The sequence below is a fragment of the Python bivittatus genome, unplaced genomic scaffold (genome assembly GCF_059951505.1).
Source record: "Python bivittatus isolate LINGU-HERP-01145 unplaced genomic scaffold, Pbiv_v1 ctg000410_np1212, whole genome shotgun sequence".
Classification (NCBI taxonomy): Eukaryota; Metazoa; Chordata; class Lepidosauria; order Squamata; family Pythonidae; genus Python; species Python bivittatus.
Genome location: NW_028277067.1, coordinates 12051982 through 12196160, shown reverse-complemented (window position 1 = coordinate 12196160; position 144179 = coordinate 12051982). Strand labels below are relative to the sequence as shown.

The 144179-nt window shown below is 40.8% G+C and overlaps 3 protein-coding genes across 6 annotated transcripts; 2 read left to right on the top strand and 1 right to left on the bottom strand.

The window, feature by feature from the left end:
- Positions 1-27508: 27508 nt before the first annotated feature.
- Positions 27509-54236, bottom strand: KAT7 (lysine acetyltransferase 7). 2 transcript variants are annotated; one of them, XR_015796632.1, is made up of 16 exons: positions 53971-54236; positions 50966-51113; positions 50014-50190; positions 49324-49563; positions 49137-49219; positions 48732-48821; positions 47622-47720; positions 46016-46126; positions 42489-42680; positions 40193-40282; positions 38562-38702; positions 35918-36011; positions 33792-33938; positions 32872-32978; positions 30761-30921; positions 27509-30643 (listed from the first exon to the last, which is right to left on the bottom strand). XR_015796632.1 is itself a non-coding variant. In XM_007422511.3 (15 exons), exons 1-15 carry the CDS (start codon positions 53983-53985, stop codon positions 30820-30822), a joined length of 1836 nt encoding a protein of 611 aa, XP_007422573.1. In that variant the 5' UTR covers positions 53986-54236; the 3' UTR covers positions 27509-30819. The 2 variants fall into 2 exon arrangements, 1 of the variants encoding a protein (XP_007422573.1); XM_007422511.3 differs by having other exon boundaries at positions 27509-30921.
- A 15702-nt stretch (positions 54237-69938) lies between these two features.
- Positions 69939-100924, top strand: FAM117A (family with sequence similarity 117 member A). Of its 3 annotated transcripts, none has more exons than XM_007422508.3 (8): positions 69941-70161; positions 83094-83263; positions 91684-91773; positions 92804-92917; positions 93735-93869; positions 95576-95804; positions 97367-97487; positions 98531-100922. In XM_007422508.3, exons 1-8 carry the CDS (start codon positions 70056-70058, stop codon positions 98862-98864), a joined length of 1299 nt encoding a protein of 432 aa, XP_007422570.1. In that variant the 5' UTR covers positions 69941-70055; the 3' UTR covers positions 98865-100922. The 3 variants fall into 3 exon arrangements, with proteins under 3 accessions (XP_087999622.1, XP_007422570.1, XP_087999623.1); XM_088143497.1 differs by having other exon boundaries at positions 70016-70169; XM_088143496.1 differs by lacking the exon at positions 93735-93869 and having other exon boundaries at positions 69939-70161; positions 98531-100924.
- Positions 100925-104494: 3570 nt separating this feature from the next.
- Positions 104495-125340, top strand: SLC35B1 (solute carrier family 35 member B1). The gene is made up of 9 exons (XM_088143498.1): positions 104495-104758; positions 106036-106139; positions 110152-110282; positions 113917-113947; positions 114419-114579; positions 116201-116327; positions 122468-122574; positions 123665-123818; positions 124976-125340. The coding sequence occupies exons 1-9, from the start codon at positions 104532-104534 to the stop codon at positions 125026-125028; spliced, it is 1095 nt and encodes a 364-aa protein (XP_087999624.1). The 5' UTR covers positions 104495-104531; the 3' UTR covers positions 125029-125340.
- The last annotated feature ends 18839 nt before the right edge of the window (positions 125341-144179 follow it).

The following is a 144179-nucleotide window of genomic DNA, read 5'->3' as shown; positions in this document are numbered from 1 at the left end:
CTTTTTGCAGAGAATTCCCCACTAATACGTTTAAAGTCTCCTTCAAGCCAAGCTTGAGTCCTGCCAAGTTCATGGACATGTCCATGTAATTTTCTTGATAACAATATGAAAGAGGTTTGCCACTGCTTTCTTTAGGGATTATTTTTTTAAAATTCCCCAGTCCAGTTTATGGCCCTGGTATTCCCGGCTGATCTCTCATCCACATACTAACCAGAGATTAGCTTCCAAGCCCGTATAAGATCAGCTGCTAGATATGGTAATAAATGCATCACTTGCTCCTGCTGTGTCCTTTCTAAAAGCAAATAATTGATTTTTCTGCATATGGTCTAAATCAGACTTGTGTCTGGAGTTTAACTCTACCCTAATCAAATTCCATGAACAATCAGCCAAATAGCTATTGTTTGTCCTAGAAGGAAATTTATTGGACTGTGTTCAGGAGAGGTCCCAGTGGAATTGCCTTCCCCATTGTTTAGAAGAAGTGGGGAGGGTGGGAGGAGACCCTAGTAACATGTCCCTGTGAAGGAAGAAACTTATCTTGTTCCACATACACATTTTCTGATGCAGTTGCTTGTTAAAGATGCTCCTTCCGAGGAGGGCATAATTAGCAATGTTGTTTATGGGAAAGCACCCCTATGTTACAAGAGCACTTGGGGTGAAAAAAAATTCATCCTCTCCCCGTTGCAACAAGCAGTATACATCCCCAGTCTTGAATGAGGTAACCACATCAAACAAGTATCTTAAAAGCCAGCAAGGAGTGAGAAGCAAGGAGGCAGGTAAAGGGTGTGAAGAAAATATTTTTTTATCACAATTTGGCCTCCAACAGCAAATCAAAAGTGCAATTCCATTTGTCCATATAGCAAGGTTCCTTTTTAAATTGTGTCATGTCCATGAAATATGGAATTATTGAGCAATGAGAAAATACTAGTAGTATTTCTGTGAGATGCATATGAATATTTGGAACACACACAGTGATGGATCTACAAATATTACAGGATTTAAGCACAATAATCTCTAAGTAAGAAGTTTATTGCCAGACATAATTTCACCATGTTTGTTCCTTCCAGCAGTGTGAAAAGTTTTTTGAGCCTTTCTTTTTTAAAATTGTTCTCTGAAAGCTATAAAGGACATCATTTAATGTACAGGTAGTCCTCGACTTACAACCATTCATTTAATGAGCATTCAAAGTTATTACGGTGCTGAAAAAAGTGACTTATGACCATTCCTTGCACTTACAACCATTGCAGAATCCCCGCGGTCACGTGATCAAAATTCGGACCCTTGGCAACTGGCATGTATTTACAATGGTTGCAGCATCCTGGGGTCACATGATCACCATTTGCAACCTTCCCAGGAGGCTTCCAACAAGCAAAGTCAATGGGGGAAGCTGGATTTACTTAACAACCATGGCAAAAAAGGTCATAAAATTGGGTGTGACTCACTTAACGACCACATCGCTTAGTGATGGAAGTTCTGGCCCCAATTGTGGTCATAAGTCAAGGGCTACCCGTACTGAATCCCCAGAAGGAGCAAAGGATTTTTAAAATGTGTGTTACAACTAAGGACAACTTGACTGATTATGTGCCATCAAGTTGGTGTCAACTCTAGCAATAGATTTTCTTCAGAAAAGGACAACTTAATGTGCACATTTAAGTCTTACGTTCACACATACATACTTCAGAGAGAAATTAGATCAGCAATTTGCCACGCAATTTTGGAAATACTATCTTGGGAGCTTAACAGCCAACAGTATTTTGCACATATATTCAGGTTCACCAGAAATATACACAAAATTTATCTGGTGTTAAAATGATTGCATTAGTATTGTTAAAACAATTGAATTATGGCCTCTGGTGTTAACCATCATAGATCCAGACTAATTCATAGTTAGAGTAGACTCATTTGGTTTTTAAAAAAACCCTGGAATTAAATTAGCCATGACTAACTCAAATCTTATTCATTTCAATTGGTCTACTCTAGGTATGAAAAAAACTGAGTCCAACAATCAGTGATACATGCAAAGCCTTGAAGTTCCCTAATGCTATCGTATGAAATAATCTATAATTTCCATTTCTCTACAAACATGGCTTATTCTCAGGAAAAAGCTCGAAGAATCAACAGATCTCCAAACTGGGATTTGACTTCCAAAGATATCAAAACTGGGACCAGATTCCTTCAAGGGACTAGCCTCCTATATACTAATGGCTTGAAATCTACTGGCCATTAGGATTTATGCTTATCGGGTTAGACAATGTACCAAAAGCAGAGAGGCTCAGACTACTTTTCTAAAATTTTTCAAGAAAAGGGATTTTTGTATGGCCTAAATTAGAGAAAAAGTGCTAGCTAAGCATCAAACATTTTTCTAGTAAATTGGGGGAGGGGGAGTTGGAGCTCTCCAAGGTCCTGCAATCCTTGGCTGCCATGAACAGACTGAGCCACTCTCCTGTTGATCCTTGTAGGTTCCCACTCTTAATTAGAACAAGGCAATAACTGTCCCTCACCCAGATCTCAGAACTTCTCTTGTTCCCAGATGTATTTCTTAAGAATGAGGCACTTGAATTTCAAATATTTCCCCAGCCCACTTTAATTATTCATATATGTATAATAATTATTCACTATTATTGTTTAATCAACTGATATCCCATTTACCGTATTTTTTCAAGTATATCGAAGTAGTCCTAACAATGAGAGTTGGGTGGGAACCCTACACATATAGGGGAACTTTTCCCAAATGCTTGCCAAGAAAACTCATCAATGCCTAACCAATTCCAAAGTAAGCCAAGGATCATACTTTGGGACATAACTAAGGGTCAAGGCTGCACACAACACTGAAATGTGAAGGTGTTTTTTTTTAAAATACAAATATTGAAAACAATATTTTAATTGGAATGGCAGGAAACTTTAAGGGAAACAATGGATCGTTTCCTCCCTTGGGCAATAACTGCCCAACTTTTACCATTGTCTAAAGCATTTTGGATTATCTGTCTTGAGTACTCAAGTGTCTCAGGCAGCTGAGCTGAAAAATGCATCAGCAAAATCACGACAATAAAAGCAGAACACTCCTAAAGGTAATGGTTGGTACCTCCAAACCAACAACAAAGGGCTTTTGTTCTTCAGCAGATCCAGTCCTAACTTATGAGTCTCCAGATGCTTTGAGACTTTAACTCCCAGAAGTCCCCAGTATGTGGGCCATGCGGGCTGAGAATTTGGAATTTGAAATCCCAACATATTTTGAGAAGCCCAGATTGGGGAAGGCTGCCCTATCTTACTCTTGCCAGGACAAGGGTAAGTTTGGAACTGTGTTTTCTTTCAAAACATACTTACTTCACTGACAAAACTTCCTGGTTCCATGAAATCTCAAAGCTTGCATACTACTTTAGTATAACTAGAAAGAAGAGGTGAATTAATCCAGACTAAGTATACAAAACTGATGGAAGACAAAGAATGAGAATACATCTATAGTGGCCACACATGGGTGTTTTGTGTAATAATTGTCCTCTGAAGATACGCTGCCAAACAATTGTGCCCTGAATATTTTGCCTAATAATCGTCCTTCCGTAGCCAAGCTAATGGCCAGCTATAGCAGGCAAGCCCAAGCCAGAAAGCCACAGAGACCCTCACCAATGCCCATGATCTCTAGGGAAGGCAAAGGAAAATGTCCCTAGGGAGTTCTCCTGGCACATTTTTTCCCCTTTACCTCAGACACTTCATCTCAAACGTTTCTACTGCTGGGCGGTGGAGATGCCACAACATGCCTGTGCCTGAAAACCCTGGAAAAAGAGGAGAAGGGGAGACTGTGGTGAGCCGGCTGTGTTGCCTTCCGCCCACCCACTGGCTCCATACAAACAAAACTTCGGCCTTTCTTTGGGCTTTGCTAAATCCCCTTCTCCCCAAACCACAAGATACTACCTAGCAGTGAGAGATAACAGAGGGTTATGTGCTTAGAAGAGGCTGAGGTGGACGTTTGTGTGGGGGTTGTTCTCTGGTAAGACACCCTACACAAACATCATCCCTCCCCTCCGCAAAAGACAGACAGGAACCTGCAATTTGTGGGGACAGAGACTCAGAGGTGGGGGGGGGGGGCGTATGGAGTACTTCCACCCTCTTCTTCCAATGTCTGCTGCCAAAGCCTCGGGGCTACTTCCCTGGGAGGTCTTCTGATCCACACTGATGATGGTCTGAAGAGATGTCAAACTATGAACACTTGCAAAGGCAAAGAAGTTAGTGGAACAAATGCAATATGACCTATGAGCAATTTTTTTAGACTTAGACTTGGGTTCCAATTCCTGCCATACATTTTCTATATGGCCTTGGGCAAGCTGGTAACCTGTTCCATCTGCAAAATGGGAGTAAAGGACTGGAATGAGGTAAACATTGGGGAAATTATACTTCCTCTGAAAGTACTATAGAAATAATCAGTGCCACCATTTTTAATGAATGAATTGCTCTACATACTTGAATATGTTTTTATGACAAATGTTGTAGTTTTGTTTCATTTTTAAAATCACGTTCTGATTCATCAAAAATTATTGCAAACTATGTGGCACAGACTGAACAGTATACACTTACCTGGGATAATCAACAATGAACATAACAATAGGATTTCATATATATGTATGTATGTATGTATGTATGTATGTATGTATGTATACACACACTCACACACATGCATATACATATAAACATACTGTACATACACACACCCACATGCATACACACACATACACACACGCACGCACACACTTTCCTTTCTATTGTGCATTTGTGTGTGTTCTGTTACACTTTCAGAACATTATCAAAAGGCACGTGATGCAGCAATCTTGTGGAGGTGAAGTAAGTCTGGATCTCAATTAGCTGTCTCCAAATGTATAGGATGAACTGCCATAATCCTGAACGAGACTCCAGATAAAGCCAGTGGAAGGCACCAAGTTGGGAAATATGTCTAATTAGTGCTTGGTTGGGTAATGGTCTTGGAAGTCCATAATCACCACTCTGTGTTCCATTGTAGAAGAAGCACTGTTCTTGTTGTTGTTCAGTCGTTAAGTCATGTCCGACTCTTCGTGACCCCATGAACCATATCGCACCAGGCCTTCTTGTCCTTCACTGCCTCCCTGAGTTTGCTCAGTTTCATGCTCATTGCTTCAGTGATACAATCTAACCATCTCATCCTCTGCCGTCCTCTTCTCCTTTTGCCCTCAAACTTTCCCAGCATCAGGGTCTTTTCCAAAGAGTCCTCTCTTCGCATTAGGTGACCAAAGTATCTGAGCTTGAGCTTGAGAAGAAGCATGGAATACAATTAATATACAAATGGAAGCTGCATAACATTGCAGTATGTAGCACTCCCATTCAATGTTTTCAAGTATCCCATTCCATTCACCCCAGTCCAGTTTTTTGTTCTCTTCTGCAACAGTCATTCAACATTTTAAAGTCATTGAACATGCTTAATTCTCAGTGGATTGTTCTGAGGTTTCCCTTGCCCCAAATTCATTAATTGCAATGAATAACATTAATTCAAGATCTTCAAATCACCATCAACAGCAAATTATTGTGGTCTTAGGCATATTTGTTTATATAATTTTATATAAAACTGGGTAGAATTCTGTGAGTTGTAGGTTCATCCCATCTGCAGGCTCCGACTTGGAGAAATCTGTTGAGAAATGTCTACCATCCATTTGAATCTATTCACATGCAGCCTTGTAGGCTTTTAAGAAGTTAGATACCCTAACAAAATTATCAGAAGTCTGCAGAAGTGCCTAGTCCCAGGATTCAGTGTTCAATCATGGACAAGTTTATAGTTTATTGTAACTCAGGGATAAACAGTTTTTCAAATGGACAGGAGCCAAAGAAGTGGAAGAGACATATCATATCATGTGGGCAGGGCTAGTATTGTTGCATTCTGGGCAAGCAACAATATTTTTGTTCTTGCTTCTTTATAAGAATGCTAATCTTATGCTTAGGACTTCTCTACAGTTTTCATGAATTTTCTGCCTGAAGATGGCAGGAAATTGCAACACTAACTATTGGCAATTAGACCACAAAAACTGGGGAAAATAAGGGGATTTATGCATTGGAAAGGGGAAAAAAAGATGGGGGCCCTATTTTAATGGATTGCATAACAAAAGTTTACTAAACATGGCCAACTGAAAACCCTACTTAGGTCTCCTTCCAGCCGCTTACAAAGACACAAAGCTTTCCTAATCCACAGTTGTCCTGTGCAAATACCCTGGTATAAAAACACCAGCACAGCATCCCTTGCTGCTGGCAAATTTCCTAAAGAGACTGTTGCCTTTAAAAAACATAAGTTTAAAAGCAACCGGACACAAAGAAACATAGCCGACAAAGTTCTTGCCACCACTCTACCAGAAAATGTATCACAGATTTGGGGCCAGGGGGAGGAGGATGTCAAGCTGCTATTTAAAATGGCACTGGGGCTGGGCCCTCCCAAAAAGGTGGCGACCCTGTAATTGTCTCGATCGTGCTGCAAGATAACAGAAGACATGTCTCCATCCAGTGCCCGCTTGCTTGATGAAAAGGGCCCAGCGCGCCACTTCCTCCCACCCCCTCCACAGCCTACTTTGGCAGCTGCTCCCTGCAGCTCCATCAAGGCCAAACTTGTGGGTCAGGCTCCTTGCCAGCAGTCGGAGGCCTCCCACTCCATGCTTGGAGGCTTTGTTTGTACCGCCTTCCCTTCCCACCACAGGTTCAGCTCAGCGCTTCTTCGGCCTTATACTGAAGAGGCTGCAGAGCTTTAAATAGAAAAGGGAAGAGGTGCCTAAAAATAACGTTTAATTACAGAGGAAGAGGGTGACAGGAGTTCAAAGTGCTCAGAATTGCTGGAGGAGAGGGACACAGGCTTCTCTTCCCTCTTGCCGATCCGACGGCTCAAATGGCTTCGGCCTACACATAATCACCGGCTCTCTTTATGGCCCAGCTGTTTGATCCTGCTACTCTCCCTGTAGAACTAGGCAACTCTTTTGGGGTGGTGGTGTCAAATTAGGCTACATGGTACATTATTTTCTAATTGGATTTTCTGTTGGACTCTCAAGATTGCAAAATCTGCTGGGGATTCAGCATTCAGGAAAGATCAGACTGTAACATAGCTCTGTTAAAACATATCAGCAAAATATCGGATCCTTAAAACACACACACACACACCAGGTTTTTAAAATAGAAAACAATGACTTGCTGAGCAATTAAAATAACCAGGAGATATTATCAGGGATCATTTCAGAGACATGGTGGAAAAGACAAGGGATGTGACAGAGGTGCAACAGTTATGCATAATGTGGAAGTTGTTAATGGAATGCTTCTACCGGGACTCAGAGTTCCCTTTACTCACTTCAGAAGGGCTTAAACTAGGCACTTCTAGTCTGAAGAGAAAGAAAAGCTCTAATCTGGATTGGGGTCCTTCTGTTCTGAATCAGGCTTAACTGTGTGCTTCAATTTTTCCCCTCTGTGCAGTGAGCACCTACAGCAGCCAGAAAAGCAGAGTGTTTGGCAAGAAACATGCAACCTCCCACCCCCAAATATACCTTGCTAACTCCAAAATAATCACCACCACCACCACCCTGTTATAGCTTAATGTGATGACCTGGTGCACAAAACATGTAAACCCAATGGCTGAGTTCCCACATCATGCTGAACCATAAAATATCCAATCACAAGCTAGCATGTTGTGCAAACCAAATCCATCTGAAGGAAGCCTGTGTTATACATCCTCTAGCTGCCCTTCCCTTGAAAAATAACAATGGTTCATTTTAAATATGCATAATGCAGTAGTTTGACCTTGGAGACCACCTGGTGAAAGTGTTTAGCAGAAGATTCAGGACAGACAGGGTCTTTTGCATACTTTGCGTCCTCTGACACAAGAGGCAGTCGTGGTCCCTAGTTCAGACAACTCTAAATGTGGGTTAGACTCAGTCAGGAAGAATTAGGCTATCAATATCCATGTTCAAGGAGTATCATGGGATGACCATCTCATTCATAAAATATATAACACAGACTGTGGCCCATCTTCCTGTTGCTACTTTACACAAAGACCACTCGTCTTTTTTAGATCATGACTTTGCATTGCCAAGCACAATACATTTTAAAACTGCTGAATTAGTGTTATTTGTAGGAGAGATTTCAGTGTCTAGCTATCTGGAGAACCTTAACTGGGGCAAATCATGAGTGGGAGTTTTCTATGGCATTGTGAAACTGATTTGCCAGGATGATGACATTGATTAGAACAGCTTGATAAGACTAGTTGTGAAATTGAATAGATAATCAACATTCTGTGAACAAACCAGTAATTTTTACATTTTCTTTCCTCACAGATTTGCATGTTCACAGACAATTAAAGAATTTACAAACGCAACAAAAATCAGCATCAGTATTATAAACTATAAAAAAACACAAAAACATCTCATCTTGCTAACACTTCCAACTTGTCCTGCACTTGAAACACTATGTACTGGTGCCTGCTTTGTGCTCATATTTTAAATAAACATGTTACTACACTAGATTGCTGACTGTGTTATTATGATTTTTATTCTAATTGTTACTTTTGTTCTGTTTTATGCATTGTATTTTTTATTGTTTTAAGATACCTCAGGTGATGGAATAAGCAGAAAGAGGGGGCATAAATTCATATAAATGAAAAAGTGCATTTTAATCGGCTTGGAAGAAATATAATTCCCATTATGCTTCACATACGAAAGGGCTTCATCATGAATCCTGACCAGAACAGAATCCAACAAGAGTCTATCATTAAGATGCAAGAGACAGATTCACTTTTGCAGATGATTGACCTGCTGCTGGAAGTCAAAAAGTAGAAGCTGAACACTTGACTTTTGGGAATACACTGTCTTCCATAAGCTCAGGGTTTTTTTTCATTAAGCGTCTTTTCTCCTATGCATTTTACATTAGAATACTCTAGAATCCTCAATATTCCCCATTGATCATACAGCTATGGTCATGTTGCTATCAAGTTAGAATTTAAGCTCTGTCTGTCTGTCTACCATCTTACCTACTGTTTTTTGTCTGTTTGTTTTACAATATTGATAACCTGCCCCAATCCTGATAGACAATTATACTGTTTTCTGTGTCTATATATTCAATAACATAGCTACATTTTCCCATTTTATCCTGACATGGTCTCCCCCAGATACAAGCTGGGTAAAATCCATAGTGCTTCAAGCACCTCTTTTTGGGGAAGGGAAATCAAATGACCTGTTTCTGGGGGATACCCCTGGTGTTTTTTTGTTTGTTTGTTTGTTTTTTGCCATGTCAGAAGTGCGATCTTGTCCCCTTTCTTTTGGTCACAGTCCCAATTTTCTTCTGAGCGTTTGGACTGGATCATAACAGATCTCCTGACTGTAGCCTTCTTTCTTTAGCTCTTTTGCTATTTTGCTGTATGCTGACAGAGATGGTTGCAAGTGCCCAGAGTCACTTCCTCGTGAGATGGGCAGTGTCTAAATTTGAAATATAAATAAATACATTTTTTTTACTGTTACTACATCAACAACCTCTGAATTAAGGAAAAGCACCAGCTGCACCTCTTTTACTCTCCAATATGTCTGGGAGCAGCCAGTCATATATCACAACATGGCTGGTGTGCAGACTGACAGCTTGCCTACCTTCTGAAATCCAGGAACTGCCTAATCTGTTATTTCTTAGCTGTCAAAAGCAAGAGGAGGAATCATAGGCCACTTGAAAGTGTATCAGTTAGGTTGGGCAACAAACATCAGAAATGTTGCTTCTTTGCCCAACATGGATTATCTACTGTACATTCCTTAAAAGTGGTCTTCCAGTGGCCTATATTCAAATCAATTGCATTGGTGACTGGATAATGAAGATGAAGGTGATTGCTATTATTATTTAACTATAATAACTGCTGTTATTACTTAACTGTCACAGCTTTTGAAATTATTTTGACAACTGTTGCTCTCCATGCATGTTGGGATTACATCTTCCATCACCATAGGCAGCACCATGCTGCACGGGGCTGATGGGAGTGCATCTGGAGGCTGCAAGGATTGCTCTAGAAGAGAATTTTCTCTTCAACAAAGTAATCTGCAGCTGTCTTGTTCACAAGCATCCTCCATTTTGTGAAACACAGAGCAAATGTGAGTCTGATGACTTCCCCTCCTTTACTCAGATCAAGTATGGGGAAGGCAAATGAAATGTATCCATCTGAATGAAAGACTCCTTTCAACCTACCTAAGGAGAAATGGAAAAGAGCTTTCAGTCTTCAGTCTGATTTGATCAGTTTCATTTTTACTTCCTATGTGAAGGCACTTTCAATGCCCAAAAGCAGCCTCACTAGTAGAGAGATCAAAGGTTCTGTGCTGACTTCCTTTCCTGGAAGGGGGGGGGGGAGAGGCAACATCTTAATGGCTTTCTGCATCGTAAAAGAAATCACTCCTAGATGCTGTAAAAAGGGTAGATTATTATAACATAGCATAACATTTTGCTTGGTATACGTAAAATCAATAGTTGTTTTTTAAACCTCTCTTGTAATATTAGAATCGAATCCAGAGTCATCAATGAACAGTGGAAGATTCAGAAGAAAGGACAAGAAGGGCTTCTTCATTGGGCACATAGTTAAACAATGGAATCAGCTCCCGCAGTGTGGTGGTTGTCATCAGCTTAGGTGGTTTCAATAAGGCTATGGAAGCAATAAGATTTCAATAAAGTTATTGAAGCAATAAGGCTGCTAGGCATGTTGGCTGTAAGTACAACCACCAGCATGATCTGCAATACTTCCTCCCCTCCTCCTGCTCCTGCTCCTGCTCCTGCTCCTGCTCCTGCTCCTGCTCCTCCTCCTCCTCCTCCTCCTCCTCTTCTTCTTCTTCTTCTTCTTCTTCTTCTTCTTCTTCTTCTTCTTCTTCTTCTTCTTCTTCTTCTTCTTCTTCTTCTTCTTCTTCTTCTTCTTCTTCTTCTTCTTCCCCTTCCCCTTCCCCTTCCCCTTCCCCTTCCCCTTCCCCTTCCCCTTCCCCTTCCCCTTCCCCTTCCCCTTTTGAGACATACATGTGAAGGTACTCTTCTATCTGAATATTCCATGTGGACTTCTCAGACCAGGCTGGCCACAGCAGGGGCCGGGTCAACTACTAGGCACTATGAAATTGCCTCTGGCAATTAATGACAGGAGGTGTGAGGGGCAGAAATGGCAATCTTCCTGACCCTGACCCTTACTGTTCCCCTTTATTAACAGATAGAGATGCGTATGCCATATGGCCAGTTCTGTGGCCCTAAGCTAGCCTGCCATCTTCACAGATTCCAAACATTATTCTATTGCCTGTGTCAAAGTCTTTATATCAGTGTTGGAAGACCTACAGCCTGACATTTACTACAGGATTATGACTCCCATTGTCCTCTGGCTAAAGGTCAGGGGAGTTTGGGTTCATCATTGCCCATCTCTAGGTCATGTAGATGAAATGCTAATGCTGGTGGATTCCTGTCTTTTCCTTCACTTCCAGAGAAAAAATATTTAGGGTCAGCCCTGACTGAGTGAAAGAGGAAACTTGAATCTTTGGACAGGCTTCAGGTGTAATCCAAATACAATCTTTCTGTATTTTCATGGGATTGCCATCAGATTTGAATATGTTCGCCCATTTGATTTCAGGTTTTTCCCTCTCTGCGACGTCTGAAGCACTCTGGCCTGCAGGCAAGGCAACAACAGAAAAGGCTGCCCTTGCCCCAGCAGCTGGTTTCAGTTAGGTCTTAAGACACATGAAAGCAAGCATTGGTTTATATTTAGCAGTGTTGGTTTCAGAGGAAAGTCTTTTATCCTTGAGGCTGGTCATCTATCATGGCCTTTGGGGTGGGGCCATGTCTCCAAATAGCTCCCACGGACACACAGCAACAGTAAAACCACACTTCCTCCCTTGGACAGTTTGTGCAAAACGGCGCCTGTGGTGGCCAGTTCCTCCAATGGCAGGCTGCTAAACTGAGCCAGAACTCACCAAACTTTGACCCCTATGGAACCAGTTGGGAACACTCAGCCCTCAGACTTGTGGCATGGTAAGAAACATGAGTGTCTATGACAGTGTTTCTCAACCTTAGGAACTTCAAGATGTGTGGACTTCAACTCCCAGAATTCCCCAGCCAGCTATGCTGGCTGGGGAATTCTGGGAGTTGAAGTCCACACATCTTAAAGTTCCTAAGGTTGAGAAACACTGGTCTATGAGCATGTACAGGCTGGATTTGCATCACTGGCTAGGCTAGAGTAAAATGGGTACTGGTGTTCAGAGTGTTGAGTGAACCCCACCATTGTCTTGGCAAGTTGGGTGACCTAGGCCATTGTATTAAGCCATCGTTGTTTGAGAATCCATGCTATATGAACACAGTATTACGCTTGGTTAACCTGGGTTTAGGGTTTAGCCAGAGGGATGTTCCTAAACTAAATAATAAAAACATGCTGCCTCCCCTGCATATTTGCATTTTAGGGGTTCAACTATTTGCTTGTTGTTTATTTATATATATAGTTCATAGGCTGCCCAACTCCCAACCTCTCTGGGTAGCTTACAATTAATAAGTTAAAAAATCATAAAAGACAAAAAGAAATTATGAGTGGCCCCAAAGACAGCATATAACCAAAAATCCCATCCAGCAGGGGCTCTATCTTCACTCTACCCCAAAGCCTGGGAGAATAGACAATCTGTAATAGCTTCCTGAACATCATAAGGGTGGGAGCCATCCAGATCTCTGTGGCATGCCGTTCCAGAGGGCAGGCATCATGACAGAGAAGATGCACCTCTGGGGTCCCACTAGATGATACTCTTTAATTGAGGGGACTCAGAGTGCCTCCACTCTGCCTAATCTCATCAGATGGGCAGAAACAACTGGAGACAGGTGGTCCCTCAAATAACCAGGCCTTATGCTATGAAGGGCTTTATAGGTGCTAACCAGCACCTTCAATTGCACTATATAAATCGCTGTATTTCTTAGGTCAGAAATTAACAGCCTGCCTGGAAGCAATCTTTACAGTAATCTCTATCTTCCATGAGTATGAAAAATAGGTGAACCTTCTTCCATTCCTGTCTCCCTTCTAATCCCTCCTTAAAACGTTCTTTTTCTCTCAAATTTTCAGCTCAGTCCCTTGATTTCCATCCTACGCCAAAACTATAACCAAATCTATGACCACTAATTGAAACCATCACATGTATTTCCTTTTTAATGGGCTAAATAAGTATTTCACTCTCCTTCTGTTGCTTTGCTCATTTTGAACTATAAGCTTCCTGGGGCAGGGACCCATCCTGTTGTACTCTATAAAGTACTTTGCTAAGGGATAGGACTATATAATTAAACCTGTAGGACTTGCCAAAAAAAAAAAAAAATCTTGCAGCATGCAGTGCTTTGACTTAAGGCTCCAGACCAGTGTTTCTCAACCTTGGCAGCTTTCAGTTGTGTGGACTTCAACTCCCACAATTCTGGAAGTTGAAGTCCACGCTTCTGAAAGCTGCCAGGGTTGAGAAACACTGCTCCAGACACTTGATTCCATATCCCATCCCCCAAATCTTCAGCCAGCATTTTGTGATCACCAAGAATGCTCACTTCTCCTCCTGCCCCAGTTGCTTAAGGTACTTCCCCCTAAAGGTATTTTCTTCTTGTACAAAACTCAAGTGTTGCTCCTTCCCTCTCTCTTGTGCATGTATCTTGTTTTGGTTACTGAAGGACCTGCCCTTGAAAAGCCGAGATGAGGACTGCTATACAGCTCAACATAATTGTTGTTATTAACAGATTACAATTAACTGATATCTTCCCTCATCATGCCAAGTTGTGGTTTATCAACCATAGTTTCTTGAATAAACCACATTGAATTTATCCAGCCAAGCAAAGATGTTGGGTGAGCTGAGTCTATTTCTGAAGCTTTTATCCTCACAAAAAGAACTTTCCTCTGGAATAACCAACCCTGTTATACAAGAAGGTGGCTTGTTATCCCAAGGTGGTCTTTCTCTTTCGTGGAAGACAGATTAAGTTAAATTAGTGTTTAGAGCAACTTCCTGCAACTGGCACTCTCCAGACATGTTGAACTACAACCCTCATTATCTCCAGCCAGGATGCTTAATCTGTTCTAGCTGGGAGACAGAGGATGTATAGACCAACTGATTTGCACAGCAAAGAAAATATAGTTGTTATCTTCCATTAATAGTATCACAAATGTGGAAGGAGGTCTATAGTCTCCCTCTCTAGTCCAGCAGCTGGTGCTGCATAAGTGGAGCTGTTTTTGTTTTAAATTCCAGTCATCAGTTACTAATGAGTGGGAACAAGAAGATGGAGCCATTCCCTGATTCCTCTTCCCCACTAAGGATCTTCTGAAGAGCCTTGAATGAGTGCACTTCTTCAATTTGATGAATGAACTTTTGGGTTCAGGAGATAATTGTGTTTACTTTAGGAAAAATCTCACTTTGAAATCATGGCAACTAGTGCTAAGCCTAGATTGCTACTGTTAATTTGTTTGCTTCTTTTCATTCATACTTTTACTCATCTTTAAAGTACCTTGCAGCAACTTACTTTTTCATCTGGGATAATTTTCTATCTAGCAGCTTTAAAACTGATTCTCTTAGTCCAGTAGCTGTATGATCTGGGCTGGTTGTTAGTTACATTTTGACATTTCTATTGTTTGTAATCCTTTAAATTGCTCTGTGTGGACAAAATGCAGGCTAAATAAAAGTTGTGCTTTCAATAGTTCTTTGGACATTGTGATGTACTTTTGTATGTCTTGTTACTACAACCAATGAATATAATGATATTTTGTTATATATTTTAGTTTCTATTCTACCTACTCAGTGGGTTAGGTCAGGCATGGGCTGTTCTCCTCCAAGCATTGCTGAACCACAGTTCCCAGAATCTCTCAACTGAGGCTACTGGAATTTGAATTTTTCTGGAGCATCCCAGAGGGTTTCCATTCCAGCTTAGGCAATTGTGACTGGAAATTATGGGAGTTCTCATCCAAAAAATCTGGAGAGTTCTAGTTAGGGAAAGCTATTTTAGGATGAATTATAATATTTGGAAGAATCTCCAGCATGTTAGCAACAATCTATAAGATGTGCTTAGAGAATACAGTTCACTAAAATTCATACCATACAATAGCAAATCTTTAGGATGACACAACAGTTTTTGTGGGTGGTGTGGTGGTGGATGTAAATACCCACCGACAGACGCTTGTGCAAAGCATGCAGTTTGTGTAATGAAAGAAGAATCTGGGATGAACTAACCAGTCTGCTTTCCTCAACCTGGGGATTCTCTTGATGTGTGGGATTTGGTACCCAAAATGCTCAGCAAAAGTCATACTGGCAGTGGAGTGATGTGGAAGTGAAGTCCACATATCTGGAAAGCACCCAGGTTGGGAAAGAATGAACCACGTATCTATATGTTCTATCAGCTCAAGCTTCTGGGCAGCAATTGTTCGATCACACTGTCAGGACTACCATCTTGACTTTCGTGACTACACCCTGTGGACACCTCTGTTTCCCCCTTTCTTTTAGATTCCCCATTTGGTTCCTTCTATTTCCCATTGCCTCTAGTGGATAGATAATAAACTTTAGCACTTCAAGGACAGAGAATCAAGCTGGTTAGTGGCAATTATTCTTGGTTATTGAATGACAGGCAAGATACCTCAAATGCTAACTGCTAGGGAACACTTATGAAAGAGGGCAATTAGGCTATCAACAGTATCATTGATCTTCCCAGGATTACTGGCTGCCACTGTACGACATATAGACAGACTAATGGAGCCCCTGTCTTTATCCAGCAGGGTCTTCAAATGTTCTTACCATTTTACTCTGATCTGGGGATACACTGAGATACTGGATTGTGTGAACTGAAGCTTTTCCCCAACCAATCTCTGTAAACTTAGAGCATTTATACACTCCATGGTTGGGGCGCTGGTGCTAGAGAAATGAAAGCTTTTGCAATTTCCATGCTTCTACTAGGGAGGCTTGCAAGAATAGATCTTCTCCCTCTCAAGTCTTAGAGGAGAACTGTTCTACCCGCTGGAGTAGCACCTTTTGAAAAGATTTTGAAGTGAAGCCAGAGGGGTCCATATAGTGTGAATGAGCAGGAGGGACCCAAACACAGCAAGGCTGTCATAACTCATTTTCAAAGCAATATACTGTATATTCCACCTTAAAAAAAAAAAGTGACATCCCACCCTCCCATAAAACCACTAACCCCAACATTTAAAATGACTTAACTGCACCACTGATTCTGAAGCCTAGGAGAACTTGCCTAAGGATTATAGGCTGGTTAAAATGGCATTATTTTTGTAAAAAAATGGCAAATAAAATAGACTGAATTGTCCTAGACTAGTTTAAAAAGCACTCCAAAAAGCTTTGTGTTGCTTCCTGAAAATACTCAGCCAGTATTAATATTGCAGCAAACCTCCTGAGAATGTGATGGCTGTTTGAGGAGACTCTGGTAGGCTCCAGTTTTTGTTAGTGAGCTCCATTATAAGGGTTATCTGTTAATGCCAGATGATAGGCACTAACCATCATTTTTATTTCCCACAATGCCCCACCATGTCACTGTGGTGGGGCAAACAGATCTGTGTGCCTGGTGCTACTCAGTGTTGTACCAGGAAAGAAAATTAAACATAGGGCAGGAGCAAAATGGGAAAAGAGGGTCAGTGATGTCAGTCCTAATCCATATATTTCTGTCGTTCCCCCCCTTCCCCCACCATTTCTAGCCTATATCTTCCAAGTCTCTGCCATCATACAAAAGCCTTCACCTTCTGTACAATAATAGCAATTGATCCTGAATGCCAGGGTGCATTTCCCCTTTAAAAGGAATAAAAGGAAAAGAAAATGAATTAAGCAGTCATCTCCAACAGACACTTCCAGTTGTGTGAGAACCAGTTACCAGGTTAGGAAAGGCTGACATATGTGATGGACATATGCTAGAGACCAGTTTAAAAAAAAAAAAAAATCAAAGGGAGATCCGATAGTGGATATCTACTGCCACCTACTGTCATACCCTGTCATAAATTATACCAAAGAGATTTGCCTGAAAACTTCTTACAGTACTTAAACAGAACATATATTTTTCCTAGAATTTGTACACGCTTAGATTTGCCACATTTTTTGGACTAGAGCTGGGATAGAATTGGAATGACTTGAGGAGGAGAAACTTAGGGGTACAAGACAGTGATGTCAGTGGGCACCTCAACAGTCCTAATTGCTAATGGTGCTTGATCTGTCAACTGATCTCGCTTTCAACTTGATCTCTCTTCAAGGAGGCCACTGACAACTTCTCAAGCTGAAGACTGTTCTCTGCAAAGCAACACAATCACCACTGAAGTATGAAAATAATTTCCTCAAAGAAAATGTTGTTGAACCACATGAAAACAGCTGCCTCATGAAGCATTTTGCCACGAAACAGTAGCCAATGTTGTTGCAGACAGGATAAAGTAGGGGTGGGGAGATGCTGGCTGGAGAATTCTGGGAGTTGAAGTTCACACATCTTAAAGTTGCTGAGGTTGAGAAACACGGCTTTATACGATTCCTTCAGTTCTTCAAGTTAGAACCACACTTTGTGTTCTTAGCAGCAACTGCAACATCAGCAACAAAATGTTCTATGTGCCTTGTCTCAAAGGCCTCTCTTAACCTTTGTTCACTGTTTGTTAGCCTATATATGTATGTGTATGTATATGTATGTATATGTATATATGTACAATTTCTATTTTGCCTTTCCTTGTTTGATAACAATTATTACCAAAGTACAATATACCAAACCAGCTAGACAGTTGGGTCCCCCAAGGAAGGTAAACCTCTCTTCTACCTTCATTACATTTCCTTTTCCAGCTATGATATTGCTTTCCACCACTCTTCAGCTGGGTCAGTTCATTCATACACACTTCCTTAAAATTTCTTCTTTTTTATTTTTGTGAACCTCAAATACCACATTTCTGTCCCATTCCTCAGAGGCCACATTTTTGGCTACAGTTCCATTGGCACTCGTAACCTAAGTAAGCTATTCAAAGGAGATGATCAGACATTTAGTGCCCTTTTTTTGTAATACTCATAATTTTGAGGGTTGCTTGCAGATTAAAAGCAAAAATAGCCTAATCCTCAAAAACTAAGAGCAGCAGGACAAGAGTAACTTCAACATGGGGGGGAAAAAAACCCTTCAGGGATTTGCTTTTTAAAAAAGCTAGAATGAAAAAGCTAAATTCTTCAGGCAAATATAATCTTTCACTGGACATTGAAAGGATCTTAACAGTCAATTCAAGGTGGGCCTTCCTAAGGCACGTCTTCAAAATTACTAGCCACTTCACACCAGAAGATGACAGCAGGCTTGGGGCACTGGAAAAATCTGCTAAGCATAATATTCATGTTGAGAAAAATTGAAGGCTTTTAGCATTTTAAAACCTAGAACTGTGAAGTATGCTTGGAATTAGGATCAGGAGCCAGTGTTGATCCATGAAAGCAGCCTTAATACTTTAGCTGCAGTATTTTGCACTAAATGAACTTTCCAGTCAGTTTTTAAGGATAACCTAGACATGCTACATTGCAGTAGAACGGTGTGAAAGCATTATATCATGCTATTGGTTCTTTAAATGAGTCTTTCTATGCTCGGATTCAGCTAGATTGAACCTTAGTTGATATGAGCGCTTCCTAAAACTTGGAGGGAATTCTCCAAGATGGAAGGTCTGGAGATATCTTGCTTGAGGATTCAGCATCATCCTAGTGAGCCCCAATATTCCCAAGAGTAAATTATTCTTCAGAAGGTCCAGATCCCCATCCAAAGGGATTTTCTGGGCAGTGGGGAGGGGCTGCCCTTTTAAGTCTCCTGATTCATTTACAGGGCACATTTAAGTTTACTTAAATTACCAGTCTGGTGTTTGCTTTAAAATATTCTGCTGTGTAGCCTGTGTTTTCCAAAATCTCATTTCCTGAATCCCTGTGGAGGCTTCCAGTTGTCTTGGCTGGTTTTTCACATCCTTTCCTCTGATCAGATATATTTCTCCCTCTTCCCAACAAGAAGTAGATTTAATTAAAGAAGAGACATTTTCTTCATCAAAGGTGGAATTTCATCCTCCTCACGTAAAAGCTGGTGTGCAACCAATTCCTTTCTGATCCACCTGCTTTTGGAATAACAGGTCATGAACAGCATCTGACACCAATCCTCCTATGAATGAGATAATTGCATTACTGTATATGCAGTGGCATCCTAGAGTCTTTCTTGATGCTGTCTTCCTTTTCTCAGAATTACTTAATTCAAATGCTGAGATTAGATCTAAAGCTATTTTCTTACCTTACAAGATCACTCAGCTGTCACTGAGGTGATACAAAAGCTATCCTTATTACTCTCATGTTGGTGCAACGATGGCTAGATGCGTTGGCGTCTCTTCCTTACTCCAATGATAACATGATGAAATGCACATTGTGATGGTGCCGCCCAAGCTCCACCCTTTCACACTTTCATCACAGTGTTGAATGCAAGAAAATGGCGGAGTTTGCACTGCAGTATCACAACATATGTTTCGTCCCTTGCCCCTGTTTCCCTTCTTGCAGACCCCTTGGTTAGATGACACTGAAAGATGTTATAAGTCACTGATGGAATTCTGCCAGAATCCTTCACATCAGGAGTGGCAGCTGCCTGGGAGACCATAGACATAGTGCCCCCAATTGGATCTTTGATCTTTAAGAAATCAAACCTGGTTTGTCATCATAGAGTAAGAGTTAATTTTGTAATTGTGCTTATATTTGCTGCAGAAGAAATGGGAAGCTTCTTCTTTCCTTTTCTTTCTGTTCTCTTTTTGCACTTCTTCTCACTTCTTTCTTCTTTCTTTGCTCTTTTTTATTCTTTATTAGTTTGTGTTAGTTTGTGTCCTTTGTAAAACTTTAAATAAAATTTATTAAAAAAAAAAGAAATCAAACCTGATAATGGACTGCTGCAGGACTAATGTGTGCCCATGGATCAACCTAGGCATTTGCCTAGGGCAGCACAGTGGGCAGAGCGGTTGGTTGAAGTGGGGCTGCAGACAAGTGCAGTAGAAATCCTCAGATCATGATGACTAGACCAACCACTAGAAAGTATCAAAGAGTCACTGAAAAATCTAACCCTTTGTTGTCATTTAGTGGACATCCAGATTTTTGCAGCTCAGATCTGGTAGCCTTGTAGCCTAGCCTTATATTGACACAATCTCCTGGCATCAAGAAAACACCCTAAGTCCCCTTTACTGCATTTCCTCCCTAAGGGCTGCTTGTGTTTGTAAGCCCAGTCACCAAAACAGGTCTAACAACTGGTAGCAAATATTAGAATGGTGTGCCTCCTCTGAGTAGTCTATTTTGGAGTCCAGAGAGCTCCCAAAAGGGATCAGCCAAGCATGATTCCTTGTTATTTCATCCAAATAGTAGGAAAACTATCTTTGAACATTTTATTGTACTACATTTTGCCAGACTTTGACCATAGTATGTTCTCCAGCATTTTCCAACAGTAATCTTTCCAGAAGTGCAAGTTTCAATTCCTAGAATTCTCAGCAATGGCCATGCCGTTTGGGAAGTTCTGGGAACTGAAGTCCACAGAAATGGAGGAGGCCTAGATTGGAGGCTGGCTTTATCTGTCTCAAACTACAATGAGCAGGATGAAATGTTAGAACTCTAGAATCATCAATCTCTGTCCTCAGGCTTCTGCTGATATGTGTGTGTGTCTGCACTTACACATATATGTGCACAATATGGATCATCCCTTGGTCACATTCATATTAAGCCAGCCCTTGAGTCCATTTGCAACTGTTTCTGTCCCTCCCTCAAGACTACTTCCCAGATAAAATGAGTCCTCAAAATAGAAAGAGAATTCTGTCACAGAATCTAGTCATCCCTTGTTCTTAATGGAACATTTCTTTAAACAAGGCATCACCAAACCACATCCATGTCCTAGGATGACTTTTCTATGATTCAACCCTATACCAAACAGATATGGTTGAAATCACTTGGAAAAGCAAACTGTCAGAAATATTGATTGGTCAGTTGGAATTTCCCTCACTGGAAGGTACTCATATCCCCCACTCCTAGAAAATTTAATATGGTGAGGCCTGACCTTTATTCTATTTAAAAATGCAGTGAAGGAGAGATTTAAACCATCTCCTGAGATTGCCTGCTGTATTATTGAACACCCTATATTATTAGAGAATTTTTCTTGATGTCCAGTCAAAATCTGCTTCCTTACAATTTATTTTTTGTCCTGTCTTCTAGAACAATATCGAACTGGTCTATCCCAACTTGTACGTGATAGCCTTCAGATACTTGGAGATAGATACCATCTCTCCTCATGGTCTTCTCTTCTCTAAACTAAACATACCAAACTTCTCCAACCATTCCTCTGAATTTTTTCCTTCCTGGTATCTTATCAACTTGATTACTTTCCTCTGAACATGCTCCAGTTTGTTGGTGTCCCTCCTAAAATCCTAAACTTTGCCAGTCATCAAAAGAGACTGTCATACACAAGACTTTTATTAAACTGCAGGTTTTGCAGTTAATTTTAGGCTAAATTAGATGTTGGGAAAACAACAGGATACAATACAGTAGTACACGAACTTAATTCGTTCCACGATTCTGGTTGCAAACTGAATTGGTCATGAACTGAATCAAATTTCCCCATAAGGTTCAATGTAAATAAGGTTAATCCGTTCTGACCCCTACGAACGTGGTCGCCAACCGAATCAAATTTTCCCATAAGGTTCAATGTAAATACGGTTAATCCGTTCTGAACCATATGTATTTTTTTTTAACCACAAAAATATGAAACAAAGTACAGTGCAGTACAGTATGAAGAGAGAGAATACTAACCTTGCTTGAGGCGACTCCAAAAAGCTTCACAGCAAGTGTCTGTCTGCGACCGCAATCTCACCTAGAGAAAGCCACGACCACGTGTCAGAGCAGGGAAGATGGCCGCGGGTCGTGTTTGTCACCTGATGCGGAGTTCACGAACGGAAGCAAAATCTTGCGAATGCTGCTGTTCATGAACCGAATTGTTTGTTAACAGAAGCGTTCGTGAACCGAGGTATTACTGTATATAAAATATTATACTACTATATAATCCTATCTTGATACACTGAGAACAAACTAATTCTTAAATAGCCAAAAGGGCACTATCAGACATAATATGGAAGTATTAACAGGCTTGAGGGAACATTGCAGACGACCAAAAACACCTTTAGATTTAGAACCTAATCTAAACTATGTCTGTCTGTCTGTCTGTCTGTCTGTCTGTCTGTCTGTCTGTCTGTCTATCTATCTATCTATCTATCTATCTATCTATCTATCTATCTATCTATCTATCTATATTATTCTGCCTTTGAGTCAGTGTTAACTCCTGGCAACTGCCTGAACTAGCCCATGAAGTTTTCTTGGCAAGATTTTGGAAGTGGTTCGCCATTGCCTCCTTCCTAGACCTGAGAGAGTGACTGGCTGAAGGTCACCCAGCTAGCTTTATGCCTAAGGTGGGACTAGAACTCACTGTCTCCCAGTTTCTAGCCTGATACCTGAATCTCTACACCAGACCTAATGAGGACTAAGCATGTTCAGTGGTCATAAAACATTAATGGGGACAATTGGGAAGGTAAAAGAGGAATGAAATGGTATATCCTGGAATTCTCTATTTCATGTGGGAGGATCAGTGAAAAATGCATAGGATTGGCCAGTTGTATCCAGCACTTCCTAATAATATCACCTTGCAGCATATCACTGCAATATTTGAAAGGAGAAGCCAGTCAGCTGCAGAAGAAAGGTGGTGAATCCTATTATTTTGCAGCCCTCCAAAATTTCTAGATAGGATAAAAAAAGAAGATCAGACTCCAAGGCATTTGAGAAGGGTTTTCTTTTAAATATTCAAATTAACTAATTGTTTTTTTCCATTATAAATCAGTGCCACTAAGAAACATAAGGTGGCATTGTTGCAATGAGCTTTTGTTTGATAGAAATCCTGACTTAAAGAAAATGTTTATTTGTGACAAAATATTTTAAAAAACCAGGTGCATCCTGACAAACTTCTAATGCACCCGATTTAGCTGCAGCAATGCAAATAGATCGATGGGTTGTTAATTTTGAGCAATGCCAAAGAGGCGGACTGAAAAAGCAAGAGGTTAAGAAAACAGGAAGAAAAAAAACCCTAGCATTTAAAAAGTAATAAAGAACAAAATGTTCCTCCAGAATAACTGCTCCCCGCAAGAGCTATTTTTAACCTCCTTAGAGGCAACTTCCCAAACCAAAGGCTGTTCAAAGCTCCTGCTTTTTATACCTCCTACACAAAGATATTACATACACGCATAGGGAGGCAGACAAAAAGTCACACACCAACAGAGGAATTCACATATTATGCTAAACTAGGATGGTTTGCTGAAAAAGCCATGATTGAATGTACACATCAGACTAAGCCATAATGTGATTTCTTTTTGATTTTGGCATATTGTGTGATGTGATCTCAGCCATGTAGTTTGTAAACATGGTTTATGTTTTAGGGTGTTGTATGTATTCAACACACTAAATTCAATAAATCATAAATAAACCATGACTTATGGTACATGTATCCTGTCACTGATGCAACACTAAACCATGATTTACCAACCACAGTGGCTGAATTTACATAGCACACAAGCCAGAACTAAACAAATCAAATTATAGCATAGAAGAATGCATGGAGCAAATACGCACTCCTTTCCAAATTATTCACTGATCACACACAAACTGGCTATGCTTGCTCAGAAAAAAGATGTATGGAGTAGTTGTCTATACAAATTGCTTAAGCAACATAGCTTGCATTTGGTTTAAGGAGTTGTTGACAGATGTTACTTGAACATTCTGTGTGCTTGAAAGCATATTCGTATGCCTTCCAAATGCACAGACCTAATGCTTATTTCAGGGCTTATAGTTCAATTGTCATGTGTCTCATATCTCAAAATGGCAGGAACTACCTGATCAGTTTTCAGCAACTATGAACCCATAGTGCTCCAAGGAGAGGTGTCTGCAGGCTATGATCAAAAAAGTCAAGGTGGTGGCTGCACTGATGCAACTGAAGCTCTGCTTTTTAGGTGCATCACAGCACTGTAATACACCTAAATACAGTCACAGGTAAAAAACAGGTGAAGTGTCAATCCCCTCATTGCAGCCACCACCTTGATTGTTTTGACCATAGCCTGCAGACACCCCTGGGTCCAAGGATGAAAAAAAAAGACTTGGAAGCGGTCCCCAAACTGCAAGTTGCCTACCTGTACAACAAAAATGGTGATCCTACAGCCCACCATATGTCGCAGAAGTACAACTCCCAGCAATCTTAATGTTGATTTTTGCACAGGGAACAGATCTATTGGCACAGAATCAGGCATGGATCTGAGTAACACAGGATGCTTCATGTGGAAGAATGCTATACTGGTGAAAAGTTTCTATCCTTTGCCTTTGATCCAGAAAGCCATGAAATTATAGATAGCTGCTCTATTAGGATCAACTGTGCTTCTAGCATATCGATAATGAAATGCTTAAGCAGCCAGTTTTCCTCCTCTGGGCAACAGGCTTTCTTCTATAGATACACAATTGCAAGCTGGAGGAGGAATAGCAGCTTGTGTGCCCACTACTTACTGTGCCTAACAGTAAGTAAATGCAGCCAGCTTTTGGGCAATATGAATAGGGAAAGCCTATAAATATGTTTTGCACTACCATCATTGGCAAGAGTGCAGCAATGATCAATCCCTCCACATGGATTTCATTTGCTGGGTCAGAGGTTGATCAAACCTTGTTCCATGAAAACTAGGAACTTATTTTTGTAGAAGGGGAAATTCAGTTCCAGCACTGACAGTATACCTTTTCCAAAAACCGTGCATGAAACTTTTTGGATTCAAATACATACACTGATTCAGAGGATTTTAAAGATTAACATACAATTGAGACCAGAGATGTTTCTTTTGGGACTGATGGACAGTTGGAAAAAAGTCATGGAACTTTGTTTTTGTATATGATAACTACAGCGAGATTATTGTATGCACAAAGGTGGAAAGATTCGGCCATATCTACAATGGAGGAATGGTTGGTGAAGGTGATGGAACTTGCTGAGATGGCCAAATTGACTTGTTTCATTAGAGAAAAGAGAATATCTATATTTACTGGGGATTGGAAACCCCTTATGGACTTTTTGTGTAAAACAGAAAAAAATAAACTTATGATTTATGGTTTTGATGATTAAATAGGATTATAGAAAGAAGAGTCATGATGTAACTTTAGAGAAAGAGGTAAAATTATCATTGTACTTATAACTGCTGTAAAGAAAATCAGAAGCCACTTCTTTGTATTTTCTTTCCTTTTTTTTACTTTTTTCTTTCTTGCTTGCACTTTTACCTCTTTGATTTTTCTTTTTTCTTCCTTACTTTATATTAGTTTGTATTAGTTTTTATCTTCATTTTAAAAACGTTTTAAAATTCATTTTCAATTTTTTAAAAAAACTGTGTATCTATTATGACTGACAAAAAGGTGTTTCTCAAGTTCATTTCTAAGGGTTCTTTATTTCAGAGGTTCTTGCCCCTTTTGGCACCTTTCAGATCTCCACCTTTCAAACAATATGGACTTTCTAGAATGAAGCTCTGAAGAGGCATCCAGGGCTTTTCTAACTTGTTGATGAGGTTAAAATGTCACCAGTTCTATGGATCAATAGGGAAATGTGAGAGGTAAGCAAATAAATAAGGTTACTGGGGGAGAGTGGAGCAAAAATCCCTTTCTTGTGGGACTCTAGAAGAGGAAGTTGCTTGAAATAGACCCCTTTCTTTTGTTGACACATTGTTCTCAGTTCTGCTGCCTTAGTAATAGCTCCACACCATTATTAGCACAATAGGGTAATCATTTAAAATGATGCAGATCCTGCTTTTCTTAGTGTTGAGCTGGGATCAGAGGTACTAACTGAATCTCTGTATCTCACACAAGCACAAGGACTCTCTGTATATTATTAGGGTAAGGGTATCTTCCCCTAAAAGATGGTGGTCTTCATGATCTTGCTATGGGTAAACCTGGAATAACTTTCCCTAGCCAGCCACTGTACAGATGTGTTGGGACTGTAACTCCCAGAATTTGGCCATGCCAGATAGAAAGAATTGCAGCCCTGATATATTTGGAAAGGTATAAGGCTACAGAAGGCTGTAGTATATGTAGATATGATGTGAAAGAATCCTGCTGTCTCTTACTGAAAATAAACCATTGATTATTCCCCTGGTCTGTAATGCACACACTCTTTCATTGGCTCTGAAGGCATTCCAACTATTAACAGAACACCAAGAATGTTTTTTTTCCCCCAGGTCTCTGATCTATAATAAATCTCTGATTTTATTAGCTTTTAATTTGCAAATGATTTCTATGTAACATTTTAATCACAAAAAGAATGGATAACATTCATCACTCATTTTTTGTATGTGAATATTTGTGCTGTGTTTATCATTAGTATGTTTGTGCCTATTACAAATATATTTAGTAATGTATTGTTAGACTACATTCATTTATTGGACATTCAGTTAACCTTTTTGTGATTACCGCATGAAGTTGAAGTTTCCTTTACGGGATATTTGTGCAAAAAACCAGTGGGACAACATTGGGTTAATTTTGATCCCTGGGTTTTATCCTCCTCCCCTCCCCAAGCCAACACAGGCCCAGCAAGCAGCTACTTGTTATGGGCATCCTTTGTAGAGGGATTTTTGCTTTATACATGTCCTTCTCATCTTCACACTCTCAACGCATATTCTACTGCCTGTTTCTTCTTACTGGCCACTTGCTGTGAATTATATTGGATGCCCTACAGTCAGGTGGTTCCCCTTCCTTTGCAAAGCAACAACTTAAGATAACAGGTTTGCTAAGATTTGGGCCTGTCTTCATTTTCTCTTCAGCAGAAGACAAAAAGAAAAAAAAAGGCAACTGGGAGTACAGTACTAGAATGATTTCTAACACAGCAATACTCCAAAACTTATTTATTTACAATATTGGTAAACCAGCCCAATTGACACTGAGCAGTGTATAAGAAGCAATTTAATCTGGTTTTCATCCTGACCCCATTCCCAACACATCAAAGGCAAATTGTGTTCTTTGAGCTGGAAAAGGGCGGAAACACCTGCCATCGATCTCTCATACAAAATTATTCTTGGTCACTTGTGGCCTCAGTAAAGAATAGAGGCTCAAAGCAAGCTGCATTGTCCAGGGATTCTCTGAGCTAAACCAGTGGTCAACAACTGATCCATTCAGCAAATTACTAGAGGACTTTCTGACTTACTTCCTCATGATCTTTCTAAATGGAGTTTCAAGGAGCTTGAATCCCAAGACTTTTATATGTAAACCCTGTGCTTGACAACCAGGCAATGAGTCTTCCCATCTAGTCTTCCTTTTGGTCTCTTGGGTGTGCAATGTAGAATATGCTACAGAAGCACAACAGATAAAAGAGGTGACTTAATCCACCCAAGTTACATTGGTTCCAAGGGGGAGTACTGTCTAGAAAAACTTGCTTAGAGGTCAATACATCCCAAGCAATCCTTTCAGAATAATACTTTTGGCAAGAAAGTGAGAGCAGAGAACATGCTTTATTGAGAAGTTGATACACTTGTAGCATATTCTAAAATATCCAGGAAAACAGTTTTGCTTCTGTACAAGAACAGCCAGCCTCCCTTCGTCACAAAAGAGAGCATTACCCCATCATTTGCAATAATCTAGAAGCTGAGGACAATTGCTAGAAAATGTGCAGAGAAAGAGAAACTCTGACAGATCGAGGATGGCAATAAAAAGGCAAAACCAAACACAAGAACCAACAGACAGGAATGCTTGGGTAAGAAGCCTTGGTGGAGATGGAGTGCCTTTCCATTTTTTTCTCAAGATGAGAGACAAGAGGACAATATTTTTTAAAAAAAATATCCAGCTGAAAACAGGTTGTGTGTCATGCAGGTGTCTACTTTGACAATTGCACACCAGGCAGAAGTTAAAAGCATAGCATATGGATAATTATAGCTCCAGGATGTTTCATCTGAGCGAAGTACATGGGAAGTATGTCACCAAACATTACCATGAAAAACTACGCTCCTCCTTTTTGTGGAAATTGCAGTTAGAGTTCAGAATGCACCAGCCCATTGTTCTGCAGCCCCCAAACAGATAAAACATACTGTCTCTTTGCATGGTCCACCATGTCAGGAAGAAAAAAAATCACCGCCTAAGGACAGGAAGCTATCTTAAGATCAAACCCAGGATGTAAAGGTCCTGAGAGCAAGCTGGGACACACTTACCCATCCATCAATCTCCACTGTGGCCTCTTTGATCTGTGGCACGCAAGTGTACTCCCAGTCCCAGGTTACTCTGTGTCTCATGACTGGAACACTGGTGGGGCCCTAATTGCTTTGTGCAACACCACCTCAGCATTTAGGGGAATAGGCTCCCATCTCAAATACTGGGATATTACTGTATATCATGCACAACTGCGGCCAAACGATTGGCCAGTAAAGCAACCAAATATAGCAGAGAGTGCAGAGACACAGTCCAGCAGCTGAATGTTTTCAAAGACATAACTTTACACCGATAGTGCATGCAAAAGGGAAAGAAGCCTTGCAAAGACTATCAGAAATCCAATTCATTATGCATATATTGCCAGCTATACAAAAGTGGAACCGGTGGATAATAGTGTAGCAGACTGGCCAGCTTTCCTCTTCTTTTTTTTTGGTACTTCAGGAAGACAGAGGTTTTAGACATGGGCAAATTAAGACACTTGTGGTACCTGACTTACAATGGCCAAGAGTATTCATCTTAACAGAAAGCTTACAAATCTCTTTTCATTGGACAAAAAACTTTCCTCTGTTCTCTTCCATCTCTCCCAGCCACTATAAGTAAATATTACCTGTTACTGATAGAGGACTCCCCATAATTTGGATAATTCAGACTTTATTTAAAAGATGAATGCACTCTCCTTGAAAAGGGGCACAATTACTATAGAACTGATGCTGGGGATCTACCACAGTTGTTTCTGAAGTTTTATTTTTAATTTTTCACAATTTCCAAAGGCTGGAGTCATGACAAACATCCAGGTACCAAATCTTAAAATGAGATTAAAATATATCTTTGGTGCCTTTTGTAGTGGATATTCCTTTTCTTTTGCGAAACAACAAACCATTAGTTCAAAAACGCCCACAACTATCTGCCTGCCCTCAACAGCTTCCGAGCTAGCTCTCAACATTCATGTATGGAACAGCATAGCTGATCTCCTTACATACTCCTTGAAAAAAGAACAAGGAAGTTATTGGACCAGGATAATCTCACTGGCAGGGAAAATCTGCAAATTGCCCATGTATGGCCAAAAAACACAAGCCATCATTAAGTCTACATTCAGTCTGCTGCAACAAATTGTCCCGAGATCTGGCACCAGCAGATCCAGCAGCTTCATGAATTGAATCATAAATTACAAAGCTGCCAAATGTACCTAGCAATCTATTGCAGATGAACAATTTGGCAAAAGGAGCAGTGCCCCTCCTGCTAAGCTGATGGACTCTACTGTGTTCCTACGCATATTCCTTGGGCTTCAAGCATAGCTTCCTTTGAAGCAGCAAGTCCAAAAGGATGAGGTATGCCAAATTAGTAGGATGATGCTATGCCAAGGCTAGAATGTTGATCTTGCAATCTTCTTTCCCACAAAGTTAATTGACTCTTGAAGTATATTGGCAGTCAGAGCCTGTTCAAAAGCTGCCATCAGGATCACGTGACCAAAATGACAACAGACCCAGTGATGGCATCTTGTCTTCCCATTCAGGCATGCAACCAAGACCAGGTAATGCAGTATCTTCCTGCCTGTCACCTCTCCCTCAGGAACCTGGTTGTTTTGGCTACAAAATCCATCAGCCAGTTCACAGAGGGCTGATTCATTGTTTCTGATACCCTGTGTCTAGAATTATAAACCCCATGACCATTCTCAGAAATCAACGGCACTTTGGAGACTTCCTTGCCCATCAGCTCCTATGGTGGACTGAAGAGTGTTGTGGAGAGAATGCTGGCATAAAGAAGTGCCAAGATCAAATAAGTTTTAACTCCTGCAAATAAATGTGAGAAATTTGCTCATCCAGAAGCAATTCAGGATTCCAGGAAGTATTGGATCATTTCCTACTTTTACCTTGTCACCATGTGGTAGGGAAATAGTCTCACGGACCTACATTTAGACTGTATATAAACATGCAGCAGAATGACAGGGAAGTGTAGGGTGAATAGAATGGACTGGAGCATTTCAGGAGACAGGCAGAGGACTGTTGTTTTTTGAGTGCTCTCTTATCTATTAAAAACGTGCAGATGAAAACTAGTACAGAAACGGGAGTGATGAGAACTTTTGTCCCTGGCCTCACTAGCTTTCCTTTGTTTTAACAGAGAAATCTAAAACTGATCTTTCTCTGCTCCCGCCCCCCCATCTGTAAGATGAAGCAGTATGATCCTTTCCACCACATTTGCAATCCCACTGTACTGCATAGGTGGACAACATCTCAGAGGGCTACAACAGAAGCAGCAAGTTATAAAACTAAAAATGTGAGAAGCAACCCAAGTTTGTGTGCTAGGAGCATACCGTTGATGGAGGAGCAAGTAAATCTTACTGCACCTTCTTGAGGCCACATTAATATTGTCCAGAACTCTCTGATCTTTTCAATCTTGCCTCATGGACAAGGTGTCTGGTCAAAAAGGTTCTAAAAAAAGAGAAACACCACAGGAACATCTGAAAAGGGGGAGCTGATACCAAGAGCAATCACATGTCCAAGATCTGAAAGGATGTTTCTAGTGCTGGGAAAAGAAAAAGTACCCACAGTGATGATGGTAGCAGCACATGAGTGGGGTGTTCACACTTCTTGGAGAGACTGGTTAATTAAGTGCCCTTGGGAGGGGTCCATTTCAAACAGCTGGGATCCATGATTTTATTGCTGTTGGACCTCTTGGCCTCTTTGGCTATCCATTCATCAATAAGATCCTGAGAAGAGGGAAGGGAAAAAGACACAGGTTAAAAGCTTGGGAAAAATTATCTACAGAAGACAGAGCTGTAACTAGTATTGGCAGAAATTTCAAGCTAAGAAAGCTTAACAGTTTTGTTACTGCCCCTCTCCTTGGGTACAGTGTTCCACCTGAGATCAACCCAGCTGGTGTTTAAAAAAGCCTTGAAGACCTGGGTAGTTGGAAAACCTTTGGGTATTGATAGAATGGTGGGTTCCCACCCTGCAGTAGGTGATCGCTTGTAACTGAGGGCACCATTCCTCAGTGTGATGAATATGAGGGTTACCACTATTAATATTGTTTGCATTGGTTTATGTGATAACTTTTTATTGCTTTAATCTTTTGTTATGGCACTGATAAGTGATTGCTGCTCGGAATCATCTGTAGTTAAAGTGGCCTATATGCCTAAATCAGTACATGCACAGTTTTATGTCACAAAGACAGTTTAACAGTCTTGCTTTCTTAACTAAGAACTTCTGTGTGTAGGTCCTAAAAAGGCCCCTGACTGATTAATTTCAGAAAAGTCCTATTTTCCTGTATTTTTGCTACAGGTAGAAATCTGATACCACAGTATTTCAGGCTTGCTGTTTTAGAGAGTGTGGTTGTAATAATTTAGATGCATAAAAAAAAACATAATAAAGGAAAGCTTTAGAAAACAACATGTTCACATATTGATTTTGTCATAATTCAGTTCTTCTGTTCACTGTATGCCTACAAAAAGGCCCACAGTCACCACAGATTTGGTGAAAAGATCATCTTGTTCTTAAGTCAGGATGCCTTAGAACAGGGTGAAAGCCACTTTCTTGTTTTTAATCAGAACTTAAACATCCACCACCAGGACCCCCTGTACAAAAATCATATATACTTCTAAGATTTTTTAACCTGAGAATTTGTTCTGAGCACCAGAACTGAACAGTGCTCACAGCTCTTCCATGCACAAATTCATTTCTGGTATACTTAATTTTTTAAAGTTCATCAGTATGACAGGAGGGGGAGAGAGTTCTTTGGTTGTTATTATTAGACTCTGTGACTCAGAAACTGAGCAATTCTTCCAAATCACCCAGAGATCTAACAGTAAAACAAGATTTATCTTCTGCTTACTCTTGGTTTAGACTGTGTATTAGCCAATTAATGTTGCAGTCATAAATGTAAACAAGAATTGTTGAAGGATTAGTACCACTGAACACAATAAGACTTACTTTCCTACAGGATTGCTCTGTACCATTCATTAGCTGCACACATGAAGTTATTAACAGGAGATAATGACTTTTTAAATAAGATCCAATTTATCTTAGTCCTGTATTCTCTTTGGAATTTAGTCCCCAACATGCCACACGAAGGCCAAGGGCAACTCTTAGCCTAAGAAAGAATATACACCCTGTCTTAAATAAAGCATCCCAGCTTTACTTGGAATTGTCTACATTTCAATTTTTCCATTTGTAGTGTCATGGCTCTTCTATTCAGGTGTCCTATATTCTTGTTTTCTAACGTGTGTCTGTCTTGGTCTTTTTAAGCAAACGTAACAACTGAAGCCAGTAGCTATCAGCACAAGCATAGGGAGAGCAAAATGTAAGGGATCAAAAGAGAAACAGGGATACCACGTAAATATTGTTTGCAGCCATCCAGAAATACTACAACCAACTTGTTTTGCTCCACAGAATGCTTACAGTGAGGATGGAGTGGAAAGCTTTGTAGCTCTCCAGATACTGGACTCCAACAATATTCAGACAGCTATGCGTTCCCATGAAAACTGAAGTCCTGCAAGAGATTTCTATGCTCAGGTAATGAATACAGACTCCCGTTTTCCAATGCAGCAGATCTAGGGCAGGAGAGCAATTCCGCTCCCCCCCCCCCCATAAAATTCAGAACATACAGTTAGTACACACGAACATCCCAAACAAGGATACAGAGCTGCAAGGCAAACGCATACCTGTCTTTTTAGGACCAAATGTTTGCCTTTCCAGTACTTGAGCATCTGAAGGGCTTGCAGAGTGCTAACAATGTCAACAGGATTGACAGCTGTCTCTTGGCTGATCTCTGGAATTAAGAAATACAAGAGTCTATTATAATAGAGGAGTGGTAATGAAGTAAATACATGGGATGATCTACTGAAAAATTGCCCTGTCTCCTGCCCAGTCACACAAAGACTGGAAGCAAAAAGCAGAAAGTTCCCATGGCTTTGTAAAAGCACAGAATTTACCATTCTCAGAATTTATAATCACAAAGGTAGACTGAAAGCATGACTTTCAGAAGAGAGGTCCAAAGACCAAATGTGATTTTCTCCAGTCAAGGATTCACTGCCTTGCATAACTCCTTGCCCATCTGGATGAGCCTCAAAAACAGAATCAAACAAATACAAATTCAGCAGTTATGAGATACCATATCTTCTCTGGTATTGGAAGACAGAACAGAGAGAGGTATTTTAAGCTTCTATTCTTTGGAGGCATAAGATCAAGCCTTTTCTCCTCCTACAGGAAGAAAAATAGGTTGGAGTAACGGGGCTTGAGTTGTTTTCAAAACATATGTATATTAGCATGCACTTACTTATTCTCCAGTGAGATTCCAGATTATTTGAAAACTTTGGAATTCACTGACAAGCTTCAAAGGAAGGACAGGCATAAGGAAGATTAAGGATTAGGAATGGGGAAAAAATCATCTGGGGAAAAGCAGTCATGAGAGATTATCAGACTTTTTAATCTCTGCACATCTTGACCTATTCCCCAACAGGTTCTTAGGTTTTATTCATTTTAAAATACCTCCTCTTTTGTAACATGGTAAGACATTCTTGGCGAGAGTATGGAATAGGGAGGAGAATCTAAGGAAAGAGAGATGGAGAAAAATAGAACCCACCTTTGATGGAGATTTCTTTGCCTTGGAAATTATGCAGATAACGGAGAAGAACCTCCTTCCAGTAACTACGGTAGCTAATAAGTCCTAAGTCAGAGAGGGGCCTTTCCGGAGAACCAACTTTCTCTTCCACTTTGGAGAGTAAATAGCCTGTTTAGGGAGCACACATACTCTTTTGCAATTTGGTATTAAAGATATTTCTAGACTAGTTCCATACATGGCTCCATAAGCCCACCATCATCGGAGAGCTCAAATACTGTGTGGTGGGCAAACATCCCCAAAGTGTGTTCATTTCTCGGATTTAATGCATATAGGAAATAAATGCAGATAAAATGCAGCTGCACAGTGCAAATTTTAAGTTGGTTCAAAAGATAACACTGCCTGGGAAAAGTTGGCAACCTTCCTATCTGGGGATTCCCCCAGATACACTGGCCAACCCCCCCCCCCCCATCCCAGACAGTATAGAAATTGCTATCCAATGTATCAGGATGGGAGTAAATCATGGAAAGCTGTACTAGAATATAGTATTTGCTCAAATCAGATGCCAGAAGGGCGCTGTATCATGTGATTTCTACAGTAAATACTTGTCAGCAAATATTTAGAACTCTAATGCAGAACCTGCAGCACTAGAAAAGACAAGAATTTATCTTTGTAGGTCTTTTGACACATCAACACATTGTACCTCAAACTACTCTCAACCTCTCACATGATCTGGGATTGATGCAACCTGCCTGACTAGATTTCTTTAAACCATTCTTCTCACAGGATCTAGATGTGTTGGAATACTACTGCTAAAATTTCTAAGCAGTTGCTTTAGGCGTCCATTAGAGGCAGCGTGGTATACGTTTCTATCAGCTAAATTCTTTCTGGGTTATTTATTTGTTTTGGAAAGTTTAGGTAGCATTGTATTTCTAGAGAACTCCTCAGCATAAAAAAGATACCACATTCCTTATATTTGGGTGCTCCCATTTCATTTAAAAACTGAGACGGCCTCAAGTTTGTTGTTACTGCAAATGACAGCCACCAGCAATCACTTGCAAGGGTACTGTCATACTTTCTGGTATCTACCAGGGATGTGCAAAACATTTAGAGCTTAGAATATTCTGAGTTCAAAACAGCAGGAGAAAGTATTAGGTTAAACATTAAACATGAAAGTTTCCAACAGAATATTTCAAGTGGGGCTGTTCTGTTCTGAGCTTGAAACCAATTTTTCCATTTTGTGCTCTGCCCTTTCATTTAGAAGCTTGGAAACAAGATTCTGCTATGTTATAAAAAAATGCTATAAAAAAGAAATCTATTCCAGTTTTGAAAGAATTCTTAATTACAGATAGACCTAGACTTACAATGGCAATTAGGACCAGAACTTCCACTGCTAAATGATGCAGTCCCTGCAGCCCTGATTGCCGTTGTTAACGGAATCCCATGGTCCTGAGGGGAGGAAATCTCCTGCTGGCTTCAACCAAAGTCAGTGGGAAAGCCGGCAGGAAGTTATAAGTCCCAGGCTGGTAAGTAGGTAAGTGGCTACTGCTGCGTGGGGGAGGGAGTGAGGGGATGCGTGGGAGTGCAAGGGAGGGTGCATCAGGGTGTGTGAGGGCACTACGTGGATCAGGGAAGGTGCATGAGGGTGCAAGATGTACAAGAGGCACTGCACGGGTTGGGGAGGGTGTGCGAGGCACCACGTGGGTTGGGGAGGGTGTGTGAGAGATGCTGTGCTGTTCAGGGAGGGTGCATAAGTGTCTGGTGTGGCGCGAGCGCAGAGGGGTTGGGGGAAGGTGACCAGGTAGGGGAGACTTATCCCAATGACTTGCCAGGTTCCCCATTAACTTTCGGGGGAAGCCAGTAGGGAAGGTTGCGAATGGCAATCATGTGATTACGGGACACCTGGCAACCAATCATAAGTGCGAACAGGTTGCCAAGTGCCCAAATCGCAATCCCGTGACCGTGGGGGCTCTGGGACAGCCAGAACTCCAAGGACCGATAGTAACTACCATTCGTTCAGCGCTGTCATAACTTCAAACGATCGCTGAACAAATGGTCATAGGTTGAGGACTACCTGTATGTTTATTATTATTAGTTATTGGCTACTATTATTATCTACTGGCAACACATATATAAATAAATTTACTTACTGAAGTCGATAAGCATTTTGCCATAACCCTGTCTCATGTACTGAGGCATTGTCAGTATGCAAGAAACGTTATAGTTGAGAAATGAGTTCTTCTCCTGAAATTTAACAAGATAGTACTTCAGCCTCATGTTTCATAAGAATTATGTTAAAATATAGTTAATAACATACTGGCTCAAATCTGAGCAAAACAAGATGGCTGAAGAAAACAAGATATTCCCAATGAAGCATATTCATTTGATCTACCCAAGCCATCAGGCCTATGATTATGAGATATTCACCTCCATTCTGTCTTGGTATACCAAATAATGTTTTCTGAACCTCAGCTAATAGTGAGACAAATCAAACTTTTCCTTGTTTGGTTTGTATAACCACTCTCCAAAATACCCTATCCTACTTTCAGAAGGCTCTGGAATTCTGAAACCCAGTTTCTTTATCGACCATTCTCTTCCTACTTCAGTAGGCTTTACCAGTGATCCCTTGGCTGCATCTATTTAGCACCATTACATTCACTGGTGGGTTTAATCAATGCCTTCTCCCTATTTTATCACTGGGCCATGTCTGTAGGAGGCATAACTATAGCTTCTAATCTAGATGGCAGGTAGAGGGAGATACATATCAGGAGAGTGATAGATTGTCCCAACAATTTAAACTAGTTGTATGAGGCTTCCAAAACCCATAGAAATTGAGAACCAGAAGCACACAGTCAATTCATTTTTTTGTGTAAGTTGAGAATTAATTTAGTGTAACCAGCTAGGCAAAAATAGGTATTGTACATAATGTCAATACAAAGAGGTGCAAAGCAAAATTTAAAAGCGCTGGAATCTTAACAGTCAACTTACACAATTTTTGTCTTACATGTAATCCAAATCCTGAATCACCATTCTGGAAAATGACTTCCCATTGCCAAACGAGGAGAAAATCCAAGCTGGCCCACTTACATTGCATTGATCAATTCATAAAACGTATCTAGAAATTAGGGATAAAATAATGACTGATAAGATATTTAGCACATTCTACAGTATGCCTTCTTGTTTCACACAATAATTTTACTTATTATTCATTTATATATATCAAATGTATATGGCCGCCCATCTCACAAGAAGAGACTGTGGGCAGCATACTTGTTCCTCATGCCGCTCCAAGAATTTCAATACTCCTCAATCAACAACCCAGGGATGAAGACTTAGCTGGTAAATTTGTCAGACTAGATTATCAAACTCTTTTAGGGTCAGCCTGCCAGATATCTTTCTCATATAAAAGTTCAGAGGAAGATCTATGAAACTTATGGTAAACCAACTCTAGATCAACAGACCAATGAACAATCGAACTCTTTCTCAGACCAGCTTATCCCAACCTGGTCCCCTTGAAGCTAATATAGTTGTTGCAGATAATTCTGGGGGTTAAAGTCCATTAATCTAAAGAATGCACAGGTTGGTAAAGGCTGTTCTAGAACTTTCAAGAAAGCTCAGAAGGTAGCCAGACACTATTAGTTTAGGAAATAGCTTTGACAAGCTTATGTGCTAAACATTTGCTTGTAGGTGGTGGTCTCTACCAAACAAACAAGAATATATTTGAAGTCCTGATTTCTAGTTAAGAGTTAATTGTAGCTAAAATTGTAAAACATTTGTAGAAAAAGGGAGTTTGTACATGTGCTTATTTATGGAACTGAGAGCATCATATGCATTAAAAAATCATTTAAGTCTGCTATCAAAGTTACATATGTAAATGAGCCTAAATCATGTGAACTCCAAAGCCATTATTCCTTGGATTTTTCTTTGGATACCAGGTTTGTCTAAACTAGGATGTGAAAGCTTACAACATTTTTTCTTCAAATTTTTATCACTAGGCCTTTAGTTTGTCTCCAAAACTGGAATTTCTGAAATATTTCCTAACAGCTGTACATTTTCAACGATAAATTAAAAAGTTTAGATATGGAAGAAACTGATCTATGTTTAGAAACAGACAAAAATCAAGAAATAAACTAACATGTAAAAGAGTAGAGAAGCCTGTCTGATTAATCTTCAAGAATCAAAAGGATCAAAAGAAGGGGAAACTATTGATAGTATTAATTAGATAACATTTCATGTGGTAAAATTAAGTTGGTATTTGTCCCACATTTTCTATTGGACAGAGTGGAGGATAAAAGCCTGAATATCTTTTTTTGTTTTATAACATTATTATTGTCACTTTCTGTTTTCAACATTAGGAGTAGCAGGCAGGCAGAACAATAAACAGACACAAATGAAGAGAAGCTACATCCTTTACAATTCAGTAGCTTTTCGCTCCATTTGTAACAAATATCAAAAACATTTTCAAGTAAATTTAATCAATATATTTATCACTGTCTAAATAATTTACACTTTTCCATTTTATATATTTTCATAAGCAAACCAAGTTACACATAATACATTTTATGATGTAATAAAAGTGACTCTACATCTGAAAAATTCTATACTTCCCTCTCCAATTGCGCCAATATTTTGAAAATTTCAATCCTAGCTTGAACCAAATCTTCCTTTAGCAAGTATCCTACCTCTGAGCTGTCTTGTTTCCAGATGTTAAGCTAAGGCAGTGTACCCATCATCATATTGCTTTAATGCACAAAGCCCTAGTGGTGGAACAGATTCCATGTGGTTATTACTGACCTTGGAAAAATAGCCTATTAGGTGGCAGCCTGTGTTATCAGCTTCTGTCATGACGTAGAAAAGAAATGGTTCAACATCATAATACAGAGTCTTATGGTCCAAGAAGAGCTTTGCCAGAAGGCACAAGTTTTGGCAGTATATCTGGAAAAATCAGAAAGAGCATCAAGATATTAATACCATAAAAGATTAACAAGAGGTGATCTATCTTTCCAGAACCTATCACAAGATAGAACTCCTACAAACTGAACCACAAAATCTACATATAGCCAATAGGTTGATCTATCTCAGTATTCCAATGCAGATTGTTCCAGACAAATCAATAGTGAGCCAAAATCCACACTCCTCCCCTGTGGTCAATACTTGGTGAGTGGCAATCCAAATGTATATTTTCCCAGTATTGTGCTGTAACTGCAGACAGCAGCTACATGGCTTGGAAAGAGATGTAAATGATTTAAGGATTTGCATAGATGTTATGTGAGTGTCCCCAAATGCCCTAAAATACCATTTTAGCTTTGAATCCAAAGCACTGACATCCCTTCAAAGCAGTAAATAAGAACATGATCCCGTATCTGCAATGAATTGGTACAATCCAGAACTGCCATCATCTTATTTACCTGTCTCATTCTGCTTCAGACCTTTATGGACAGCACAGTGGACTGAGAGATTGTGAAGATGAGCAAATAGATTTTATCACCTCACCGAGGTGGGGAAAGAGCTTTTCTGATTACTTCCTCAATTAAGAACTATCAGTTATGAAACATCTTCATCAGCCAGATGCATCCTAGGCCAGTCCTTTTCCTCCTGAGACAGTTCAATGCAGTATTTGCACCAAATATTGCAACATTTGCAATATTTACATAGGGAAGCACTCAAAAAGAGTAATTCCTCACCCATAGTCCAAAGTTAGGACCTATTCTCTCATGTCATTGCTCTGCCATCTCATACTACGCCATCAATAAACCTAAGCTTTATGGAATGGCTACAAGGTTTTTACAGCAGAGGACAGGGAGATTCCTTGATAAGAAGACTATAGTTGGGAGCGATGACCTGGAGTCCACAGAACTACAAAAAAGCACTGAAAAAGTCTATGAGGGAAGTGTTTCCAAACTAGTCAGAGAAAGGAGCAGGTATCTAAGAACAACTGAAACAAACATCCTGGACATTGGCAAAATGTGACATACTGTGGTATGTTTCCTTATCTCCCTCTTTTCCATGTAACTTGAAAGAGTTCCTCCCTCCCTTCTTTCCCTAAAATATACTTCTTTGAACCCACACTCTGAAAGCAACACTTTTTGGAATTAACCTATTCTTTATAAAAGACTCGAGACAGCAGTATCACAAAAAAGCCTGTTCTGGGCCACATCACAACCTGGCATCTTCTAGATTTGTCGCACTTCTTCACCCAATCAGCAAGACCAGTGCTGAATGAGAAAGATGGAAGTAGCAGCCAACATACTGGGAAGACACCAGGTTTCGGATTCTAAACCAGTTTATATGTCTTCCATGTTTCCGGCTGACTGGCAACAGTGATGAAACATTTCTAGCAAAACCATCTGTATGACCTACAAATAGCCCACAAAAGGCACGAGCTCTCTTCCTCCCAGAAATCCACGCCATATACACAGAGTTACCTTGTTTTTTTTCCCATCTACTTCAAATACTGAGATTGAACCTTTGCGGTAGATTTCATCCCCTGGAGGATGCTTCCAGACACATTTTGCCTATGGAGAGTGATAGACAAACATTACTGTGACAATCAGTTTTCAAATACAACGCCTAAGAGAAAAAAATATTTGCTTTGGACTCAGAAGCAATGAGGCCTATTCTATTCAGAAAACAAAGTGATAGTGGTGTTTGGAATGGGTTACTGACCAATGTGCACTGATAAGAATATGTAAACTGTTTTAAAGTATTTCATCATATGAAACTAATTAAAAGAAAGCATGCATACCAGCAACTGTATGAACAATATTAACATTACACATAATAATAATACAAAATAAAGACAAAAGGTTGTCTAGATTAAATTAACTATTAGCAAATTGAAAATTCAAATCTTTGACTAGACAATAATCCATACTTTTTTTTTCAGATTCTGTTTCTGTTCATTCTGAACAATGCTTCTGATTTACATTACATGGGCCTTTTGAAAGTGAGTGTTTCCTTCCTTCCTTCCTTTTAAACAGACAAAACAGGACTGCTAATGTTTTTCTATCCCAACAAAACTCATTTTAATAGGAGCATATCATTCTAACAGTGGGCATGTATACATTTGCAGGCACAGAATAGTACCTGTGCTCAACCAGAATTATCTTACATGAACTACTGTGCTTTTAGGTTCTGGCTCAGAATGGACAGAATCTGAAAAAAATTACAGAAGCATCTAAAAATTAGATTCTAATAACTGATCTTGAAAGACCAGGTTAGAGACAGGTCGTCATGGAGAAAATCTATCTGGTCGCTAAGTGTCAATACCCACTTGATGGCACATAATCAATCAATCAATGACTGATCTGGGTTCAGCTGAATTTAAGGTGATGGTAAACAGGTGCTGGCTTCCAAGCTTGAAAAGCTCAACAAGTTATGTGGGCTCCCTGCCCACTATCACAAACCTTATAATTTCTACCCCAGCTATGGCTGCCAGCAGCGGCAGCAGCCATTGCTGCCTGTGTTGGAAGTTAAATGTGAAGTGGCTTGGAAGGACAGAGTCTTGTGACCAACTCAGTATAGATTCTAACTGGTGATGCCACACTAGTCTAATCCAATCAATAGCCCTAATTCAGTAGGAAATGGTTGCCGTAAACCCCATTCTGAGAGGCACTCTTCTCTAAAGCAGTAAGGTGGCCACAATTAAGCATTGGAAAAAAAGAGGTGAAAGGCCCAAATTGGATTCTCTGCTGCTGGAGATGATTACTCAAGATGGGGTCATGGCAGCATTCTTTAGAATTGATTTGTCTGCTGCATTTCCTATCTTTTCCCAGAGAATTCACAGGCTCTCCTTCACAAAAAATGTTCTGAACTAGAACCCTATCTCCTTACCATAGGTGTGTTACCGAGTACTGACAATAAAAATGTAATTCACATTTAGGATATAAATTATGAAAGCCAGGTAGGGAGGAATGTTTTCTGTTTCCCAGAAAGATAGGCAACGCATCTCTTTCTTTTTCACTAACACTCATACTAGCAGATACAAACTGCATTTTTTTACAGCCACATGTAAAAACAAGACTAAATTTCCAAAGCAGTGGAAGGAGACAGTATGTTCTTGACCATATGACAACACAGATTTAGAAGTCTATTATAAAACATGATTAAAATAATCCCTTACTGGAATGAAGTAACCCCTTAATGGAATTAATTTAGTATCGTCTCCCAGGAGGTCCTCCTACCCCAGGAGAAGAAATTGAAAGGGTTCTATCTTGTGTAAGAGATCAAAAACACAGAGCAAGCCTATCTCTCCTTATATTATTTTCAATTAGAGTATATTGCCAGAGCAAAAAGTGGCTCTAAATTCAAGAAGGACTAGGGTTAAAGCTACCAGATTTGGGCTGCAAAAATCAGGATCACCAGGAGATGGCATTAGAGGGATAAGGGTTGCTGTTGATGTTGTTTGTTTCAAGTTTTAAACAAAATAATTTGTTTAATATACATTAATATACATATTTTATTATATATTAATACAATACAAATAATACAATACAAACATGTATTAATGTTTTATTGTATTTTGGGGGCCCTGTTTTGTTTGATTTGTGTTATTTTTAAGATTGTTTTAGTCTGGGCTGTCTGTGTGGTTTTACGTTCTATCTGTTTTTATGATTTTTTGGTTTTGTATACTGCCCAGAGTGCATTGGAGTTTAGGTGGCTATAACAAATTTGTATAAACAAACAATTTTCTATCTCAGACACCCTAAGTTAAAAACTTACCATGTGTCTGCGAAGTATTGTCTGACTCTTCATATATTTGAGGCAGAATTCACACATGTAGAGGCGCCCAAGCCGGGCATACTCCTCTGGGTAGGGAGAATGGTACCAGGTGTCCAGTTCATAGCGGCCAAAAGCAATTGTTTTGATCATATTACTGCCTTCAGTGATTTGGCCCTGAAGTCGCAGCTTTTCCTATTCACAGAAATAATGACTCATTTATTGAAAAGGAAGAATGGAAAAATTATTTAAGCCACTGTAAAATCTTATAATTATGCTAGAAAAGAAAATTCTCTACAGTTCATATTAAGCCCAACCTCAGAAAAGCTATAGTAAGCTCTTTCCTATGTAACAGCTTATTTTACACTGCCATTAGGTACACAACCTGTTTTATAACCAAGAGAAAAGTGAACTCATCGGGATTCTCCACCTGGTAAAGTATGGCTTCAGTCACTGCAGAACTTGCTCCAGTAAATTTTGTTCCTATTGAAATCAATGGGATTTAGGAACTAACATGCATTCCTATCAGGCAAGCACAGAATTGCTCAAGTCCCAATCAAATTCAGTGATACTTATTTCCAAGAATATAGGAATAAGACTGTGGCCAAAATCAGACTGACTCCAAAACCAATGTTTGCAAAATCAGTATTAAAATGTCTGCTGGAAGACAGAGATATAACCTTTATTTTCCTTCCCCATCTTATGCAGAGCTTTGCCACTGAATGAATTGGCACATTGCACTAAACCATAATCTACTGAATTAAGCACAACTTGCTGGTTTCACATAACATACTAAGCCCTAAACTTTATGGTTTATAAATCCTAATGTCTAGATTCACAATACTTGCAAATCCCAAAAGAACTGAAATATGTTTTGACTCAGTGTTATATGCAAACCAGACTATTCTTAAGCTTACAAGCTGCATTAAGTTAAATGTGGTTTGTGAGTTTGCAGCTAAGCACAATGCATAAGCCCAGCCACTTGTCATATTCAATAAACCATGGCAGGCAAATAATCATTACTTACACAAATTCAGCCACAGTCATTAAAAAACAGAGCAGCAAAGATTTTAAATGATTTCTCTATTTGGGGAAAAAAAAAAAACTTCTTAAAGGGTTCAAGTAATTATTATCTATTTTGAAAGAGGAAAACAGAAATCCCAATTCAGTTTTACTTTGATGTTCTATGCATGCATGTTCATGATCTGGAGATGCAACCCCCACTGTGGATATATTGAAGGGAATTGGCATAAAATCCTGCTATTTATTGTGTGTTAATAGTGTCCAACCATATACCTGGTTGGACACTATTAACACACAATAAATAGCAGGATTTTATGCCAATTCCCCTAGGCTTCACTGATCATATGCAGTTACACTGAGGAGCCAGGCATTATGTGACCAGTTTTGCCCTATTTGGGGCTCATCAGACATAGGTAGCCTGATGTTATTCTATGGAGTTCAAACCCTCTCATGGACCTTTGCACTTCAGATGACTATATATAGTGCATTAGCTTTAGGAGCTATCCAGGTCCTGGCACTCAGTAGTTGCAGGTTCCTCATATGAAGGTATTGTAAAACTGTCAAACAAAACAGGAGATACAGCACAATTGCTTTTCAGTTTCAGAGCTGCTGCAACTTCTCTCTTTCCTTATGAAGAAAATATGTTCCCCATGTACTTCCAAGTAATATTAAAAAAGTAGGAAGTTAATGCCTCTGGGCTGGCAAGGTGGCATACATCTATTTTTTCACATCTCCTTTATTCCAAGGGTGGGAAAGAAATGAATCGTGGTTAATTATGGTCTTCTAGTATGACAGCAGTTAACCTGAACAACTGTGCAGCTCTGATTGCCATTAGCCATTGGAGACAGGAAATCTGGAAGGCCAAAAGCCCTGCCCAAGGCCTCAACAAAGAAGAGAGGTGAGGGTCATGCAGAGGATGCTAACTTTCTGATTAACAGAGGTATGAAACTGTCCTGCACATCTCTCAACACAAAGCTTTTGTTTCCAAATAGATTGGGGTCAGTCTTCCATCAGGCTAAAAAAATACCAAATTTAGTTAAGATGTTCTGAATTTGGAGACAATTCTCTTCTCTCAAGAATACTGTACACCAGTTATGCTTTTATTGGAACCAGGGAGCATTTTTTTTAAATAACATGTTTCTTAGGCCTTTGAGGACTACATAGGTGGAGCAGCAGAGGGGAAAAAAAAAACAGAAAACAGGAAAAAATCCAGAAAACCCTTTTAAACATCATCAAGAAAAAATATGCCACAGCTGAAAATAAACCAAAACTGATGGGTCTTATTTCAGATCAGAGTTGTCTTTTCCAAGCTGCTTTTTTCATCTACGCAAGAAAGATGCATCAAGCTATACAGGTAGTCCCCGGGTTAAGAACACCCGGGTTACCGGCGACCCACTGTTAAGAACGGAGCTACTGAAGCAAAATTCAAGTTAAATACACAATGAATCAAGTTAATTACATAATACTACTTATACAGTATTATACAAATTATACAGTATTACGTACAAATTCAACCTGAGGACAGACCTTGGGAACCGAGCTTGTTCTTAAACTGGGGACTACTTGTATTTCAGAAAGCTAGAAAGGAGGGTTTTTTTAAAAAAAAAAATAGTAGTGAATATAATCTGTGACCATCAAGGAGGGCAATTTTGAGCTGAATAAGGATCACAGCATAAGCACTTTTATACTATTTTTTCAGATCGGTGAGTTTGATTCATAAGCTAAATATGGATCAAACCATAAAATGCCTTCACTGGAGAGTAAAACATAATCAAATACAGAGATGAATGGCTGGAAGACTTGATAATTTGCTAAGGTAACTGTCCCAACCTCTTATTTTATCTCATTTACTGCTCTGTCTCCTACTGAGTATGCTTCAAGTCATTATACCTATATTGAAGCATACCCAGTTAATATGACTGTGGTATTAATCTAAAAATGTCAAGCACCAGGAAAACCAAGTCTGGCTGGCAAAAATGTTACTTAGGCAGACTGATCATTTATTACAGCCATCAGGCCAGAAAAGATCACCAGTATATGAGGTGATTAATTGATTAACTCATCTGTTCTTAATGTTTTTTTCTATTGCATTTTTAATTTAAAAAGTTCTATCCACCCAAAACTCTCAGCCGTCATCCTGTAAGTTATGACTAGATTATATTTTTTAAAATAGCCAAAGAAATAAATGGTTAAATACCCTTAGAATAATATTAACTTAATTAATTACATTGAATTTAATAAAATTTAAACATATGCTAAACTGTGTTTAGATCTTGTCCCTGTCTACTTTTGGAGTGTGTATCTCCAATGTACTAGGCCAAGACCAACCCTTAACCTTCAAAAAGTTATGAAGTGTACAATCAACCTTTTAGCTTTGCTTCCTTCCATCAGCTTGGTTTGGTCCTATCCATTTACAGCGATTTGCATACATTATAGGGAAGTAAATATAACTGGCTTATTACTTTCATGCCTGGGACATGAAATGAAATGAGCTCAGTCCTACTTACGAGATCTTCAGAAGCTCTTGCTTGCGCTCGTCGGAATAGCTCTAGGTCATACTCACTAGTCAGATTCTCTAAAAGGGGTTCTCTAGTGTTACCGTAGGTTTGTCGGTGTTCCTGATGCAACAACAGAAGAAATATTTAATAAACACAAAGAAAAAAATTTCCCCTGGGCTTGGGGAATCAGCTCCTGGTAGCCACCACCCTATTTGTTTAGAGCAGTGTTTCTCAACCTCATCAACTTTAAGATGAGTGGACTTCAACTCCCAGAATTCCTCAGCCAGCTAACACTGGTTTAGAGGGTGGGCGTGGATGGATAATGAGCTATAAGAAAGATGAGCAACACTGCTCTGAGAGAAAGAAAGGCTTAGCTGGCTGGGCTAGATGAGGGGAGGGGAACTACAGGCAGGATCTATGGACAGAGAGAGATGTTGAAAATGAGGAAGCAAGGAGTCAGGTAAGGAATGAAGATAAACTGGCATTATCATTCAGCTTAATGCTGCATCCTAAAAAACAAGGTAAAAATCCCACCACCCAGACTACATAGGCCCATTCAGATTTATGCAGCCCCCCCAATCCCCAAGATCTTATTGCAAAGATCCAGTGGTAAACCACTATTTCTCAGTAGTAGTCTTTCCATTTTTAATAAAATAAGCCATAAAATAGTACATGAAATCTACTGAAAATTTAACACACCTGTTTTCTATAAACTTTCCTGCCACAAAAAAACTGGACTGAAAAATTCAGCCCCACTCCTTTCAGCGGTATCACCATATTCTGTTACTTTCAGAAAACTGAAAGGCTTTTACAAAAAACATTCATGCTGGAAAATGTAAATTAATTAAAATGTGTTTAAAAGAAGATTCAGGTGGTTGGATAATGGGAAGAAATCTACAAGGAATGTTGACATGGTTTGTTGAGAGAAGACTGCTGTTACATCCCCACTCACTCCTTTTCATCACACAGAAAAAGGTTTTTTGATGCCTCAGAAGACCTTAATGGGCTACATTAAAGGAAAACAGTATTTGTCTGAACATACAGCAAAAGCTTCTTAATGGCATGAGCTGTTTAATGATAGAACTATGAACTTAGGAGATACTTTTTTTCTCTTTGGCTAAAGACCTTTAAGCAGGGGGCTTAAAGACTCAACAGTCTATTTAACAGATGGTCTATTTCTCATGCCTCAGATGGAGGGTTGGACTAAACAGCTTCTAAAACCATCTCCAGTTCTGTCATCTCAGTTGTGACACAGGTCGGGGAAGACAATGTGCTGTGGGAAAGAAGGGCTATAAGACAACAAGGCTGGAATTCACAATAGGGTTTACACTTCAGCTCAAATTCTAATTTTAGCTCCAGATAACTATTATCCATTTCAGCCACTCTTATTCATCTCAGAGCTTGCTGCATATAGAACTGTTCTTTGCAAATCCATGGCATAAAAGTATTGCTCCAGATATATTAAGCTTTAACTCCCATTTCCCTGACCTTCCACAGATTGTGGTTAAGAACAGTGAAAACACATCTGGAGGGACCAGACTGAGAAAGATGCATTAATGTTTGGCTCATTCTCCCATGCTCAGCTCTCTAAGGAAAAGAAATGAGGTTTCTGTACCATGTATTTTTCCTTCTGCTCCTTGGTTAAGCCTGCATTCCTCTTCTTTCTCATCTCTGCTACTTTCTCTTTGTATCTCAGTTGTCTTTCAGTTGGTGCCTTGCAGGGAATAAGAAACAAATATTTGCTTAGGAGGGACACACACTCACAAGCCTAGGTACCATTTCAAAATTGCCTGAAACCTCCACCCCACAGCTCCCAAGAAAGGCAAGGACAGGCTGAGGTTCTCACAGCAATGTGGCATTATTTCCAGTACATGGGTTTGCCAGTACATGGGCACAATTATAATCTCCATGTTGCAGTAACAATGGATTCTTGCACTGCATGGCAATTCTTTATACAAATTAACTCCCATAAGAAAAATATCCTCTATCAAATAATTTTAAGCCTGACACTAAATCTCACAAGTGGCTGACTGTGGCAAAATACTTCCAATGTGTTTGGAGGCACTCTCCTTGCTACTAAATCATTGGCATAGGGCTACATAGCTCTGCTACATTTTTGGAGGTATCTGTGGAAGTTAGATGCATACCCATGCCCTGCAAGTTGCAGCAGTGATGGGACACTGAACTTCACACATAGTAGAACAGGACCATTAACTATTGCACCATATTGTGTGAAGTTCAGTATCTGGCTTCACCAATGTTGAATGGGTTCTCCAGTAACTTCATGGCACCTGTTTTTATGCATCTCCCCCCAGTTTAGCAGCAGAGCAGCTTTTTATAATGCTGCACTACAGGATCAAATTATGAGCTGGAAAGATTATTCATATGTGCATGGCTGTCATACGTGCAATGTGGCAACCCTTCAGCAATAAACATATATGGAATCATCTCGCTTCCCTCTTTCTGAGCAACAAAACACACCCAAAAGATATGTGCAAGAGTCACGAAAGAACAAAATACATTTAACAAATAAATAACTGAATAAAAAGATGCATGCATTTCAAGTAAGAGGCCATATATTCAGACCGAATCTTATCCACCACAAAATTACTTCAATGTTTGGGAAGAATTTGATGTACAATGACCACTATGAAAGAGATTTGCCAGGTGAGGCTCTAAAGCCAGCACATACTTGAGCAATACATACAAAATTAATAGAAACTACCTGGTGCCTGGTAGCATGTCTATTGTTGTCATCCTGTCGGTGAGAAAGCATCCGCTCCTCCACTTGTTTGTCTCGGCTTTGTGCTCTCACCTTGAAATCCAGAGAAATGTTATATGAATTCCCTTCCTACATCATGCAGTTTAAAGGAAAAATATGAAGAACCTTCAACAATGTGGCTCTTGAACCTGGAAACTGCTAGAATTGGCAGAATTTTCCTGGGGCCACCAAGCCTCAAGTGATGGTTAAAACAATCCATGTCTTAGTACGATGTATAAAACATACATCTTCCAAAATTTACAGTTTGCAAAGATGTGTTGAAGCATTTGAATTCTGCTCCATTCCCCCTACAATTACCAGCCCCCACGTGCTTTCCTTCATTACACACATCCTGGGAGAATAAGTTACCTTGCATTCATCAGCTGAAAGATTATGATACAGAGGGCATCCAGATATAGAGAAGTGTCGCTCATGTTTTCCTGTCAGGTGTCCTGTGGAAATATAGTTTATGGCTTGCCAAAAAGAACATATGGGAGGTTTAGGCAATAGAAAATCCTAATAATTAAAACTCAGATCACAAATCATTCCAGTGTACCTAACGAATTGCAGCCAGGGGTGGGACATTTCATGTTGAAATTATAGCTTTCATGGAAACGACGTCGTTTGGGACGATGGGATAGATCACTCCCTGAATCTTTCATGGACATATCCTTGGCAATACTTTCATCATGTGACATGTTGGGACTAGAGATATCAATATCAGACTCTGAAGAAGGAGCATTCCCAGTTGGAGTGCGGGGTGGGGACTCATCATGGTCAGCTGCATTTTTTGTGTCTGTTGAGAAGGGAGAAAATTAGGATAGTGTACAAAGGGCTTGCTAAATTAGAAAAATATACAAGGAATAAATACTTCCAGAATCATTTCTGTGTATCAGCATTACAGAAAAAAATGGAACACAATGCCAGAGATATATTATTTCCTTCCTAACCAGTCACTGAGGATGATCTGGATGAACAAGAAAATCAGTCAGCCAAACTTAAGTTGTAATCAAGGGTGACTTAAAATAGACACTCTCCATTTCTCTCACACACACTATGGGATCAAGCAACACCTAGGATGTTAAATGCAGTCTTAACAAAAATATTGCTTTTTAACCTCTTATATTAATACTAAAACATTCTACAAAGGAAGCTGAGCAAATACTACTGTATGAATCAATTCTCCATCTCCCCATATGATAACATTTATTAGGAGTGTGCACCCCAACCATTCAAATGTACCAACCTCTATCAGAAAAATCAACCACTTGCTCCGTTTCTGAGCCAGATGAACGGGTCTGTCGCAGTGGATATTTCTTTGGAGTTACAGGTGTGGGCTGCTGCTGACTGCGGGTTACTCTCCGAGTAGAATAAACAGGCTCTTCTGCTCCAAATGATGGTGGATTGCGAACTGGGCTGGAGTCTAATTTTATGAAGGATTGGGAGAGATTGTTAAGGGAGAAACATGGCATCTAATTGCAGGAAACATCATTGCAGAGCCCACGTTAAGCGCCACCATATTCTTTGTAATTCTTAGTGTAGTAGACTAATATGGCTATTCTTTTAGGAACTATTAAAATCGGCAAGTTTTACATAAGTTTCAGCTGATGAGAACCTACTTCTTTGCCTTACTGCATATCTAAATTAAGTTTAAAAGACAATGTAAATCACAAACAGTTCATAATGTAAATCTTCAGTTCATAATGGTATTGAAATACAGGTATATATGGAATACTGCTCCTTATTGTGCTATCTTATTTTGCCTAGATGCTTGTTTATCCAAATTTATATATGTTCCAAAATGCATATATGTTCATTACTTTGATAACCTGGATTTTCTTTTCCTGAAATGCTGACAACCAACAATGTTTAAATAATTATCAAATCCAGTGTAAAGATATTATGATTCAGAGGATGTTCTTTTATAGACTGCCTTTTTGTATTTACCCAAAGAACAGAGTTTGAAACAATTCACATATACATTGCCACAAGGATGAGTGGGAGTAAAGCCAGAAGGTGGTTCATTATAATCTCACATTTATCTCCATGAAGAGTGGGTGGAGATTCATTGGCATATTATCCAGCTCCTCACATTTGGACAAAGCTTAGGAGAAAACATCTAATTGCTGCAAGCATCCTTTCCCCTAAAGCAGAACTTTAAGACCCCAAATAAATAATTCTGAAAGATCTTGATATACCTTGAGAGCTCTGGCTGAGCCTAGCAGAAGATCGTGTCACACGGGCAGACTGGCGTGATGCACCATCGCTTTCTGAACTGTCTGTATGCTCTGGGTCTGTAGAGAAATCTGAGTCTTCTGTTCCATCTGAACTGCTTCCTGCATTTCTCTGAAAGGCCACCAGCACATAAGACAAATACTTTATTGCAGACCTGCTCCTCAAAGGTTTGGGTTTTTTTTCTTTTGGTGCCTTTGAGTCCATTGTGACTCCTGGCAACTGCCTGGACCAGTCCCTGCAGTTTTCTTGGCAAGGTTTTTTGGAAGTGGTTTGCCATTGCCTCCTTCCTAGGGCTGAGAGAGTGACTGTCTCAAGGTCCCCCAGCTGACTTTGTGCCTAATGTGGGACTAGAACTCCCAATCTCCCAGTCTGTAGCCTGATGTCCTAAGCACTACACCAAACTGGGTCTTGCCTCAAAGATTAGCATGCACTACAGTTAATAAGTGGTATAAATTTAAAATATTGCTAATTTGCCTAAGAGAGACATTTCGTTCTGGCTAAAGCTTGGGTGAATTTCAGAATTCTCTCTTTGTCCTCTTTGTATCCAACCTGTGTGTGCTGTTTCATTTAATTTTGAGAGACTGCAATGATAGTTCATAAAGGAAGCCCTAAGTCAATTTGCCAAGGATATTATGCATGAAACCTAGTTCCCCCTAATTTGGACTGGCAGGTCACGTGGACCATCTTATTAAGGGAAAACATCAATGTTCTTTTTTTTTAACTAACAAGCCCATGATTAAAAAAAAAAAAATCAGCCAAGTTCTTACAATGAAGTCACAGTAAAAACATGAAATTAGTGAAAAAAGGTAAACTATCAAAACTACTGTCCTTTAGTTTATCATAAGTTCTATGAGACAAGTACCCAATACCACACAATGTACTAAAAAAAAAAAAAAGAAAACAAAGCAAGTCAAGGTCCAATACCATCACTGTAGTCACCAGTCACACACATCCATGCTAGAGTTCCCATCACTAACATCCTGGTCCCAACGCTTGGGGGAAGAGACAGATCTTCACAGGGGTGTGTGTGAAGCTGTTCCATATGGCAGGCACCATAACAGAAAAGGCATGCTTCCTGGGGCTCACCAGAAAGGTACTCTGAAGGTACCAGGAGCATGCCCATTCTGGTGGGATAGGCGGATCTGGTGAAATAGGCAGAAACCACTGAGGAGAGGTAGTCCCACAAATAACCTGATCCCATGCCATAGAGGGCTTTAGAGGTGACAATCAGTACCCTGAATTGTACGCAGAAGACAGTGCAGTTCACGTAGCAGCAGTGCTACATGGGTGTACCATGGTGTGCCCAAAACTGCATGTGCTGCTGCATTCTGAACAAGCTGTAGCTTCGCAATGTTCTTCAATGGCAGTCCCACGTAGAGTATGTTGTAAACATCAACTTTTCCAAAGGCCCAGACCCATTTTCTTTTCTTTTGCAATAATACAAAATATTCCATGCTGTAAATCAGCATTTTCTCTGCCAGGGCATCGATGCAACAATGAACACACTTTCTTGCATTCACAAACTGGGTTAATTTAATCATAGTATATTAAGCAAACACAACAGTTGTGTCACATATCACACCATGCCACACTTCATGCTTTACAACCCAGTGACTGAGTTCATACAATACCTGAAGTCAAAACCAGACACATTAGGTTCAATGCACTGTGTTAATCCAACAAAAGTCAGCTACCACCAATATGTTTGTACAGTACAATGATTCTGGTACATGAACATAATGACAGGAAGCCTATTCAATATCTATTGCTGATCTTTGAAAGGATTAGATTATATCAGAGGAGAAAAAAGATTATACCTATGCACTGATAGCAAGTGTAGTAGGCAACCTGATGGCTTATGAACGTTTAAAGCTTCCGTAATCCTTCAACATCAGCCTTTTTGGATGAATTTTATAGCAATTATCATCTCCCAACTCCAGGTAACATCAAGGTTGACATAATTACCATACACACAATTCAGGTAATTTACAGAGAGTATATTGTATTTTATTCAGTTGGTATTACATGTACACCTCAAAAGTATAAGACTCTAGATATATATCTACAAATATCTGCTAAACATGAATAATTCTTCACAGACATGGCAAAGCTAGTGATATTTTTACAAAAGTTTAAGCCACAATAAATTTGCTAGCCTTTAAGTTATCATGATGCTCGTTCTTTTAGGGATGACTGCCAGAAAAACCCCTATCTAATGTGTATGCTGTTCAGTAGAAAATAATTAGAAATAAATTTGTTACCAAAAACCCGGTTTTATATCTTATTAAAATGTTCGGTGTGTTAAAAAATGCAGTTCCATTCTAAACAGATTTAACTTATAGGTAAACCCAACTGAGTTCTAGCAGACGTGCAAATGAAATTATAATGACCCAAGAACCGACCCATTCTATCTTGTCTACCATATTTTGAATCCTCTCTAACATTTTCCCTCGCCTCCAATCGTACCAGCGTGGGGGTTGGACTTTTGTATCACTCTCTTCCCCAATGGGAAACTGAGAAAGAGGAGCGGGGCGGGATTTCGGGGTCGCCGATTCAGAATCCCAACCAATCAATGCCTCCCTCAACATCCACTCCCAAGGCATACAGCCAAGTATGGGTACAAGAGAGACGGAGGAGGAGGGGGGAAAAAACGCGCCAGTAGGAAATGATAAGGAAATCAACCAATGACGGTTCAGACACGAGCCAATTACAGACGAAAGGAGGTGGGCTACAATAGTCATCGAACGGGTGGAGGGAAACAAATAACCGTTGAGGGAAGGGGCTGCGCTTGACTGATGGCGAAGGTGGCCATTGAAAATGCGGCGGGAGGCAGCAACAGCCAATCATATCGCGAGATGAAACAGGGGCTTGAAGGCCTACGTTTTTAACTGGTTTTCGAGCCCGACGGTCTAAGCAGGTAAAAAGAGAAGAGAGGGAAAGGAGGTTGGTTCGGTCCGCACTTGCTCACCTTTCTGCGCGACATCCTCGATGGAGGAGGCGGCGGCGGAGGCAGCGAAGGTGGCTGCGCCCCGGCCGCCGTGTTGGCTACGGATGAATCCGTGGTGACTGGCGTGTCTCCGGTTCTCCAGCGCTAGTCGCGCCGCTTTATTTTCCCTTTGCTGTAAGATGTTACCGTTCAGCCGACTCCCTTCACTCTTCCGCCGGGACACACGACGGGGATACACACACCCCCGTCTTGCCTGTCACGTGACGCAGACAACTCTCACCTCACGCCAACGGCGCTTCGCCATCTTGGAATCGGGTCGAGCACCTCGCGAATCTCTAGCCGGTGAAGTGTAGCGGCCATTTTGACTGTGGGCTGCAAGCCCTATCTCTCAATAAGGAAGGCGGCCATTTTTTCGTTGGGCAAATTATTTTCTGTAGTAGGAATCACTAGTGTAGCGCAACTACAGCCGTAACGCGATTCTCATTGACATCTTGATTCACCATCTTTGTTTTGGGATTCTGTTGGCTTTTGTACTGAAAAAGCCATTCTATATTTGGGCGAGAGAGGCGGTTGCAATCTCCCAGTTTGTACTGAAAGGGTACATTATTATCTTCTAATGGGAAAAATAGTTCAGTTAGTGAAGAATTTAATCATGAACCAAAGCTACGTGTAGTAGACAATAGGTCAGATCAATGAAGAACAATTTATTTCTGATTAGTTCTTAGAAAGATGGCCTTGACTACCTGAATAACATCACTTTTTTAAAAAAGTGATAAGTACTTTAAAAATTGCCAGTGGCATTTGCTTCTCTGAAAAAGCATTGCTCTTTGCTTTCTCTTAAGAGACACTTCGTCTGTTATGGTAGTTCTTAGGGTATATTGCCTTATAGATTAAAAGCAACAGATAAAAGTATTCCCACCTCCCCAAGTATTTTTTCTTATGAATGTTAATAAATGTATGGCATCATCGTTATCTACCTGCATCATCTGTATATTTGATGCTTATTAAAGAACCAATTTAACAAATTGGTATCTGTGCATGTTTCCCAGACAAAAAATCTTGCTATGTTCAGTGCTATTTGTTCCCAGATAAGAAAACCTATGCATTAATTTCATGCAGACTAAACTAGATGCAGCTATACTTTTAGTACATTTTTTAGCTAAAAGTAAAATAATACTCAAGGAAGCTAAGCCTGACTGAATTTGGGATTTGCACTCATTCATGTTTGGTTAGAAGTACTGCTATTAACTACAGCAGAGTGGCTTTTCCTTCTGCATAATCAGGTATTCGGGGGGAAAAGTCAAAATCAGGTTGCAATTCTACTGCTTTCAGATCTGCATCCTCACAACTGATTGAGGTTATTTGAGGTTTTCTCTGAAGTCTTTTATTTTGCAGTTCCTAATACTTCATAATACTCTTACATCATCCCTATTGAGCTAAACAGTGTTGATAGCTTTTAGCAACATTTCTATCCTATTGTTTTGTTTTAGGTTCAAAGAATCCAGGTAGTCTAACTTTCAAGAATGAACTGAGACACATAAAATAAGCTTTGGGCTACGCTGATGAACATCATTTATGGCACTTGTATAAGGTGTATCTAGTTCAAAGTGTCAAACAGGACATATTAAAAAACAAATCTAGACATATCTCTTTTTGGACCCACAAGTATTTCTCAGATTTTTTTAAAAAATACCAAAAAAGATATTAGAATGAGAAAAATAACAGCCTTAGATCCAGCTGCAGCATCACTTTGCCCCCTCTTCTACATCTGCCTTAAACGCTGATTAGGTTGGATAGATGCCTGAGCTAGCTTTTTCAGGAAGCAATCCAATGAGCCAAGGCAAATAGAGGTGATAAGACAAGTTACAAACCTAATTCACAGATTAAAAATAAAACCCCTAGGTTTATTAGCATTTATTATAGTGGATTTTAAAATGCCAACATCTGTTGAGTGATGAATGCTGCCAACCATGGCCTTCCAATAAATCCCTAACTTGTGTTGTTGATAACTTTCTCCTAATCAAATAACTAGGTTTAATCCCTAACCGGTAGGGAAGATCTGTTTAAGGAAACTGAAGTAGTAGGAACACTGGAACATTAATCAAGTAATGCTGGATTTCTTAATTGTAAATTAAAGTAAACCCAAATGTAGTTAAATATATATTGGACCTTCAAAAAAAAAAAAAGGAAGGAGGAGAAATAATAGTGTAGTTACTTCTGGCCATGATAAGTAAGTTTCCATAGCAGGAGAAGAAAATGGGAAAAGTAGTGAAGATTAGTGGGTGTTCTCCCCAGAAAAGAAAGAGATAGTTAAAAACACAGTTCGAATAACAACAACAAGGAGTGGATACTACATAAAAAGCTTACTGAATATCTGAAAATTAAAAAAGCATGTACTGGAAGTGGAAAGGGGGACATACCGAGGTATAATGTAGACGGATAGCCAGGAACAATAGTGTGTCAGGAAAGCTAAAGTTCAGAATGAGCTGAGATGATAAGAACAACAAACATCTTTAAATATAACCAAATCAAAAGAAATATATATATATATATATACACAGACACACACATATATACATACATGTATACACACCAGCTGCTCAATTAAGACAACCAAGTAAAGAATGAAGATACAAGATTGGAGACAGATTAGTAGAAACAAGTGCAGGGAATATTTATTGATTTATTTGAAAGAATTTAAATCTCCAGGGTTGGATGAATTGCATGCTAGGGTACTGGAGGAATTAGCTGATGGTCTGGTTAGGTACAGATCAATCAGTCTGACATCAATATCTGGGAAGATTTGGAGTAGATAATGTGTGAGCATCTTGAAAACAGGTAATCATCAGAAGTCAGCATCACTTTGTCAAAAACAAGTCTTGGCAGAATAACCTTATCTCATTCTTTTATGGGGTAAGTTCCTTAGTAGTTTAGGTTTAGAAGTCATATATCTTAATTTCAGCAATACATTAGAAAAAGTACCGCATGACATTCTAATTAGTAAACCAGAGTAAAGTGGATACATACATAGCTGGCTAAAAAATCAAACTAAGAAGTGCTTATCAGAGTGAGATAATTGAGTGGGGTGCCACAAGGTTCAGTCCTGAGCTCTTCGATGTTTTTATTAGTGATTTGGATGAAGAGGTGGAGAGAGTATTTGTCAGATTTGCAGATTAAACTAAATTAGGTGGGCACCACAAGGAATAAGAAAAACTGGAACAAGTTCAGAGAAGGGTAAAAAGACCTACAAAGAGAGATTGAACCTTCTGGGTATGTTTAGCCATGAGAAGAAATTACTAAGGGGAAGATAGCACTCTTCAAATACCTACCAAGATGGCACATAGAAGTTCAAGACCTGTTCTCTAATGTTTCAGAGAACACAGCATAGAAAAGCAGATTTAAATTACATGAAGGGGATTCCAGCTAAATGTTAAGAACTTAACATTAAGAACAATTTGACTATGGAAGCAATTATCCAGAATGGTAGGTATTCAAGCAGAACCTGAAAACCCATCTGTTGGGGATGTTTTAATTTGGATTTCTACACCAAGCAGTGGGTTAGATTCAATAGCCTAAATAACCTTCCAACTCTCTCATTTTCTCTGCTGAAAAGAAACCAGCATGGCTTCTTTAAAAGTCAAGTCACGTTTTATTAATATTCTAGATATCAGGCTTCTCTCAGCTGGCAAGACAAAATATTGAAATAATATATTTCCCAGGACTGAAGGCTCAGATCAGTGTTTCTTGGACCTCTTTCTCCTGTAAAGCAGTGGTTCTTAAACTAGGAGTAATTACCCCCAATGAGGTAATTTGGGCATATTCTGGGAGTAATGGAGCAATTTGTAACTGCTTGTGAGTTGAGGATTCAGTTTGGGACTGCAACTGCTGCCAAGATGTTTGTGTAAAACAACAGAATTTGATTTTTTGGGGGGGTGTGTGTGTGTGAAGTAATGACATTATACAAGACCAGGAAAAGGGGTAATTGAGTCAAACAGTTTAAGAACTACCGATGTAAAGGTTGAGAACCAATTATCTTTTGGCCAGGAGATACAATTTCTGTTGATTCCTTGTTTTGGATGGAATGGTCTGATCTAATATCGGGTTCTTTACTTTTGATTGTATGGGAACTAACTTGCACACTACCTCTCTCTTCAAGACTTTTTCCTCCTTCGTGCCTAGAGGAGCCTGGTGCTTCTCTTCCCCCCTCCCTTCTTGGTAGCTGACCCAGGATCCAGTGAGGGTAGTGAGAGACTCCATTGCAACCTGAGGGACAGAGACAGGCACAGTAAGAATGTGAATTTCAGATACCTGTTCACTCTCACACACAACTCATCCAGAAGTCTATCCTGCAGCAGCAATCTGGGATGGATCAGATCCCTTGTAAGTAGCCAATCTGCTATCAGCCTGCTCTGGTTCAAACTCAAGACTCTCTGAGAAGGCTACAGCCAGTTTGGGAGGATTGGAGAGTCAGTTAAGAGGATTAGGTTTATGTGACTATTGCAAAAATAATTGGCAAAGAAGCTGTGAATGTTTTCAGCTATCCCCTACTTTCAGCCTTTCCAATGACTCAGGTACAGGTAGCCCCCAGTTTAAGAATGAGTTCCGTTCCCAAGGTCTGTCTTTAAGTCAAATTTGTATGTAAGCTGGAACAGTGATTATGATGATGATGCTATCCGTTCAATCGTGTCCAGTTCTCAGCAATTCTATGGACCAGCTCTCTCCACATTTTTCAGTCTTGTATTTCTTTTTACTGCTGACCATTCTGAGCATAACTGCCTTTTCCAGTGAGTTTGGTTGCATGACATGGCCAAGATAAGTAAGGCGGAATTTTGTGATTTTGCCCTCCAGTGATATGTCTGGTTTTATACGCTCCAGTACTTGCTTGATTGTCACCTTTACTGACCAAGGAATGTGCAGGAGCCTTTTCCAACACCACAGCTTGATTTTCGAGTCGATTTTCTTCTTGTTTAGTTTTTTTCATGGTCCAACATTCACAACCATAGGTAGCTATGGGAATCAAGATAGTGCAGACTAATCTGCATTTAGTTGTCAGGCTAATGTCCTTGCTTTTCCATAGTTGCTTCATGCTCATCATTGCTGTGCAACCCAGTGCAATTCAATGCTTTATTTCTGGGCTGCATTCACTGCTTTGATCAATCTGTGATCCTAGGAAAGTGAATTCTTGCACGCATTTGATCTCTTCACCATCAATTGTTATTTCCATTTCCATTCCCTGCAGTGGTCTTGAGCTTGGTCTTTTTGATGTTCAGGAAGAGGCCAAATTTCTCACTTCTTTAACCCTTTTGATCAGATGTTTCAGGCCTTTGGTTTCTGAGAGGAGAGTTATGTTGTCAGCATATCGAAGATTGTTGACGTTCCTTCCTCCAATCTTTACTCCAATTTTTGATTTTTCAAGTTCTAGCTTCCTCATGATCACTTCGGCATTCAGGTTGAATAAGAAAGGTGAAAGAATGCAACCTTGCCATACTCCTTTCTCTATCTTAAACTGATCAGTGTCTCCATATGGTGTTCGCACAGTGGATTCCTGATTTGTGTACACGGATTGCACCAACTTGATCAGATGTGTTGGCACCCCTAGGTCTTTTAGGCTCTCCACAGCTTCTCATGATCAACACGATCAAAGGCTTTCTTGTAGTCAGTAAAGCAGATATAGATGTTATTTTGATATTCTTGAGATTTTTCCATGGTCCAGCATAAATTTGCAATATGGTCACAAGTGCCATGAACCCTTCTGAAGCCAGCTTGAACACCTGGTAATTCCCTTTTGATGGTCGGTGCCAGACGTTACTGTATGATCTTAAGGAGAATCTTGCTAGCATGAGAGAGGAGGGCAATTGTGCGGTAATTGGAACAATCCTTGGAGTAGTCCTTTTTTGGCAATGGAATGAACACTGATTGTTTCCAATCATGCGGCCATGTGTTCATTTCCCAAATTTTCTGGCACAAGGCTGTAATGGTTGTGGGTGGTACAGGCCTCAGCAATTCTGCGGGGATGGTATCAACACCTGGGGTCTCGTTGTTTGGCAGTTGGCTCATTGCCCACACGACTTCTTTCTGAAGGATGGCTGGTTCTATTTCTGCTACCCTTTCCTCATCATCCTGAGAAGGCTAGGCCTCTATTGCTGGCATACAGCTCTTCTGTATATTTTCGCCATCTGTCCTTAACACCTTGTTGGTCAGACAGTTCTTTCCCTTGCTTGTTTTTGATGATGCTTTTATGAGCAGTAAATGGTGTTCAAATCGTTTTGACTTACACAAGTGCATTCCTGGTGTGACCCTTCATGCAGTCCTCCTCTAGCTGCTTGCAACGCAGGTCCCAGTAATTATTGTATAATACTGTATAAGTAGTATTGTGTAATTAACTCGAACCATTGTGTATTTAAGTCGAATCATTGTATATTTAACTCAAATTTTGCTATAATAGGCTCCATTTTTAACTTTGGGTCATCCTTAAAGTGGGTGTTCTTAACCCACAGACTACTTGTATTCTAATTTGCTCCATCTGCACAGCAAATTCAAAATAGTTTCCATCTTGAATTCTTCTTTCCCCACAACTTAGACTAGAGGGGAAGATGGGACAGAGGAGTATATGGGACATAGGGGGGAGGGGGAGCTGTTCAAGGACTAGAAGGGAATGATGGAAAACAGGTGGATGTTCACTGTCACTTTCAAGCCTCTAGCAGAGCACAAGTGGGGAAGCAAGATTCAGATGAAGTTTGTTTAAATAGGTTTAATGTAAAAAAAAAAAAAAAAAACACAGATTAGGATACAAAATCTTGGAAACTGAATAAGCAAAGCTCCTGTCACCATTTATGAATGAATTCATTAAGGCAGGATCTCTGTGAGGTGTCTGTACCTCTTTTTCCCAGACAAACTGCCCTTTCTCCAGATAAGCCTGACGCTAGAAAATCCATGTACTTTTTTAAAATGAAGTTTGGCATATTCCCTTTCTTTCTCAACCTCAACAAGTTCTACTTACATACAGTGACTGGATGTTGCAGGCAAAACCAACTGGGTTGTTCTAAGTCGATACAGGGACAGACCAATACATTTGACATCCAGTCTCTTGAAGGGATTGTGGAGGGTAGAAACTGGGAGAGGGAGGGGTGATTCCTGGAGATGATGATCAGCAGTACAGTTGTAGGAACCCTTGGCAGGATCCAGCTATTCCTTGAGATGCTGGTATGCTGCCTGAAGTTACTGTAGAAAGTATGAGTCCTCAGGGATGGGGGAGGATTAGGCAGAGTTGGCAACAGGTGTGAGTAGTAATGATATCTTAAAAAGTGACATGCAAGTAGAAGAATGAACAGAGTTGCTATATGCAATCTTGGCCATAGGCAATAGTTCAAGTCAGTTGTTTTGGTTCATATAACAATGAAGATACTGTTTCTTAGTAACATTTGTCATCTTCATTTTACCACTGGATTGTGGGAGATATACTGAGGAAAAATGAAGTATAATATTTAAAAACTGAAAAAAAAAGAGCTTCCTGAAACCAGAGTCTGAACTGTGTGCCTTTATTCAGGATAAGATGACTGGACATGCTTTGGTGGCAGAAAATGTGGTTGATGAATAACCAAGCAGTCTCATGAAGAGGGGAGCCCATTAAGGGGGATGAAATGAGCCACATGTAGAGAAAAGATCAATGACCGGTAATAAAATATCCATGCCCCTGATAGGTGCTAGGTGCAAGGAAACAGTATCCCAAGACCCCTGCAAGGAAAGGAAGGAGTGCAACAGCCTTGTTGGTTTGGCAGTATGGCAGCAGGCGTGACAAGAAGAGATATAGGTCTTCACATCTGCCAGACATGAGGCTACCAGAGGTCTCTAGATAGAAGGTGAGTAGCCTTAAATGCCCTAAAATGGCCATTTGGCTTGCTGTCATGGCAGAGCTTCAACATCCCTCTCTTAGGGAAGTAGGAATGTGTAACCAGCCATTGTGACCCAATCCCCATTGTTCCCAGGAAAAGGGATAGGATGAATTGGGAAGTTTCCCTGAAGATCATGGATCTGAGCCTACACACAAGAATCCTGTTATTACTGTATGAAAATTTGCTTACTAAAGTTAGAAATATTCTTCTGGCTTCCAGAGTATCATAGGTTGAGTTCAATGGTAGCAACATTTTCTGGTTGCAAGACAGAAGCAAAAGCCAGGTCATAGGGAACAAAATATTCAGGCTTACATGAAAGAGCACTACCTTCCTTGTGAGCTAGGAATGTAGGTAATGTGAAAATGGGGGAAAATTCTGCCCACATAATCTCATGTGTGAGTTCCTGTGAAGTCAATACAAGTTCCAAATTACTGTGATCAGTTTGGATTTTGATGAAGTGTGAGACTCTTTCCAAGAGGTGGCACCAGTGTTGAAAAGCAAATTTCATAACCAAGAGTTCCTTTTTAAAAACACCATTGTAGGTAACAGCTGCCTAGAATAAAAAAACACAAGGCAAAATATACTGTTCAATATTTTGAGCCATCTGAAGAAGTGTGGGTAGCTGGATCTTTGGAACAAATCAATGTCATCTAAGAAGACAAATAAGAATCTAAAATGTCATGAACAAATCACACTCATATAAGTCTCGTAAAGATTGAAGTAACATTCACTAAGCCATAGGGCACTACTGTGTCCTCAAACTTGTTGAATAGAGCTGCATATTTCTTGATGATCAAAAATAACATGAAGAGGGACTATACATTCAGAAATTGGCCCAGAGCCCAAAAGTTTGCCATCAATAGTTTCTACCCTCAGCAGTTGGTCCATTGTTTGAATAGGTAATAATTGCAGAGCTTTTAAAATTGCCTTAGCTCTAGAATCTATCAGAGCTTGAAGGTGAATTACAGAACCAGTTTGAGTGTGAAGAGTAACAGGCAGGATCAAATATTGATGTTGAGCACAAACATCTGAACTGGATGACCCCCCTCAGAGATCCTGGAAGGTGGGGGGGGGTGATTTGTGAGGTGGCTTGAGAGCAACGGAAGAAAGGGTAGAAATAACAGCCAAGTAATAGGAAGGAAGTCCATCAGTAGTTTATCTCAGAAGGCAATTAAGCCCAGTTGGCAAGAAAACTAAGAAAAAAGGGTTTAAATTGTTCTGAGAGTTTCTGCCTTAATGAACTTACTAATGAGTGAGGGCCAGAAATTCTTTTTAAATTCTGCAAGATTCTGTATATATCCCAAATACCCTAGTGTTAAAACATCTTATCAAAATCTATTTAATTCTTGCGTCCTTGATCTTGCCCAACTGTGTGGGTCTTGAGAGCTGAGTTGTTTCCTGGCAAGCCAAGTTTAGATCATTCATGGCATATGCTTGCAAAATGCCTCATAGACCAATGTAAATCTCAGTCAATTTAGAGCAGGGAAATGTAGCAGGGCAAACTTGTGCAAAATGTTCTGAAATGCCACAATATAAACAATGATCTTGTGTGCATCAGAGTTGCTTTTCTGTAGCCGACAATGGGGTTTGCTGGTTCTCAGCTGCACAAGTTTGATATCCAAAGTCTCTGCTTGAGTGAACAGAGGGAATGGATAGTGAAAGAGAGTAACAGTGTCTCTCTTTCCCACCTATAATGTTCCTCATTTTTTAGCTGTCTGTTTCTATCACACTGTGGTGGATTCTGAGGCATCTAAAGTGCCTACATAAATTAGCTCACCAGATAGTCTCTATTTAAATCAGTCAGTGAAAACCACCTTGTTTTGGTCCACATCTTCAGCAAAGAACTAAAGTCAACCACATATACTTATGCTCTGTGCTTGCCATATGACAATAGCTATTACCCACCTGGCTGGACCATTGAAGGCAGCTCTCAGTCTGATCATAAAATTGATATAATTATCTAGAACATGGTGTTGTTTTCCAGAATAGGGATTGTTCATTTGGTACCTACCCTAGTCAAGAGTTCATATCCGATCAGGAAATGATTTATGAGAAATATCCCTTATCTCAACTCACATTAACTGGTGGCCTTAAAGCACTCTGGATAGCTGAGGCAAGGAACTCAAGGAGCAGAGCAACATAGTCACAGGAAGCTGTTCAATGTCTGGTGGTTGCTGGACCTATCTCATCTGTTTTGTCACTTGGTTCATGATTTGAGTCAAGTGATCTGTCAGGGCTGTAACCTGGTTCTGATGCTGTATTACATGGATCTGATACTGGAACAAGTAGCTTGTTCAGCAGTTACTGGCATGGTAAGAGGCTCAGTTGCTATGGTTGGAGTCTAGAAAAGTCAAAATAAAATTTGTCTCCCGAGTAGTGGGAGTAAAGAGTTGTTGGAATTAACTGTCCAATTTCTCTCAGCTGGCAATGCAAAAAACTACAAGAATATATTTCCCAGGACATGAAGTCTCAGATAAGCACATTTATTGTAGGAAAATTATGACAATATTACAAAAGAATTCTGTCAACTGCTGTGCATCAGATGCAAGCTCTATTTATATTAAAAACTATGTTCATATTTCTTGTGCCTCTTTTTCCTACCTGCTGTACATAAAGAGCTAGAAGTGATTTTAAGACTGGCATTTGCCTTTTTTTGTGATAGCTTTACTTTGTTAGAACTTGGGGCCACCCACTGACACTGGTTGTGCAGAGATACACAGCAACTAGCCAATTAACAGAGGCATGTGCAGTGCCATCTTCCACCTCCGCCCATCCCAAAATTGTGCATGAAATGGAGGCTAAGGCCACCATTTCTAGTTAACCCTAAGCAGAATTGAAAACCAATAGCTTGGTTTCAAATTCTGCTTAGCACTAACTGGAATGGGTGGTTGCTCCCAGATTTGTACAGCATGACTAATGTTACATACGGTTATAACTTTTGTTCAAGGGCTGCTCATAAAAAGGAAGGAGGAGGCAATATGGCACAATCCCCATTTTTGTTAATTGGACTACTTATTTTTGCTGAGTATTTTTACAAACCAGGCCAGAATGCTGGACTAGATGAGCTGGTGATCTGACTCTTAAGTTGTATTTTTAAAATAAGAAAATTCAGTGCACATGGGAGTATATGCTGGTATATGATTCAAGCCAACCCCTTTTGAATTTTGAACTAATTACATGTTCTTGAGAACCCAAGAAACACCTTTCTAACTATCATTTTCACTGTAATGTCATTGCAGAAGGATCACTCTTGTGACACAAGATTTACTGTAGGAATAATTTGTAGTATGTAATGGCCAAGGACAGTAATTTTCAGATTCAATTTAATCTTTGCTTTTGTCCCTACTGTCTTTTAAAATGTGTTTTTCTACGAAAGTTAACGTATAGTCTGGAACCTTGAAATTGAATTTAGGAGGAAAAGCATCTAATTGTAGTTTACTCCATATTCCCAATTTATTCTAGGATACTCATAACCTAATAAAACTATAAAAATACAACAATATCTATCTAAATAAGATGCTAAGACTGTAAGGCTATATTCACTTACCTAAATGCAGATATTAATATGTGTGCCATAAAATAGTTGAAAACAATATAGATTTTTACATAATTAGGTGTGTGTTGGAAGATAAAGGCTTTCATTCTCAATGTATTTGCAGGGAAATAAATGTTAAGACAGGAATTAAGGTTTGTCTTTCGACTTAGTAGGAACAGCAAATAGTTGCAGACAGTGTACAAAGTCATGGTTTGCTTCACTAGTTTATTGAATAAATCATGATTGGCTATATTCATGTAATATGCTAAGCTACAAACCATGCTTCATGAACTTGTGGCTGAGTTCACACAATACATTAAATGAAAACTAAGCAAGCCACATTTTGGGCCTTTCCTCACTGCTAAGTTGAACTGCTAATCATTCATCCTTGGCAGAAAACAATACTTGCATGAAATTTACTGTCTCCTTTCCCAGCTTTATCCTGCTTCTATTACAGCTCCAGCAGTCAGAAAAAGGGGACAAGGCTCCTTTAATACCAGTGCAGCTAAGGATGACATAAGCCTGTCTCACTCATGCCCTGGAGGTGAGATGAAGGTAATGTCCTAGAAATATGGCCAGAAAGAGAGATGCTGCCAGGGCTTTTTATTTATTTATTTATTTTGGTCTCATGCTTAAGTGCAAGTAGGGAAAGACCCTGTAGCTCAACATGTGTGAATCCAGACAATCCATGAACATGCAGGGCTGAACTCAGTTGTGGATCAGTGTTTCTTGTCTGGCTCTTTATAAACTCACAGTAAAATGAAATTGGGGAATAAAATGGAGAGCTGTTCCTTGCTGTTTTGTGTGAGGGCTCTTTTTTCTTTTTCCAGATGATCTGGTGCTCTCTTCTCCCCTCCTTTATCTTTTTAAGGTTTCAGAGAGTCTGCTGTAACTTCTGTAGGAGATATGTTCACCACACCCACTTGTTTGCAGATGTACCAGACAGTAAAAGATAGACATGTGACTGAAGCAAAAAATGTCGTTCTCTTTGGTCATTAACTCAGATTGTAGCACAACACTAATCTTTGGCCCTTTCATTTGCTTCAGAAATCATTACTTTTTTGGGGTTCTAGAAGATTTTTTAAAAGATTAAACCAGCCTTTTCCAACATGAGGTTTATATTGCACTTGTCATTCAGGAGCTCAAGATGGCACATGTAGTGCTTCTTCCTATTTTCCCCTACAACAACCACCCTGTGAGGTAGGTTGGGCTGGGAGATAGCGGCTGGCCCAGTATCAGCCAGGAGCTTCCCCTGCTGAGGATAGACTACAACCTGAGTCTCCCTGCTCCTACTCCAACATGTTAACCACTACGCCACATCACCTTAGCCAATTTACCAAGTTGGGGAAATTTGATTTAAGATAAGGAATTGCAGAGTCAAAGCACAACATGCAGAGGAACATGATTGCTTCATTGTACTTGTAAATGAAAAGGAAGTTCAGATGTTTAAGCAAGACAAGGAAATTCCAGCTCAGTATTCGTGTTGCTTCTTGGCCCTTTGGCTAAGATCACGTGTGTGTAACTTTGTATACATATGCTGAACTTCAGAAATCCTGGGCCCCTCTGTCTTGAAAGTCCAATCCAGTTTTCATCCTACCTGAAAATGCAGGCATTGCACTACGTCTTGCACCTGTACAAACCAGTCATTATCCTCTCCTCTACATTTGCCACACTGTCCTTAGTTAGCTTTAGCCTTGTTTTTTTTTTTCTGTTTGTTGTGCAAACTCAGACATTTGGTAGCTTATGATTCAGTGTATTGTACAAATGCAGAAAATGGATTTATTCAGTAACTAATTTAGACACTGCATGAATTCATCAACAGTGTCACATGTTGCAGTAAGCCATTTGTATGTGCCTAACCATTATGGTTTTTAAAGTATGGTTTATGGCATACAATATGTACAAGCCCAGCCAATTGTGATTTACTGAATAAACTATGGTTAACAAAACCCTGGATTATTGTACTGTGTGAATCCAATCTTCCAGTTGTTCAGGAATTCCCATCTCTTAAATCAGTGATTCTTACACTGGGGATAATTACCCCAAAAGGGGTAATTTGGGCATATCCTATGGATAATGGAACAATTTGTAATTGCTTGTTTGTCAGTTGAGGATCCAGTTTGGGACTGCCACGGCTGAGACACTTGTGTAAAACAATAGAGTCTGATTCTTTTGTGGCGGCAATGACATTATTTGGAACCAGGAAAAGGGGTAATTGGGTCAAACAGTTTAAGAACTACTGTTTTAGACCATGGGTTACAGGCCAAAATTGAGTTCTATATCAGAGAGTCAAGCCCTTTAAGGCAGACCAACTCCGGAAACAAGAACAATTTGGATTTCTGGAAAGATCTTTATTGCTAGTAGAAAGCCCCCCAAAGTAATCCTCTGACTCAACTTATACATTTTCCCCTTCCCCTGGTCTCAGAAATCTTTTCTGTAATGAAAGATTGAGCTCCCTCCTCCCTGATTCCAAGGTCCGTTAGACGTTCCATCACACAGAATCCTTTTATTTGAATTTTATTAGGAACAGAATATATCAGAGAGCAATACCATATCTGGACTGCAAACAGTCCAGTGACGACTAGATGGCAGCAAAGAGAAGAAAACTAGCTTTATGGTTTCATCTAGCGGTCACTGAGATTTTTGCAGCCCCCTGTCAGAGATGTCTAACAGATGGATAGTGTATGCTTGCCTATATTCTTTACTATTTTGCAAGTCAGCACGTACATTTTTGGTCCATAGTCTTCCATCTGTGCAAGAAAGGAACCTAATCTTGGCAGTGGAAATACTACTGCATATTCCTGTAGGTCTCCACACTTTCTGTTGCTTCCACCTAGAGGTAGGGAACCTAGTGCCTTCTAGATATTTTGAACTGCAATTTCCATTCGCCACAGATAGCATTGCCAGTGGTCATAAATAATGGAGGCTGACACCAGATTATCTGGCGGAACTATGTTTGCCTATTGCTGATCTAAGTCCTTGAAGTGAACATTCTCCTGCTGCCATGAAATTGCCTACATTAAATATCCATTGCTCACTGATTTGGGAGTGATGTCTCTTAAACTCAGAGGAAACTTAATTAAATTCCTGAGGAAAAGTGCATTAGATTGGGCAGTATTTTTTTTTTCTGAAAGTAAAACCCCAAATTTATAACACCCTTTCCCCAAAAGAAGAGCGAGATGGGAGGGGGTAAAATTATTGTCAGTAAATCTAAGATGACCCTTCTATTTTAAAGATAAATTATTTGGGGGGAAAACTAGCTTTCCTTTCAAGTAAATATAATTCAATATTTTCCATACAGCAGCATAGGGCTTGTTCACAGCCAAACTAGATGTCTTTGTATTTAGCTTTAGCACTCATTGGATTTAACTCAATTCCGTAAGGCTGTGTATTATCTTTTTTTTCTTCCAGAGATTTCAGGGCTAGGTCTAATAGCTGAAAATATAATAACGAAGGGGAGCTATGATTGATTGATTTATTTCTCTGTTGGAAAGCATTTGAAACCCGGTAACTGGCAGAGGAAATTTTGCTTTTGGTTCTGATTCCAGCTGTATCTGGATTCAACCTTTTATTTGGCTATCCTGTGAAAGGAAACAGTGATGTCTATTATGGTTTAGTTCTGTTGCACAAACATAGCTGTAGCCTTTTCATTTATGCCATTTGAGTAATATTGTTGTGTACCTTTAGTCTGCAGATGTTATAACCAAGGTTTGTTTGTTTTTTTCCTTCTGTACTGTAACAAATGTGCTTTCCCTTTTAAGGTTTGTCCTTCAAACATTTACAAATAGCCATGCAAATACCAACACAGTCTATTGCTTCCCGTTTGCGAGTTGGGGGAGGGAGGCTTTGATTGTCAGGGCAGAGAAGGGAGTTCATGACAGCAGTACAGAAAGTTAGAGGCGCTGCTGAGGCTGTTTGGTAACATTTCTAAGAGAAGTTTCCTTCGAGTGGAAAGATATTTCGGCTTTAGACTAGAAGAGCCAAGGTCACCTTGCTGTGATAGTTAAAGAGTGCTGGACTAAAACTAGGGACGCCTAGACATAAATCCCTAGAGTGTAGCCAAAATTCCTTCATTTAAAAAAAAAAAAAAAGCTTGCAGTAAGGGTCATTCTGTTTGAAGTTTCTTTTGCAGCATTTCATCGAGTGCCAAAAAAAAAAAAATTATTGACGTATCCAAACTCATTGTGGACAATTTAATAAAAGCGTGAACCACAACATAAGAATCTAAATTAGAAAAAGCACGAGCTCCCAGCCTGGCTATAACCTTTTTCTGGAGAGGAGTCCTATCCAGATTGTTTCCCACCCATAAAACAAACTGGGGAAGGCAACATGGCGCTACTAAACAAAAAGAATAAGAAATCCAAGGTTTTTTCCTAGGCTCCGGTTGCTCCCCACCATCTGCAAGAGAAGAAACACACCGGCAGCGGAGAAGGTGGAGTTACTCACAGGAGTCGACCGTGCGAGTCTTTGCCTAAATCCCCCCTCGTTCAACTTTGTTGGCCAATGAGCGGCGGCAGTTGCCGAGGCCACGCCTCTAGCGTGTAGAAAATGCCTCCCGTTCGGCGGCCGTCCTGGGACCGAGTCGCTCGTCACGTAGTGCTAGTGGGGTATTAAGGGCGAAGGCTGCGGAGTTGCTGGCTGGCCGCTCCAAAAGCGGCTTTGGTTTTCTCGCCCGGGCGATGGCGGCGGGGGCTTCTTCCTCTTGTCGGGTTGGGTTGCAGCCGCTCAAGGCCACCTTCCCCTTCCAGTTGCAGTCCCGACGGAACGGAGATGGAGGCCGGGCAGGTAACGGGGCAAGTCCTAGGCCCAAGTATTGCTCAGCGGAGTAGTGGGTGGTTGAGTGAGGGGGAAGGGCATGGGGGGGCACTGTGCAGGCATGCGTATATATGCATAATAAGGCCGAGGAGAGAGGTTATACGGAAATAGGAAATAAACTGTACAGTATGTGGGGTGGGAAGGGGTCACTAGCAGATTGGCATATTGACGGGGATGAGGGCAGGAGGGCAGGTTATGAAGAAGAGATAGGAGGGGAGTGTCATAATTAAAGGGATGGCCCAGCATTTGACTGACAGAAAAGACATTGGTGAGGTAGGTCTGTTGGACTGAGTATTGTTGGAAAAAGTCTAGGATTGAATAATGAGGTAAACCCAGTTTACAGGTGGCACAGAGCAGCCAGGTGTCACGGGGTTTAAAAGAGCTTGGAATACACTTTTCCCATGACATGAATGGGCCACAGAAATGGTAGATGGGATTGTACATGAAGTAATTGCAATATAATGCATGAGAGGCTTTACCAAAGGGGGGGGGGACAGTCTATTGTAGAAGGTGCCTGAAATGGCCATATTCATTCACACAAGAGGGGAGTCTTGGGCCATGATGGAAAGCTCACTGAAAATGCCAGGGGGAGGGGGATGAAAACATGGTATTTGGAATCATGCGTATGTCCATGGTTAAGCAGGACAGTGTATAGTGTCCTTTTGGAGAAAGGTGACTATGCTGCTTGAAAAAATTACAGAAAAGAGCAACTAAAATAAGGATGGAGTGGAGGCTGGACAGAAAATCTTATATGTGTTAGCTTTAGGGAGTGTTTCTATTGCAGGCTTTAGTTATACTGTACCAGTGATACTGATTAGAAATGATGGCCTGAAAAGGTCTGTATGGAAAGGAAAGAGAGCATTGGATAAGCATGTGATAAAGAACACCTGAATAACAGACTGAGATGCTACAGATACATGAGGCAAATTATGGAGCTTTTCTTTCCTTGTTTGTGAAAACAGGGGCTACTGACCAAGTGGGAATTCATAAATTTTTGCAAACTTCTGAAAGCAGGTGGAGCTATATAACTCATCAAAAGGTAGATGTGGAAAAACCATGCTGAGATCAGTAGGCACAGCCCCTCTCCTGAGTTCTTTTACTGAACAGTACTGTGTCATAAAATGGAGGGAGGAACAAACCTCTGGAAGAGGATGTGGAAGTGATGAGGACTAGATTTCTTGGAATTGGAAAACAACAGTAATTATTGAAGAAGTCCATGTAATTGATGGTTATGGGGAGAGCTTAACGATGACAGGATAGTGTAACACTGTACTGAAATATCTGGAGTAAAGCCAAAGATCAGAAGAGAATTCTGCCAGGTGAGGCATAAACCATATTCATATTGGCACTCTTTTCCGTATCCTAGTTGCTCTGATTCACTTCATTACAATAATGCATTATATCATTTGATGTGGTTTTCTTATAGGTACCAGTTTTACTGAGGCCATGTTGATTTAGTACGGCAGCACTTAGCTGACTTTTTCTGAGCGTAAGGGCAAAAAAAGCTAAGCAAGCTTAATATGTGGATAGTTGATCATCAGGCAGTCTCAGACTTTTGGGGTAGACTGGAAAATTGAAAAAAAATTCAGAAGAACATAATGGTGACCTATTTCTATATTGTTGCCAAGTAACTACATGGGCATGTAAGTGTGGTAATTGGGATTGAGCTTGGTTTGAGGAGATATTTTCCTTTTTGCTCTATTATCAGTGATCCTTTAAAGGCTATGTTAATTATCTTTTCAAGTGATTTTATACTTGTGATATTTAAAGGAGCTTTAAAAATATATATTTACAACAGCAGTTTAAAAAAAACCTGAAAGTATCTGCACAGTTGTATGACTGGAAAACCAGTAGAGGTTAAGAAACAAAGTGAAAGATTGGTTGTGGCTGTGGAATCTCAGCCTTCCAGTTCTCATCCTCTAAATTCTTTTCTCAGCTCTGGACGCCACTTCTGTGCTTGCTTTATTCCTTTGCTTGACTGCAGTCCCTTCTCAAAGGAGAAGAGGCCTAGCTTATCTTCTACAAGCTTCTTGAAGAGTGAGTTTAAATTTACGCATGCACACGCGCGCACACACACACACACACACACATATACACACTTGAGCTTGCTTCACTTTAAATAATATCTGGTGAGGCAAGCCAAGTGTTTTAATATAAAGTAATTTAGAATTCCTGGAGCCGAACAAAACTTGACTTAAGTGGGTCTGCGCATAAGAACCTAGACTTGCAGAAATGCATTGAAAAGGGATGGGTGGGGTGTAGCTACTAAAGGCACAAAAATGGTGTATGTTAGGAATTATATGTTTAGCTGGTTTCCTTTTGAAATTGTTTCCCTCCGACATATACTCTTTCTTTGTGAATGTGTGAGGGCTAGGTTTAAAGCATATATCTGTTGTGTTTATTCCCAATTCTGTATGTAAGTTTGGTGATGGTGGCAGAAGATTAATTCAAAGATCTACATAGATATAATGAGAGGGTACTATTGGAAAATATAGATCTTCAAAGTCTGCCTGTTAAAGTGAAGAGGCTGATAAGAGCCATCTGTTTTCATTGAAACTAGCTTGGATTCAGATTAGTCTCCTTTCATTATCCAATTCCTAGTTCCTGTGTTTATGTTAATGTACCACTAGTTAAAACTAAGTTTTACTCAGAAATAATCTAAAAAATTACTACCCAAGTGAGTACTCTTCTTGACAAGTTAATTCATTTGCAGAAAGATAGTTGTTGCTCTGCCTGGGAAAGTAAAAAAAAAGTGCATTAGATGTATATGAATTTATTTAAATTCTAGATGGAATAGAAATGAAGGAATAAGAGATAATAGCAAAGAAACTAGTGATTTTAGAAGTGGAGTTGGAGGAAAAAAGTTGTAAGTTGAGTTAGTATCTCATATGGCATGCTAAGAACTGTATGATTACTAGTGTCTGACACTGATAAATACTAGTACATGGGCAGAGTAGCAGAACCTTGCACAGAGAGGCAGGAATGGGTTTGCATGATTTGCAGTTCCAGTTTGGGGCAAACAGAGAAATTAGGACGGAAGTGTTGTGAGCAGTCCCCACAACTTCTGCTTACAAGTTGCTGTGCCATTCTTCTCCCCTCCACCACCCCAGCTCAGTCTGCTAAAGCTTAAGGAAGCCAGTGGCTGCGGAGGAAACATCCATGTATTCTGCTGTCTCATGCAGCACTGTGGGTGAAATGAGCTAGGACAGAGCAAAGCGATCTGCCTTCCATGCGTACAGTTCAGGCTTGAATGTGCAATGAAAGTGGCCCTTCTATCTTCTGTTCAGGTTCTGGCATCTGGCGTTCTGAATTCTACCTTTAATTCAACTTTGGCAATTGACTAGGATGGTTCTCCACCCCTCCACCAGTCCAGGGTGTTTTCCTTGTTCACCCCCTGTACACAGAAGACTGTAAAAGAGTAAAAAAAAAAAAAAAAAAGGAGGAAGTTTAGTTTCTCTTTTCAGAAGTACTTAAGGCTTTGGTAACAATAAATGAATGTAGGTATCTAGCCATCTGGAGAAGAAAAAATGATAGGGTCCTGAGTCCTAAAGAAAGGCAGGTACTATTATAATAGGTATTGTCAAAACACACAAAATTTTATTTTGCTGCTGCATGTCTTGCAATCAGAAAAAGGCTGTGCATAAGGGAAAGAGTGAAGTGGGAATAGTATATGTCGATTTGAAACCTTACAGGATTTTATAATTGCATACATATTTTTATTGTGATTATAAATATATTGTGTATATTGGTTGTATTGCTTTGGTGTAATTTTAACTGCTGTTTAGTTTTTATTTGCTATTTTTATTGTGTTTATTTGCTATTTCTATTCTGTTGAAACTATGGTCTAAACATATTATAAACAACATGTTTGCTTCTGCTCCTTTTGACAAACAGATCCATGCATAATGTTTATCTCTCTTCCAATACAAGAGGCTTGAGGCTGCAGGTGACAACTTCTAGCTGACTTTAGGTGATCTTGCAAAATATGTAGGGTAGGACCTAATTAATACTTGGATGGGACACCACCAGGAAATCAAGAGTTGTGGGCTAGCCTAGAAGCTGAAAATGCATCCCAGAAGAAGGCAATATGAAACCAGTTCTGTGTTATTGCCAAGAAAACTACATAGGCATGCCCATATAGTCACCAGGAATCAAATTTGACTTGAGGGAATCTTTATCTTTTTATTTCTGAATGGTAATGATTGTGCTGTCACGTCTTCTCTTCCTCTGCTTATTAAGCAGGCTGAAAGCACTCCAACTCATTAATCTCCTGCAAACCCAGTCTCCTATAGGAGAATTGTTACCCGCAGTTCCTTGCTTCCTTTACCCAATTAGAAAAGCAAAGATGGAAACAAGCACATTATTATATATATATATATATATATATATATATATATATATATATATTTAAATCTAAGTGTATTTTCATCCTATATTGTTTCTAGAGAGCTGCAGCTAAAGTTTTAGTTGTACTTGGAAATTAATCCTTTGTACATCTCTTTACCACCAGCCAACACCACCTCTTTTTTTTTTCCTTTTAAGTACTGTTTTCTGCCATAAATAGCACAAAAGGCTGAATTACAAGTACCAAAAATAAAAATGGTCTCAATGCCGACATGAGAAGTTTTCCCACTCTCAATGTGCTGTTTTCAGTCTCACAAATGCAAGTATTCCTCCTGTCCTCTGGTTGGGGGAGGGAAGTGCTGCTGGCTCCAGACGATTGGAAAGCCAAATCCTGTGCACTTGCCAGATGCCTATCACCAGATGATAAGTGCATCTTTCACTGCCAACACTCTCTCTCTCTCCCCCATGCAGAAATCAAAAACAGCGGAGTGCTACATTATGGCCAGATTATAACAGCTTTGAACTATTATGATTTAGCTGCCATTTAATCATAAAATTGCTACCCTACCTAACTTAGATTGTGTAGCATCCTTCCTTTCAACTGACATTTTCATTATAGGTAAAGGGTTGATTTAAGTATTACATTGCTGATATCTCTCCACAGTTAGAAGGTTGATGAATATTCTTTAGGACAATTAGGACAGTATGCCGAGGGATAACATTTGTGCCTTCAATGTGGTTTGCTTGCTGGAGGATAATCATAAAAGCATAATGGGGCAATTGTGGAAGTTTGTTCCCTTTGACTGCTTATGGCATGGAAGGAACTATTGCTCCTGCTTGTTTTGGGTCCTTGTAGTACATGGCAGACTTCAGTGGTAGAAAGCATTAGAGGTGACAAGGTTGAAATAATTAGTTTGGGTTGGAATATAGCCCTGCCTATTAAATTGCCATTCTAAGTGGGGAGGTTTTTTTTTCCATAAGGGGGATTAGTGAAATATAGTATAGATGTTAAATCCAATTTACATGTATAAATGACATATAGTGACCAGGGAAAAGTATCGAGCCAACTCTGCTATCCAGTGACACTAGTTTCATATGCCTCCCCCCTTTTCTGTTAAAGCTGTATTTTTTCACCTGAAAAACTCAGCTGTCAAACATGCATGTTGATGTCTGTGTCTGAGCAACATGTTATAGGTTGTGTAACCATGTTCTATCAGACTAGTATAGTTGTCTAAATTTGCATAAGATACTGAACCATAAAATAACTTCACTTGCTGGATTCACAGAACACTGATTGCTTACAATTAGGCAACCATATTTTAGCCTTGTGTGTTTTGCAACTCTAGTCCATGTTACAATGTGTAATTCTTTCAGTCTTTTTTATATGGAGAGAATGGCTGTTTTCTTACCTGATATCAAATGGAAGATAATTGCATAGGAATGTGCTGATGATAATTGCATGTTGCTGATGCTTTTGAGCCTGGGAAAGCAAGACATGCACACAGTCTTGCTTAAGGAGCCTATAAAGATGCATGCTTGACTCTTGGTGCATCATCATGGTATAGCTACTAATGAAGTCTTTATTTTCAACCAGCAACTTGTTCTCCTGCCAGATTGAAAAAAACATCTCTCGTTTCTGTCTAAATTGACTAAAACTGCGGCTGTGCAAGACACCACTTAATTCTTTCTGCAAACTGGGAAAAATACATGCTGTTAACTTTCCTATATTTAACATCCAAGCTGCTTGTTTTCATGCTTCATGTACCCTTCAGTATACTGGGATGAAAACCAAGGCCTCTTCTTTGGTACAATCCCTGTGCAGATGCTTTAAATCTGGATTGCTGAGGCTTCTGAAATGCAGAGCTGAGGTCCTGCTTGGGTATGTGTGCCAGGTTAGTGAAGTGGTTAGGTGTGTCTTTGTGCAGAGTTTTGTTAAGTTTGATATATGTGCAATTGCTCTGAAGGGCAGCATTCTTTAGCAGGCTGCTTCTGGTTACAGCTACTTCATGGTTTTTATTAAAGAAGGGTACAATCTACAGAGGCATGACTAGGATGCCATGCCATATCAGAAATGCCATGCCTTGTAGGAGAACGCTGCTGACATGCCTTTATTCTTTCTAAGAATGTCTCTTTATCAGGTTTGTCAAGAATTTTAAAAAAGAAATTGCTCAGGAAACATATTTTTCCTCCCAGAATAAATGATAACTTGTCCCAGTTGAGCTGATGATACAGGCCTTGCTGCACTGTCTCATCCAGTGGCTTGGCCAGGTGAGATGATTGTTTGAAAGAAGAATTCTTAGCAGGGAGAAACCAAATGTCAGTGGGTCCCAGCCGACTATGAGAGAGATCTCCACAACATTTCTCTGGTTCAGACATATGATCTGTTTACTCCAGGAGAGATCCTACTATGGCTGCAGGGGAAAGGATGGGATTGGAGAGGTCCTTTCATACCCTGGGATGGATAGTGGTATGTAGGGGTTTCAACCAGGGGATCATCCTTGCTCTGTTTGTTGCCTATTTGAACCTTGCAATATTGTTTTGTTTATTTTCCTTCTTCACTGACATTCTGTATTCCTGGGAGCAAAAAACTGAAACTCTGGGTTGACTGTTACCACTGACATGACTTTTAGACTTCAGCTCCAAAGCCAGTTTCACAATTTATGAAGACGCAAAAATTAATGGTTCTTGCCTGCCAGTAAGTTTAAGAAAATAGGTTATGGAAACAAATGTACTCTAGAATTGAGAAATGAACAAGTCACTGGCAGCAGTTTAACCAAGGCAAAGGAGGATTTCTTCCACACTCCCTGGTTACAGCTTAGATAGTCTACTCTTCAGGAACTTGCTGTGAAACACTGAGATGACTCATCCATCCATAGCTGGGGATTTTTCATTGGAAACTCTCTGCCAAATAGTTCCCTTGCTACCTAGGTGCTGCATGCTTGGAGAGAGTGAAACCTTTTGCTTTGGTTTGGAGAGCACAAGGCAGGTTGGCTCATTTTGGAGGTGGAGGGGCTGATAAATGGTGCCGACTGGGTGTAGTCGTGGCAACGTGAAAATGTTTCAATGTTGAAGGACAGAATTCCACACAGCATCAGTGTGGGTAGGTGGAGCGGAGTGGAGATAATGGAATAGAATCTTATATTGCAAACAGATCTTCAGCTCTTCTCTTGCCATTAGCAAAGAAGCTTTAAGGAAAAACATGGTTCTCCTCTATAAGCTGGACAATTCTTGTGCTTGTAGATGAAATAGAGCTGTAGGCAATAGGATACAAAATATCACTGGAATAAAGAGACCAGACTTAGGGATAGGAATAGCAGTCCTGGATCTCATAGCATCCAGAAACTGGCTCACTTTTTACTTTCCCCTTAAAGGTATTAATCTCACAATTAACTGGTTGCTGCATCTTCCTCTGCTTGTGGAAGGGCATGTTATTTCTTGGCAGTTCTGAAATAAAACTGATCTACCTCTGAGTTTTCACTGTATTCCCTGCCCCTTCCTATCTTTGGCTGCTGCTCATGTTATTCCTAGTGCAGTTGTAGATCTTGTCAGCAAGCTAATCTGATAGTCTTCTCAGCCTTCTCCTGCAGCACTCCCCAAAAGACTCTTGGCCCTTTTGTACTGTTCACCTCCTCCCTTTCAGACTCTTCAACTGCTTGGCAGCTGACCAGCATTTGGGAGAGGTGAATGGTGCAATTTTCCATGCTGATGGCTTCCATACATGTGGGAGGCAGCAAGCCTGAAGTCCCCCACTGCTGTGTGCTGTGGAGTTTCTGCTGCCCAGCCTGGGAAATCCCTTGATATGCGCCAAGGGGGCTTTAGGTTAGCTGCCTCTTACATACATTGTGGGATTCTCCTCATCCCCCTTTAGAGCTACCTAGCCTTTTCTTGTCATACAGAGAAGACTCAGAGGGGCTCCAAGGCAATGGACATTTTGCTCTGGTCTTAGATGCACTGTGGAGCATCTTGCAGAGGGTGCTTCATTCAAAGTTTTGTCAAAGCAAGACTTTCTTTTAAAGATTTTTCTAGCCCTAACATATCCTTCAATTTCATCCTCAGAAGAACTCCCTGTGAAGTAGGTTGGACTGAGAGAGAGCAACAGGCCCAGGTCAACTGGTGAATTTCTATTATTGACTATGGATTTGAACCTCAATTTCTGTGGCCCTAGTCCAGCATCATAATCACTACATTATGCTGATTCTGTTAGCAGTCTTTCTGGGCTGTTCCTATATTGTAATGTGTTGCAGTTCCAAAAGAAGCCTGTAAACTTGACCTTGGAGCTGCAACAGATTCTGGAAGCTGAAAGACTCTAGAGCTGTACTGTAGAAAAAATAGAATTCTTGAGGCTTCAAGTATAACTCATAAATTTTCAGTTGATGTTTTTAATCCTTTATAGCTCAAACATGAGCTCTCATGGTAGCTATCAGTTTTATCCTACTTAATAGCTAAAAAGTGGGGCTTTAGTGTGGCTTGCAGTTTCATACATTATGAAACGATGTAGGAGAATCATTTGCCCTTTCATATACTATACTTGGCTGCAGTTTCCCTTCAATTGCTAATAACCGTGGTTGCTTATGTATTAGTACTTGTGATCTTCTTAATATAGTTTTACTGAAACCATTTATACTGCTGGCCTGCTTTGTGACTTGTGGTTGCTACAATATTTACACCTTTATTTTGTGATGATCATGCTTTTAGTTAATAACACTTCAGAATTGCAAGCCACAATTATATAAAGATAAACCACAGAAGCAGCATTGTTAGATCATCCAAAATTTGCAAAGACTGCGTAGATGAAAAAATATTCTGTAGTTTTTTTACCACTCCAAATTGTTGTCACTAATGGGCTTTATGAAGATGATTTCATTTGAGTGCAATGTCTCTAATATATTTTACATGTTATATAAGACGTTATCTGAGCACAAGTGCTTCATTACTCTGACTCTCTTTCTTGTACCAACTTTGTTATGAAGCCTAATAATTTGCAAGAGGATCAGTTTTCTCATGCTTTCAGCTGCCCCTTGTTGGACAGGGAAGTGTTTCTCCTAAAACAGACAAGTTAATTATAAATGCACAGGCCCAAAGACTGAGTTTACCTTTTGTGCCATAAACCCTGGTAGATTTAACCATGATGTATTGAATATTACCTACCTAGCTGGGTTCAAACAATATGCTGAGCCAGAAATACACAGTTGTACAAAGAGAATTTCTTTTCATTAGGGAGACAAAACTAAATGGAGGAGAGAAAATTAAATATCTGCAGTACTAGCAGAATAAGCAGGGCAGAGGTGAAGTATAGAAATGAATGTGGGACAAGCTTCTGTCTCATGGGGTTTCACATGTGTCATTAGCTGCAGAATTCCAGCTAAAAACTCTCATTCTGGCCCTCTTCTGAAGTCACATAAGCTGGAAAGGAACTGTTGCCAACGTTCCTAAGAGCAGATGCAGTGAAGTAGTTGGGGAGATAGGGCACAACTTTCCATTCTCACATGCTAATCATTTCCACATGCATGTAAAACAGAATAAGGGAATGGAGAAAGGAGAAGTCCCATATGGAGAAGCAGATGTGAAGCAGTTACCAGACTGGTAAGTTGAGATAATAATGCTTTTATTATCTGAGTGCTCTTCTGCCTTGGCTTCCCACATTTTCGACACAACCCTGATTGGAGATGCTTAACTGGCACACAGAGCTTGGACCAATCCCCAAATGTGCAGCCAGGTGGGGCTGGTCTGGTCCCAGCCAAATGGACTAAACTGATAATAGAGCAGCCCTGTAAACAGGACACTCCACCCTGCCACTGCTTCTCTCACAAGCCATCTTTTTCTTGAAGTATGCATTGTTTTGCAGCCTCTGGTGTATTTTTAGGTTGTGCTGCTTTGACTGGGACAGGAAAATGCTTCAGACCAGCTGTGGATCTGTTATCTTTCCAGCTTTGCTAACAGTGTACAGGCACTGATTACCAGATCTCTTTGCCACAAGCAGTTCCAACCACTGATTTATTTGTCAGTCCTAGGCTACTGAGAAGGGGGACTGTGGATCTCTTCGGTTTGAAGAGAGATTGCCTTTTGTGTCACACTCAGGAAAGAGTAGAGTTTTCCGGCTGAAGAAGGAATGCTTCTAAGCAAGCTTTATGTTCAGGCATATCCTTCTGAAGTTGAGTGCATGTGCCTCAAATAGACCCTGATGTGTAGTCAACAGCCAGCGGAGAGAGGCCTTAAATAGCTGCTGAACTGTTATGAGTCAGGAGCTCTGAACTGGAGCTGCCAGAGATCTCCTTGGCAGCAGACCAGGTGATCTCTACTTTACTTATGAGTACATATTAATTTATGTGTAAATGAAAAGCAAACAGTCCCCTGCCTGGGGCTTTAGTTGGCATTTTTCTCCACTTAAATGCAGTAGCTGGGAGCGTAATGGTTGAGAATCAGCTGTGAGCTGGGAAATCTTGGCTTTACAGTTCCCTTATCAGAATCCATAGATGTCTTAGGACACAGTTAACAGTGGCTCATGTTATGCGAAAGCAGAATGTTGTCAGCTTTACTGATGGAATGAATGCTTGTTAAACATTAATGTAATTCATAAAACAAATGAAAAGGTTAACTCAGAAGGCTTTTCCAAATGACTTTTTAAAAACAGTTTGTCTTCCTAATTCACACTGGTGTCTCTTCTTGCTGATGGTGCAATATCATCTTCCCACATAATTTGGGAGTTTCAAAATGAAACAGAACAGAAAACCAAAAAAATATATATAATCTGCTTCTTTCCAGTAAGGCTTTTAGATACAGGGTGAGAAAAGGTGTGCATTGTGAAGATTAAACAATTCTCTTCTCAGGACAAGAAAAATGGTAGGCATCATAATATTGTATAAATGGGCAATGCTACTAACATATTTTATTTTCAGCACTGTGTGGGTTGTTTTGTGCTTGAATGGTTTAGGGAGAAGTGAACTCCTTAGTCAATTGTGCCAGGAGCGGTAGTTTTGCAACATATAGAAAGCCATAAGTTTCTTTTTGCCTCTTTTATATACAATGGTTTGGCGTGGCCACATTCCCTACAGGTTCTTGCATCTTAGTTCAGCTTTCCCCAACCCTGTATCCTCCAGAAGTGTTGCACTTGAACATTTATTAACCTCTGCTGGTATAGCCACTGGTTCAAGATACAGGGACTTATAGCCTTCACACAACTGGAAGTCCCATGTCGGGGAAAATAGCTGAAAAATTCACTAGCTTCCATAAATGTTGATGTCTCTAAAAGGAAATGGAAAAGTTTGCTGCGTATGACTGCTGATGATAAATGTAGCTGTAGCCTTTGGCACTATAAACAATATATAAAATGATCTTGCACTGGTATTACTAGGGAAATGGTAATTTTTTTCAGAAAAATGTCTAAAGTTACTAGGCTTTGCAAAACAGTAATAGGGGAGGAGAGATAATCGGCAAGCCCAGCCTAAAAATAAAGGAGGAAATTGCATTCTTGTTGACTTGAGCAGCAGTTGGGAAATGAATATATTTAGATGCAATTAGATTTCTATCCCAAGGGCTGAGTGTTACCACATCTTGTCTCATATTTCATCTTCACTCCTCTGGGGAATATTCAACTGAGAAAAGGCATGAGTTGCCCAAGGCCACTGGGTAAGCTAATTTATTGGTAGCTTCTTGCTCTAAGTCTTGGATTTGGATTGCAGGGCTCAGAAAACTTTATTTGGATTGCTTTAGTTGTGAAGTACTTCACTTAAACTTCATACTCTGAGTTTTTTTGCTGTTGATGTATATTTTAAAAGGAGAGGGTAGCAGTTCATTTTGACTTACATACAGTGCATATTTACTAAGGCTGGAGAAAGGAAAAAAAATGCTGCTGGTTCTTGCTGCTAAGAGGTTATTTGTTCTCTGTTTTCTCACCCCACTGTTAGTTAGTTTGGCCCCTGGAGAGCTGTTTTATATATTTGTGTGTGTGTGTGTGTATATGTGTATAAATAATTTTTATTTTATATATATATACAAATATATATATTTGTATATTTATATATGTATATGTATATATAGTGTGTGTGTGTGTGTATATGTATATATATATATATTAAGAAAAGCTGTTTGTGTCTTTCCAGAAAACTAGGGCTTGGAAATTATGATGTTCAGCTAAAGACATTTGATTACAGCAAAGAGCTAGTAAAATCAATAAAAGAAAGAATGCTCAGTCAGTTGATACTGTGTAATTCGTGGCTGAAGTACCATTTTTTAAGCATGTCTCTAAAATGTGTGGCAACCGCTTTGGTTTTAAGGGTTATATGTGTTTTCCCCCCACCCATACCACCATCATACTGGGGAAGAGGGCACGTGCAATTGGGATTAGTAGTACAGTGGTATAGGCTAATAGGGTGGAATAGAAAGCTATTTGTGGCTGGCTACATAGGAAGCCTCAAAGCCTAGAATAATAATTGAGGGTAGATGTGACAAGGAGTGTGTAAGCTGCTGCTGAAAGCAGTTTGATAGAAGTGGTGCTTGCATTTTTTAGCAGACCTATTCATTCATTCATTCTTACCTTTTTTTTCTTTCCTATTGTCTAGCTAGTGTTCCATGTGCTGCTGGCGCTGCTGAAAAGGCCTACCGGAATAGACCTCCCAGAGTACGGCGGACATCATCATTAGATACCATCCTTGGATCATACCTTATGGGTCAGTGGCCTCGGGATGCTGAAGGAGTTCCCTTGTCACATATGAGTGACAAATCTACCCAGGTACTGGGGCTATCCTTCAACTCACAGAAGGATCATACAACTTGGGAGCAGGTATCAAAGAGAAATGGTGAAGGAATTGGAAATCAAGAGAGCTAAATATTGTCTGTCAATGATTTTGCTATCTGATTTGGCTCCTTAAAAATCAGAGGGGATCATTATGTGTTTCAGTGCAGACTTTCAGTCAGAATGCCTAATTTTAATTAAAAAGGCTGACACATAAAGGAAAGGGGGTTGCAAATTCAAAAATCAACCTTTTGCCCTTGTATCTTTAGCCCTTCTACTTGTCCCTTGTTTAGATATACTCCTCCAGCACCTTCTAAATCCTGGACAATTCTGTCTCCAGTCAGGCTATGTTCCACCTAGCCAAACACATGCAATGCTAAGTTTAGGAGATGTTTTCCTTCATCTCCTAGTGATTATTGTCCCTTGCCATTGCTAGAGTTCCTAGTATTCCATTCTGCAGTATGTGTTACACAACTACAGAAATGTGGTTTCTAGTGTGGTTTAGGTGTCCTAGGAACCCCAGCTTTTATCTGACCTGAAAAATAAACATTGTAATCTACATGGCTAAGATTCATGAAAAGTATGACATGAAAAAGGAGATATTTGCTCAGCACTTACCATTCTTTACCTAATTTCAATCACATATATCCTGTCCTCTTTTATAGCAGCCATGTCTATTGCAACAAAAGCAAGAATTTGTGGGACCTTTAAAAATAGACTTATTGCATATGTTACCAACTAGAACCTGCTCTAGCAATACACTGACTATCTGTTTATCTCAAATCAAATCAACTTTAGGCCATGAAAGTTTATATCATAGTAAATTCTGTTAGTCTTTAATGTGCCACAATAATCTGTATAATAATTAGATTAGTAGGCAAGTAAGCCAAAGTGTCGTCCTCAGTCCATAGAATTTAGGGGTAGATAGCGTATGATGCCCAGACTCCTTTTTTGCAGCCCTTGCAGCTATTTTCATTGCCTGTTGATGAAAACAGGTAGTACACTGCCTTGCATTTTGAGATAGGAAACATACAAAACAGTAGTGGATGGCCTGAAACAGGTTTAACATACTTTTAAAAAATGAAGAAAACCCATCAAACTCCCCCAAGAGCCCCAGGAAGAAAAATCGTAAAAGGACTCATTCATTTTATATAATAGTTTTGCTTGTTGGGACCCATTGGCCTCTTATCACCAAAAGGTTGTCCATTTGTGGTCAACAAAGATATATCTAATAGCTGAACTCAACTCTCTTTATATGCTGATTCTCAAAGACACAAAGATTATGCATTTGACTATTCAGTATATCCTGTCCCCAAGTGCTAAGATATGTAAGTGGTAATTATTTTTTCAAAATCCGTGTCAGTGTTCTCCAATGTATTATGGTATACTTGCAAAAATTATGTGCATCAGGGTGTGAAGGCAAGAGAACTATCCTTACTCTGTCCATGTCAGCTCAAAAGACATATAAAATAAGTATGCTATATATATACTCATAGTTTCCCAGTTGACTATGGTTAAGTCTGTCCATGTAGTTTCAGCTGGGAAACTCAGCATCCTAGATCAAGCTAAATCCAAAAAACACGAGGGAATTCCTGGAAGCTTGGTATTCAGGCAAATCAGCCATCAGTAGACACATAAAGATAAACTACATTTACACACCATTCAAAAGAGACGATAAAAAAAATCTAAGAAGAAAACAAAAAAACTAGAACACATCTTCTCCAGCAACCAACACCTAGATAAGCAGGGATTAACAGCAGACAACAATCAGCAGAAAACACCCTAATCAAGGAACTACCAAGGAGAAAACCACACCTCTACCAACACTGGCAGGGCAAGCTACTGTATATAAACAGGAAGCAAACCCACACTCACTAGCACTGATGATGTTACCTAGACGAGTAATGAAATGTCTGTGAGCAAACAACCAAGCTCAGAGAGCTCCAAGGACTCCACGCTTCTACCATAATTAATGTGTTAGTCTTTAAAGTAGGATCTAAACAAGAATTTCTAAGTTAATGTGTGTATAAACCCACTGATAGCATCTATATCTAGACTGTTGGGGTGTCATAGTCTAGTCGCTTTGTCTGCAGCTTTCTAAGAAAGTCCCTCCTTCTCCCTCCTCCTCTGTGCTTCTCCTAGTGGAGGCAGTGCTTGATTCTCTTCGGCTTTGTGGCAGAGGCAGTTGGCCTTTGGCCCTCTCCTTCTGGAACAGGCTTAAGGATAGGTTTTTTTTTCAGCTCTGCTTACTGTTTTGGGCCAAAGTTCTTTATATAATGCTTCTGGGCTATATGCAATGCACTACTTTAAAAATGAAGACTCTTATGATGGGATATCTTGCTTGGTGCACTCCTGGATGGAGTGGGAAGCCCCTAGCACTCAAGGAGCACTTAACAACATCTAAGGATTTCTGGATTTCTGGAACCCATGGCCCTTCTGAAAAGTGTGATCCCAGTCCATTCACCAGAGCAACTTATTTGCAGCAAATTCTCCCTTACTGTGATATATAAATGAAGCCACTATGGTGATGAGCCTGCAGCTAGGGTATATCCTTATGTGAGAGCTAGAATAACTATTTTTCAGTATCTAAACAAAAGCACATAGTTTACTAGTTTCTTATTTGTGGCATGCTGGTGTTCTGTATGGAAGGGTAGGGAATTACTGGTAGGAGCTTTCTGTCTTGTCAACACTAAATACATAATTTAAAGCAATATAGCCTAAATGTAGACTTACTACCTGGTGAGACCTAGGCCTTTTGTCTTCTGTGATGATGGAACATGCAGACCATGTAGCCTCTGTTATTCATAGTGGCCAGATAGGTACATGCTAAAGAAGCTAGTGGGTCTCGGTACACAAGGCAGGTGGTATATAATCTTTGCAGAGTGCCCTTAAATATGCAGACCTAACTAAGTTCTTTGTTGAGCCAACTGAGATCAAGAAACTTGGGGCAACATGACTCAGGGCCTATCACATTTTACATCTCTTATAACAAAATTGGGTTGAGAGAGTTAGCTTACTAGCCAGCTTTGGTTGAGCTGTGGACATGACTACAAGTCTTTGTTCTCTGATGCCTTCCAAATGCCTTGGGTTTTAACTCCTACTAGACAACCCATGACCCTTTGGGCCATCATTTCAGAGATATTTCCTTACCTAAACAGAGAAACAGAATGACCAAGGGCAAAAAAGCAGTGGGAGTGGGAGTGACTTGTGATTTACTGCTGGCTTCCCCATTGACTTTGCTTTTGGAAAGCTGGCAGAAGTCTCCCTTCCCTCCCTCCCCCTTCCCTCCCTCCCTCCCTCCCATATATAATATAGGCTTGTACCATTTGCCCTCTGCTCCTGACCCTCAGGAGAGCCCTGGTGAAGCCGCTGCCGCCGCCTCCTCAGCTCACCCATAGAACTGCCTCTCATTTTGCTGGTGGAAGGTGGAACAAAGGCACCTGTGGAACATGAGGAAAACTGCAGCCACACTCCCCATCCCGATGTGTCCTCAAAGCCTCCTCCCTTGAGGGAGGAAGAAGGCTCACCCGTCGACCACCGGCATCCCCCAGCCAGCCCTACCTTCCCAGCAGACATCCAAGTTACTTTCTCGTCCTTTCCTCAGCACCCACAGCCATTAAGAGATTTCAGATTTCAGCCTCATTTCCAAAGCAGCCAATCGCCACTTGTCCATTGGGCCTTGCCACCAGCCAATTGGGCGCAGGGGACAAAGGGAGGCAGGAAAGACGTTATGCCCATGATGATCATGTGACCTGGGCTGACCATGGTGGCACAGCAGTGCTGAAGCAGCCACAAATTTCAGTCCTATGGGAGTAATGGGTCCTGGATTTTGGATGCATTCTGTAAGTTAGCCCATTTGAGGCACCTTGGTTCAAAAATTGTTGCCCTGTGATGTACCATTTCATCCAGTTCAGGGTTACAGACATGAGAGTTTTATAGTATATAGATAATCCCCAGATAGTATTGGCCTTACTGATTGGGGATTATGGAAACTGAAATCCAACACATCTGTAGGGCACCAGAATTTTATTTATTTATTTACTAATATATCTTGCCCAAATACAGGTGGCTAACATCTAAATAAAAACTCATAAAAGAATAACCATTATTACGTAACAATAATAACATAAAACAAGTGACTATTCTTCATCTGGACAGTCTGTTCTAAGGAGCCAGATCTTTGTTGCTTTACAAAAACATAGGAATGTAGGGAGGATGTCGTACAGACTTCATGGGACAGCATATTCCATAGAGAGAGAAGGTATGAAAGGGGCTGTTTCTAGATACATCTCCACCTTGATCTGCCAAGGAGGAACTCAATGCATACCTTCATGGATGGATCAAACAGGATAGACCTTCTGGAATCCAATAGATGGCCTAGAACTAAGCTATGTAACAACCAACAGTTTGAATGAGGAAAGGTATTTCAACCCTCTACATATCTATTTCCCTTATGAGCAAAACGTTGGTTTGACTGCATGCATACATGCACTCATGCTCACAGAATGAGCTGAAACAAGGCGCCCACAATCTTTAAGATTTCTATCTTATAGATATACCTTCCTTCTCTGCACATTTTGCGGTTGCTGTGTGTGGCTCGCTATCTGCTGTAAACGCAAAACATTTTAAACCTTTGGGGATGAGACTTTTGAGGTATGCCTTTCCTGCAGATTATCTGTCCTTGTGGTTTTCAGACTTGATTGCTTCTCAAAGCACTTTCCTCCTCTTCTTTCCTGCTTGGAAGAAACTGTTTTGACCACCGTTAGCATAATGGCTTTGGAAACTTTCTACCACACCATAGAAGGCTTAGCCTTGAGATACGGTATTTAAAGTCAGACCGCCCTAGGACAGTCTGTATTGTTGCAACTGAGTGGAATTCCCCTGTACCCATCAACTCCAAACCAGATCTTGTGTACTACTGTATTCATTTGAGACTAGAGAATTTGTGCCTTGCTGTCTGCTGAGACTGGTGTGACAAGCATAAAATCTGCCAGCCAGTTAATTGTCTTTACTGACTTGCTATTGGCATGACTGCCTTCCCCAGAGTACTGAAGTTAATGCACTGACCCTGGACTGCAAGGCAGTCCCCATACTGTCTTTTCCAGGCACAGTGTTTTACTTATTTATTTGTTGTACTTGTATGCTATCCATTCCCAAGTGCTCATTATTTTATTTAAAAATAAAAAGTCAATATATAAAACCAGAAAGGATAAACTTGTGTGCCCACGAACCCCATCTTCAGTCATAACACCCTCTCCTTCTTTGCAAGACAGAACAAGTAAGTCTTTACAGCTTTCCTAAAGGCAAGGAGGGACCAACATTTCCTACTTTTGGCAGGAAATTTACTGAGTCTGTACTTGCTGAATACAGTGATTTCAATAAGTTTTATGTTAAGGCTTTTAAAATTATCATAGAATTTTGAGTTTCAAAAGTCTCTAATCAATAAAACATTTTCTTAGCCTACTGAAGAACCAGTGGGGGGGGGGGCAGAGAATTGCATTTTTGGCTTCTTCCTCTAACAGGCTGCCTGATTTCAGTGTTGGGCACAGAGAAGGGTTAAAAGTGAGGTTCTCTCTTGGTTGCCAGTTTTACCGGACAGGTGCTGAAACACACATTTGCAGTTGATTAGACTGTGCCATCTTTTATGGCTGGGAGTGGGCAAGGGTGAAAGGGGACAAATCTTGAGTTCTGAACAAATCACGGGGAAGGAAATTTGTGTAATGTGCTTTAAAGCAGAGCTGCAGAACTCGAGGCCCCAAGCCCTAACCAAGTTGCAGTTTTTAATGTAGGAGAAAACTATTAAATGCTTACTGGGAAGTAAAGACATTTGTTATAATTAAAGTTATACTGTAAGTGAAAATTAAGTTTTAGTTCTGGCTCCACCCAGTACATTTTGAGTATGGGATGCACTCAAAGGCCAAATATGGTCCTCAGTACAGGAAAAGTTTTGTACCCCATGATACACACTCCTATACCAGTTCAACTAACTGTCTTCAACTAAGATACATACTCCAGATAAATTTATAGTGAGGTAATGCACCGAGGTTGCTTCTTGAAGCCTTCGATATAGTCAGCATATAGACACTCAGTTTTCTTCCCAGGCTTGCTTCTTGGGGAAGCCTAGGATGGAGATGTGTGTGGGGAACTGGCTGTTCTTGAGGATCCCATCTGTGCATTGATAGAAACAGAGAAATAAACTTCAGTTGTAACTGGTCTATCTACTGCAGCATGGTGTGGGTTTTCTTTGTAGAGGCCAGCCGAGCAGTTTGAAAGCCAGTCACTGGGACAGGAAGCTATCCCACCCTGATTTGAGGCAGGGGTTTGGTTTTGGCATCGTGGCCAGAGGTTTGTAACACACTTCTGTAGCCTGTGTGAGCCTCCCTTGTTTGCTTGGGTGGAATAGCCTCCCATGGCTACCAATTTCTGCAATTGGTCAGTTACTTTTATTCTCGAGATTCACAGCCATGGTGATATTTAGGTGTGGCTGGTATTTGCTTCTGCCTTAAAATGCTTGCTAAACAAAAGAGAGGCCACTATTCACACAGCATTAACATAGCACTTGTGGGTACTTCTAGGAGAGGTGGGGCCTTTGGCAAACAGTATTTACCCCCTTGTCTGCAGCTTCTCTGCTGCTCAGCTCCTTATCCTTGCTAAGCCTTTTCACTGGGAATGTTGTTCTTTGGCCCCTAAACTCTTGCAGTTGCTCAGCTGTTCAGGCTGTGCCATCCATTGTCACTGCAAGGTTCTTCAACATAGCTGTTTGCAGAAACAGCTGCTAGGCTTCTATTTTATAACAACTATTCTGTTGAAGGTCAGTTTTGTGTGCTGGAAAGGCCCCTTATGCTCTTTTGGCAGCGTGTCTAGCAGAAGCTTGGGATACAAAATGAATTCTCCTGAAACCTGTTCTAGATTTGGAAATTAGAGAATCAGGCTGAAGAAAATCAAAAGATACAGAGAAAATCTTGATACTTAATTGTGATGGATAGTGTATATGTAGAAAGATGGAAATACAAATGTTTTAGCAGCTCAGTCACTTGAACTGTTGAAAGAAAGTATGTTCCTTTTCAGTTGATACTGTAAATGGGGAGTATGGAATGCTTAATCTAAGCAAGAAATATACTGGAAGTACTCTGCCCTTTTGGATATTGCAGTCACCTTCACTTCTGTGCAGTCCAACACTGGGCACTGAATGTACCAGTTGGCCATAGTTGCATAGCATGCTACTTGACAGCAGTTGCAGGGAAAGGCCGTTCTGCTTAATTGAATGAGTTTTTCTTTACAAAAGTGTATATTTTCTTACAGCAGCCTTGCAGATGATTAGCGATAATGGGTAATAATTGCCAGACACCCTTCAGTGGCTGATCCTTATCTTCAAACAATGTTCTTCTTCTATCAGTCTTCCTAATCTAGTTCTCTCCAGTTGTTTTGGAATTCAACTCCTATAATTCCCCAACCAACATCCCAAAGGGGAAGGTTGTACTTGCATTGAGACTGCCACTAAGACTTGAGACTATGTGACCTAGTTTTTTCTTTCTTACTCCACCTGGTCTCTCATTTCTGGCTCCGAGAGTGACCACCTACCATAAAGTGTGGGAAAGTTTGATGTCCCTGGGAAAATTGAGTGAGTGGAATCTGAAATATATTTGGGCTCATATACATGTAGTGTTATTTATTTAATGTAGTTTTTCTCAATCGTGGTACCTTTCAGATATGCTAGGACTGCAGTTCGCAGAATTCCTAGCCAGTATGACTAGAATAACCTAACATGCTGGCTGGGGAATTATGGCAGTTGAAGTCCACACATCTGAAAGTTGCTAAGGTTGAGAAACACTGACCTAACATATTTAGAGGGCATCAGATTTCCAGCCTTTCTACGAAGGCACCCAAGAAGACTTTATAATTTTAAAACACTCAGGGCATAGTGGTGCTGATGGAACAAGCTCCTCTTGGATATCAGTACTTCAAGTGTGGGTGTGCAAGATTTTCTTGCCTGAAATCACTTCTAGGATTATTCTCATGGAGGAAAAGTTATGAGAACTTTAATTTGAAGTACTTACCCTATCACCCTCCACCCAAAGAAGAATCTGATATGGAAAAAAACCCTCTTCTGTGTTTCTTGAAAAATTCTTAGTATTTTTTTTCATTCAAGGATGTATTATGTATGGTGTTTGTAGTAGCCAAAAAAAAAACCTATAGGAAAATGTGAACAATGCATGTGTGTTGCTTTGCTGCACACCTTTTTCTGTACAGGAAAGAGATTCATATTTTTCAATTCTATGGTTTTGGAATAATTCCACCATCACTATGCTTTCAGAATAGCTCTTAGGAAGAAAATTGCCACAGAACTAACCTCTTTAAACTTCCAAATGTTGGCCCAATCCAAAAGTGACACAGTCCTCCCTTCCTCCCTCTTTCAGACTCCAGTATCCTGGCATGAATCAGAGGTGGGAAAAGTTGCAGCTCATAAGCGATCGGCCTCATGGAATAGCGTAGATCATCGTAGAGAGGTAAGATGTTCACTCGGTACGTCAAACGCCATTTGTCTTACCACTATGCAACGTGCAAAAGGGATTAAACTGCCGGAGTACTTCTTGTCTTAGTGGCATTATTTTCTGTTCTTTTCTTGAAAATAAGAATGTATTACTCTGCAGGTAGGTCTAGTACGTCTATTTTATTTTTTTATTTTAAAAATCATACATCCTATTCATATTCAGTGTTAGGCCAGTTGCAGAGGCGTATGAGTGCTGCTTATGATTGCTCTTTAAAAGGGAAGTATAACAAAAACAACAAAAATTATGATCCTTTGGAACTGGAGCTCAGAGATGGAATTTGTTTGCAAGGTTTGAAACATTAAATGGGTTTTGCTCTGCTCTGATAACTTTAATTGCATATATTTATTTCCGTCTAGTCTATTACTAAAAAATACTAGAATGCTTTTTTTTGTCTCACTATACAGTGAGATCATTCTTGAAGTATCTATTTATTTGCACTGAAGTCCAATTAATACAATATCTAATAAAATTATTGATTTAATTGATTTATATGTCTGCCCATCTCACAAATGTGACTCTGGGTGGCTTACAATAAAATAAATTTAAAAAAACATATAATACAAAAACCAAAACCCACAACAGCCGGGAATCATAAAAACCACCATTAACATAGCCAGGAGTAGGCTCCATCCCACACCCCAGGCTCAGACACAAAAGCCTGTTTTTAAGACTTTATGAAAGGCCAGCATATAATAAAAATAAAAACATTTTAAAATATAAGAAATCAGCGTTACACAAAGCAGTAAGAACTACTGTAATAGTAATGATAGAACTGAGTGAAACTAGCAAGTCTTGAAATGTCTGTACCCCTTATCTATGTACTTGATCAGAGAGAGTGCAACCCCTCCAGAACTGCATGGGCACCATTTAATTGAACAGATGAATTACCCACCATCAATATATCTGTCTTTTTGGGACTGCATCTCAGTTTATTAATCCCTCATCTAATCCATTACTCAAGACTAGTTAACTTTTCATTCTCTAGATCGCTAAACTGAAACAGCAGCTCCAGCGAACAAAGCTTGGTGCTTGGAATGGCAAAGAGAAAGACCAGAGTTCTCCCGTTCAAGGCAATCATAGTGTGGTTTCATCAGCCAAGGTATGTTTTGTATCTTTTCTTTAGTGTTCCTGTTAGAAAATGGCAGCAAACAAACTCACTTGGACTGTTTAGAAAGAGACTTTTATTGAGGAAAAAAATGGCCTAAAGTATTCAGTTCTTAGTGGCTTACATAGGGAAGCCAGAGCAATTATTTTTCTTCAACCTAAGGCATAATGTAAGGAATATGGTTATATTTTTGTGTGTCTGTTGACTATATTAGCCTTGTATATTGAGATTGTGCATGACTTGTTTAAAGCTCCACTAGAATCCATAGCTGAGCTGCAGCATGAACCAGGCACATCAGATTATATCAGCCATACCATTATCAGTCCATTCTCCCAATTGTCTTCATATTCCATTGACAATCGGAGAAAGGTCCAGTGCTCAGCATAAGAACCTGATTGATATGCAGATGGTCTCAGGCTCAGTGTCTGGAACAACATTAAGTTAGAAAGATCTTTAAGAGCCATTGGCTGTATTTAAGCGACACAATGAGCCAACCATATATTAGCTTAACGTGTTATCCTTGCAGGCAGATTATAGTTCAGTATGTTGTGCAAACTAAAAAAATTGAAATTTAGCAAGCATAGTCCATTAAACCATGAAATAAGTGCACTGTGATAACAGAGCAGTTGTCAGACTATCTGGGATCAGTGAACTAATGGCCAAATCCTAAAGCAATTTCATATGTTCATAACTGATGGGGGAGGGATGGGCCACAAAGTTATGGGCCACCAGTCCACCTCAGAGAATATTTTATGCTTGTACCAAGGCGTTGGTGGCTTCTTGATACAACATTGCATGTCCTTGTTTGTAGGCTTCCCCACCTGCATCCTTTCCAGTCCTGACCACTGTATCGATCAGCCCCTGTTTGCACAACAGTTTCGACGGTATCAATCAGGAATTGGAAGAGGTGTTTGTAAAAGAGCAAGGAGACGAGGAACTCCTCAGAGTGAGTTATGGCTGGTGGGGCAAGATACAAGAGCCATCTTATCTGGAACTCAGGACATGTCAATTTTGTTGGACAGTCTTTGTACTGCCAGTTTAAATTACCAAGCTCCTTCTGTTTGGATTCTCTACCTTGAAATTTCCAACCTCTCATTAATGAGGAAAGTGAAATTCTAGATATCATAATTTCCTCTGAGTATAGTATGCTATATGAAGTGCAGAATACATTTCAGAGAGATCTACACTGCACTGTTCTTCACAGGGCTGACCCATCAGATAGAGCAAACGTGTAAAGTCCACTGTTGAGGACAAACTATGTTCTGCTTTGCAGGAGATTGTAATGATTGTGTGGTAGAACTGCCAGTCAGAGAATAGCAACTCTGGGCGTCTCCTCTCAGTTTATATTCCAGCAGGGGGAGGAACTTAGAGAAAGGGATTTGGGGGGAACAGGTGGAAACCAGGCTTGAGACAGGCTCAAAGTTCTAGCCTGAGAATATTTCCCCCTGATGGGGAGACATTAGGAATAATTTTAGGGCTGGGGTAGGCTGGTATTTACAAGGTATACATAATTAGAGAAATAGATGAACCTGTTTAAAACCCCATTCTTAGTGGCTTAATAGAAGTCAATATGTTCCTGTGTTAACCAAGCATCTGTGCAAACTTATGTCTTCCTCACATTCCATCTAGTTGTGTTACATTACAGCAGTGTTTCCCAACCTCAGTAGCTATAAAATGTGTTTTCAACCCCTAGAATTCTTAGCAATGGCAGTGCTGGATGGGGAACTCTAGGGCTGAAGTCCACAAATCTTAAATTTGCTGAGGTTAGGTAGAAACTGTCTGAATTTCTGAATCCTTGAACGGGTTTAGTGGTGGCAGCAGTACAAAATGGTAATAAAGAAAAAGACACTCCCCCCCAACCCAGCAAGGAGGCTATGCAGTAGAGTTTATAACAGTTGTGTCTATGAGAAAAAGTAAATCCCCAATGGTTTCTTTGTAAAGGGAAAAAGGAAAAGTAGGGGAGTTTGTCACATGCACCTGCAGTGCATTTGATTCCTTATTATTGACTTTTTTCAGATGCTGTGTCCAATACTGGTAGCAACTATTGACCTATGCCACCCTCACTGAGGATTGATATATGCGGTCTTTAACCTTCTGCTGTCTCTCCCGCAAAGTTGAATCAGTGCGGCTCCGATGTTGCTCACTGACCAAAGCATAGTTGCATCTCAATCAGATTTCATGATGGTGTCACTGCAGCTTACTCTTTGCCTTGCACCCAAATCAATTATTGTCATCTAATCTAAATTATGGGCATTCCTATTTATAGGATATGATATTGTGGGGAAAATGAATGTTAGTCCTTTGGATTTTCCGGTCCTCTGCCCCTTCATACTGTTGTTTCCAATGCATAGTAATATTCCATCAAGCTACAACAGAGGAAAAGGAGATGGGAAGGGGAGCTGTTCCATCAGATATATCTGGAAGACAAGCTTCATTTGTTTCTCTTCTCCCTGAATGATTTCTCTTAGTAACTGTAAGCCTGCTGATAGGCTACACTTTGTCAATATTAATGTTATGTAAGTTGCTATAGGAGTGTTTTTGGAAGAAGAGGGATAAAATGCTTTAAATATTTAAAAATGTTGTCCAGGCCTCCCCATGGCTCTACTCACTCCTGCCTGCTTCTTTGTGCTTAAAAAGTGTCCTCTCTCTTAGATCTTGGATGTCCCGGATGGGCACAGAGCCCCAGCCCCCCTCCAGAGAGGCCCTGGGGATTCCTTGTTGCCACAGCTGGAAAACAGCGGTAGCAGCTGCAGCAGCCTTTCTCTTTCTCCATCCCCTTCAGCTGCTCTTGGACAATCCCCATATATTCCTGCCCGAATAACAACTGATGAAGCTTTGCCTGGGGCTTTGGACAAGCCAGTGTTGGAGGCCAAAGGAAGAGGTAAGTTGGGTAGGTTAGTAGCAGTCTGCTGTTGTATAGAGTCTTTGAAGAATTGTGCATTGAACAGGGGGTTTATTGGCTTGTTGTTTTAAATGGTCTTTGACATTCAGCAACTGGAAGGATTAGGAATGAAAAAGGGGAGGTCTTTATTGTATATAAACCAGTATAAACAAAGTTGCAGTTACTTTGGTATAAACACTTGGGTCTGATTTTGTCTATTGGATGGGCAATGTTTTGATGGCTGGGGACTAAACATTTTGGAAGTGGCCAAGATGATGGTACAAAGTGGTTGGAAGAAAAAATGTGATTTTTTCCCTTGGCATTTTGGAGGTAATGTGATTTTTTTCTTCTGTGTTTTATAAATTGTTACGTCTATTTTAGGGCATGTTTCTTCTCCCAAACAATTGGGAGAATTTTTGGCAACTGTGGTCAGAGGTTGTTCTGTAGACTGTTAAAAGGGGTCCAGGGACCACATGCATTCTGACAGCTCAGGTTACCCACACCTGATTTATGGTCACAGTTTCACATTGACGCTATATAATTCTCTTCTTAAAGGCAGTTCTTATTGATTTACCACCCATTACTCTGAAATGTAGAATCATTCACACTGACTCAAGCTATTGTATTTCCAGTGAAGAGAAATGTAGAAGTCCAAGTTCTGATTGTACTGCAGTGTAAAGATCTCCCCATCTCTATGTGGATTGGCTACAAGTTAGTAAGCTTCCCAGTAGACAAGGCAAGGAAGAAATACTGAGCCATGCAAAGAGAAGGAAATAGAGATGTACTTGTAGACATTAAAGCTATTAATGAGCACCATCATAAGGATTCTTTGAACTTGAAATAAGGAATAAGACTTTAAAATATAAAATGGAATCTGAGCAGTGTTCTAAAACCAACTTAACTTGCAGGAAACAGGGCAATATGTGCATGTCAGAGAGAGGATAGGAGACATAGACAACTAATCCTTAATACAGGGGTGTCTGCAGGATGTGGTAAAAAAAGATAGTAGCTATGGTGCAGTCAAAGCTTCACCTAGTTTTTATGTGCATTGTGTGTCATGGATACCATCTTCACTATTTTTAGCATACACTGTGGACATCCCTGATATGAAGGTGTTGTTGTGTAAACATGGTGAGACTTAATGTTTGCTTCTTTAGGAACTGAGTTTTCCATATTGGGAGTGCTGGATGTGTAAGACACATATACAGGCAGTGCTACTAGAACAGCTTTAATATGTAATGAAATGCATTTTTAAAAACAAGTTTCTGGAGTTTGTTCCTCTAATAATGTCCAAGTTGTGAGAGTTACTTGTTTTAAGACCATTCCGTTGCATTATATGAGAAATTTACTGCTTGAGCAGCCCCAAGTCCCATGAAAATAGTTAGTAGGATTTCATTTCAGTATTTCAGTTCTATCAGAGGTATAACTCTATTTGCTTATAGTTCCATCTGAGGATCAGAAATCTTGCTAGTATCTGGTAAAGCTGGCATATTATTTGAGTTTTCAGTGCTTCTGCATTTATTTGACTGAATGTGTTCTCTTCCCTAATTTTCCTTTTCCAGAAAATGGCAGCACTTCTCCAGTCTTTGCCTTTGCCCTGTCTCCTCGTCCCAACCACACCTACGTGTTCAAGCGGGAGCCTCCGGAGGGGTGTGAAAAAATCCATGCTTTTGAGGAAGTGGTGTAAGTAGGAGGTTACATTTACCTTTTGTAACCATAGGTGATAGAACAAAAAATCGAGAAGGATCAAGTAGAGAACTGCCCTTCATATAATACTGATAGAAATTATGATAAAGATAAAGACCAATTCTAATCTGAGTTGCATATAATGACTCCATGAAGCATTGATAGACAACTATTTTGTCATCTTTATATTAAGTGTCTTTCAAAGAGATTATTTTACAATCTACCCATCTCTTATCACTACAGCAATCTTGAAAGACAAGCTGAACTTAAGAGAGGGACTGACTCAGGGTAGTCTTGTTCTCCCCACTCGTACTCTCAAACTCATGACACCTGTTTTACTAAATATGTAAATGTTGCCTGTGCTGCATATTAAAAGTGCAAAGTGAGCAACAATAAAGATAAAATATGTGTCATCAGACTTCTAATATAGTTGTTTAAAAAATTCACCTAGATGTCTTTTCTGTTCTAGCCCATCAACAAAATATGATTTAACCCATTTGTGGTATGGACTGAGTTTATTGTGAGAAAGGCTAGAGTAGAGCTTCAAATGTATGCATGCAACCCATCTATTTTTGCTTCATTGCCAAAGCAGATCAGTGTTGATTCTATGTACAAAATTGGTTTGGGATTGATAATATTTAGAGTTGAAAAGTGATTCTTAAATGCTTTAATACTTGCATTGTGTTTCTAGGTAGCCATAGTATCCCTTGGATGGGCTGCTATGCACATAAATGGAATTATGACACTATCATAAAGAATGTGCTCTTTGTAAACTGAAAATTTCTAAGTCTGGTAAGGTTTGTTGTACAAAACTCCATGCTGTACAACAAACATTACTATTGTACCATGCTGTTTCTGGCCATCTCCCACACTTTTGCTGTAAAGTACAAAATCCAGAAAGGCAGAACACTTGTTCATGCATATTTTTAAAAAATTCTTATTTGTTGCACTGTCATCCTGTAACCTATCAAAATCTGAAACACTTGTTGGCATTAGTTCTTATATGCCTTACAACTTTTAATTCTGATTTTTTTTTTTAGGCCTGATCAGCCTGTCCTGCCCTCTTGTCCTGATAAGAACAAAGTCCACTTCAATCCAACTGGCTCTGCCTTTTGCCAGTTTAGCCTGGTGAAACCTCTTATTCCCAATGTAGACTTCCTGTTCAGAGACTTCTCTTCCTCTCCCAGCCCAATGCCACCAGGCACATTCTCGTCTTGTCAAGCCACTACCACTGTCCCCATCCTCACTTTACAGAAAGACTTGAGAGGAGACAACTTCAGTGAAAAACCAAAATCTCCTTCATTGGGCTTGGAGTCCTGGAAACGGCACCAGCCTGAAGACACTGTCCTCTTCCATAGTTCCCTGGTCGTCTGAAGCTCAGGGAGTGGAGCAGAGGCAAAATGAATCCATGGTCCTTCCAAGGCCTGTAGAGAAAAGTGCCTTGATACTGGGAAGCTGAGTGATCCCAGCAACAGCCTTAACATAAAGATTGCTATTGGACTCCATTCAGCCACAGTAGTCTTGGTACTCCCAGTACTTAAAGCACTTCTTTTCCTTAAGAGTCTCTGTCAATGTCTTTCTGCTGCTCCAGGATCCAAAAAGCACCTAGTCTTCTCTGTTGGAATACATACACAGTTAATTACCAGGATTATCTTTCTCTCTGCTTGCTGTGTGAGGCAGGAGCTCATTGATAGTGTTTTAATGTTCCTAGAGATGTTTCTCAAGGTTCCTACAGAATAGAGAGCATGAATATAAGATGCCAGAATTTGTGTATGTTGATTGAACAGTTGATGTCACTGGGTAAAAATTGAGCAGGGTACTGTTTCATGGGATGCCAAGTCTGCAATACCCTGTTAAGATTCTTTTCATACCCTGCTCTGCACTGAATGGCACTCACATCACTGGAACACAATCAGCTAAATGCTTGAAGTGTTTTCTAATGATTATGCCGTACCAGATAGTTGACAAAAATACTTAAGGTGTGTGTCTTAGAGATAAAGATCTTGATTCCCTTCTTAAGAAGGAACAACAAAGGAGTGTCCTGTCTGCAGTTTTTCTAGGTGGACCTCCTGAAATTACTTCTTTGAACAGAACTTTGCAGAATGAGATTGAAGCCCAAGCCATTCTGGAGGGATGCAGCTGTCAGCGGAATTAACATATGCTATTTTTTCTTTATTATAATAAATTGAACTGGTTGATTGCATCTTGACACTACAACTGTTCTAGCCCTTGAGTTGGATAAATCAGCTCAGCTTTATCCCCACTTTTAATGCACAGAAGTCTCCAAAGATCCTACGTTCACTTACACCTTCATTCTATACCTCCACCAGCCCCCTCAATGGAAAGGCCTTAAACCTGGTGATGCCTTGATTGCAAAGTGTATTAGAAAGTCATTTTTTTGTTGTTGTTGTAAAGTTTCTGGATTGTATTAGGAGGATTTCATGAAATTGAGAGAGAAAAAGTATATTTTCTTTTGAAGACAGTATTTTTGCAGCTACTTTTGAAGTTTTTGTAAATTTTAATGTACGCACCACAAAAAGCTTAATGAAACAATCTTAGCCTCAGAGGTTTGAGTTTAAAGGTTTTTGCAGATTCATGGTGTTTAAACCAATTAAAAGAACGATAAAAATGTTGGATATCAAGTAAGTTTATACACCCTTATGTTAGAAAAAAAGAACGTAATAGACAAAATAGCTTGGGATGTAACTTTTGTATTCTGATTTCACTGTTTACAATTGTACTATTTACTGCCTTACAAGTTTTCATTGTACTACCAAAACTGAATGAGAATTGACAGATGGATGGAGTGGTGGTGTATTATCTACCCATATCCCAGATACTACATTCAGCTGTTAACTTTTTTCAGGTAGCTAGTGGTAACATTTGAAATTTTGAGAATATGTTGTGGTTACACTCAGAAAATGTCTCTATATTCATACTGGCTGCCATGATAGGCATGCCAATCACAAAACATCCAGCTCACAGAAGATAAATTGGTGTGGTTTTACTTGCCAGCCCTATAGCCCCCAGAATATTCCAACATTTTAGTTTAACTTTTCCCCCTTTTCTAAGCATATTTCCAAACATAGCACTAGATTGTAACCTCCAACCATTTTATTTTGTAAGAACACCAAGAGATTTGCAAGTAAGAATGGTGCTCTGTTCCCTAAAACATGAAGTAACAGGAGAAAGCCTAACTTGGGAAAACAAATCTGATAAGTATCACAGAAACTTAATGGAATGAGAATCATGAGTGGAACATAATATTCAAAGCATATTACTTGTACAAAAGAACAAAAAGAGATGGAATGGCTTTTATGTTTTTTTTTAAAAGCCATATGTCTGTGAAGAAATTCATATCCCTCAATATCATGTTAAGAGTATCTGGGTAAAATTAAAAGGAGTAAGAAATAAAAGGGATACCATTGTAGGAGTTTCTTACAGGCCACTTTTCTTCAGCAGAAGATGTGAACAATGCCTTTCTAAATCAACTCATCAAGTTCTACAGTGGTAATTCACTTATCCTTTGATGGGAAGCTCTCTTAGATAGAAATATATTATCTCCTTTGCTAAGAATTGTATTTTTCAGATGATGAAAGAAGAAATGAGGGCTAGCTATCCAACAGACAGATTAAGAGATGGACAAAAAGTGTCTTGGGGAAAATCAGGTCAGAGTTCTAGTTAGTTACAACTAGACTAACTGATGAAAAGTCAGTCATGTATCTTGAACTTCAGGAAAGCAGATTTTAACTCAGGTGAAAGATGGGCAAATACTGTGTCTCCAAATTATTAATAAACAGGGATGGGAGACCCTAAAAAATGTAGGCATAGACTTGAATAATCGCTATAGGGACTGGAAGTTTTAAGACAGCTATATGGATGAATAGCAGACTTACTGGCAGGTTGAGAAGCAAAAAGGTTTGTAGAGGATATGGAAACTCGGGTTGATAATAAAGAGGAATATACCTAGTATCTCTGTATATCGCCTGTAGCGGTGGAGTCAAGCTCAGAATTAGGTGAGCTGTAAAGATACAAAACAACTTGTTTGAAGGGATGAAAGAAGAGTTCTTTCACCCAGAGAAGGTAGGGAAATAATGTGGAATAGGGAGAAGATGGAATTGTGTACTACCTTTGCATCTGTCTTCTCTCAGAAGAGACACCTTTATAATTGAGGAATGGGTGGGGGACACAGAAAACATTCAATTCAACATCTGTACTGAGGAAGGCACTATGACCACTTGTCAAGCAACACGTCTATGAACAGTTAGAAAATGTTACAGTATTCGTAACGTAAGTCAGAATGGGCTGGTCAGGAACAAATGGCATCAAGTGAACCCTATTTATGACAGTGACTAGTTCAGTACCCCAAAGGAATGATAAGGATATAATGCATCTTGACCTCAGTCATTTTAAAGAGTCATCCCTATGGACAAGGTGGATAAATGTGGGTTAGACTATTTTGCATTCTGGTGGATTTGCAACTGACTGAACCTACCCCAAGAGTGCTAGTAAATGGTTTTGCAACATTCTTAAGGGGGAAAACAGTTAAGTGGCCTATGTCCTTAATTCAGTGCTGCCAACATATTTATAAAACATCCTACTGAATGGACATGTATCAAATTAGTGTATGATATCAAGCAAGGTCAATTAGCTAAAATACCTTAAGGGTCAAAATCACAATTCAAAATAACAGACTTGAACAATGCATAAAATCCAAGAGGATGATCATCTTTGACAAATATACATCCAGGTAGGAAAAATCAACTTTATTTTTAAAAAGATTTAAAGAGACTTAGTTTGGTGGCAATGCATATGAGAAAGATCTAAGAGTGCCATAGAATCACCAGTTAAACATGAGCAACCAATGTGATGCAGCAGCTAAAAAGTCCAATGCAGTCTCGGGCTGCAGAAACCAAAGCATTTGGTCCAGATCACAAAAGGTAATAGTTCTGCTGAACTCTGCATTGGATATATTGTATTATGTCCAACTCTAACTGGACAGGATCAGATAAGATATCAAGAGATCTGAAAATTAAACCCTATGAGAGAGAGCTAAATGAGCTTGCACAAAAGTCTAGAGCAGTGTTTCTCAACCTTGGCAACTTTTAAGATGTGTGGATGGATGGCTAGGGAATGCTGGCCAGGGAATTCTGGGAGATGAAGTCCACACATAAAGTTGCCGAGGTTGAGAAACACTACTCTAGAGGAAGGCAGAGTGGTTTGCAAATTTAAAAGACTCAAAGGCAAGAGGGACAGGATCTGTTCTCATTCAAACTGAAAGAGTAAGAATCAATGGATTTAATTAAAGGAAAGTTTGGCTGAATACTGTATTAGGAATTATCATAAGAGCTAGTAATCAGTGGAATAATCTGCCTAGAACTCTGGCAGATTTCTCCTCACTGGAGGTTTTAAACAGGGTTTAAATCTAGAAGAGATGGTTTAATGGATTCCAATACTTAATAGATTGGACTAGATAATCTATAAAGTTCTTTCCAACTAGTTCTACTTTGTATTGTAGCACGTTTTCCTTTTCATGTATTTTTAAATTAGAATAATCTTTAAAGATGTTTAGAACCTGTCAGAAACTGAAGGAGGTATTAGCACCCATGTTAACCTGCAGCTGCTGTTTCTCATTCTTGAGCCTGTATACGAATATTCTAAGAAAGAAATTTGATAAAGCAGGAAACTATATTCATAGAAAAATGTCTATTTCAAGTTATATAAGTTTGCATATAGTATTGTCTTAGGACATCTTAATGAAATTGGATATGGGTAACAATAGCAGAAGACTGCAGTTCTATAGTAAGTGTACAGTAACAGTGTACAGTAGTGACTTTTTTTTTTTAAGTCAGCTATAGCCCAGATTACTTTTTCTTAATCTCAATATTACATGAAAAATCGATTGACAAAACTATAATGCTTTTGTACAAATCTGTAGCATGACCACAGTTACAATAATTATATATGATTCTGGTTCTGTACCTTCATAATATAGGGACAGAGGGGGCTGAGGCAACTGTCATGTGAGGTAAGATTACAACGTTTGATCATTCTTAATTTAGAAAAAAATGAGACATGCTAGAGATAGAAGAAACTATTCATGATATGGATAAACATTGAGGAGAAAAAAATTCCCTCACGATGAATCCACAGTGATCCAAAGAACATGAATGCTGGGAGACTGAAAACAAACGGAAGTATTCACAAAGTTTATAATTGTGCAGTTCTCTGCCATAGGATGTTGTGATGGCTATACAGTCAAATGGCTTTGAAAGTGCACTAGAGAAATTCACGGAAACGAAGTTTTTAGTGGTTACATACTAGGCATGATGCTGATACATTATAAATAGCATATCACTGCGAGGCAACACACGGCATCCTAGCTGTTTCTTGTGACCCCAACCATTAATACGATTGGTTTCGTTTTGGCTTGGCGCGTTGTGCGAAGTCTCATTGTGGGCTGTAAAACAATTTTCTGGAGTACTGGGTTGTGCAAACCCAACCAACTGTGGTTTGTTCAAAGAATTATGACTAAGGAAATGGTTTTTCGCGTTGAGTGAATCCGGCCATTGTGTAACAACATACTGTCAACTGCCTGTGAGCAAATAATTCCTGCTACGCTGGAAGCAATTTGCTACAGCAACAAAGCGAATGCCCTTCAGGCAGCTGCGTTGCCATCTTTATTGTTTCACCGTCCTGCCTCCAACAACCGTTGCTCCCTGGAACGTTAGTTCCACCTCTCCCCACCAGCAATGAAAACCTGACACGAATCTCGAGTCAGACGGGCTGACGTCTAAAATGGTCGCCTCATTCCTTCCAAGCCCCAGTATAATTCCGTAGCGTCTAGAGACTCGTTTCCAGCACGGAGAAGCAAATGGAGACGTAGCGCTGCACGGGAAAAAGAAAAAAAAAATTCTTGTCCGAAATTGTTTTTCGCCTCGCAGTCTCCCTTCAGCAGGGCCTGACTTGTCAGGCAGCACATTAGACACCTCCATGTGGAGTTGGCCAGGTCCTTCCTTAGTCTAGGGCGCACCCGTCTCTATGAGGCCCTCTTTTCCGCCGCCGTCGGTGCCGGTGCGAGATGAATGCGTGGAGCTATCGCCGCTGAGGGTGTCTGGACCCGAAACTACTCCAGGGTCGGGCATGGGGGTGACAGGGGGGTCAGGAGGCGGAGGGATTTGTTTTTTCTCCGAGCGGCTGCGGTTGCCCCTCTGCTGTCTGGGCGTCTTCGTGTGCTACTTCTGGTACGGCGTCCTGCAAGAGACAATGTAAGTCGCCTGAGGAGAACGCTTTCTTCTCCTTTCCAGGGTCGGCTGAAATGCCTTTGGTTCTGGCGTTCGGGAGCAGATTTCGCTACCCCTTCTGAGAAACTCTTCCTTCCCAAATACCGTGTCCCTAATACGTGTTGTCTCCGATCACTCCGTCTAAGCTCCTTTTCTTCTTAAGGAAACGCCCGGTTACCATGTCCCAGATAAGAACCTGGTGATTTTTCCTTCCTCTTTTGAAACCTACTGTCATCCTTCCTGACAGTCTTGGTTTGATTTTTCATTTAGAAGGTATCCAGCAAGATCTTTGGGATTTGAATTTACCAAGATCATATTGTTAACTATACTGTATCTGGACTGTAAAAATCAGAACGTCCAGGTGGCAGTGGAGAGTTTACTGTAGTTCAGATACAGTCTGCCTAAATTAAGTCCATTGGTTTCAGTGGATCTAGTCTAAGTATGATTAAAGTTTAATCCTAAACATTAACAGTTGTGCAGCAGGTAGAAATCCCACAGATGGCTGTTCCTCTACTATTGCTTATGGATGGATAGTGGAGAAAAAAACAATTATACTGAAATTGTGTCGGTCATATGGTTATTAAAGGCATAGAAATCTCCCTGCAAAGAGGAATTGGCAGTGTGTTAATTCATCAGTTAGACTTTAGACTATCTGTTTCATGTTTGAGTTTAAAAGGTTTACTTTAAAAAATATAAAAAGCAAGTTACAGTTCCATGGTATAAAAAGGTAAGTGGATTCTTCAAGTTGCTCTGAAAAATGTGGTTTTTAATAAGTACTTTGATTTTTCTAGTTAATTTGTAGGAGGCTTGAGATTTTATATTGACTCTTCCAATACATGACTCACTCTCTGGTCTTAAATCATTTCTTTTTATATCCTCCTGCACCTTAAATAGAAGATTATATGATCTTCTCTCTTATATCAGTCAGTATATTTCTTTTATTAATCAGTTGCTATCTCATGGCCCCGCTGGGAAGATCCCATCAAAATAATAAAATCAATAGTTTGCATATTCTTCTAAAGGACAAAGGTTGTCTAGCAAGAGCATTTCTTTAGCTCTGTTTCCTTTTAGTGAATTTAACTTCATGAGAAAATATCATGATTGCCTTTGACTCATTGCTACAACACCTGAGAAAAAAAGCAAATGTTCTTTGAACCTTGTAAATTTTGAATCCATACATGAAAGTAATATAGATGTCTTCATGAGTATTGCATCTTTGGTAACTGATTCTTCCTCAATATGTGTTTTTTTCCCCCTAACAGTACAAGAGGCAAATATGGGGAAGGAGCAAAGCAGGAGAAATTCAGATATGCTCTGTCTTTAGTCTTTATTCAGTGTGTGATCAATGCCATTTTCGCTAAGCTATGTAAGTACATCCAAAGAAATCAGCAAAGTATCTGTTTTGCATTCTCTTGATTCTGGAATCTGTTGTGAAACTCCAAATTTGAAGCACACCATCTTTTTGGCGGCGGGGAATAAGCCACTATGACCAGTGGAATCCATACAGAGAGGTAAAAAAAGGCATGATGGTGGGCACAATTTGCATCACACCAGCATCCCACTTTTTTGACAGTCCCCCCCCCCACTAGTGGACACTGCTGGCTCTGTGACTTGATGGTTTGTCTGGTTATTTCAAACCCATAAGAAACTTCAGTCCCCCTTTTCTGCTGCTTATTGTTTCAAATAGTCATTGTTCTCTGATGCTTGTTCTCAGGAAGGGAAGAATGGGAGAAGTGGAGGTGCCTAGGGCAGGCTCTTGCTCAGTTATCTGGAAACAGTTTGATCCTATTGCTCTCAAGGAAGTGGACAGGATCCTAGGGAGTGTGAGTGCAACCATCTGTGTTTTAGACTGGTGTCCCTCCTGGCTGGTGAAGGCCTCCCAGAATGTGACATGGGTGGGTTCTGGCGGTGATTAATGCTTCTCTGGGGGAGGGGGTAGTGCCCCAACCTTTTAAGGAGGCTGTGGTCCGCCCTCTTCTTAAGAGAGATAATTTTTGTCCTGTCTCCAGTCTTCCCTTTTTGGGGAAGGTTGTTGAGGAGTTGGTGGTTGTGCTGCAGCTCCAGAGGTTCTTGGATGAAACTGAGTATCTGAACCCTTTTCAGTCAGGGTTCAGGCCTAGATATGGGACGGAAATGGCATTGGTCGCACTTTTTGATGACCTCTGGTGGGAGCAAGATGGGGATAATGTGCCCATCCTCACTGTACTTGACCTCTTGGCGGCCTTCAATACCATCGACCATGGTATCCTTCTGGAACAGCTTCAGGGGTTGGGAGTGGGGGGCACTGCGTTGTCCTGGTTCACTGCCTTCCTCTGTGGCCATTCCCAGTCGGTGTTGATACGGAGCTAGAGGTCCAGCCCTTGACCCCTGCTTTGTGAGGTTCCACAGGGTTCGGTACTTTCTCTGCTTCTGTTTGACATCTACATGAAGCTGCTGGGTGAGATCATCCATCACCATGGAGTGAGATATCATCAGTATGCTGATGATACTCAGGTGTATATCTCAGCCCATGGTGAGTTAAGTGATGCCATGACTTCCCTCCGCAGTGCCTGGAGGCTGTTAAGATCTGGATGGGGAGCAATGGGTTGAAACTGAACCCTGGCAAGATAGAATAGCTCTGGGTTTGGGGTTCTTTGGTCCATGGAGAATTACCATCTTTGGTCTTGGATGGGGTGCACTGCCCCAGACAGAATCTGTGGGTTCTCCTGGACTCGCAACTCCTGCTCGATGAGCAGGTGGCAGTCGTGGCAGGAGGGCCTTTGTGCAACTGTGGGCCCTTTCCTGCATCAACAGACCCTGCTCACAGTCACACACACCCTAGTCACCTCCCGTCTTGACTACTATAATGCACTCTGCATGGGACTGCCCTTGAAAAGTATCCAGAAGCTTCAGTTGGTTCAGAATACGGCAGCCCGCATAGTTTTGTGCCTAGATTTGCACACGTATCACTCTTGCAGGACCTGCATTGGCTGCCGATTACCTTCCAGGTCCAATTCAAGGTGCTGGTTGTCACCTTTAAAGCCCTACATGGCTTGGGGCCAGGTTATTTGAAGGGCCGCCTTTTCCCAGTTTCATCTGCCTGACCTACCAAATTGGGGAGGCAGGGTATGTGATGGGTTCCCCCTATTGAGGAGGTCCATCCAATGACTGAGCGCAGACAAAAAAAAAAAAAAAAAATCTAGCGGGACCTAGAAGAATGGCCTTCTCTGTGGTGGCTCTCTCCCTGTGGAACATCATACCCGCAAAGATAAGACTGGCCCTCACCTTGATGCTCTTCCGCAAGGCCCTGAAGACATGGTTTTGCCAACAGGCCTGGAATCCCAGGTCAACCCGGAGCCCATCAAATGGCTAGTGAAAATGTATTGTCGCCAGGGGTGCATGGAGTGGGTTTTGTATTTGGGATTTTTATTCCTATAAACCACCCAGAGTCACCGTGAGTGAGTTGAGCAGCCATATAAATTGCTTAAATAAATAAATAAAATAAAATAAATGTTAAGGAATACATTTCTTGGGAGTGCATTTATCCCCCCATTCCACATTCAGGAAAGGCCCTCTTCTTCAACCATGCCTTTTGAAATCCAATGATGATTAATTTAGCTGCTTTTTGAAACTAATGCTTATCTATTTTTATCTTTATTTTTTAATTCTGTTACTCACCTTGTGTGCCTAATGGATGGGGGTGTGAGATATGCAGTAAAATAATAAAGAGAAGCAGACTTTGGCTTATGTGCTTTTAAAGAGAGGGGTCAAAGCAGAGAGCTGCATGAAAGAGAGCTATATACTTCTTTCTTCTATATTTTGCTAAAATGGCTGGAAAACAATGGATGTGTGCTAAGTCTCCTGCCTTTTTTCCATTCCAAACAGAAAACAGCATAATAAATCATATTTGGGCAGGAGAGAAAAAAACAGAAAAAGTCATTTTCTCCTTTTGTACAGCATACCCTGCCACCACACTTTCTTTTGAATTCTTCATAAGGGGAGAAAAAACCCTCTCTATATTTTTGTAAATTCTTTTCTTTTTACTGACCCCTTCTTCCAACTGCTGCAGGAAAATTGAGTAGAAAATAACAATTGACAGAGGCATGTGTTCCAACATCCTTGGAAAAGAGAAAGGCAGATGGGGAGATAGATGTTTGAGTAGAAATCTCTTCTATCACCCTCTTGCCATTTTCTTGAGTGTCTCAACTCTTCTTACCAGAATTGCATGATATGCTTATCATGGTTTATTGAACTACCCAAATTTTTTGAGTCCCCATGACACATAGAACCAAAAAGTAACCACAAAAGATGGGTTTATAAATGTGATCGGCTCCTTTGTGATTCAGTATGTTATGCAAACATAGCCACTAGGTAAGAGGCTTAGTCCCTTTTAATTTGCCCCCCAATTACTAATTGTGGTTGGAGATAATGGCAAAACTAGATCTTCTACATATATATTACAGCTAGAGGTATGCTAATCATTTTGAGTTTGAACTGCTTTCTGCACAAAGTAATTGTTTTGGATTAGAAACAGATTGTTCTGACTGTAAGCATTCTGGTGCTGTTTTTTCTTTAACCTTACAGGATGTTCTGATCCTAAAATAACCCGTTTGAACTCAGAACAGCTGTAGAGCATGTAATAGCTCAGCTGTAGAGCATTAAACGGCTCCCTTATTTTTAACTTCCTTTTATTCTCTGTTTTATTTTGTTTTATATATTTTTAATGTATTTTACTGTTTTTAGCTTTGTTGTACGCTGCCCAGAGTTGCCTGTGGTGAGATGGGTGGCTATATAAATTGATTTAATAAATAAATAAATAATAAATAAATAGGTCTGAAGTGCTTTTTCTTTCACTTTTTACTGGCTGATCATAACATCAAATTTATTTACAACTTCCTGAAAGAAAGCATTAAAGTAAACAATACTGGGAGAAAAAAATCATATATAATGTTCTCTTTGGCTGGAAGAACTCTTGCCAGGCAAAGATTTAAATTTAATTTTGACTTTCTTCCATTTTTCTTTGAATGAATGCTAGATTGTTGCTAACCTGACAAACTGCATAATAGCATACTTTCGTAGGCAGACTAACTCATCTTCTTGCCTCCCCTCTTAGTTTAGGTGGTCTTGGAAACAGGAAGGAAATTGTGGAGTTCTTGGTGCTCTCTGAGCTTGGTTGTTTGCTTCATTACCCAAGTAGGTAATCTCATCAGTTTCACTGGGTAATGAAATGCAAGCAAACATTTTTTGCTCCACAGTTCAACCCTGAGCTACAGATATTCTCTTCTATTGGAAGAAAGGAAATTGTTTTATCTTTTGTGTGAAAAGCCCTCTTGAGCTCTGCTTTTGAATAGTTTGCTGTTCCTAAATTAAACATATGTTGTTGGGTCTTTTCCTACCAGTGATCCAGTTTTTTGACGCTGTCAAGGTGGACCGGACTCGGAATTGGCTCTACGCAGCTTGCTCTCTCTCCTATCTGGGAGCAATGGTGTCCAGTAACTCAGCGCTTCAGTTTGTCAACTACCCAACTCAGGTAAAAAAAGAGCACTGAATGGGTGTGGGTACTTGTTGGCTGGTGGAAGATTAAATAGAAAATGGGACATCTTTCTCCCTGCTTACTGGTGAAGAGCTTGACCGCTTCATTTACTGTAGGGTGCATTAAATGTATAGAATAGTGTAGAAAAGATCCAGATCCTTAATTCCCATAATGCTTATATTAATTTGCATTATACTTCCACAGTTATTCGGAATTGGTTGTTGTGTTTGAAAGAGAAATAAGAAATTCCAGGCTTGGCTTCAGTAATATAGTTTTGTGAAGGTTCAAAGGGGTGCTTTACTTCAACAAAGTTTTACATCCCCTGAAAGCTGCTTCGCTAAGCAAGAATGGTCCCCTCGCTTTTAAGACTAAAGCAAGGGTTGGTTTATTTATTTACTTACCTACAGGCCATAAGGCTGTTCCAGTCTCGCAAATATGAGTGGTGTAGAATTCCCCATTATATAATTATGATTTTTTAAATAATAACTTTATTCATTTTTTAAAAAAAGAAACAGAAAAAACTAACAAAAACTAATACTGAGAGAAAGACTAAGAAGAAAAAGAAAATTAAAAAAAGAAAATAGTAAAGATAAAACGTGCAGAAAAGAAAAAGAGAGAAACAAAAGAAAAAAAAAAGAATTGACTTCCAACCCTCCTTGCAACAGATATAAGTAACAATATACATCAAACTCTTACTCTAAATTCAAAACATAACTTCCATTATTTCTATTAACCCATATTACTTCTAATCAAATCCATACAACATAATTTCATTTTTTTCTGTTTCCCACAAAAAGTCCAAAAAAGGTTTCCAGTTAGCATTAAAATTACACAATGTCTTATTTCAAATCAACGCCGTCAATTTCGCCATCTCAGCCAACTCCATCAACTTCACCATCCATTCTTCCACTGTAGGTAATGTCTTATTTTTCCACCTCTGTGCAAATAAAAGCCTTGCTGCTGTTATCATATATAAAAACAAAGTTCCATGAGTTTTTTCCAACTGTTTATCCATCAAACCCAAAAGGAAAGTCTCTGGTTTTGACTGAATATTAATCTTTAAAACTTCTGTATTACAGATATGTACCTCATTCCAGAATGTTTTTTGCTTTTTTACAAGTCCACCAGAGATGATAATATGTCCCTTCTTGCTGTTCATATTTCCAGCATACAGTCGAAGTACCTTTACATATTTTAGATAATTTTTCTGGTGACAACAATACATCATTTTATAAAAATTCTCTTTAAGGTTATAACACAATCTTCAGTCCTTTCCGCCACATATTTTCCCATTGTTCCATCTGTACATTGTAGCCAACATTTTTAGCCGATTTTATCATACAGTCCTTAACTTGTTCATCTTCTGTCTTCAATTTTAATAATAGCTTATGCATCTTTGCAGTAACATTTTCATCATTAGTACATAATTCTGCTTCAAATTCAGTCTTTCCATATTCAAAACCATAAGTCCTTTTATCTATTTTAAATCTTTCTTGTAATTTGTACATAAGAAAACAATTGACACATGTATCCTTCTGATATCAATTCCTCTTTTGTCTTTAATTTAAAATCCATTTGAGAAAATTCCAATATATCACCATAAGTTAACCATTTATTTTTAGTTATCATTTCTCTTCTATAAAAAGCTTCTTGGGGTGACAACCATAAAGGAACCTTTGGAGATAATGCAGATTTATATCTGTTCCATATTCTCAACATGGCATATCTAATAAAATTATTTTTAAAATCTACATTAACTTTAACTTTATCATACCATAAATAGCCATGCCACCCAAATCTTAAGTCATGCCCCTCTAGTTCCAATAACCTCCTATTTCTCAAAGTCACCCACTCTTTCATCCAAACCCAAAAACAAGCTGCAAAGTACACCTTCAAATTCAGGAGACCTAAACCTCCTCTTTTGTATCTCACGTGATTTAGTTAAGTCTCCATTTACAATAATTTGCACTTTCTGTGATGCATAAATCGATTTCGCTCTTTTTATAAAATTCTGTCCAAAATCCATATCTCCCAAAACTTTAAACATAAAAGATCAATTTAAATTGTCAAAAGCTTTCTTGGCATCCAAAAAAATTAATGCAGCTTGTTTTTCATTGTGCTGTTCCAAATATTCTATAATGTCCAACACTATATAACATTATCTTTTAATTGTCTTTTAGGTAAAAATCCACACTAATCTACATGAATAAATTTTGTGTCGTTTTATAAATTCTCACATTAACCAAAAACCAAAGGTGTTTACACTTTTTTTTTCCTTTTCCACCTGGAATCTTTAGTCCCCTCTAGTGTCCAATTTCTGAAATAAAGTTCAAGTTTCTATTTTGATTTAAGATAGACAACGCATTCTGGTTCACATGAAATGCTGTTTATTTTATTTAATTATTTCCAAAATCTTATAATAAAAGTCCTAATGTTCCAAAGCTGTCTGGACCCTTAATTTGTTTATAACTTTCTTAGATCAAAATCTTATTTAGCTTTTTGCCATTTTTTTTCAAATTCTTCAAATTCTTAAACTTACAGTTATTTTTTAACTGGAGAAGTTCCGAAGAACCGGTCTATATGCCAGTTCTTCGGTCTTTGCCACAGTTGTCATCTCCACTAAGTCAGAGATGTGTTTAGTTCACCATGCCTCCATCAGAAGTCCAAGAATAAAAGTTTAATAGTAATAAAAGGATTTCTTTCGCTTTGCTCTGGAGCTCCTCTTAGCTATCTCTTGCAGCCCTGGTTGAGAGTCTCAGGCTGAGCAACTCTACTGCTAATTGGGATATCCCACAGGGTGTTCATGAGAAGCCAGCAGTGAGACCCCTTAGAATTCATGATGGACTCCTGGGCCAGATGGCTCCAGTGTGAATGGCAACCAGCCTGAGGTTCCCTTGATAGGTATGGAGGGGATCTCTCAGGCCAGATAGCTGTAGCACAAAGTGAGGAGCCTTCTTCCACTCTCATCCTGACCCAGAGTGAATTAATTGTTTTGTTGAAGAGTCTATACACCTCTTTGCTGAACCCTAATAAATAACATTATTAAATGTTGTTCAAGAAACCATGGTTTGATGTGATGTATGAACCTAGCCTTAAACATAGTTTTCAACTCTTCAAAGGATCTCAGTGGTTGATCAAGCAAATGTGTATATATTGTAATATCTACCTTAAAAATATTTGTTAGATGGAGCAGGGTCAGCTTCAGATGGTGGTAAAGTTGTTCACTTGCTACGGCCCCAAGACCAACAGGAGACTCACTGCCTGTAGTAGCTGAAGTTTGAGAAAAGAGTGGCCTAAATGTGATTCTTTATATAAAAGAGAAGACTAAGTAGGAGGCAAAGGGATAGTGAGGAAAGGAAAGTGTAGGGAAAAAATAGCTGTGGGAGTGAAGAGCTTTAAAAAGAAATACCAAAGGTTTAAAATGGACATAGAATGTAATGGGGTTTACAGAGAAAAGAGAAACACTCAGCTAATAAAAGAAAGGTGTGTGGCTTCTGCTCAGAGCATGAGTAACTTCTGTACCGCAAGCAGCTGGCTGTTTGTTTTTTCCCTGAGAGTTTGTCACATTCTTCAGATGCCAGAGATATAGAAGGTTATAGCCAAGTGAATCTTTCTTTTTTTATTTTCATAGGTCCTTGGAAAATCCTGTAAACCCATCCCAGGTATGCAATCCCTGATCCTATACTCAAAATTGTGTGTGCCAGGGAACTTTTGAGATAAGTTGCCCACATTGACTGAACCTGATTGTTTGATGTAACTTTATTGGCTTCTAGAGGTTGGACTTCCATGATGGATATTTGGGGGGTGGGGGAGTAGGGGTTCAGGTAAAAATGGGGAAAAGGAAAACAATGGCTGTTGATACTGTGTGGCTAGTAGGTTGGGATCACTTCATGTGCGGATCTGCAAACACCAGACATTTGCCTGAGTGAGTTGTTTCCAACAGCTGGGAAGAGATGGCCCAGCAAGTTTGTGTTCAGGAATGAAGGCTCCACAGGATTCTTAAGTATGGCCAGTGGGAAATGATGTAAATGGTTGCAACATGCAAGACAACATGCAGTGGTCATTAGTTAATTAAATTTCTTAGCAGGACTGTTAGGAGTATGCTTTTTCCCACATTTCCTTTCTTTTTCTAGTCATGCTCCTGGGGGTGACAGTGCTGAGGAAGAAATATCCCCTGTCCAAATACTTGTGTGTCTTGCTGATTGTCACAGGCGTGGCCCTGTTCATGTACAAGCCGAAAAGTGGAGGAAGTGTTGGGGATGAGCATGTATTTGGGTATGGGGAACTCCTGCTGGTAAGCCCTAAATTCTTAAAAAATAAAAAAACTTTGGGGCTGGAAATTACAAGGTGCTAAATTATGTTTTATACAGAAGTGGGAGGAATGACTCTCAGAGACATAAGCTTTGGTTACCTTGGCACCTGCCCTTTTTATTTGCATGTTTCATTAAGCTGCCAGTAACTTACTGCAGATTTCTTTAAAATACTTTATTGCATTAAACAATTAACCAAGCTTCCCCCCTCACAAAATAGAGTTAATAAAATAACATAAGACGTAACATTTACCAAAAAAAAAAAGGGGGGGGATTAGGAGAAGTAAAAAGAAAGAAAATCTGGGAATTAGTCCTGTAACAACTCCAAAAAAATGTCACCAGAGTGCTTTTTTGCTTCTTTGTTTTTTAAAAAAGGTAATTCAGATGCTGACTTGCTGCAAGTTATGTCCTCCTTTTGTCCTTCCAATATTGTGTTTGTTTATTTAATTATTTACTTTACAGGACTGATATGGCTGCCTATCTCATGTAATGATTCTGGGCGGCTCACAACAGTCCATAAAAAATAAAGATAAAAACAGAAGTATCCTTAGAGGCGAATATGTGTAGCTCAGGGTTGAACTGTGAAATCCCTGGATTTCTCTGAGCTTGGTTCTTTTCTTGCAAATGTTTCATTACCCAGCTAGGTAACATCAATCAAGGAACTACCAGAGGAACAAAACAAAATCCCCATCAACACTGGCAAGGCATGCCACAGTATATAAATAGAGAGCAAACCCCAACCCATTTTAGCACTGAAGATGTTACCTAGCCGGGTAATGAAACATTTGCAAGAAAAGAACCAAGCTCAGAGAAACCCAAGGACTCCACAGAAGTATTCTTCCCCCCAGGTGCCAGACCAAGCAACTTCCCAGCTCAACCCCCATCCTAGCCCAGTGCTTTGGCGAAGAGCCAGGTCTTCATGACCCTCCAGAAGGCTAAAAGGGTAGGGATAATGATTGATAATCATTCTTTTGACCATCTCTCATGCGTGAAAAATCCAGTTCCTGATGTCTTAGTAAATTCCATCTGCTATGGGTATAGCCAAGCAAAATATATACCTCTTTACCTAGCAATGTTAATCTATTTGCTTCTAGGTGTCAGACTTGTACAATTTTTTATTTTATTTTTTTAGAAAAAGTTGGGGTTGGGGGAAAAAGGAAAGAAATGGCTGTTGATATTGTGTGGCAAGTAAGATGGGATCAGTTCACATGCAGATCTGCAAGCACAAGACATTTGTCTGAGTGTGTTATTTCCAACAGTCAGGAAGAGATGACCAATAGAATTCTTTGTTACCTTGAAAGCAATCCCTGCCAATGCATAAATGTAAGACTGCCATCAAAAATAAAATTATTCTGGAAGTTGGGCCCAAGATGAAGATTTAAGAATGTTCCATCCTTAAAGGCTAGTTAAGGGGCTAAACTAAACTGAGAATTGTAACTTAACAGAATTTGGGTACGCTGTTAATATCTGAACCAAATGGACTTTATTTGCATATCCCTGGGTGGTTACAGGGATGTGTACTGTTCAAAACAGAGGTGTTCTACTTCATCAACATAGTTTTCAGCAACTTTAAAGATTGTGATTCTCCTCCTTTCCTCACTTTAGTTGCTGTCTTTGACACTGGATGGACTAACTGGGGTGTCTCAAGACCATATGAGAGCCTACTACCAGACCGGTTCCAATCATATGATGTTAAATGTTAATCTGTGGTCCACTTTGTTCCTGGGTGCTGGTAAGAACATTCTTTTGGGTCTGCAGGGGAAAAAAATCATGCTAATTTGAACTCAGTAATTGTGATCCAGATCATCAGGGGAGTAATGGGAAGCTATGCATGTGTTACTTGTGAGATTTGCCCCGTTCGACAGAGAAACTCTCGTGACACGTGTGGTTCACAAAGAAGGTTTACTCATGCGTAACGTAGTAGTCACAAGCAAAGCCAGGACTGGCTTGGTACAGTTGCATCACTTGTTATATTCCCCCCTTCCCGCGCTTTTTTCCGCCCCGCGATCACGTTGCTGCTGCGGATTATTGGCCCCCCAATAATCCCCCTTGATTGTCCATGATGGCAGGTTCGGTCAGGGTCCATTGTCCTTGATGGGCAGTCCCCCCCGGCTTGGGTTGGTCCCTCCCCGTTACGTGCAAGCCCGCGGGTTCTGTGCTGCGCGCGATCTTGTTTCGCTGCCTGCGGCCCCGTTCATTGTTGGCTCGCGCCGTTATCAGTTTATAGTTAAAAGCTTCCGCTGCGGTTTTCCTGTTTGGCTGGGCGCAGGTGGCCCGTTAATTAGCGGCGCTTTCAGTTCCTCTTTTCCTCGCTAGCTGCCGCCGGTGGAGTTCGCTGGCTACGAGCTTCCCCGAAGCCCCGTGCTGACCGAACCTGACATACCGCCCCCCTGAAGACAAGTCCCCCTCTTAATTGGGCTACTAGGGTGTTGCCCCCATCTGCCATAACGGTGTGCCTTTCCTTGGCTAAGTCACTTATAGGATGGGTCCCCGAAGGTTCTCCTTCCCCTCCTTCCCTTCCTTCGCCGCTGCGCACGTCGAGCAGCTGGCCACGTACTCCCTCGTATCCCTCCGGAGAGACGGCCACCAGAACTGTTCACGCAGGAGGTGGAAAGTCCTAACAAACCCACAGTGTCCCGTAGTGTCCTCGGTGTGCCCTCTCCGGAGCACATCCACCCGGCAAGCTTCTGGAACGTAGAGCCTCCCCTTGTGCTCCCAGCAGGTCCCTTGTTTCGTCAGGGAGTCCTTGTTGTTTACTAACCAGGGGTCTCCCTCGCTCGCCTCTGCACAGCGCCGCCTCAGCTCCGGCTCGGCTCCCTTCCCCTGCTTCTCCCTTGGGGGTTGGGCTCCGCCTTTCGCCTCCAGCTGGGTCGTCCTTGTTGGGTCTGTCAATTCGAGTGGCGGCTCCCTCAGTGTCCTACAACCTTCCAGGTTCCCCTGGCCACGGCCAGGTCCCAGTCTATCGCCGGTTGCTTCACTCACGCTTGGCGCGGACCAGTCGGCTCCCGGCGCCGCTCCTGCCCCCGCTCTTGATGCCAGTGTGATCGCCGCCTGCTTTGCCACGGGGCCCTCGGGTCCCGCTGCCACCGTCTCTGCTGTAGCCGACCCCTGCGTTGCTGTGGGGCCCTTCGTCGTTGATGCCACCGCCACCTCGGCGGTCTCTGACCCCTCTCGTTTGTTGGTCGCCCTCGGCGCCGTCCTCGTATTCGCCTGACGGGCGGTTGGTCGCCCGGGCCCCGCTGCTGTCGCTGCTGCGGCTTGCCGGCCCTCGGCTCTCCGTCGCGCAGTCGCCACCTCGCCTAGCTCCGTGGGGTCCTCAGCTCCCGCGCCGCCTCCGCGGCTCGACCCGGCTTCCCCGGTGGTGCCGTCGAATCGCACCGTCTCTGCTGCCACGCTCTCTCGTGCGCTTGCCGCCTCGGCTCCTCTGCCGGTCCCCCTCGGCGCCGCCCTCGCCGCGTGTGCAGTTGGTTTCCCGGGCTCTATTGCCCGCTGCCGCAGCTCGCCAGCCCTCGGCTCGCCGTTGCCCAGCCGCCACCTCGCCGGGTTCTGTGGGGCCCCCTGTTCTCGTGCCACCTCCGCAGCTCGACCCCGTCTGCTCGGTGGTGCCGCCGAACCGCATCGTCTTGGCCACCCAGTCGATGTGCGGGTTCTGGCGCGTAAGCCATGCCAGCCCCAGCACTAGTGCATGGCCGGCCCCCGGGGCAACTACTAAGCCTAGCTCCTCCCGGCTTGTCCCCACTGTCAAACCGACCGGCTCAGTGCGATACTGCGCCGGTTCCCCCCCTGCCGTCGATCCATCCAACTGGCTGAGTGCGAGGGGCTCCCTGAGTCTCCTCACGCTGAGCCCCAGCGCGGATGCCAGTACCGGGTGGATCAGGCAGTGGGTGCATCCCGAATCCAGCAAGGCATCGACTTTCGCCTCTGCTTCTGATCTCACCCCCTTGAGGTGGACCCTGATCCTCATGGGCGAGTAGCTTCTTCTGTCCCGCCCTTCCTCATGCTGCCACTCCGTTGGCTGCTCTGGGGTGCGCCTCAGCGTCGCCGGCCATCGCCTCCCGCTGGCTCGCTCTCCCCTCCTCGCAGAGCCGGGCTTCCTCGTGAGCCAGCCAGCTCCGCTGCACACCGCTCCACTAGCTGCTGTCTCCTCCCAGGATCGGTCGGGGTCCCTTATAGCCGGGAATCGCCGGCCCCCGTCCTTTGTGCAGCTCGCCAAGACCCCCTGCCTCGAGGGGCACTGCACCATCCGATGCCCCTTGCCTCCACACCGGTAGCAGGTCCCTGCAGTCTGCCGGGCGTTTCCAACCTCGATCCTCTGCCGTCGGCTCCTGCGCCTCGCCTCCGGTGCCGCCTCACTTTGGTCCGCTGTGGCTGGTATCGGGGCTCGCGCCTCTCGCTTCCCCGGGTCTCCGGCATCCCCCGCCGTCTCCATCAGCCAGCTCCACTTCACTAGAGCCTCCAGGTCGTCCCTACTGGGTGCTCCCCCCTGGATCTCTGAGTGGAGCCTGTCCACTTCTGCTAGCCTGGTCTCCACGCCGCCCTCTGCGGCTGCCCCAGCCGGGGCCCTGGGTCCGCCACTCCATGCCTCCCGCATGCCCGGTACAGCTGTCGTCTGCTGCTGGAGGTCGCCCTCCAGCCCGTCCAGCCTCTCCTCCGGCTCCTGGCTCCTGGACCCTGCGCCGCTGCTCCCGGGAACCGCACGTCCCGTCAAGCCCTCTGGCTCCGTCCCGCTGCTGAGTGCCCGCTTGGCGCCCCGCGAACTGGCCGTGGTTGTGGGTCCCCTCTTCCTCACGCTAGGGACTGGAGTCATCTGCGCAACCTCTGGTCTAGGCTCCGTGCAGTTTCTTGAGGTCGTATCCTCACTGCTGCCGGTATCGCCCGATTCCTTCTTCGCCTGCGACTCTGCCCCTGGGGCCTTGCCCCGCCGGAAGATGGTCTGCAACATCACTTGGACAGCATCCATCCGCTGCTCGATCTTGGCCTCCAGTCGGGTGAATCGTTCCTCACGCTCTCGGGCCTCGGGTTCCGAGTCACTACTCGTCGCGACCCCCCATGCTGGCGACCCGTTGGGGCTCCTGCCCCCGCCGAACGACCACCCGTCCTCTGGCGCCCTCTTGGTTGTGTCCGTGCGCCATTCGCCCCGGACTGGTCCCGCCATCACGCCTTCGGATCTGGGCTCCTGGTAGCCCAGCTGGCACGCGGTTTCCCCATCGCTTGCCATCTCCTGGTGCCGTTAATCAATTCCTCTCCGGTCTTGGCTGCAGGGAAAGAAAGGTGAGCGCTCCTCGGTGTGTACCGGGTAGCACTCAATGTGAGTCCTGGCTTTATGTGAGATTTGCCCCGTTCGACAGAGAAACTCTCGTGACACGTGTGGTTCACAAAGAAGGTTTACTCATGCGTAACGTAGTAGTCACAAGCAAAGCCAGGACTGGCTTGGTACAGTTGCATCACTTGTTATATTGCCGCCTGCCCGGGCTTTTTTCCGCCCCGCGATCACGTTGCTGCTGCGGATTATTGGCCCCCAATAATCCCCCTTGATTGTCCATGATGGCAGGTTCGGTCAGGGTCCATTGTCCTTGATGGGCAGTCCCCCCCGGCTTGGGTTGGTCCCTCCCCGTTACGTGCAAGCCCGCGGGTTCTGTGCTGCGCGCGATCTTGTTTCGCTGCCTGCGGCCCCGTTCATTGTTGGCTCGCGCCGTTATCAGTTTATAGTTAAAAGCTTCCGCTGCGGTTTTCCTGTTTGGCTGGGCGCAGGTGGCCCGTTAATTAGCGGCGCTTTCAGTTCCTCTTTTCCTCGCTAGCTGCCGCCGGTGGAGTTCGCTGGCTACGAGCTTCCCCGAAGCCCCGTGCTGACCGAACCTGACATTACTGTGTGTTTGAAGGGTACAAACTCAAGCACAAAACTTTTGAGGCATGTAGGAATCCTTGTGTTGTAAAGCTTGAGGTAGTTACCTCATCGGTAGATAGTATCTCCTTCCCTCTTCATATAGGTTTTATGGCACAGTATATTCACCTGATGAAAGTTGTTTCCACACACAGCTTGCTGTTAATTGGATTAGGGTAAATATTGCATTGTGTAATACTCGATTACTTAGGGAGCTTCTTTAAAATCTACCATAGTGATACTACCCCAATAGAGCTTGCATGTGTCCCTATTTTGCTTTAATATCACAGTTCAAACCTCACCCATTCTTCTCTTGTTTCAGAAATGTGGTAGCTCTGCATGTCTCCCGATGGGCAAGCAGTGGTGCTGCTGTTGTTGCTCCTGCAGCAGCCACCTGGCACCCCCCTCTCTCCAAAAGGCTGTTCCTGGCCACAGTTTGGTCTAGGTGGGAGTCATGCTGCAGGTTGGCAGTAATGCTTTGCTCCTCCATTTGGTGTCTCCCTTGTTCCAGGAATATAGACATGTTTCTGATTTCCTTTGGCTGCAAAGGGTTAAGCCATACTCTTTATTTTTATGTGTGATGGTTAGATCCTCTCCAGAGAGACTACCTTAGGAGAAAGGATTGGATAATTAATGAAAAGGAGCAGCCCTTGCAGCCAAAGTAATTTGGAGAGCAGTTGTTCCCCTCTTTTAAATCAAGGTGGCATTTACAGAAATAGTGTGGAGTGCAATTCAGCAGAAGCTGTAAAAGAGGCTTGTGTGCTGATCGACTGGTCCTCTCTAAGCTAGCGTGTCCAGGAAGCAAGGTACCAATCAGCTTTTGAGTTGACTAAAAGAACATGCAGAAATAATGCCCCAATGATCCAGCGCAGTATGGTCAGCCAGCCATTCTGACCTAGGCAGGGTTCTGCAACAAGAAGTGTGCATAGCTGAATATAAGGTCCAGCCAGTCCAGCTCTGTAAAAAAAAAAAAAACTTTTTTTGCAGCACCAAACTATCAAGCTGTTCCACCTCCTGAGAGCAACATAGCCTCCCTCATTTACTACCTTCAAAATTGGTGAGCTACATCTTCCATCATCCCTAGCCATTGACTGGCTGGGAATGATTAGGATCATCTAGTCAACCCATCTAGAAGACTCCAGGTTCCCCATCTCTCTAGGAAACTTGTTTTAGACAAAAAGAGCCTTTCTCTTTCTTTTACTATGGGAGATGTATTGGTTACCAGTTGGCTTCCAGGTGTTTTCAAGATGCTAGTTGTTACATTTAAGGCCCTTAATGGTTTTCAGCCTGCTTGTCTGAGGGACCACCATCTCCCATATTGATCTGCTATCCAGTCAGGTCAAACAGGGTCAACTCCCTCCAGGCCCAGTCTATCTGAGAATGCCATTTGGACAGGACCTAGGAAATGGGCATTTTCTATCACTTCCCTGCAGAAATCTGGTCTACCTGTTCCCTCCTGGGTTTCAGGAGAGCAATTAAGAGTTGGCTTTCCTATGTAGACCAGGAGGAAGGCATGTTATGAATGCTGGGATGTATTGGTGGACACATGGCTTTGTATGTTTTGTCCCTTACAATGTTGTTACATTTTTTAAATTATTTCTTTCAAGTGAGCTTATTTTTTTCTTAGAGGGGCCTTTTTGTGATGTTTCTGATAGACACTCAGAGTTTTTGGGAATGGGAGGGGGGCGTATGGATGAATGGATGTTGACCCCAATGAATGTTTGACCAGTTCTGACATTACTCCATAGTTGATTTGATTTATACTTATTATTCTTTCCCAACTCACTCAACCCCTTTTAATTCTTAAATCTCCCAAACCAAGGGGAAAGCTAAGAAGTGCATTACCCTGAGTTTCACTACTTTTAAGTAGAACATGTTCAGTTAAAAGGAATATGGTTTAGGAGCCAGATAGCATTGGTCACAGGATGGTCAAGGCAGGAAAAGAAGTCTCTATTCTATTGTTTTCTCCTAAATATTTTCTTTTCCTCTAGGTATTTTGTTTACAGGTGAGCTTTGGGAATTCTTGAGTTTCACTGAGCGTTATCCTACCATCATCTATAATATCCTTCTCTTTGGTCTAACCAGTGCTCTAGGTCAGGTGAGCAACTATTTTTTTCTGTTAGCCAGTGTTGTGCTTTAGCTGTCCACGCTATGCTGTACCAGTGGTGTAAATGCTATATGTGCTACACAGTAATATGTTACAAGGGAGAATACCAGCTATTTCTTCAAGTATCCTGACCCCCAAAAGGCTTGTTCATGAGAATGCTATCAGAGTAGAATGTTGCACTTATCCCTTCCAAAAGTGGACAGTGAAGCCAGGAGGGATCTTTTTGCCTGCTATTTGAATGCAGAATTATGATTATGTAAGCCCAAACAAGCCAGAATCATCAGCTTCAAACCAGGGTTTATTGTCAGCTCACAAATCTTAGTTTATTTGGATGACCTTAATTCCTGCTTTGGGTGTTTCCCAAAATTCTCCTCTTCATGTTTGGCTAATTTAAGAGTACCCTAATTCACAGAATGGTTTATTAAGGCTTAAAATGACATATAAAATAAAGTACAGGAATAATACACGATTCAAGCAAGCCTTACTACAGAAGTACCGAAGGCTATTTGCTTATTATTTGAAATGATTTTTAAAGCTCCAGTTACACAATAGTAGTGCTGTTACTCTTATAAACCTCACCTCAATCTGTTCGCTTGAAATGGGTTTTCTTTCTTTTTTTGTCTTGCCTTCTTCCTTCTATGCTGTCTTCAAGGTTGCATGTTTTTGTTGCACGACGAGTTCAGAAGATCTGAAGTACTGCTTTTCTTCTGTGCTTTGCCTTTGGTGCTAAAAAGAGAAGTGACCCTGCTTTTGTATTCCTTTGTATTTATCGAGGGCAACACAAAGGACACTGTGGTTGAAAAAGACCCTCTGCCTAATTCCTGTGATCGAGGGAACAAAGGTTGATTACCCTATATTCCAGGATTGTTTGTAACTTCTCTTTTAAACATCTCAGAATGGGAGAAAGGGCAGCATATCCCATAGTTATAACTGGTCTTGTGCAAGTTCAGCAACACAAAGAGGTATCTGTAGTAAACAGTTGGAGGGAGGATGTCTTCACAGGGAGGTTACAAGATCAGAGTAATGTAAGTCATATTTCTCATGTTCAAGCCTGTACATTTTTTCCCCATCTTTATTGCAGAGTTTCATTTTCATGACTGTGGTCTATTTTGGGCCTCTGACCTGCTCTATTGTCACCACGACTCGCAAGTTCTTCACCATTTTGGCATCAGTCATCCTATTTGCCAATCCTATCACCAACTTGCAGTGGGTGGGCACCACCCTGGTATTCCTTGGTAAGAGTCCAGCATCCTTTGTCTTTATCTATTTATTTGGGAAACGTCAACCTCAGTTCCTTGCAAAAATTATCCAGCCCACTGTACATCTGTGTATGATTTCCTACAGGATAGCAGTCTGATTAGTTATTTCATTGGGTTTCTCACCTCCCTATGTGTAGGGGTTTTATTTTAGTTTTATTTAAATCTGTTTACAGGGTCCTTAGGCAGCCTACCATGATATACACTTTTCCCTATATGCCATTCTCCTCATTAACTTGCACTCCACCAAATCCACTCCACTGGTTCAGGTACAGCAAAGGCTATGCTAAACCCGTTTAATATGCTGGAAAACTTCGGTGATTAAAAAAAGCAGAAAGAATAATCTTTGCTGATGCTCAAATGGCAGTAGAATTGGAAATCGTATTTCTATCTGAGGTAGCATGACCAAAGAGAAGATTTTTGCCTGCTTAACTGCAGGTGTTAGGAGTACCTGAGAGTGGCCTGCTGTGAACTGAGGGAGCCTGCTGAAACTTAGACACTCTCTGGCACTGTGGACTTCAGCTCCCAGAATTCTATGTAGTGGTTATTTTGACTGAGGAATTCTGGAGATTGAAGTCTAAACATCTGGAGAGTGCATAGATTGGGAAAGTCTGAACTAACACTTCAGGTAAAGTCGTTGATAATCGAAGGGTTGCAACTTTTTAAACTGAGCCATGTTTTCCTGACTGGTTTTAACGCTGTTCTGGTTTGCTTCTCGTGCACCTTCAACTTGCTTTAAAGATACGTTTACACTGTGTGGTTGTGTTTTGCTGTTATCGCTTCTTCTCCCTCTCACCATTACACTACTTTTAGCAGTTGTGCCAGGGTTCAGCAATTATTCTGTCTTAGCTCAGCAGATTTAGAATCTGCTTCATACTCCCACAGATAATAATTACTTGTACAGAGAGCTATTAAATGAAATGCTTTTAAATCTACATCATCTTCTCTGGGACATTCTTGTAAGCTGAAAATCTGCTCCTAGTCTGCTAGGAGGAGCTTGGTGTTTTCCAAATCATCCCAGATAAAAGCCTGGATCATCCATCCTGTTTTAATCAAAATAAGCCCCTCCCCCCGCAACACTTTCCCCTGTAACATCATTTGCAACCCCAGTTAATTTCCTATTTGTTTTTCTGCAGGACTTGGCCTGGATGCCAAATTTGGGAAAGCATCAAAGAAAACCTCACATTAAGAAGATTTTTGGTGTTTCTCTTGAAAACCTTAAGCATAAGGAACTATTAACTTATTGTCTTATTTCCCAGTACTGGGAATTGGACTCAGGATGAGTGCTTGGGGAAAGGGGACCAGATAGGGTGGGTTGTTTTTAATTCAAAATGTGTTTGATTTTTTTTTAATGGTGGTTTTATTTTACTAAAAATCAAAGAAGTTAACTTTTCCATATCTACTGAGGAATCAAAACTGTGGTTGATGGATGGCTAAAATAAATTCTTGATGGAATAGGAGGAATGCTTCATATCAAATAAAAGGAGGGGAGAGAAAGAAACCTCTGTGTTCATGTTTTTAAATTTACTTTCCATCTCTGTGCATTGGGGGAGAGGTGTTATTTATTTAGTTCTTTACTTACACAAAAAATTGTATACCGCCTATCCTAGAGACTCAGAGCAGTTTAGCAGTAACCATAAATATTCATTATAGGATAAAACAATCTCCCCAGGCTAACCAATCAAAAACCATATACATACTAAAAAATAACACATAATCAGATAAATTAAAAGTAAGCTCTGTGAGTCTTCTTCTAACAAGAAGTGTTCTATGTTAGTTTGGTAGCATAGCTTATGGTAAATAACTGGATTGAAACTACTTCATGGAGAAGCCCTGTCCCTCCAGAAGACAGTTGAGGTAGCTATCCAATGTTACGTTCACACATAATGCTATATCAGTCGTTTTAAAACTATGGTTTATTGATCAATCCAACATGGCTTGGACAGTAAATCATAGTAGATTAGTTGCTATATCACACTAAGCCAAAAGCAAACAAATCATGTTATGCTTTAGCAATTGTTTGGGTATGTTTGGTGGAATTTTCTCCCTAGATAAATGTGCTCAGCTTCAGCCTGGTTCATTTAAATCTGAAGGGGGAGGTCTACCAGAAAGTTCAGCTGTGTGCTGCCTAGTGGCCCTGAACAGTTTGATGCCTTCCAAGTTTCTTTCTTGGAATTTCTCCTTAAGAAATTATTAAAATTATTTGATTCAGATCACTGGGCCCTAGGGATATGCAAAGTGTTCTGTGCTTGAGCTGTTCTGTATACAGAACAGTTGGTTTGGGGTGGTTCATGCCCAAAGCAATACGTTTGTTTCAACGCTTCAGTCCAGGACTGAAATACAGTGGTACCTCGGTTCACAAACTTAATTCGTTCCACAGTTCTGGTCGCAAACCGAATTGGCCGCGAACCGAATCAAATTTCCCCATAAGGTTCAAGGTAAATAAGGTTAATCCGTTCTGTCCCCTACAAACATGGTCGCCAACTGAATCGGTCGCCAGCTGAATCAAATTTTCCCATAAGGTTCAATATAAATAAGGTTAATCCGTTCTGAACCATATGTATTTTTTTTAAACCACAAAAATATGAAACAAAGTACAGTACAGTACAGTATGAAGAGAGAGAACACTAACCTTGCTTAAGGTGACACCAAAAAGCTTCACAGCAAGTGTCTGTCTGCGACCGCAATCTCACCTAGAGGAAGCCACGACCACGTGTCAGAGCAGGGAAGATGGCCGCGGGTCTTGTTCGTCACCCGATGCAGAGTTCACGAATGGAAGCAAAATCTTGCGAACACTGCTGTTCGCAAATCGAATTGTTTGTTAACAGAAGCGTTCGTGAACCGAGGAATCACTGTACAGAATTGGGTCAGGGAAAGTAGAAAACAGAAGAAAGTCAAGGACGTTGGCAGCAGCAGTTGAGGGAAGGCAGGAGAGCATAGGAAGGGAAGGCATGGGAAAGTTTTGGGGTATGCAGGCTGGCAAAATGTGCTATGCTGGGAACCTGCTCGGGGAATGTGATTTCATATTCTATGAGAGCATATTCTTGTGTCAAAGTGGGAGTTTCTGATAAAAGAACTGGAGGCATATTACCAGAATTAGAGACAACTTGGTAAAATTTAAGAGCCACAAGCAATTTTCATTTTGCACATCTCTGCTTGCTTGCTTCCAGATTTGTATTGCAAATAAAAAGGACGTGATATTTTTTGTAAACAAAGGGTGAAATCATCATAGTTCTGTATAATCTTCCAATATTTATACTGAACTGGCATGACACAAAAATAAGCAACTGCTTTTGGGAGCTGTGATTGTCTGCATCTAATCACAGGTTGCTCATGATTCTAGTTTCTGTACTCAGAGGAACTGGAACAGACTGTCAATAGAAGTCATGGATTTTTTACTCTAAGTCATATATTGATCCTTACAATTGCGAGCACTCTGGATGTTTCAGTCTGCCGCCGCCTCCTCCTCCTCCTCCTCCTCCTCCTCCTCCCTTCCTGGCTGCAAGATCATACAGAGAATTGGCTGGGCACAGAAAGGATCTGCAGTGGCTAGTTCCCAAAATGCTCATTTGCTGCTTGGATTGTTTGGTATGAAAATAGGGTAGTAATTCACCTATCCTTTTTTAAAAGGGTGAATTGATAAGGGGATTCAGGACTTGCTGATGAAGCTCATAATGTTAAAGAAATAATTTCCTAAAAGTCTTTAATCATGAGACGATGGGGAATGTATGTCTTCCTAACGTTGGTGAACAGCAACTTTGAAAGTTCCCTTTCTGTATCTTAAAGAGAGGCAGAGCTACAGAAGCATAGAAAGATCACATCTTCCCTCAGTGTAGCTTGATGCCAGCTGACCACATAGGCACTTCATATGCTTCATTGAAATGGTTTGCCATTTTCTGTTTCTAATTCAAAACAATATAAAGCCCCTTCCTAATCTGATTTACAGCCCTGGGATAACGAGAGCTTGTAATCCAGATACTCACTGGCTGTGAGCTCAGTTTTTTGAGATCAGCCAAGGTTGCCTGTGCTGCCACCTGCAGCATTGAAGAGGCAATACACGAAGAGAAAAGTCCTATGGTTATTGATGATAAATAGTGTACTTGAAGGATGACAAAAGTCACATGGATATTCTGCCTAATATTTAGTCCCTTGATGGTGGAAACAAATGTGGGGAAGGGTAAAGACGATTGCTTGCAATCATTGATGCTGTTCTATTTCAGATGAGGCTTTTCACCACCGTCTTTACGCTTAATTCTGTTGCCTTTTAACATTGAAGGTACTAGAGGAATAGTTGGACTGTGTTGCTAAAGAAACTCATTTCTCTTCCTTCCCAGCCATTCTTCCCTGAACTCGGGCCTCTAAGACCTGCATTAAAAATGTTTAAAAAGCCCCCTGTTTTAATTAAGCAGGAGCCCCCAAGAGCTGCACCAGGTGTACTCCTTTGAGTTCCTTCAGGCTGTTTCCTAGTACGGGACAAGGGCGGGCAGTTAACATAAGGCTGCCTTGGAAGCTCATAGACCGAGGTCTCTGTGGAGCAAACTTTACACATGAAAGCGCATCTCCACCAGCTGTCACAACCAGGCTCCATCTGCTCTGTGCTTTTGGCCTCTCGCCCTTCCAGATGGGACCTTGATCTCCCTTCCTTGGTGGTGCTTGCAAATGTGCTCTTCCCCCTCTGGTCCCCATCTTTTCCAATTTCTCTTCAGCCTTCAACTGATGGTTACATTGATCTTTTTGGATGCGCTTGTTCTCTGCCCCCACAAGGCTCAGTCTTCTCTCCAAAATTAGACCTTTTGCAATATTGGAACGTTGAACCGGGAGGCATTATTGTAATCCTGTTCCTATTTTCCTAAAAGTCAACCAGAGGGAAAAGGGCGGTTTCTCTCTTTAGTGAATTCTGTAAAATGTGTGGCTTCCTTGGAGTGGATATAAAACAATCCCCCCCCCCCAACGATTGGTGGTTTTTCTTTTTAAAAAAAAAAAGCAGGGGGAACAGTTCCTATCCTTCCTAGCCAATGTGGTTTTTAAAAAAAAATTATTTATTAAACTTGTATTCTGCCTGACTCCCAATGACTCTGGGATACAATAGAGATTGTTGTTACTTATTTTACATTTTAAAATTTTGTAACAGAAGTGGTCAGACACATATACAAAGCATCTGTTGGGGAAGACTGTAATCGGGCAAGGGAGCCATTATTTCTAATAAATCCAATAATATAGCCTGTTTTTCTAAGGCACTGTTCAGCCCCACAACAACCCTGTGAAGGCAATTCAGCTGAGAAGAGGGCAGGGGGAGGTATCTACTAAATCAGAGTATGGCTTACGGATGGTCTGAGTGTTTAAGTGGTAGTGAATGTAGAGCTGGACTGTCCTCATTGTTAGGCCACTGAACAGTTGCATTCAAAACAAACCTATCTAAAAGAATATTTATGAACTGGTTGCCAATTAGTCAAATTAATCAGAAACATACTGTATTGTGATTGGCCTATAGGACTGGGCTTTTGGTACACCCTGCATACTTCTTGTCCTTCAGGATCCCTTGTAGTTACTTCCCCAAACCTTTCTTAATTAGAATTACTTTCCTTTCTCATGCTGATTTTCAGCTCTCAATTTTTGCTGGAAAATTATGCCACTGATTCTCACACTAAGAGTCTAATCCAATCTACTAGCTGAATCTGCACAACTAAGTCATGGTTACAGGTTAGACTATACGGTCATACCCATTGCTGCTGTTGTTTTTTACAACACACTGAACTATAAGCTAACCACACTGTCTGGTTTTGCGTGACACGTTGGACCAAAATGCAGTTGGCTAGTTTGTGGTCAGTGTGTCATGCAAACAGCATGTTCCCTTTCTTAATGAGGCTACATTGTACTGTGTACACTTGACACAAAAAATGAATACATTTACATTTGAATTCAGAAGATTTAACCTTGTCTATTTTGAAAGTGATTTTAAAAACCTGTCTCTTGTTATTTTGTGGTAAATGTCCTAAGTGTCCTTTTTCAAATTAGAGTATTAGGAATAAAAACTTGCTAATAAACTTGATCTAATTATTTGCTTCCTCATCTCTGATTTCAGCTATAATAGCAATGATGGGTGTTCACTGGCTTTCCAAGAAGGGGCAGAGGGATTTAAACAAGTAGGACTGGCTATTTTATGCAGGCATTATTGAGGCCACTCAGTTAATGACCCAAAAAACCAAACCCAAAGAAAACCAAACCAAACCCAAAGATCTACAGCGGTGCTTAAAAGTTTGCGAACCCTTTTAAATTCCCAGTATTTCTGCATAAATATGACTTAAAATGTGATCTGTTCTCCACACAAGTCCTAAAACTAGATATAGAGAGCCCAATTAAAAAAAAAAGTCAAAAACTTCATACTTGTTCATTTATTTATTGAGGAAAATGATCCCAAGCTACATATTTATGTGTGACAAAAGTATAAGACCCTCTAAGATTATCAGTTAATTTGAAGGGAAAATTAGAGTCAGGTGTTTCAGTCAATGGGATGATCGTCAGGTGTGAGTGTGGGAGGTTCTGCCTTATTTAAAGAGCAGAATTCTGGGTGTTCACTATCAAAGTCTGATCTTCACAACAAAGTATGTGGAAGTATGTCATGGCTCGAACAAAGGAGATTTCTGAGGACCTGTGATGGAATGTATCTACGAGGAGGACGAGGATGTGGTGGATAGCAACAGAGAGCAAGGCTATCAGGAAGGAGGGGGGGCATTCCAGGAAGGGTAAGGAGACAAAAGACAACACAGTCTGTAGGGGGAGCATGGGAAGTGAAAGAGGTTCAGGATAGCCACTCCCTAGAATTTTCCAGGGTATGTCCACTTGTTGCAGTAGTATAGATGTAGTCTGACAAGATTCTGCCTATATGATGTAAGCAAATAAAGGAATTTAACAGGACTGTTTCACCGTTGTTCTTGGGCTGGGCCTGACAGGCCCTCCAAAAAAATTGTTGATGTTCACCAGACTGGAAAAAGTTACACATTATTTCCAAAGAGTGTGGACTCCACTAGTCCACTGTCAGGCAGACTGTGTACAAATGGAGGCAATTCAACACCATTGCTACCCTCCCCAGGAGTGATCGACCAACCAAGATCACACCAAGAGCAAGGTGTGTAATACTCTGGGAGGTCTCGAAGAACCCCAGGGTAATGTCTAAGGAACGAAAGGCCTCTCTTACATTGGTGAATGACCGTGTTCATGAGACCACCATCAGGAGAATCCTGAGCAGCAATGGTGTGCATGGCACAGTTGCAAGGAGATAGCCACTACTCTCCAAAAAGAACATTGCTGCCCATTTACAGTTTGCAAAAGACCACGGGGATAAGCCAGAAAGCTATTGAAAGAACGTTCTGCGGACAGATGAGATCAAAATAGAATTTTTTGGCTTGAATGAAAAGTGTTATGTTTGGTGAAAGGCAAGCACTGAATTCCAGCATATGAACCTTATCCCATCTGTGAAATGTGGTTGTGGCAGTATTATGGTTTGGGCCTGCTTTGCTGCCTCTGGACCAGGAGAGCTTGCCATCATTGATGGACCTATGAATTCTGAATTGTACCAGTAAATTCTACAGGAAAATGTCAGAGTATCTGTTCTTGAACTTAAGCTCATGCAGCAAGACAACAACTCAAAACACACAAATCATACGACCAAAGAATGGTTAAAGCAGAAGAAAGTTAATGTTTTGAAATGGCCAATTCAAAGTCCTGACCTTAATCCTATAGATATGTTGTAGGAGGATCTGAAGCGGGCAGTTCATGCAAGGAAGCCCACCACCATCCCTGAGTTGAAGCTGTTTTGTAAGGAGGATTGGGCTAAAATTCCTCCAAGCCAATGTGCAGGACTGATCAACAGTTATTGGAAACGTTTCGTTGCAGTTCTTGCTGCCCAAGGGGGGCACACCGGTTACTGAAAGCAAAGGTTCACATACTTTTGCCACGCACAAATATGTAGCTTTGGATCATTTCCCTCAATAAACAAATGAACAAGTATAATGTTTTTGACTCACTTGCTTACTTGGGTTCTCTTTATCTAGTTTTAGGACTTGTGTGGAGAACAGATCGTGTTCTAGGTCATATTTTTGCAGGAATATTGAAAATTCAAAAGGGTTCACAAGCTTTTAAGCGCCACCGTAGGCTGTTAGCTACAAATTTTCCCCATTGCCTTTACATGACTCGAATAGCCAGAAGAATTGTAGCAGCAGCTCCAGCAAAGCCATCAGGCCAGGACTCAGACAGCCCCTCATTTAAGAGGATGAGCTGGAAGTCATCCCATGAAGCAGGGTTGGCTTCCCACATTGTGAAGTAAGTGATAGGTCCGTACAAAATGTTTCAGCCCTGAGGTGACCTGACTGGCTTTGCCTCGGAGAAGCAAATCAGGTGGCCATTAATCACTTCAGGGCACTGTTATGGAAGAAGGCTCCTCTCAAGCTTTGCCCCCAGTGCTGGACAAAGCACTTCCTATCTTGAAAGCTTCAGGACTGCTCACAGCATGCCAAGGGGTCTGAGGCTGGGCAGCTGTGGCATAGAGAGCCAGCAATTTTTTTTCATGTTGCTTGCCTTCTCCTAAGCGTTGGCACACAAGAAGTTAAGAAAGCCCAATGGTATGGCCTGAAGAACACCAGCTCGAAGCCCCTAGCAGTGCTATGGGGTTCCTCAGGCTGCATGGCTGAGTGGGCTGGGTAGAGGGGCTTTGTAATGGGCAGTCCATCAGGCAGAATAATCACAATAACAGCAACAATAATATAGTTTAAAAGAGAAATAATTTAAATCAGTTTAGGTAATAAAATCTTTTTTAAAAAGCAAGACTTGTGAATACAACTGAAATGCAATTAATATGAACATCTAAATAAAAACTAAGATAACTGAAGGAAGAGGTGACAAGAGAATTGTTCTGTATAATTTTTTTTTAACATTAAATTGAACCATGACTACACAGAATCATACTGTCTGGCCTTTCCCTTCCATTGATCAAGAGCCAATTCAAAGGCAGAGTTGGCATATTTTGTTAAGCCAGCCTTTAGAATCTGGAATCCAGGTACCCTGCCAGGAATACATAATTATCTTTTCTGCAGCTGTTCAGGCACAATATATCCAGAGCTCTTTATAAATACCAGGCATTGTGTTGCCAAAAGAAAATCTGCCCCTCTAATATCATCTTCTAGAAAGGGTCTGTTCAGAGTCCTTCCTCCTCGTGAGGCACTTGGGGTACAGAGCAGCTGGACGCCTTCGTAGTGGTGTTTCTCACTTACCCAAGGCAATGGATGGCTCCAACCCTCTTCGCTTTTCAGAAGCAAGTTAAAAATGTATTATTCCACAGACTTTTGGGTGGCCATTCTAGGTCACTTGTTTTTAATATAATAGATTGCTTCAAATCAGGGGTCCCCAAACTCTTCAGCTCATTGACCCCTTCAGGAAGTTTCAGATTGTTCATTGACACCCAAACATTATACAAAAATAATTTAATAAATACTAGTTGAACTAATAGCTACAAATAACAACAACAATAACATCTGCCTATCCCAGATCCTTGGGAAGGACTTGATAGGTAGATAAAAATCCCAAATCCAGTCTAAACATCTGGCTGACTGTGCGACCAACCATAATAATAAATAATAATAACAACAATATGTCCCATTGACCCTTGGGAGTCCATATTAACCATTTGGGGAACCCTGCTTTAAATGATTGCATTTTGGAACTCTTGCTCACTGTCTGGACTCTACTACAGCTGCAACTAAGTCAATGAATATGTTCCAGATTTGGGGAGAATAATTAATATCTTTAAACTGAAACTTCCTCACAAACCTCAGTAATAAATCCAGTCAATAAGGAACTACCAATGGACATGACCAAGGTATACGGGGTGAGAAGTGGGGCAAGAAGGGATATAACCAGCCCTAGAGGTAGGTAGTGCCTTGAAGATGCTCCCTGAGTCTAATAACTTCTAGTCAACATCAGTTCCTTGGAAGTTATTTATTTTATATAGGAATCCAGTTGTATTTTAATTAATATTTATTCTAATTTAATATTTATTCTTTTTACTGTAAACTGCCCAGAGTTGCTCTGCAGTGAGATTGGTGCTGTCCAATTTGAAATTTAAAAATAAATATAAAATAAAATAAATATGTACCTTAATTGCATCTCCATCCTAGGTCTGGAAAGCATCTCCTGCAAAGAGAAGAGCATGGGAGACTCCTTGACCAGTGCTGTAGGAGAAGACCCCTTTCACCTTCCCAGCACTCCATGCTGGACACCTTCACATGTGCTCCTAGGCGCTCTGAGTGGCTCAGCTGGCAAGCAGTTGGGAAAGGTAGGCTGTGTGAAAGGACTTTTCATGCACCACTAGCCTCCCTCAACGGCTTCCCAGAGATGGAAAGAAGTCGAAGAGCATGAAAGGATGGCCTGCCACCCAGGGTGCAGCCATCCAGCTTGGTAGATGCATTAGCCAACATTTCAGTGTGAGCTCTTCAGGGGAAGGTTGAGAGGAGCTTCTCTTCACCAAAGAGAACCCACATGACCTCTTCACTGTAAGGTGAGGAACCAGTTGCAATGGGGGGGGGGGGGGGCTTGGTCCAAAGGAAGCCCTGTTTGAAGCTTTGCACAGCCACAAGGGAAGCTATCTAGAGCAGCAATTGGCTTGCAGTCTGAGAGGAATCTGTAAAGCTCCCTATCCAGCTAGATGAAGCCTGGCCAAAAGGAGGCCTCTTTCCTCATGCACAGAGAGTTAGGGAGATAACAGTCTGGAGCAGTCTGGCTGGGGAATTCTGGGAGTTGAAGTCCACGCATCTTAAAGTTGCCAAAGTTGAGAAACACTGGCCTGAAGGGATAGAGTTTTGTTAGGGGCCCTCAATGATGTCATCCAGCCTCTGTGATGGTATGGCCCTTAGGACAATAAAACTTCACCAGTCCTGATCTAGAAAACACTTTCCGCCATACTATTAAAATTACTTCATTGCACCATTGAGTGGCTTCTGGCCAGGAACTGGAGTGCCACAAACTTGGCTGCATTTCTAGAATGGGCATATCCTACACTACCTGCATCTATCGAATACAGCAGTACTGCTAGTTGCTATAATGTGTCTGAAATCATTTTCTCCTTCTAGCTTCAGGCCCACTGGTAGTCCACAGAGCCCCCTTCCTTCTTCCATTCCTGAAAATTGGCGGCAATTTGCCTCCACTGATAGTCACAAAATAGGCTTAATCAACTTTTTAAAAGCCAACATGCTCTCTAAAATGACCCAACCCACAAGAAAAATAATCAGAAAATTCTGCTCCCATTCACTGGTGTGCCACCTCCATCATTATCTGGCGTCATCTCCCATTATGAGCCTCTAACCCACAATTATTACGCAGCCTCCAAATGTTCTCTCCAGTCAGAAGATCTGCCTAGTGGGGTCATAAGTGGGTGCCAGTGTTGCACAGCACAAAAAAATGTGAGGAATGATTTAGGGCAATGTTTCTCAACCTTGGCCTCTTGAGGAGGTGTGGACTTCAACTCCCAGAATTCCCCACCCAGCATGGCTGGCTGGGGAATTCTGGGAGTTGAAGTCCACACATCCTCAAGTGGCCAAGGTTGAGAAATACTGACTTAAGGGGTTGCGCCCAAGGCACCTGTCCTGTGACTGACCTGCATTTTTCAATTAACACCTGGAAGAGAGGCTGCTTAGACAAGCTAGCTCCTCCTATTGACTCTTGTGAGCTGTGAGATAACAAACTTCCAGCTCTAACCCCAGTCATCATTATTCCCCTCTTTTGTCATAGCAAACGCCCAGTGCCTACTAGACACTTAATCCTCATTAATATCTAACCTTCCCTTGCTGATGCCTAAACTGAGCAACTTTGGGGGTGGAGGGGGAAAGAGAGGTCGCAGGGCTATAAAACATGCCCAACGAAAGCAACCCCTTTGTGAGTCAAATTCTGGAGACCATCCTTACCACCTGGTGAGCGGGCTCACTGTGGCACATTGAGGAAGGGGCTCTGGGGCTATTGGTAATTAATGAGGACAATTTAAATAAACATTATGCTGTTCTTCGGTCCTGGGTACCTTTTTTAATGCCCTCCTGCTTCGGTATCCACCTTGCAAATTCTACATTAGCAGGCAATTCAAGAATTTCAGAAAACATCTGGTTAAACCAGTTCTTTAATATCCTAAGAAAACTTTTCATTGGTGAATTTTCCATTCAGGCAGATAAATGCCTCTTTGATCTATATTCAAGCATCCACCCCACCCAAGGCTCTCTCTAGAAATGTTGGGATGACAGTTCCCAGAATTCACAGCCAAGGTAGTCAATAGCAGCTTGAGAGCTGTAGTTCCAGTGTGCATGGAGAAGACCAGTGAATTGTGTACTCACACCAATCAGCTCAGTTGTATAAAATGCCAGCAGTTTGGTTTTGAAGTTATTCACTGCTACCCATACTTGCTATGTTCAATATTTTATTTTATTTATTAATTTTGAAAATGCACTTCTGCTGGAAGCCCTCTGAGGCTCCTTGTCAGCTCTCAGTTGTTCAATAGATATGAGTGGGCTATTCACACCGCTGTAGAACCAAACTGCAGATAATAACACTTTGGTGTTACTGACCCTCTAGAAAAGGGCCGTTTGAGAGATGGCTAAAAAAGGCAAAACTTCCTCTTCTAGCTGATGCAGTATCTGTGGGGAGAAGAACCGGGCAGTGCATCTCAACTCCCCTTTCATTCCATCCTGACTCAGCTGGTCCCCCGTGCAGCTCCGTTTTATTAATAAATAAAATTGGTCAGAATTTTTTAAAGAGGGAAAAAGAGCACAGAGCAGAGGGGGATTGGCATGGCCTCAGAGTGAATATTAGAAGACTGCAACACTCCTGAGCTGTTCTTGCCAATGGGAGATGAAGAAAGAAGATGCTTCCTTGTTAGCGTGGTTTGAGAGGAAAATAAAGCTGCTTTGTGCTCCGTATAGTGACTGGGTCTCACTGGCCTTCACTTCGTGGACATTTCAGCTATAAATATATAAAGGCTATATAAATCAGATGATGGATGGATAGATGGATGGATAGGTAGATGCATTCTTCCAGTATGTTTGATTTCCCCATTTAGCCTCTAACTCTGTGATTTCCTAATAGTCTTCCAAGTATTAACCAGGTCTGGCCTAAGTTAGCTTTTCAAGATCAGCCAAGATGTCACCTAGCTGGACACAAAGCCATAGACTTTTCAACTGTGCCTGTTAGTAAGGTATCCATTTTTACATACCTTTTGCCAGCTTTGTGATTCATCTTTGCCACTGAAGACTTTGACTTTAAGAAACTTCATGTAACAGTGAATGTCAACTATACTGGAAAAGGTAAGTCATACATGTCCAGGGTGCAGAGGACAATTTTACGCCACCCTGTTGCTTTCAGATGAACCTTGCTACAACATACAGTGTTGCCAGGTTCTGTGCAGCCAAGCTCAAAATTCTTTGGATGATGGCCTGCGCTATGAACTAGATGTAATGAGCACCTAGTTTGCCACATTAGAATGCTCTGTAATTTGATATAGTCTTCCATATACTCAATCAATCAATCAATCAATCAATCAATCAATCAATCAATCAGTTTATTACAGTCATAGACCAGTACATATACTGTACTATCCTTTTATGCTCCCCTATACACATCTCATGCTCCTACCCCTTCTTTTAGATATTCTCTATCTCTCTCCATAGATATATATATGATATATATATATATGATATATATAAAAGTTTTAAATTCATGTATCTTTTATATCATCTGGCTTTTCATTATATTTTAGATTTTTGTTTTTGTTTTGTTTTTACTCTTGATGTATCCTTTATGCTTTTTTAATGACTGTACCCCTTATGCTGGTCTATGACCGTAATAAAAATTTGATTTGATTTGGTAAGTCATACAGGAGGAGGAGGAGGAGGAGGCATTTGCTATATACTATACCAGATGGATTCAGGCACAGTGAATTTATTATGTACAGTCTATTTAAGTGCAGCCTTCCCTTTTGCTATTCTATTTGCTTGTCTTGTTTTTAAGATCCATGCCAACAAACCACCTATACTTTATTAAATAAACTAAACGGTTGCATTATCAACATCCATAGAGCCTAAATTAGTACTCAAAAGTACCAGAATGGCTGGGTCCCTACAGTGGAAGGTAGAATCTCAACAGGCCTCTGGGTCTCTCTTTCTTCCAAGGGACTCCTTACCTGGTATCCACCTACTACTCTTGGGTGCATGAAAGAGCACCCTGTGCTGTGTTCCTGGTAATTAAGAGGTAAGTACTGCCCATTTGGTGCAGTGGTTAAGGCATCAGGCTAGAAACCAGGAGACTGTGAGTTCTAGTTCCACCTTAGGCGTGAAGGCAGCTGGGGGACCTTGGGCCAGTCCCTCTATCTCAGGTGTAGGAAGGAGCCAATGGCAAACCATTTCTGAAATCTTGCCAAGAAAACTGCAGGGACTACTCCAGGCAGTACCCAGGAGTCAAGTTTGACTCGAAGCCATGCAAACAGAGAGAGAGAGAGAGAGAGAGAGAGGGAGAGGGAGAGAGAGAGAGGGAGAGAGAGAGAGAGAGAGAGAGAGGGAGAGAGAGAGAGAGAGAGAGAGAGAGAGAAGGGTAAGTAAGTTAAGAAAGAAATACAGTAAATAAATTCTAGTGTGTCATCTCCTGGCCAAGTAGTCAGAAGATTCAGTCCCTGCTCCCCACCACCTTGGGAGATAGACCAATGTCACAAAAGATACACAAAATTTTTAAACCTTAAAAAAGATCAAATATAAAAGTCCTTTTAAACTTTTTGAACTTTAAGGGTGACAACATCAGTGGTTAAAGATAAAGAATACAGAACTGTACAAAGCAAGGGCAGTGACTTAAAAAAAAAAGATCAAAATAAAAACACACAGGGAGATTCTAAGGAAAAATATGATTCTAAAGTTTCTAAAGATAAAATCATGAACACAACCTTCATATGGAATAATGGTTGAAATCACATACTATTCCTTATTGCACGGGGAAATAAAAGACAATTATATTTGATTTAGCAACACACAGCAAAATGAAAGAAAAAAAATTAATGCAAGTTACTGGCTAGACTAGTTACCCATCTTTTCCAGAATAGCATTTTTTAAAGCAGATATTCCTATGTCCCATTTAGGTGGACTTCCTCCAGGTTTTGGAGAGATTCCAGTTTAATCAGAGCTGCTGGGGAGAATGGTGAACCCCACTCTTGCCCATTCTCAATCCATAGACTTCCAGTACATCTCCCTGTACTCTCTTATACTCTGAGTGGAGAACTGTGTGTTTTTATTTTGATCTTTTTTTTTTAAAGTCACTATCCTTGCTTTGTACAGTTCTGTATTCTTTATCTTTCACCACTGATGCTGTTGTCACCACTAAAGTTTAAAAAGTTTAACTTTAAAAGGACTTTTATATTTGATCTTTTTTAAGGTTTAAAAATTTTGTGTATCTTTTGTGACACTGGTCTATCTCCCAAGGTGGTGGGGAGCAGGGACTGAATCTTCTGGCTACTTGGCCAGGAGATGACACACTAGTATTTATTTACTGTATTTCTTTCTTAACTTACTTACCTTTCTCTGTGTGTAGGTGTGACCAAACTTTTCCTCCCTCCAGCACAGGGAGGGAGCTGATGAGCTAATCTGACTTCGTACATGACCCGGAGCTGTGCCACACTTGTGGATATCTACTGGGAATGTCTGCATTCTGCTAGTTGGTAAAGACACTACGTTCACATTTTGAGAAAGATATGAGAAAGAATGCTTATTGGCCAAAAAACCTAGAAACCTCTAGAGACAAATCTTAATTAGTTTTGTTCATTTAACTTTAGGAAGAAATACATAGCCCTCGCTGAATCAGTAAAATAAAAATCTAGGAAAATACTGTCCCCCCCAAAAGTTGGCACTTTTCTCCCAACCCAGTGACAATCAGATAGTCATATTACAAGTTCAATTATGGGTGCAATTGACGATAAAAAGTTGAGGGCTATACAGTATGAGTAGACTGTAAGTACATTGGTATCCATTAGGAAACTCTGCCTAGTGCTGTTTTCACTGAGCATTATTATTAAAAGTATATATCATAGGTAAAGTATGTACATATCTTGTGTTCACAAACAGGCAATGAAATACAAAATTATCTTGTGCTTAAAAGCAGTCTAAACATTTATTTTCTGTAACTTACAGCTAATACTTTTTAAAGGGCAGAACAGATGTAATGATCCTGCAGAAAGATCCTGCTGAATGCAGCCAGTGCAATGTGATATTGGTCTGGATGTACAGAAGAGCGGGGGGGGGGGGGGTCAATAAAGCTCTCTGGGCTACAGGGCAAACCTCTATGATACCTCCCCATCCCAACATTAGTTAGTTAAAGAGATTAAAGAGCTATGGCTACATCCAAGGGACCAGGTTGGTTCTGGGGCCCAGGGCTTGCACATACAAGCTGTCCTCTGAAGGCCATGATTTCAGCAGTGGCTTGGGGCAGCCCCTCAGAGACACAGCCATGCTCATGGATTGTGACAGTACTAAGTCTGGGTTGCAGACCTTCATATGACCCGTAGATGGCAGCAAAGAATTAGATTTTTCTGCCATCTTTTCTGCCATCTAGTGGTAACTATAGTCAGTAAGCATGCACTCAGCCACATCCCAGCACCCTGCCCTTATGCACCGTGAGCATCCAATACATCTTATCCAGTTAACAGCAACTCTTCCTTCTCCCTCCCGGACCTCGACCTCCAGTCACCCTGTGGGGAATTTTCCCTGCAGTGAGAGGAGAGCAGAAAGCCCATCGCCATCCCAGAAGTTGACTCTTCCCTCCTTATTCCAGGGCTATCATCACTAACTATCCTGTGGAAGGGATCTGTTAAATTTGTTCTTACTTTTTCAAAAGCATATTTATTGTATTCTTCTTTACAATTGCCGCTTTGGGAAGATTGGTGGATTATAAGTAATTACAGCAAGTCAATATCCCCAGATGCAATTCACAAAGTTATAAAATTGGAAGAGGCTCTTTGAGTCCTTACTGGCCTCTTCCAAATGATTCTATCTGGTGAAGCAACTTATTAGGAGTGTCAATATGTGCAGTGATGTCTATTTTGTGGTACAATGAGGAATATAACAATGTGGATGGAGAAAGAGGCTTCCCTTTTCATGGTAACTCTCAATGTACAAACTGGCCCTGTTGGAGACCTTGAGATTCAAACAGCCTGAGTAGAGCAAAACAATGTGGTGTTTCATTGTGTAAGTTCCAGTTCTTGGCAGTGGGGAAGGGGAGTTTGGGCAGGATGATTTCTTTAGCTTCTCTTCCATGAAAATGGTCAGCCCTGCACTGACAACCAGCAGCTACATTAGGGAGCAGATTTTTGGTGTTCTGGAAGGACAGCAAATTGGTAGTTACTCAATTTGTGGTGCCATACTTTGAGGGTATTTTGACAGGAGTTTTCCCCTTGTGGGATTTTGCTGCCTCATCTCCTAAACAATTTGGTTACAAGTCGCCTACTACATATCTTAACTTGGTCATGTTCTTGAGTGTATCCTCCTCTGCCCAGTTGCTGCTATCTGCTGGCTTGTCTCTTCCGTTAGACTCAAATTGTGTTCCCAGACAGAAAGGGTAAGTCACCAAGCAGTGATTCTTTCACTGTTACTTGATGAGTAGGGAGCCAGACAAAGAATGTGTAATCATCATCAAACTGGAGTTTCAACAACTATCAAATTATTTCAATAAATGAAAAGGAGAAGAGCTATGGTTAATTACTACTTAGCATGGAAGAAAATGGTGATAATGCTTTGGAATATTTAATCCTAAACATGCTTCACTGAAAATAAAGCTCATAAAACCCAACACATTTTATTTCTATGTAAGCATTCCAAGGATTACACTTGACATTTCCCTCTCTGCTGAATAATAACCATAACCTTTCTCCTCCCCTCTTTTGAAATGAGGGAGCAAAGCTTCTTGTAAAACATTATCATGGAGCAGATTAGAGGCACATAGAATCAGTGCCTCTCCAGATGTTGCCAAACTACAACTCCCAGTATTCTTCAACACTGGCTATATTGGCTGAATAAGTTGGTTGGAGATGGATATAAAAATCATACAAAGCCATAATGGAATTTCTTTAGATTTGGCTTAAGGGGATGTGTAAACCCAATTGTTTGTAAACCACTGTTGACAGCTGTGTTGTGCAAACTCAGCCAAACATGGGTGATTCAATAAACCATGGTTAAGACGACCATAGCATAATATGAAGGGTGAACCCATTTACTGTTATTATATTCATGTCATACAGTCCTTTTGGAAAGGGATGGAAGCAATGAGATTTAGTTATTCAGCATCTACAATAGAATATATTCTAGGAGGTATCTAAGCCTTCCTACAGAGGAATCTGGGTAAAACTCAGGATTGCAAATTGCTCCGTAATCCTTAATAAAGCTGTGGGTGCACAGCTTTTAAAATAAACGCTGCTTTCATGAGCATGCTTCTTTCTCTTTCTTTCCCTGACATCTGCAAAGTAACAGTTGTCTCCAGCATGCACCACTCACGCATTCATGCTGTCCTTCCTTTATGGCACACTTTCTCCTTGTCTTCATTTGTTGCTGGGGTGGCAGCTGTTGTGCTTTCACTGCTTCTTGCCACTTGTCATCCTAGATAGATCATCCTCTTCTTCATCTACCATGCTTTTGGGCCAATTATCCTGCTCTGTCTACCTGCAGATGGAAGGAAAACTTCCCAATAAAAGCCTTCCGACTGCTTCACATCAGTTCCTGCTTCTCCTTTGTGGAAAGCAAATTGCCAAGGTAACTCTGAAGATTAATTTCTCGTTCTGTGGTGGGGAGCAGATTTGAGTAAGTCAGGAGCTTTTGACAAATACAGTATGTGTGAGTGGGCAAACATGTGGACAGCAACTGAGTTAGTAGTAGCTTTCCAAAAAAAGGGGGAAATAATTTCAAACACCATTAGGGCTGTTGGGAAGCAGCAGGATCAAGTTTTAATGAATCCAGGATCAAACACATCTTCAAGGCAACTAGCCACTGAAAACAAGAGACAGGCTCGCCAGGGAACTGAGGATGGAGATGCTTCTAACAAGATACAGACTCCAAGGCATAAAAGAGTCGATTCCTCAGAATTACACATTTTAAAGTCAAATTTCCATTTCTCTCAAAAAAATAATCTTCAATCTCCCCAACCCATAGGTGTACATAAAGGTTTCATCTGGACCACAGGTAATTAAAATCCCCAGATCATATTAAACATGGTAACAATAAAGAACCCAAATTGCTCATGGGTCAATTTAACAAAACTAGTTTCCTCTCTTGCCCTGCCTACAGGCAATAAGCTTTAAACATTTTAATCTCAGCATCTGCAGTGCAGTTCCACAGCTGGAAATGCTGACCTTGATGGTTTAATAACCTGTTTGCTCGCTGAGCTCACCACCCTTCTCATCGGTGCTTGTGGCTTGGGCACAGCTGGATTAATTCAAGTGTGTGGGGAGGGAGGGGTCCAAAGCACCCATACCTTAAATAAACAGTAACTCAATCAATCCTGCCCATCTGCTCAGCAGAGTGTTTGGGTCCATATGGAACTCCTTCATGTGGGTTGAGAGAACGGCTATGGGTATGCTAAATTGTACTGTGAATGGGTTTAATCCATAATCTAAATCTGCACCTTACTCAAGATTGTGTCTAACACTGAACCCTAACCCTGACCATGATCTGTAGATATGATGTGGCTTAACCAATCCAACTATGGGTCTATACATTGTCTGACCCAGAATGCCAACTAGTTATGGTTAAACAAATAGCTTATTAGAAAACAAGTCATTGTACACCTGTATTTTTTTTCTGTCCTCTCTTTAAAAAATAGCCAGACGATGGCTAGGGTATTAGTCGGAGAGGAAGGAACAAGCATACTGCATCAGCTAATGTGTCATTGTACCTACACCATTGATAAACCTCTTACTTTTGATTAATGCTAAATTATATTTAGCAAGTGTGCAAACATGCCCAATTAAGATTTGAGCCTGGCTTCACACGTTGCACTAAGCCAGAGTGTTTGGTCTTGGCTTTGTGCAATGTGTGAATCCAGCTACCAATTCTTTAATGTAAATTGCTGTCTCTCTCATGAGAATAGTTTCCTGAATAAATCACAACAGCTACATTCTTACAACACCCTAAGCCAAAGCCAGATAAACCATATTATGGTCTAGCATGATGTGAAAATCTAGCTTAAGGCTCTGTCTTCCAATATTTTGCTACTTTCTTGCTTTAATATTGGTAGAGCCAGCCATGGAAATGGATGTGATTTTATAGCGGGTGAATATTGATTGCCGTC

Coding starts and splice junctions, on each gene's coding strand:
- KAT7 (XM_007422511.3), bottom strand. Junction 46,127..47,621: donor AGCAGAAGGAAAAATACATG/GTACAGAAACCT, acceptor TTGTTGCATCAG/GAACACCGACAAACCTACGG. Junction 30,922..32,871: donor ATTTGGTCCTAAAAAGACAG/GTATGCGTTTGC, acceptor CCCTCTTCTCAG/GATCTTATTGATGAATGGAT.
- FAM117A (XM_007422508.3), top strand. CDS start 70,056: ATGGCGGCGGGGGCTTCTTCCTCTTGTCGGGTTGGGTTGCAGCCGCTC. Junction 70,162..83,093: donor CGGAGATGGAGGCCGGGCAG/GTAACGGGGCAA, acceptor CCTATTGTCTAG/CTAGTGTTCCATGTGCTGCT. Junction 97,488..98,530: donor CATGCTTTTGAGGAAGTGGT/GTAAGTAGGAGG, acceptor TTTTTTTTTTAG/GCCTGATCAGCCTGTCCTGC.
- SLC35B1 (XM_088143498.1), top strand. CDS start 104,532: ATGAGGCCCTCTTTTCCGCCGCCGTCGGTGCCGGTGCGAGATGAATGC. Junction 114,580..116,200: donor GGTATGGGGAACTCCTGCTG/GTAAGCCCTAAA, acceptor TCCTCACTTTAG/TTGCTGTCTTTGACACTGGA. Junction 123,819..124,975: donor CACCACCCTGGTATTCCTTG/GTAAGAGTCCAG, acceptor GTTTTTCTGCAG/GACTTGGCCTGGATGCCAAA.